The 144,179-nt window shown below is 41.3% G+C and overlaps 6 protein-coding genes across 7 annotated transcripts; 4 read left to right on the top strand and 2 right to left on the bottom strand.

Moving 5' to 3' along the window:
• Nucleotides 1-21,392: 21,392 nt before the first annotated feature.
• Nucleotides 21,393-23,081, bottom strand: LOC310959017 (tripartite motif-containing protein 16-like; the record flags this gene model as incomplete). Its single annotated transcript, XM_083930203.1, has 1 exon — nt 21,393-23,081. One exon carries the CDS (start codon nt 23,079-23,081, stop codon nt 21,396-21,398), a length of 1,686 nt encoding a protein of 561 aa, XP_083786329.1. The 3' UTR covers nt 21,393-21,395.
• Nucleotides 23,082-28,246: 5,165 nt separating this feature from the next.
• On the bottom strand, nt 28,247-68,063 carry atp8b1 (ATPase phospholipid transporting 8B1). Its single transcript, XM_083930454.1, has 30 exons — nt 67,924-68,063; nt 57,318-57,499; nt 57,020-57,117; nt 50,975-51,088; nt 50,784-50,882; nt 50,306-50,367; nt 49,938-50,010; nt 49,010-49,080; nt 48,386-48,468; nt 46,976-47,134; nt 46,338-46,426; nt 45,891-46,081; nt 44,847-44,931; nt 42,965-43,088; nt 41,853-41,896; nt 40,551-40,707; nt 40,160-40,348; nt 39,511-39,623; nt 39,240-39,404; nt 37,746-37,857; nt 35,804-35,879; nt 35,155-35,287; nt 34,877-35,005; nt 34,626-34,782; nt 34,298-34,521; nt 33,836-33,919; nt 33,341-33,586; nt 32,678-32,816; nt 30,300-30,430; nt 28,247-30,046 (listed from the first exon to the last, which is right to left on the bottom strand). The coding sequence occupies exons 2-30, from the start codon at nt 57,478-57,480 to the stop codon at nt 29,813-29,815; spliced, it is 3,744 nt and encodes a 1,247-aa protein (XP_083786580.1). The 5' UTR covers nt 57,481-57,499; nt 67,924-68,063; the 3' UTR covers nt 28,247-29,812.
• A 4,038-nt stretch (nt 68,064-72,101) lies between these two features.
• Nucleotides 72,102-78,415, top strand: txnl1 (thioredoxin-like 1). Its single transcript, XM_083929427.1, has 8 exons — nt 72,102-72,355; nt 73,570-73,666; nt 75,417-75,590; nt 75,924-76,046; nt 77,152-77,221; nt 77,360-77,532; nt 77,941-78,045; nt 78,152-78,415. The coding sequence occupies exons 1-8, from the start codon at nt 72,258-72,260 to the stop codon at nt 78,179-78,181; spliced, it is 870 nt and encodes a 289-aa protein (XP_083785553.1). The 5' UTR covers nt 72,102-72,257; the 3' UTR covers nt 78,182-78,415.
• Nucleotides 78,416-82,140: 3,725 nt separating this feature from the next.
• Nucleotides 82,141-83,781, top strand: LOC310958937 (E3 ubiquitin/ISG15 ligase TRIM25-like; the record flags this gene model as incomplete). The annotated part of the gene is made up of 1 exon (XM_083930100.1): nt 82,141-83,781. One exon carries the CDS (start codon nt 82,141-82,143, stop codon nt 83,779-83,781), a length of 1,641 nt encoding a protein of 546 aa, XP_083786226.1.
• Nucleotides 83,782-93,508: 9,727 nt separating this feature from the next.
• On the top strand, nt 93,509-112,628 carry nars1 (asparaginyl-tRNA synthetase 1). Of its 2 annotated transcripts, none has more exons than XM_083929653.1 (15): nt 93,509-93,663; nt 95,740-95,822; nt 96,003-96,068; nt 97,005-97,097; nt 97,206-97,295; nt 97,979-98,057; nt 98,215-98,285; nt 99,570-99,656; nt 100,513-100,734; nt 102,047-102,246; nt 105,323-105,458; nt 105,810-105,923; nt 107,419-107,550; nt 108,277-108,408; nt 111,696-112,628. In XM_083929653.1, exons 1-15 carry the CDS (start codon nt 93,642-93,644, stop codon nt 111,825-111,827), a joined length of 1,659 nt encoding a protein of 552 aa, XP_083785779.1. In that variant the 5' UTR covers nt 93,509-93,641; the 3' UTR covers nt 111,828-112,628. The 2 variants fall into 2 exon arrangements, with proteins under 2 accessions (XP_083785779.1, XP_083785778.1); XM_083929652.1 differs by having other exon boundaries at nt 93,509-93,684.
• A 5,240-nt stretch (nt 112,629-117,868) lies between these two features.
• Nucleotides 117,869-143,773, top strand: fech (ferrochelatase). The gene is made up of 11 exons (XM_083929406.1): nt 117,869-117,997; nt 120,780-120,867; nt 126,859-126,978; nt 127,983-128,131; nt 128,966-129,100; nt 130,301-130,407; nt 130,695-130,793; nt 132,036-132,143; nt 134,248-134,412; nt 136,606-136,665; nt 139,701-143,773. Exons 1-11 carry the CDS (start codon nt 117,958-117,960, stop codon nt 139,830-139,832), a joined length of 1,203 nt encoding a protein of 400 aa, XP_083785532.1. The 5' UTR covers nt 117,869-117,957; the 3' UTR covers nt 139,833-143,773.
• Nucleotides 143,774-144,179: the final 406 nt, after the last annotated feature.

Here is a 144,179-nt window from a genome sequence, read left to right as displayed (position 1 = left end):
ATGTGTCCTGTGATAGACTGGCGTCCTGTCCAGGTTGCACCCCGCGTCACGCCCGATGTCAGCTGGGATTGGCTCCAGCCCCCCAGCGACCCCGATAGGGACAAGAGGTTGAAGATGGATGGATCGATGTCTATTTCAAAGTTCCGTTTTAAAATGTATAACTAAAATAAACATTGTAATTTCCCACAACTTTATTTAATAATATGCAGCATGTGAGTAGAACATAATCAAAGATAATAACAACAGGATTAAGCGTGAAAACACTAAACTGAAACCAAGACATTATCACTATATTACTGTAAGTGACAAACAAAACCTGAACAGTAGCATAGACATAGGGGAAGAAAGAAAGAAAGAGGGATTTTCTGTGCTGGAGGGAAAAGAAAGACACAGACAAGAGTTTTATTTTTGTTTTTTTATTGTTTGGGTCTCAGCTGGCAGGGTACAATGTCTTCTGTGTGAGTGTGTGTGAGTGTGAGATACATGCAGACACACACACCTACATCAGTACTAAGTGAAACTGCCCTCTGGGGTTAAAATTTACATAACGATCCTGTATCAGTTTGATTTATCGGTTCAAATCCACACCTCCTCTGTTTTTGTGTTTTTTTTTTTAATCCCCTGGGTGACACAGTTTACTGATCCGCTGTCCCTAATCGGCAGAGCAAAGCACTAACACATTCCCTGTGGGGCCACACGTGATAAAAAAGAGCTAACTTTGTCTAACTCAATGGGACATAATATTATAAATGTTTAATAATATTAAAGTAGTTCAATATGAGAGGAAGCGATTCAGTGTCTAAAGAGAACCCTCAAGGGGGGGAGTGCATCCAGGGAGTTGAACTGTTATGAAGAATTAGGTTAAACGTAAAAGAGAAAGCATTTTAATGAAAAGAAGGCATCTTTAGAGAGCATACCCTGTGAGTTCAAGTTTTACAGGACTTGATCTTGTAACGCTTGTATGTTTTATCTATAGTGTTGTGTTAATGCATACTGTTGTACTCTTCAGTGTCATGTGATCCCATCAGAATCAGACATATTTTCTGTTGTTTTATATTTTTCTTATTGTGATCAGCTGACATGAATAGAGCAAAACCAAGACGCTCAAAACGTCGCTCAAAACATTCTGACTCATCTGTCTGTGCTCAAGTCAACTGATTCCTACCAAAGACGTACATCATTAGAACATCTCACATATAGAGCTTCTTTTTTTTCTTTTTTTAAAGGGCTCAGTAATTTTCTAAAATAGCTGGTCACTGTACTTTTAAGCTAACTTAGGAGGAAATAGTGCATTGGTTGGGGACTCTTTTCAGCAGAAGAGGAATACACAACAAGAGGACACTCACTCATCTTCAACCTCTTGTCCCTATCAGGGTTGCGGGGGGCTGGAGCCGATCCCAGCTGACATCGGGCGTGAGGCGGGGTACACCCTGGACAGGATGCCAGTCATTCCCAGGGCACATAGAGACGAACAGAGACAGACAACCATTCACACCTACGGGTGATTTAGAGTCGTCAATTAACCTAACACCTGCATGTATTTGGACTGTGTGAGGAAGCCGGAGAACCCGGAGAAAACCCACACAAACACGGGGAGAACATGCAAACTCCACACAGAAGGGCCCCAGCCGTTCTGGATTCGAACAAGGAACCCTCTTGCTGTGAGGCAAAGGCTAACCACCACACCACTGTGCTGCGCTAACAACAACAACAAGAGGACAGTGTGTGTGCAAATGAACTACTCATACATGTTTATCATACAGTACTGTATATCAGGAGGGTGGTGAATGTTCAGACGTGACAAATAATCATATTGGGGACTTGTTTGCTTTCTAACACCGTGTCCTAACAGCATGTGATGATGATGATGATCACTTTGATTACATTGTATTCTATTGGAATGTCCTAACTGGCCAGGAGTGATGCAGCGCCAATTTGTGTTGAACTTTTGTCAGACGCCCCGTTTCTTTTTATTCCTGTTGCACTTGTTAAAAGCGCTGTGTCGTGGTCTTACTCAAGGAAAAGGAGTATTTCTTAAAGTTTAAAAAGTGTATTATAAAAACAGCAAAGAGTCTTCTGCTTGGCAAAGAGGTCTCTCTGGGGTCAGAAATCACGGTCATCCTGGCTTTTAGCCAAGCTGTTGCTGCAATCACTGAGCCTGAAAGAGCCCAGAGAGCGCTGCTTTACAAAGCATTTATGCAGCAATAAAGTTCATTGGGATGTTGTGATTGGTCCAGAATGTTGCTGAGGCAGTCCCTGGTTCAGGCTTTAGAATGTCCATCACTCCCAGACTGGCTCTGATTTGTTCAGGAGTTGAATCATTCACCCCATGTCACACAGTTCCTCCAATTAACAGCCGGTCCCTTTAGAAAGAACACTCCCTACTCTTTAACTTCTACATCCTGGGGGGCTGGTCCCCTCTCATCTTACTGCACCTAGTTTTAACCTGGAGCTTATCTGCAACATACATTAATCATGCCCTCTGTGTTAAACGGATAGTAAAGTGAAAGCATGCTAAATCATTTTTATTTAACTTCTATACATACGCAGTGAGTAATAAGAAAAAACTATATTGTGACAAAAAAAAACACTTCATGTGTAAAAATCCCCACAGTTGCGATAATGGATGAAGAACAGCTGATCGTGAAGTTGAAATGATGACTTATCTAAATGAGACCTAAATGAGATCACTACAAAACCCAAATAAATGTGCTGTGTAATTAAACAGGCCAGAAGAGGCTCAGAGGAAATACGTTTTTTCATGTGTGTACGTGACTGTGTATGTGGCAGCTTTGGGGAGACTGCAACCCTGTGAAATTACAGGGCAGGCACATTGTTAAACATATTGATTGTCCGCTGGTGCATGGGACATTTACCTCTTTTTCAGGTGCATATTTTACAGCTTGTTCCATACATTCTCGTGTGCTGTTAGGACACATTGTACCAAGATACTTCATTTAGAGTTGTTGGAGTTGCCTCTCTAAACATGCTCAGTACCTATCCCTGTACTGGACTGTTCCTTTTAATCTGGAGGTACACCCATAGTTGGCTCAATGTTGTGAGAAATGTCTGAAGATTACTCCTTTAAAGGTGAATATTTATATAATTTCAGAGCATGTACTAAAGGACTGTGGATGGATGGACGGACGGATGGATGGATAGAGGTCGTCATCAGGTAGAGGGCAATCAAGCCCTGCAGGGGTTCTTCACAGCTGCACACACATTTTAAATGCTTTATTTGAATCCACCAACACACACACACATGCACACAGATTAGCATACAGAGCGTATGTAATGCAATTGCATCTTCACATCTCTTGTACCAGACCTCTGTGCTTTATAATATAAAACCCAAATGAAATTATCCAAATATAAATCCCAAAATATTGTAAATGTTATGAATGTATATTAAAATGCTCTTAATGTTAAAACACCTGGATAGAAAAGTCAGAAAACTTACTTTTGATTTTCCTTCACTGCTGCTCCGGAAATCTCTAAAAATCAAAACACTGTAATGATTCCTCAATCAAACCATCCAGGGTAGGATTCATCCATGCATTTGGAACATAAACTGTATAAAACATGGACGTAGTCTCCCATAGGTTTCTGAAGTTCCATGCTGGTGGCTCCAGCCGTCGCCATCATGGCAGTGCCTGCCAAAAATGGTGAGGTGGATCGTGGATGGAGGTGAGGTAGGCCAAATCAAGTCTACTCTTTATGCTAACCACATGGGATGACACCCACCAGTCACCTTAAGTTGTAGATTTTCCTCTTATTGTCTGTTAAGTTCCCATCTATCAGAGAGTGACTTAAAACAGTGGTGATTGATCATATAACCCAGTAGTGAAAGCACTTGTATTTGCTGCTTTGCCGAGAAATTGGAGCTGAGTGTCCGTGGAGACTTTCCCGTGCTAAAATCAAATGTGGTGCACAGTTAGTGACGCTTTTTACATAATTCCCCATCTCCCTTCAGACTTCCTATCAGCGTGGAGCATGTGAAGACATCACGCTGCATCGTGCAGGTGAAAGCTGCCAATCTACAGACAGTTGACACTGTTAGGTCACAAAAGGAACTCTGGGAGATGTCCCAGAAGCCCGCCTGCAGTTACATCTTCCCGCCAAAGAGGGCTGCTGAAAACAATGTATCGCAATTGTTATGGATACAACTTTGAATGGTCATCAGGAAGACAGGGAGATTTCCCAGTCAGCCGGCAGCCAAAAAGCTCAAGTCAAGCGGCCGGCAGGCTGCCCTGCGCAGATGTTCAGGACTGGCACATTGTGTTAAAATTCTTCAGAATGAAGCACGTTACTGTGAAAATCTCCAAGGTCTCTCTCTAAACATTCATTATTTTTATTCAGACGTTAAATAACTTTCACGACCACAAATCTGAAATTGCCAAAATTTTAGGACTGGGACTTTAACACGCTAATTACGATTAATTATTTACAGAAAAAATAATGCGACAAAAAAAATGCACTCATTGCTCAACGCACAGGACACAACAGAAGAGAAATGAAAACCCATAAGAAACAAGATGATGAGTTGTTGCTGGGTTCAGTGGGCGACATTTGATTTCTAAAGTTCAGTTCAGACCAAAGAAAATCGCAACGAGTTGAAACTTGCAACTACTTGCAACTACTTGCAACGTGCAGGTCAATGTGACGAGACGGTGTAATATCTCCATAGCAACACTTCTCTGTACTTCCGTTCTGACCTCCGACTTTTCAGCCTTTTTTCCGTAGCTGGATATAATTTGTAGCATTATAAAATATAAATGAGGACAGAGATAGTGAGGTACTCGCTACAGCTGCATTTTTATACAGATGAAACAGAGAAAATACTGTTTTATTTCCCTGATTCACTGCTTTGTTCATTATAACTGTGCTCGCTCTCCTTATTCGTTGTATTGCTCGCTCAACCCTCTCTCTCTCACACACACACACACACACACACACACACGCTCGTTGAGCCTCCATCCATAACGGCCTTTTCAACCAGCTGACAATTTGTCAGTGACTTGACCAGCGGACTTTATTAACACTTGATTGGCTGTTGAAACAGGTTCTAAAACCAGCCGCTGGCGATTTGAAGAGCTGAATCGTTGGCGACGACATCAGCCGGTTGGAATCCAGAAGAGACCGGTCAGTTCACACGGCTGCAACTTTCACCTGCGACGTACTAAAACAGTTGTGTTGCAAATCTTTGGTCTGAGCTGGGCTTAAGAAAAGTGGAAACATGGACAAGAGAACGGCTGTGTAAAAATACACCTTCCACCGGAGCTCTTCAGCCTCCGCTCCACCCCAATGCTGAACATGCTGCAGCTAACGTTAGCAAAGACAACGCTGAACATGCTGCAGCTAACGTTAGCACAGACAACACTGAACATGCTGCATTAGTCGATGGATCATTTTTGTTTTTGTGTTTTTTAATACATGGAGAAAAATCATTCTCTGTTAAACCGTTTACTTTGTGCCAAGGATATTTTTGAAAAGTATTTTTGCAATGTTAGGTTTCCCCTTTTCTTGAATATAACATACTTAGCACTGTTTTATTTTTTTATAATATATCAAGTCATATATCAAAATCCATGCTATGTTGCTAATGTTGCTACTTGTGTCAAATATTGATATGCGATTAATCGCGATTAATGAATTACAAAGCTCTAATTAATTAGATCAAAAAAACGTATCGTGTCCCACCACTAGTTTTGTTGTTCATAAATTAATGTAGAATGGTTGGAGCAAAGCCTCATTGGAAATGGGAACTGCGTATCGCTCCAATGATCGCTCCGCGTTTATCCAATGAACGAATGGGGATGAATGAGCGGCTGTCAGACAGAGAGAAAGAGGCAAGGTTGGAGTAGTGGATTTTCTTACAGTGGAAAAGGAATCGGATTTGCATGTTTGATTTGCTCAATTACACCTGATGGAGGGCAAGAAGAGAAAGGAAAAAGGAGGGGCTGAAAAGGCCAGAATAATTTACCTTGGGATGAATAAAGCTTCTTGAATCTTGAATCTTGAAGCGAGTGCTGGAGGAGAGTGCATCAAAACACGAGTGCCTTCTGCCATCTAGTGGTCATATTTCTGTTAAGTCCTGGTGGAGGGGATGGGTTGGGCCCGTTGTGGGCCGGTGGTGGGCCGGTGCAGTCAGAATTGTCCTGGTGGATTTTTGTGCCCAACCCCGCCCCTGGGCCACACCCTCAATTAGGCACTCGTATAAGCTTTGATATAATTCAAACAGGTAAGTTATATATTTTTTTAAAAATCCAACCCATTCTCAGCCCAACTTGTCACATACTGCCGTTTTGTCAGGACCTTCTGACGTCACTAGTCAATGCCCTGGGTAGCCCTGCTTGTTAAATGCATGATGCTCTCTGTCACTTTTTTAAACATGAGGAAGGAGCTATGTGCTTAGGGCTTGTGGCACTTCTACATTCACCTAGTTTACAGCCCCAGAGGTTGGCACTTGGATTTGGCACATGGCAGTGGGAGAGTTCCAGTGAGTCTTTACTGCTTTACTACTTTCACAGTTGATGCTTCAGTCTGTGTGAACAAGGGACTACACTTCTCAGGTGAAGCTAATGGCAGGTGAAAGGAAGCAGCTGGAGACATCAGTGTGTCCCAATTACATATTACATTTTAATTCTATACACTATGTAATACATATAATTATCATAGTATACATTTTTTAGCAGCTGGTATGCTAAAAAAGTCCACAAACTTTTACATTCAATTTCTTCTTCTTCTCCAGGTGTGAGCAGCTCCTCCATTTCATTTGTGTATTGCAATGTGGTAGAATTGTTTACCACACTCAAGAATCAACTCTTTTTACCATGCATACTGTCTGGTTTGAGCTCATTTTATTTTGTCACTTTTTCCGATATGAACACACATGTGGGACCGAGGTAGAACACATCTGTTTGCAGCCTCCAGTTAGAGAGACAATGACTCACACTTCAGCAGGACGATGTAATTTGCCAGTGCCTTCCATCATTTGATTTTCATTTCATAGAGAATTGTTGTTTCTTATCACACATCTTTAGTGGAAAAGTTTAGGGAAAGATGAGGGTTTGGGTTTCTTGGCAGTGAAACAGGAAGTGAACAGCAACCTTTTGTGTCAAAGTCCAATGTTTTGTTGGCAGAACAATGTCAATGTCAGACTGAAGATAAACTCTGCCTGATATCAGGCAAAATCCAGACTATAAAACAACCCAAATGTCCCACACAATGACCTTCGTCTTGAGTGTCTGAGGAACAGAATGTAGCGAATCAAGCTGCTTTTTATATTTACGTTTGTTAGGCAGCTGTAGTAATTATGGTGGGAGCAAAAGAGGAAGTCAGGTGACATAGCAGCATAGCAGCAATTGTGGATGGATGGGTCAAACAAATACAGCACTTTTCCCCAGGAGACCTCTGTCCGTGTCCTGTGCGAACAGATTAACCAACTTAACTACATTAGTCAATTATCATGTCACAGACTTAGAGTACATCAGTAACAATAACTTTTAACCCAAAATGTGTCGTGTGTCTAAACTTAACTTTTTCACAAGGTTGAATAGAAGGGTCATGTGTTTAAAACTCTCACCATAGCATGAACATGTGTCCTTTTACCAAATTCCTCATTTCATTAGTGTAGGCCATTCCTATTTCATTTCAACAAATTCTCTGACATTTGTAGAAGTTATTTATTTATTTTTTCACCTCTGGTGCTACAAATCTTTTTGGATAAGCCCAGAAAATAAATGTATTTCTTTTCATGACATTTAATGAGGTAAATTTACAAAACTACCTTAAACTTGTGAATATGTCATGAACTTTTCAACCACATTTAGATGACTCATGAGATCCTGCAAAATGTTTTATGATAATTTCTATTACATAGAAATTACATTTTTTTCACCTTGTTATTATTATTATTCCTGTTACACACAGCCAAAAATTCAAACACGCACAAACAGGACCTATATATACATGCAATGAACGGTTTGGTGCTTTGCTCAATCTCAGCAGCGCCCAGGAGATGAACTAGCACCTCTCCAGCCGTCTTGGTCCATTCGGGCATGCAAATAGGCAACCCTACGGTACCCAGCCAAGTCCCCTATGAACTGAGCTACTGCTGCCCCTATCTATAGGTAGCAGTACATCAGGATGATTCATTTGAATGGATCAAACAGCAGGAGGGTTCCAGGTCTCCCGGCCTGCTGGGGGCCTCCTGTGTGGAGTTTGGAAGTTCTCCCTGAGACTACATGGGTTTTCTAAGGGTTCTCCAGCTTCCTCACACTGTCTAAAGACATTGTTTTAGGTGAATCGGTTACTCAAAATTGCCCATAGGTGTGAATGTGAGCAGGTAGTTATCAGTCAATTTTCTAGCAATATTTCTACTTTGAGGCTGATCAAAAGAGAAAAATTCTAAACATTTTCTATCATCATACACTTTCTTCATTCACACACTCATTTATTTGACATCTCCATTCATTCTGTCTCATTTGTTCATCCGTTCAATCATTACCTCTCCCTCTCTCACTCGTGTGCATCTATTCATGTTAATGGTGTCTTTCTTTAATATGCATGTTGAGTGCATCCGGTGTGGTTGACTTCAATCAAACATACATTTTAATTTAATACGTTTGATCAGCAGTTTAATGAATTCATCTGTTCGTTCGTCGGTTCAATACTCTCCCAGTCAACATGATTTAAATCTTTCAGCTGTGATCTGTGCAGGTGTCTGCCATGACTGTCAAACTCACATCAAAGCGAATAACACTCCTCTGAGGTCGCACACACACACACACACACACACACTCACACACACACACACACAACCCCTGTGATTGGCTGGAATCACTTGATCACACATCACACTAATTTGATCAACTCTGTTGAGACACACAACAAGAAAATAACTAAATATATATGTATTTGTAGAATTGTATTTATGAGATTTTAAAGTGCGAATAGAGTGTGTGTGTGTGTGTGTGTGTGTGTGTGTGTGTGTGTGTGTGTGTGTGTGTGTGTGTGTGTGTGTGTGTGTGTGTGTGTGTGTGTGTGTGTGTGTGTGTGTGTGTGTGAATGTGTGTGTGTGTGTGTGTGTGTGTGTGTGTGTGTGTGTGTGTGTGTGTGTGTGTGTGTGTGTGTGTGTGTGTGCGTGTGTGTGTGTGAATGTGTGTGTGTGTGTGTGTGTGTGTGTGTGTGTACATGATGGTCTGTATATATATATATATATATATATATATATATATATATATATATATATATATGTTATAAGTGGTCGATCACTAACAAAACTAAACCTTATTTTGTTCACAAAATAAAATGTGTGTTTTTTACGGGACTTAATAAGTGTGTTCACCATTAGCATGAGCAGGCCTTTCCCATTTTCCTGCAGTTCTCCCTCTGTGTTTCTATAGTAACCTTGGCTAAAATCCAAACAGCCGGTAGGGCCCTCAGAAGGGCACTACACAGGCAAGATGAAAGATTTCTACCAGGCGACTGCAGCTTCCAGGCAATAGATAAATGTGATTTTTAAAGCAGGACATGCTTACACTGAGGAGCGACAGTGGATATCAGGGTGACAGTGGCCCATCCAACATTTTTGTATGAACTAATAATAGCCTGGTTTGCTATATTTACTGACTGACACACTTAACTGATTCCAATCTGATCGAATCTCAAAGACTGAAAATACAGTTATACGATCTGTTCGGCAGCAACACACAAAATGTTGCCAGCAGTGGAGCATTTAATGTCTTGTTGCAAAGCTCTGGTGCAGTGACATCTTTTGATTCAATGTCTCTTTGGAGTAACAGCAGAGGCTGATATTTTGGCACAAACTTGACCTGAACCACTCTAATTCATTCAGACTGCTAATTAACAATCCTTTCAACCTCATTTTCCCATTCACTTCAACACAGTCTAAGTTTTCTCACATAAACAACAACATAAATGTAGGGACGGAGCACAACTACATGTTACTATACGATGTGTTTAAACATGATATACTGTTCAATTATTTTTTTGTAGGCTTTTAGTGATATTGGGCTTACCTGACCTGTAAAAGGAAACATGCTCCAAATGAATTTCACGTAGCCATACTCAAAAAGTATGTCACATACTGCTGTTGAACATGGCAATAAGGCTAATTTGTGTGGTGCAACCTAATTTAAAACTGCATTCCATAAGATTTTCATATAGTTAATTGTTAAAGTTACTATCTATCAAAGAGTGAGTTAAAACAATGGTGATTGATTATATAACCCACTATTGATGAAAGCACTTGTTGCCTTTTTGCTGAATAATCCAATGTCCGTGTCTGTGGCGACATTCCCGGGCTAGATGTAAATAAGCCGTCATTTCAGTGAAGCTGCTGACAGCGTTTGGTCTGCCGGCCAAGCTCGTCACTAATGGTTATGCTGCATTCACTTGTAATCGGAAATCGGGAACCTCAACTTCTGAGTCAGGCTTGTAGTACGGAAAGAAGTGTAATGGGAACATTTGTGTGTGTGTATGGATTTAAGAGGGGAACATAAAGGGGACGGACTGGAAGTAGAGAGGTGAATGTGTTTCAATAAAGTTTACAAATGAGCAAAAACCAAAAGTCAACACGCATAGTGACCGTGAACGTGACAAGATGGAGGCTCTAAGAGAACGGGCTCACCTGCAGTTACCTCTTACTGCCAAAGAGGCCGCTAAAAACAGCAAATCTCTATTTATACAGCTACACAGTACAGCTTTAACTTAGTGATGTATAGATTTCTTCTTTGCATACAATTTACATTAAGACAGATAATAAAATAATAAAAATGGACTGTGCAACACTAATTAACTACAATAGTTTCCTCTATTTTAGATTGTCTGGCTTTCGGTTCAGGCATCAAAGGTCAGCGCTGCCAAGACGTAAATTTGCAGGTCAAAATTCATTAAGTTCACTTGACCCAGATTTATGTCATCCATGCAAGGAAATAGGATTTTAACTTGTAAGACCTGACAAAATTCTTATGCCCAAGAAAACAAGACCAGCTTACACGAATGACTGCTGCCCAGTGGCACTCACCTCTGATGATGAAATGCTTTGAACAGCTAGTCCAAACAAGTTGATTACTGAGTTCAATTCTATTGGACCTCAATAGAACTGAACTCCAGTGCATTCAGTAATCAACTTGTATGGATTGCCTCTCAATATAGATGCAGCTGGCTGCAAAGGCTTGTAGCATGTAAAACCATCTTTTTTTAATAAACTTCAGGTTCACTAACATCGTTGTTGGTGCTTTGTTTCATGTGTAGGGACTCTTATCATGCTACTGCAGAGGTTTGGTGCTATTTTTAGCAGTTTTGGATGGTTTCGCGCGCCGCCCTGAACTACTCAGTGTTAGCCATGTCTGGCTGTTAGCGACTGTCCAGGATTCCTCTGTTAATAAGTGATCACCCAAAAAACTTGGCTTATTTGATCAATGCTGAAAAAGACTGTGGGGTCCAATTTCGCCAGAGTAACACTTTAACACCGGGGCACCCCAAGGTTGGGCTTTGTGCCCCCTGTTGTACTCTGCTCTCTATACACACCAAAGTGTAGCCACATCGAACTGAAACACCATCGCCATGGGCCTGACCACAGGTAACAATGAAAAGGACTACCTGTAAGAAGAAGAGGACCTGACCGGTGACCGCTGGTGTAAGGTCAACAACGTACTCATGAACTCAGCGAGACTAAGGAGGTGATAGTGGACTTAAAGAAGAAGCACAGAATGAACTACACCCCTCGTAATATCAGCAGGTTCTTGGTGGAGAGGGCGGACAGCTGCAAGAACCTCGGAGTTCACATCACAGAGAGTCTGACCTGAGCACTGCATACTGACTCAGTGGTGAGAAAAGCCAGTCAGAGGCTGTTAACCCTTTGGTGCCTGAAGAAATTCTGTGTAACCCCTGAGAAGTTTTTACTCCAGCATCATGGATCTGCTTCCTGGTAGGGAACATCACTGCCTGATATGGAAACAGCATCAAACATGACCGCAAGGCCCTTTAATGAGTGGTTTGTTCAGATGAGCATTCAATAGGGGGTGCTCTACCTTGCCTAAAGGGTATTTACACCAGCCACTGAAAGGAGCTTCTACCCTCAGGACACAGGGATCGTAAATTTGGAGGATACTGCCTAAGACTGATTAAATTAACTGATTGGTTGAGTTCATGCAATTTTATTTTATATTCCCAAAGGAACAGAACCGCTTAGGCTACACATAGCACACAACATTTTTAGATATAGCCATTGGAAAAAGTCTGAGAAACCTAAAATGTACCAAAATTGTCCAGAAATCTATTTATGAGAAGAATATCCAAATTGATAATATATGTCAAGCTATACTAATATCCCTGTGACCCACAGAAGTGCTTAGAAAATAAATCAGAAAGATTAAAAAGTGAGGCAAAGCCAGGTAGGATTATTATTTATAATTCCCACACTCACTTCACTGTTTGTTTCGTTCCCAGACACCCAGTTCGGCTGTTGAAGCAGCGACCAGCGAGGCAGTTTAAAGCTCTGAGCATCAGTGTTTCTGTTTGTTCCCTGAAAGATTCATAAGTTCCACATCCACATGAATCATTCACTAAGGAAATGATTGTCGTAAACATGAAGTGCCATCTCTGCCACTGTGCGCTGAAAAATTGATGCTTTTTAAGGCATAAATTATGACACGGCGCTCTTTCCCTCTGCTGGGGGGGAGGCTGTGATTTCCTCCTCCTCTAAACCCCCCCCCCACACACACACACACACACACACACACACACACACACACACACACACACACACACACACACACACACGCACACACACACACACACTCACACACACACACCCGACCGAGGTTCATTGTCTCAGACACACGCACGGAGCAGAATTAAAGGAAGTAATGTGTAAGAAGCCATGGCAAACCAGATTCAGACATCCAAAAGAATAACACAATGGAAATATTCTCCATTGCAATAATGGAGGTAAGAGAGGGTTAGGAGAGAGCCTTGTCCATGATTTCTAGCCTTTCTAGAGGCATCCCATGTGGGCACGTTTTCTTACACATTGGACCACCACAGCAGGCACTTGATCATGTTTTATCTACCATGGGGGCATCTAAGGGAGCACTTTTTCTGCATTTTTTCAAACATGTAGGCACCAAGGGGTTTGATCTAAGAAACGATTACTAATACCTTCAATAGTATTCAGCCATCAGCCTCACAACTTTCCTGTGTAATGAGGGATTCTTACTAACATGTCAGGTGCGTTCATTTTCAGTTTGACCTCCAAAGTAGTTTACTAAATCATTGCAACCTGATTATCTGATTGCTCATGTTTTTTGACCCTCATAAATAGTGTAACTAATAAACTGTAACTTTTGAGTACACTACTTCAGTAAATGTACTTTCTGGTTGTTTCTCATCAGAATAATTGGGGGAACCTATTTAACTTTGTGTTTGCCCTTCCTCACTGACACCAAATTCACAACAAAATGTCCTTGATAGTGACAAATTATTTTGGGTCAATTAGACCCTAGAAAAGCCTAAAACCTCAAGTGCACCCAGGGCCGCAGCCAGGGTACATTTTATGAGAAGCTTCCATTTACTCTACTCTAGTCGGTATGGCTGTACCTCCTAGTTGCCTTAGTAGGCCATTATCATCTCTTGTAAGCTGGTTCACCCATCAGTGTCGCTCTCAACTGCTTCACTGCGGCACTGTATGATGATGTAATATGACAGTAGGAAGTATTAAAAGACCAAGAATACAGCAACACACAAAATGTTGCCAGCAGTGGTGCATTTAATGTCTTGTTGCAAAGCTCTGGTGCAGTGACATCTTTTGATTCAATGTCTCTTTGGAGTAACAGCAGAGGCTGATATTTTGGCACAAACTTGACCTGAACCACTCTAATTCATTCAGACTGCTAATTAACAATCCTTTCAACCCCATTTTCCCATTCACTTCAATACAGTCTAAGTTTTCTCACATAAACAACAACATAAATGTAGGGACGGAGCACAACTACATGTTACTATACGATGTGTTTAAACATGATATACTGTTCAGTTATTTTTGTGTAGGCTTTTAGTGATATTGGGCTTACCTGACCTGTAAAAGGAAAAATGCGACATTCCCGGGCTAGATGTAAATAAGCCGTCATTTTAGTGACGCTGCTGACAGTGGTTGGTCTGCCGGTCCAGATCGTCTATGTACTAGTCCTCTTTGTACTATGTTGCACTGTTCTGCATTGCTGTTTTGTAATTTTTCTAGTTACTTTTTTGCATTTTAGTAAGAATGATTTTTTCCACCATGTGTATGTATAGTGTATTATATTTGTATATGTAGCTGTTGCCCTGTGTTTTTTATGTAAGTAGCACCGAGGTCGTAGAGAAACGCTATCTCATTGCACTGTGTACTGTGCATATGCCTGTAATGACAATAAAACCTCTTGAATCTTATATTTTGAATCTTGAAACCTAACCAAGTAGTTATGGTGCTTAAATCTAACCAAGTAGCGTCTGTTTTGTTTGACATTGGGACCCAGACCATTAAAAAGTGACAGTCCTAATGGTGACTGTTACCATGTGAATAGATGATAACATCCTACTGAACCTACTAGTTAGCAGGCACCTTCTAACACATATCTATGACGCTGGTAACCAGCAGAGTGGGACTCCATTAAAGTGAAATTCTGGCGCGAAATCATCCGATGGTCTTTTTCGGCACTTACATACATCAAATAAGCACGGTGAAGGCATTCAAACGGCTTTTTTTAACCACTAATACTGCTCAAAATAATTACAAACATACAAATAAAACAAAGCACCAACAACACAGTTAGTGAACCCAGAGTTTATTAAAAGAGTGTTTTAAAGACTTACTTACTGGCCCCTGTACCAGCTCCTCTCATAGTAGAGTCCATTCAAGTGAATTACCAAAGTTAATCCAAAAGGAAGGAGCCCGTTGATGTTTCTCCACGATCATAGAGATTGAAATTAGGTTTTTACCAAGAACGAGATTGTGAAATTATGGTGCATAGAATCTGACAGAAACAGGTGTGATGCGGCATTTAAAGTAATTTCCAGTCAACTATTTTAAATTTAAAAGCAACCTGCTTTTGTTCATGATGAGTTCAATGAAAATGCAGCATTTACTGTACTGTTTGCTGTTTAATTGGAATGATTTGGAAAAGAAGTCGTTTTACTTTATCTTTGCATTAACAATATTTCAGGAAAAATTGATGATCAACATGATAAGGCTGTTTACTGTGATATTTTTGACTATATTAGTCTAAAAATAAAAAAATTGAGACCGGAATATTTTTCTATGGAGAGTGTGAGTGCTGCAAAAATGACATTTTGGAGCACAGTTTAATGGAGTGAACAGAAAGTTATCTTTGAGAACAGTATTCAGATCTCTTAATACGTCCATGGGTGGTCCATTTATGATCAGGTCTAATGAATCCTCAGCTGACCGTCCAATTTTTTCTTGCTTGTAAAATGAATTAATGCCTGATGGTGTTGGATATGTCTATGCTCCTGTGAAGCCTCTCTTCAAAATAGGACATAAGGGGTTAAATAACAATCATCCGTGTTCAGGAGAGTGAAAGAGATCGTTTTAATTTAACAGTTTCATTTTCTGTCCGTCTCTCTCTCTCTCTCTATCTCTCACACACACACACACACACACACACACACACACACACACACACACTCACACACACACAAACATACTAACACACACACATTTTTGTAGGTCCTTGGTTTCAGTTCTTGATTTTGAAGTGTGTGTTCCTCCCTCTAACACTTTACAGCTCACACTGCCAGGTCCTGATTTTCTCTGGGGAGTGTGTGGTCCTATCAGTGTGAGCACGTTCCCTTCTTTGTGTGTGTTTCTCTCTCTCTCTCTCTCTTTCTCTCTCTCTCTCTATTCGGCCCTCACCTCGAGGCGAGTCGATCCTCTTACTGTAATACCATTGCCTAATCTCAGAGGCGTATCAGAGGGAGCTCAGAGCGCTCAGCACTAATAGGTTCACACAAATGGGATCTAGTCAAAAACCTCCCAATCCTCCTGCCACTGTAAATATGGAGAGCATTATCTAAGTCCGCCTGGAGGCCTCTGATGTGGAACTGATGCAGATTTGACAGAGAGACTGAGAGATAGCGGCCAAAAAAAGGTGATTAAACATGCTGTTAGCAGTGTTACAGCAGTAATTTTATTGGTTGTAGAGATGAATCGAATACAATTTCAACTTTCAATCTCCCGTTGGAGTCTTGTGTTATTCATGCAGGACTGCTTTGAGGAACAGAAACCATTAAATGTTAATATGATAATGTGTAATGGGCTTTTAAGCTATAAAATGAAGTTATTTTAGAAACTCCAAATTCACTTAAAGGCAATGAAAACCTGAGCTTTCAAAAATGAGCTTTTACTTGCATCTGGTTGCTTAATGACCACAGCACTGTCAGAGTCCGCACAGTTTTGGTTATTTCACACAAGAGATTTCTGCATTAATGTTTCGTTTTTTGGTGCTCTTCCATGAACCACTCAGAGTTTGGCAACATTTTAAAATCAGAATTGCATGGACCTGCAGAGAATGATCAGTTCTATCTGCAGCTCCATCTCATTCTCATTCCCAGGGCGTCAAATAGCCAACAGCCATTTTGTCACGGCCCTATGCGTTTTGGTCGGTGCCAAATGTGTTCACAGTGATATTAGACAGTCAGAGCAAGAACTCCAGGATTAAGGACGGAAAACAACGGACTCTCCCACAGTAGACCGTGATACGTGTCCGGTTCATTATGTCCACTAGATGGAACTCTCTGTTCAACAAAGGGAACTTAAAACACACTGAATTACCTTTCAGAGCCTGTTTGGGCAAAGTGGGCTCAACAAACACAGCTAATAGTACATGACGCTTCATTTCAACATCACTACCATGTCCCATGCTTCACTGTAGTTACGTTACAGTTGCACTTATTATAACCACCGGCCACCAACTTTTTCTAACCCTAACCAAGTGCCTTTGTTGCCGACACCTATCCATGTAGTTTTATGTGAGTTCACAATGTTTTCAAAGAAATAGCACTCAAAAGTCACTGTACACTACCTGCTCAGCAGCAAACAGCGGACAGATACAACTAGAGACCAGCTGGTGAACACAGTGGAGCTTTTAGCAGCTAAAGACACAAATATTTACCTCAGGAGTTGACCTACCTTGAGGAGGTGGAGACCAAAAACAGATACGAAGTGAATATTGGACTCATCAGATGGACACAAACACAACTCCTAAAGAATGATAATGCTCCATATCAGAACATAACTCGAAAAGCAATGTTGTGGTAGAAAGTATAAAGCAATGTTGTGTTCACAAGTTGTTTCCCCAAAGAAGTCAAAAAATATAACTAAGAGGCGCATTTCCATTGGGGTTAAATGTGGCCGCTGGGAAAGTTGCAGGGCACGCCCTTTCAAATGTCACCGTGTTTCCATTACAAAAAAAGGGCCCAGAGGGATTTACCAAAGTCCGGAGGCAACGTATCACTCTGAATGGGTTTGGACCGTTGGGGGATCAGCTGAGCGGAGAGAGCAGTGTCTCTCTGTCTCCAAGTGGGAAATACAGAATAGTTGCAGTTGAAATAATCCAGTTGACATTCAGACATTTTTATGAGCAGTTCAAGATCCGACCATTAATAAAAACGCATGTACTAAGGACAAAGAGTTTGTCATCATTTTGACATATAAGGTGGCCCATATGATTCACAATGTCAGCTCAGGTACAAGTAACATAAAGAAAACACTCTATTTTAAAATTCCAGTCGCTGTGAAAGTGTGTGTTAGTGGCCCCGGTGAGCCGCAGGCTTCTCTCAGGAGAGAAAAAAGGCCCTGCTCTCTGACAGGATGAACAAACGGGCAATCAAACGTCCGCTCGAGCGACTCACATGCAAATAAGGGGCGTTTCGGCAAGATGGACCCGCCTGATTCCAGGTATTCCACCCTAATGCAAACGCACCTAATATGAGCTTCTACTTTAATTGTTCCTTATTTAGTTATGAATAATTCATGTTTAATACTGTGATTAGAAACTATGTTGTCAGGGGTTTTATGGGCTAATACTCCGTGTCCAGCCCTTGAACTTCATGCAGGGTTTGTTTGTTTTAACTCCTGCGTAGAACATGTTTTCAACACCAGGCCATCGGGCTTCTCTACTCCGTAATATAACACTCCACATCACATAGCTGCTTACCAAAAATGCACTCTTCTATATCTCATTCCTCTTTCTCACTACATTTGTGCAGTACTGTTGGCAATCGTCACATACTTTAACACATAACGCTCATTTTCATATATATATATATATATATATATTTATAGTGCTACATTTTACTTATGTTATCCCATTTTCTTTCCACTTAGTGTCACTTTATCTAATTTCCTTTCTATTCTATTAATAACATTTTGCCTTATCATAAATATATAGTATATTTGTTGAATTTTTACCTTATTAATGTCATTTTATCTCATGTTATCTTTTTAAAATATATTGCTGAGCTGACCTGTACAATTTACTTAATATTAACTTATATATGACCACTAAGTGTCAAATAAAATCTTGGGTGTTTTGATGGTGGTTCTGTGTTAATATAATGTTCTCAATATTCACATGGTGATTCACTTCAAGTGGAGAACAGAACGGTGCAAAAATAAATATCCAAGCTGCTACAGACTTTTCAGTAGACAATTGGCACCTTTCAAATTTCACAGATCGATCTTTATTTATTTTCCATGGCCTCATTTTTTTCTGTCTGGCTCATAATTTTCTAAACCTTTTTTTCATTTTGACTGTTTATGATCCATTTATTGTTTGTGTCATTTATTGTTGTCTTTTCATTGTTTCCTGTCTTTATTTGAGAGAAATTCAGAATCAAAAAGAAACCGCTGAACTTGTTGAAATATAGAAGCTTTCTATTCCCAGAGCAAAAATAATAATGATGTGTACTGAAAGATTCACTGTTTATTATTTCATTTTTTATATGTGTAATTAGATAAGGTGCATACTTAAAGAAGCCTAACGCTTGTACAGAATGAAGCAGCTCTCTCAATAAGGCGATATTGAGATTGATTGGTTTGGTAAAAAGTAAACATGTCCATTTAAAGCTATAAGAGATATTAAAAACAATGTATGATTTCCAGTATGGCTTCACCCAGCTGAATGTACTCCTCAGGCACAGAAACAAAAATGTCAAATGTGATGAAATAAAGAAATGAATCAAAACCAGATTCTTCGTTGAGGCAGTGAGGGCCATTTCTGCCTGGGGAGAATGTGTTGACCAGCCCTTAAACTGCAGTCAGGTGAACATGAGGAAATATGAGTGATGAAACATGTTCAGAGGTTTCGGTGTCATTTGAGACGCCCTCCTGTGGTCCTGCACCTGAACTACACACTGACTTTGCTGGAGTCACAAACCAGTCAGAGCAGAGCAGACAGAGAGACACAGTCCTGCAGTGACTCCCTGAGGCTCCAAACAGTACTGCTCTATTTAAATACACAATACACCGAGAGCACTATTACTGGAAACAGTGTGTCAGTGAGTGCTGTTTGCAATCAGATGAAACAACTTGAATAAAAACTTCATCTGAACAAATGCATTGTCTAAAGTAACAGATTGTCTTGAATAGATAAATATAAACATATAGAACTAAATATGTATTAAAATCTGATATAATGGAAATATATTCAGTTTGACTTCACATCGTACAGATCGAGAGAGTTAATCACTTGTGTGTTTTACTGTATGTTGCATTAATTGTAATTCAAAAGGAATTAATCATTTCATCATATATGATTATACTATCACAACAGAATGTTTCAAAGTATCGTTAAATATAATGCAAAATGAAGGCATAGTTTTTGGGGTAAAAAAAATTACAATCCCATTTGCTTTATAGTATTAAAAAAAAGGCCACCAAAGAAGCAGAAGTAACAAACAGACCTAGATAAGAAAATATTAATAGTGCACTGTTGAAAAATACATAGAGGCCTGCATATTATTAAGTCATTGCTTTATGATTTAGTAGCACTACTTAACTTGTTTAACAGCAGCCACTGTGGCTGTAGTGATCATTTTCCAGGACATTCTTAGTGATGATCTACTTAACAGACAGGGCTCATGTCATACCCTAACATGTTCCTCTCTGGGAAAACTGATTTGAAGAAGAGCAGTCTATGAATATAACTTATCTGTGAAATCATCTCTAACATGCAAGGATGCTTTAGGCAACTCTTCCCTCATCTTGTCTTTACTGATACTTTTATCCCGTCTTTCTTTAAGTAAAAATAAAAATAAGGCTATCAGTAAAAAAAAAAAAAAGAAGACCCACCAAAAGTATCTGGAGAGTGTGCAAGTCTACGCACCAATCCAATACCACAGGATTTATCCCTGAAAAAAATGGACTTTAAAGTGATTTCCCTGGAAAGCAATTCTTCTACGCCCCTCTAAAACTTTTCCACAACATAACAGCCTATTCAAAAGTACTCTGTGAGTGTGAATGGTTGTCTGTCTCTGTTTGTCTCTATGTGCCCTGTGATAGACTGGCGTCCTGTCCAGGGTGGACCCCGCCTCATGGCCGATGTCAGCTGGGATCGACTTGAGCCCCCCGCGACCCCGTCAGGGACAAGCGGTTGAAGATTGATGGATGATATCCATTTTGGGGAGCTTTGATAGCCTAAAGTTCTTTCTCAGCTACAGGAAAATCGGTGTGGTGAATTATAACATGTATTGTAACAGCAGAGGAGTGTCAAAAAGTCAGTAATCTTACACTAACATTGATCTAAAGGTAATAAACGATATCTAACATCTAACTGGTCATACCATTCTCTTTTTTCCAGTGGCTCTGATAGAGTCTCTTAGATGAACTCACAAGAAATATTCATGGAGATGAAAACAACTTTATTGATTGATTTGTTTTCACATACAAAGAGTAAATCCTGGTACAAGACTGATTCATTGTTTCTATCTACATAATCACACCATCAAAAATCAGTCTGTTAAATCAGTATGTCATCACTATGGGGAAAATCAACCAGTGTCATACAGTGGGTGCAGTGTGTCGATTGGAGTCATTTGATTAATCTAAATTAATCGATTAAATGTTTGGTCTATAAAATGTCAGAACATACTGAACAATGTCCATCAAAATGTCCTAAAGCCCAAGTTGATGATTTAAATTTCTTATTTTTTCAACTAATGCCCCAAAACAACCACACAAGACCAAAACAGCAGCAACTCTGCAAAAGTAAGAAGCTTAAAGAAAGAAATGTTCTGTCTTTTTGACAGAAAGGTAGAAAGGATCAAAGGCAGAAGACAGTCAGGATTATCAGATCAGCACCAATCACATCTGTCTACTTGAGCTCAACCGTGGATCCATAACCAACCAAAACTCCAGCATAGAGCGGCTGAGTGAATGTGGTCTGGACTCTGTGGAGGAGAGTCATGTTGCCAGAGACGCTGTAGAAGGACAGAACACCTGCACTGTGATCCAGGTACACTCCTACTCTGCAGGACTCTGGACCTGAGATGGGAGTTCTGATGCTGTTATGTCTGAACTCAGAACCATGACCCAAATAATAAACTGCCCAAGACCGGTCATTGTTCCCAAATCCACTTTCATACACTTCTCTTTTCATATTCTCATATGAGACTGCTACTGAAACTACACGTCCACTCCACTCCACCTCCCAGTAGCATCGTCCATTCAAACTCTCTCTGCTCAGGACCTGAAACCTGGCAATGTCACTGTGTGAACCTGTTTCATGAGATTCTAACTGTAAACACATCTTCAGTGCTGTGAATGGTGATTGTCTCATCATTGCTTTTCTGTTCCCTTCAAATAGTAACAGCTGTGAGTTTGCTGTGTTTGGATCCAGTGTGACTTGACGTGAGTATTGCAGGAATCCAGCTCTGGTCTTGGGCTCTGCCCGTGGCAATAAAACAGCCACTTCAGTCTTTGTCAGTGAGATCTTGGTCCACACTTCACTTAGAATGTCCTGTAGTTTATCTCTGGCCTCTGACACAGCTGCAGTCACATCCTCAAAGTGGCGTACAGGACGGATATCGATGCTGGATGATTCTTTAGAGTCAGTGAGATTTGACAGTGAGGGGTAGTTCTGCAGAAACTTGGTGTGATCATCTGAGTGGAAGAGTTCTTCCATCTCAGTGTCTTTCCTCTTCATATCAACGATCTCCTCCTTTAGCTTCCTCTGAAGCTCTTTGACTCGACTCACTTCAGTTTTCTGTTGAGATCTGACCCGCTGCTTCACTTCAGAGCTTCTTTTCTCAATGAGACGGGTCAACTGAGTGAAGATCTTCTCACTGTCCTTCACAGCTTTATCAGCAGAGAGATTGATAGCCTCCACCTGCTGCTGAAGCAGCTTCACATCTTTCTCTCTGTTCTGGATTCTCTGCTGGATCTTTTGTTGACTCACCCCGAGCTCTTTCTGCCTGTTCTTCCTTTCAGCTGCAGATGAGACTGTGTCATGACCTTTATGTTCATCCATGGAGCAGAGATAACAGATACATTTCTGATCAGTACGACAGAAAATCTTCATCACCTCGTTGTGGCGAGTACAGACGTTCTCCTGGAGCTTCTTGGAGGGGTCGACAAGCTTGTGTTTTTCAAAGGCAGGGGATTCATAGTGAGGCTGGAGGTGCTGCTCACAGTAAGAGACAAGACACTGCAGACAGGACTTGACTGCTTTCAGTTTTCTCCCAGTGCAGAAATCACATCCCACATCTTCAGGTCCAGCATAGCAGTGATCAGCTGGAGCAGGTTGGAGTCCTGTCTTCTTCAGTTCCTCCACTAAATCTGCCAACATGGTGTTTTTCACCAGGTCAGGCCTCAGTTCAAAGGTCTGTCTGCACTGAGGACAGCTGTGGGTTTCCTTCTGATCCTCTTCATCCCAGTGCCTTTTAATACAGCTCATACAGTAGCTGTGTCCACAGGGAATAGTCACCGGATCCTTCAGTGGATCCAAACAGATCGAACAGCAGAGTTTTTCCTGGTCCATCTGAATTCCTCGCTGCGCCATTTCAGCTCTCAGAGACGGTGCATGTCAAATAGTTTCACTTTCTCATCTAACAAAAAAAGCTGTGGGCTGATCCAAACCAGAACTGAGTTCCATTTCTTCATGCTCACTTACTGATCTGCACTGAATCAGGATCGTCAGCTCTTGCACTTCACAGCATGATGGTTACACCCATCCGTACACTTGCAGATCTGTGAGGGGGTTAGGAAGCAGGAAACAGGTGAACTGAATGGGACTGACTGTGCTTTAGATGAAGGGGGGGTTATCAGACTTTGATAAATTCCAGAAAGAGGAGTGGTTAAAGCCAATCAGTGTGTTCTTGTTTTTCCTCTTTAGAACATGAAGTGAAGAGATTGAGACAACAGACAACTAGTCCTCTCACATTTGAATACACTTTGGTTAGTTTGGAGTAGCTTTGTGACAGCAGTGTGTTGAGTTTAAATATTCACTGTGCTTTCCACATGTATGTTTAGCATTAAAATATGATGTATGACACATGAATACATCAATAATTGTGGTATGTGTGTAGGCTGTAGGCCTAGTCATTAATGTAGGCCCAGCAGTCTTATATGCAACTTAAATTCATACAATATAAGTCGTAGGGGTCCCTGCTCCATCTTTTTTAATATTACTTTTTACCACCAGGTGTCTCCCTTGACTTAATTTTCCATTTGTGACTATTACGTTTATCACAGCAGACATTTTAACTTGTCATGGCAGGAAAAGTACAGGTGTTATAATACAGGCTGTTCTCATTCATGGTTCATATGATATTGTACGAAAAGTAACGCACAAAATGTGTGTTCCACGTTTTTATTTTGTGTGTATTCCATGTATTAAAATGAGGTGCAATAGTAGAAGGCTGCTGATGTCTGCATAGAGAGGAAGGTCAGGTGGGCCCGGTAGTACTAAGCCTAACCACAACTTTTTTTTTCTAATCCTAACCTAAATCCTCATCTTTTGTCATGTAAGGGTAGTTTTGTCACAGTCACCAGTCATTTCCTAAACATGAGAAAAAACAACTGTGGTGATCGAGTTCCAGTCGTCACTTTCGGCATTAAATTCAAAGGTCTGTCTGCACTGAGGACAGCTGTGGGTTTCCTTCTGATCCTCTTCATCCCAGTGCCTTTTAATACAGCGCATACAGTAGCTGTGTCCACAGGGAATACTGGAAAACTGGAATTTTCAGTAGATCCAAACAGATCGAACAGCAGAGTTTTTCCTGGTCCATCTGAATTCCTTGTTGTGCCATTTCTGCTCTCAGAGACAATAAATGTCTTGATATTTTGAGTGTAAGGTACTCAAGAGCACAAGATATAAAGGCTTATCAGATCAGACTTTGATTCATTCCCGAAGGACAAATAGATTGGACTTGGTGCTCGCTTTTGTAGGAGATTAAGCCTACTTTTGTTATGGCTAAAATATATTAGTCGCTGAATTAATTATGAATTAACACGACTCGTAAAATTTAGGATTTAATTTAAAGTAAGGGCACCACACCAAATTAAGACAGGATGTTTATTAAACTTTGGTGAAGGTTTAATACCTGTAAGTTATTTAAAGTAATTGATTGTTAAATTTCATCAGTCTCGTCTTGAACGCGTTAATTTGTACCACAGCCTTATCAGTGACCAACACTTTCTGCACAGAACGGAAGACTCTCACAACGATGTAAGGTTATAAACATTTATTTGACTACATAACAAGGAGAATACAGGACAGTGCAACACTGAATAGATAAGTGAAAAAAAGGTTAAATGTGGATATAAGAAGCTTGAGACTCGAGGGGGGCTGGTTTCTAATATCACTGGCGGACTGAAGCTAGCTCTAATTAGCCGGCCAACAGAACTCGGATCAGAATTTATTTGTCACCAACGTTTAACCAAGAGTTGCATTAAAAGGCCAACCTTACTTTGCCGTTGATATTACAGTTGCCCTGGCGTCCTACAGTACCGATGCAGATTCCGTGAATCCGCGTCCCAGTGTTTGGTGGACATCGGCTCGGTTTGTAGACTGGGTCGGCTGCGCGGTTGGATCGGCGGGTCTTGTCTGCTCCCGACTTGGATTCGACTCTTCAGGTGGCTTGCCTCTGGAGGTGATTTGTGGGTTGACAAAAGTTCTGACCGGTTCTGTGGGGCTGGAATCGCGATTTCGATGCAATTTGCCGGCTGGACAAAAAGGCAAAGACAGCACGAGGGGTTTAACTATACTTAAAAAGATTTTTTTTAAAAACGTGTCATAGAAAACTTAAAAAGTCAAGCGATAAAAATAGATTAATAAACGAAAATACTTAAGTAAGAAAACAACGTTTCTTTCTAACTTTGGGTTAACAAAGTTAGACAAAAGAACAAAGGGAACGAAGAGGGGAGAAGAGATAAGTGCAGGAGATGAAGTAACAGAGGGGGGTCAGAGGTGCAGAGGTGCAGGAGAAAGTTGCAAAGAGAGGAGACAAGAGAGGAGACAAGAGAGGAGAGTTGGACACCTCTGTTTGTTCGTTTATCTCACAGTTAAACAAAGAGGTGGGGTCTGGTTTAACCCATCCCTTTGGCTCTGAGCGAATCAACTGCTTTTAAAGCCGGAATTCTAATTCTGAGATTAAACTATCTTTGGTTGATTTTCCATTATTAAGCTTTCTGATATCCAATTTAACCAAAATCTTTAGGCAGACCGTTTTAACAGATACTGATACTACACATCATCACACTCTCCTGGATATAGTGACAGGCCTATTATTAAAACACAAATTATTTCAGGAATTAGACAGAGACTTTGCACTTCTGAAACCACATAAACATAATCACAACAAGATACAAATAATGCATAAACTGTTACACACTTGCAAGAATGTCTTTGAACAGCCAGTTGCAATGAAACATCAAATCTTTTACTGTTTTTCCAAACATCTACATAAAGTTCTGTTGCTTAGATTTTATTAATGAAAGTCCATCTGCCTCCCAGAGACAGCTCCTCCAGTTCGATGTGCGGTCAGATTTGACGTTGATTTAGGTTAAAAGGGGGTCCTGAGACCTGGAGTTCTAGGTTTTATTACCCCAGGAGGGTCCAAGGTTGTAAACCCCACCTTATCTCTTATCGAACCAAGCATACAAATATCTTATCTACGGTTGTCTTCCTGCGACGCTAAGCAGACAACCAGACACAAAAACTCCTTAAACAGCACTTCCTCATGGAGGTCCTACAATTTTACAACCGAGCAAAGATCATATTGTACATAAAACTTGACGTGAAAGCAAAACATGTATTGCTCACAGTATACAGGTAAACCCTAGCAGCTTGTATTGCAGCTGCTAGTAGCATTTTGGCTCAATCCCATTTCACTCCTTAGCCCAACCCCTCAGTTTTCCACATTCACGTGTAGATGGAGGGGTGTCTCAATTCCCTCTATAGTGGTAAGGGGGAAGGCTATATAGTCCTCCAAATGGAGATTTTCCAGACCCACACTTCAAACATATATTGAATCCAAAGAAACTAATAACACACATGGTAAACTTCAAAACTTTGCAGTCTATAGTACACCATAAACTGGTCCACCAGCACTCCCAGGCATTGGAACATTTTTGTTTTCTGAAAAAAGCGCAAGGGACAGCATGTTGAATCTCTGGCAAAACAATGTCGCAAATGCCTACGTAAAGCTGTATGTAATGGCGTATCACATTTGAAGGGTGTCCCATTCCGTAGGGGTGGATCTTCAACCCCTACTCTTTGTAACTCTGTTTCAAGAGGCAAGGGGTAGGGGAAGGGGTAGGAGTACAAATAAGAAATGGGAGTGGGCCTTAGCCTGCTTTGGTTAGTAGAGTACGTTTAACAATAGTATAGAGATGTACATAAATTGCATCCAGGATGAAACATCCAAGCTCCGTGAATACATCAAGGATAAGGTCCCCACGGATGACGTACTCAGTGAATGTCTCAGACAATGGTGAGCAAATGAGGGGGTGCTGGAGGAGAAGGCCAACATGGAAGGACGAGCCCCTACATGGCATGTACCACTGGAACATCACTAAAGTGGCTGATCTCAAGAAGTCCTAGAAGAGAGGGCTGGCCCACAGGACAGCACTGAGGCACTCATCATGGCTGCACAGGAGCAGGCTCTGTGCACCAGAGCGATAGAGGCCATGACATGACCGCAGGATGCAAGATGCTGGCAGGGAAAGCATACATGGAACGGCATAACCAAGTGGCTGGCATAGTGGACAGAAACATCTGTGCAGAGTATGGACTGAAAACCTCATGATCCAAACGGGAAACTCCTCCAAAGGTGGTGGAGAATGAGCGAGCGAAGGTCCTGTGGGATATCGTGGTGGTGGATAAAGGACAGACGAAAGCTGTGGTGGTGAATTCTGCGATACCAAGCGATGGGAACATCCGTAAAATGGAACACGACAAACTTGAAAAATACCAAGGGCTCAGAAAGCTGGAGAGAGCCTGGAAGGTAAAGGGGACAGTAGTGCCCGTGGTGATCAGAGCACTAGGGGCAGTGACCCCCAAGCTGGAGGAGTGGTTACAGCAGATTCCCGGAACAACCTCGGTCCAGAAAAGTGCAGTGCTTGGAACAGCAAAGATACTCTGCAGAACCCTCAAGCTCCCTGGCCTCTGGTAGAGGACCTGATCTTAGAGAGAGGATCAACCACCTGCGCACCTGCGGAGGGTGAGGAGATTTCCGAATTTTTTAAGGCCTTCTCTGAAGACGTAGAAGGCCCTGAAGGTTCCCCTCTGGTGTGTGGCTTGAACTTGCTTATAGTTCTTCCACTTCCTGTCAGGGTCATGAGGAAGCTTTGGTAGGGAATCCGCTGTTGCACCCAGGCAAGATGGACCATGCTCAGGAAGAAACAGGAAAAGTAACAGGGTGGGAGGGGCGCATAATGCAAGAGCGAGCAAGGAAGAGAGGGGGTGAGTTGGGTATTTATAGGTATGCCGGAAGATGCGTGGTTGAGGTGTGGCGCTGCTCCTAAAACTCTCCTAGATAGCTTCAATTCACTAGCAAGATGTCTTTATAAAATACATCAGCTTGTGATGCACATGGACACATCAGTGATGTTACATGGGGTCATTGGGTGTTTCTTTCAATTTTATTATTTTGTTAAAAACAATGTTTTTTGCAGAATAACATTTGCATCAAATAAGTAATTGAAAAATATACCATTTAGCTGTTGAAACTGAAGTACTACAGTAAGTAATATATAAATATAACTCGAATCATGTTAAATTGAAATCACCACATTCATACATTGTTGCAGATTGCTAAAAGTGCCCTTGGCTTTTATTAACAACGGCATGATAAAATACCATCATATGACAGAGACCAAACTGAATCTGGTACAATCAGCAGTAGTCCTCATTTACTGCCTCCATTCATTCAGTAATAAAAAGACATCATCTGCATACAGTAGCATGAAGGGGATACAGTAACAGTCAGTACAGGAATGTGACAGCTTTGGCTTAGCACTGTTTATAGGACTGGAAAAGGACAAACAAATCCTTGGGTTTGTTGTAAACAACTAGTGACACACAAACACACACACTTAAACATTTGATTTCACTTCCGAGAAGTTAAAAAAATAGAAAAGAAAAAACTTCAAAGACAATCAATTGAAGATGAACCAAGACCTCCTTGCAGTGTTTCTTTCCCCATTAGAAGGAGCATTTGAATTCACATTCTGCAAACACTGTTGTTGAAGGAAGACAAACTGGAGCTCGTTACAGGTTTCCTAACAAGTGTTTACAGCACCTTAGGTAAATAAGGATAAAGTGAGGTATAGCACAAATAATAGTAGGTTTCAGGTTTTGAAGAGGCATTTAAAAGGTTTTAAGGCCGAAACAAAGTCCCTCGAATTAGTGACTACAACATCCAACTTTAAGGACACTTGTCATATTTGATACAGCACAGGAGAAAAGATAACTATTTACAACTTATTTTTAAATTAAGACACTTGATAACATCTGTCCACCTTGCATAGACTGGTACAGTAACTTCCCACTATTATTTATAATAAAACATTAAAAGAGGATACGTTGACATGTGGGCTCTGGACCATTGTTTTAATGTGAAAGAGAGTCTTTGGATTTGCATCTCGACGGATGGAAATATAACTAAATTAACAGATGTGGTTTGATTTCATGTAGCTAACGGACAAATTGACTGGAATATGCATTTTTTTTTTCATATTAATGAAACACCAGCAGACTAGGCTTAAACTGTGAATGTCATATACTGAATAAAGCTACCGCTCCACATCCAGCCACAGCAGTGGTGAGCAGGGACAGACTGAGTAAAAGTAAGGCTTTCATTTTAAAAATCCTGAGTTAAACAACATTATCAGTCACACAGTTGCTGCATGACCTCGAACCCCGGGAACAGTGTTTTTTTTGTTTTGTTTTTTTACCCCATTTGCATTTTAACAGAGTCTGTGCCTAGAGGAGGCAGAGTCACAGACTGGAGCAAAGACACATTCAGTAGCATTCTGTAGCCCCTCATCTCATTTCTCAGAAGTTGAGCGATCTAAGAAGTTATTTTCTATTATCTCCCTCTAAAGGAGTTGAATGCCCCAGAGGAAGGTCCCTTTAAACTCCAACCAGGCATTTCTGTCCAGAGTTCAGATGTTGACCATTTCGCCAACGAGTCTGCAGATAAAAATGAAGATAAACCAAGCGCTCCTCGAAGCTTTCCCAAATATTAACTCTGGCTACAGTTTTGCTCCATCTCCCGTCAGCCCCATTCAGATATTTTCAGCTTCTCTCTGGGGAACCTCCCTGATGCTGTCCTGAGGTCCTCCACGGGCCGCTGGCCGTCGTCGAATGCTCCGCCCAGACGCGATGAGGTCGGCGTAGCCACGGGAGTGAGAGAAGGCATATGCGGAGCGGCGAGAGCGCCGGCCGCGCTGGAAAGCTGAAGGCTTTTTCTTCTCCTCCTCTGCCATCTCCATCTCGTACTTCTTTCTGTTTCTCTGGATCTAGGGGGGGGGGGGATAAGTGTTAAAGGTACAGGGTTATTTCTATTTTAACTATTTTACATTTCATGACCATTTCAAAGCTTTTTTTCACAACTTCTGGAACTTTACTTCCATAAAACTTGGTTATCATCATCTTGTTCCATCCTATTTAAAAAAGTATATAAAAATATGGTATTTTCAATCTTAGGAAGCCTCATTCTGCTGATAATTGTCCCCAGCAGCAGGTTGGTAGCTTGACTCCCTGAGGTCTCACCTTATCTCCCACAGAGGGCCAGATGCTTTTATAGAGGAACTGGATGCAGATGACGGGCAGCAGGCTGATGCCCACAGTCAGGATGATGGTCAACCACAGGTAGGGCTGACGCAGAGCATTTGATGCTGCACCTACAAACACAAAATATACACGACGTGAGAGGAGTGAAGAGGAGGTTTGGTGTGGTATTAAATGATCCAGCATTTCAGTACTTGCATGGAACAAAAATTCTGCTTCAGAAAGTCAAGTCCCAGTACGATAAGAAAAAGAAGTCAGATCAGACAAAGAGGTTACATTCATGCTTTATCGTTTTGGTTAAAAAATTGTGTGTTTAAGTTTGAACGTTACAAGAGAAAAGGTTGTGGAGCAAATATCTTGAGTAATGTATTTGGCAGGAGTTGGTGTATACACTTTCCCAAATCTAATATAGAGCAGGAAAAGGCTGCCAAAGGTAAATAAAACAATAGCATCCAGGACTGACTCCCTCATAATTTAAGTGTCTGAATTTTATGAAACAGCTAACCCGTTACCCAATAAAGTTAATGCACTAAGATGTAGAGTATCTCTCTTACTACAGCTTCAGCATGAATGGCCTGCCATGTAAGTTGTCCAGGAAACTCTTGTTTCAGATGCACATTTAAAGTGAGAAATAGGGCTGTAGTGGTACACTAATCTCACGATACGATATATAATCACGATATTCAGCCAACAATACGATTCGATGCACTTGCATCATTTTCTGAAAGATTTTAAAGGGACAGTGTTATTTCGGTGAAATCTTGTGAGTGTTCCATTGACTGGGATTTAATTAATAAAAATTGAAAGAATCAATTACCGGTACACAATATATGGCTCTGACTGGACAGCAGAGATGGTCACAAGTCACTTTATGCAAGTCCAAGTGGAGTCTTAAGTCTCTGAGGGGAAGTCCAGGTCTAGTCTCAAGTCACTGAGGGGAAGTGCAGGTCTAGTCTCAAGTCACTGAGGGGAAGTGCAGGTCTAGTCTCAAGTCACTGAGGGGAAGTGCAGGTCTAGTCTCAAGTCACTGAGGGGAAGTGCAGGTCTAGTCTCAAGTCACTGAGGGGAAGTCCAGGTCTAGTCTCAAGTCTCTGAGGGATGCAGTTCTAATCCTAAAGTCCGAATCAAGTCTCTTATGGTTTAAATAAATAATAAAATAGAGTGGAAGTGCAACTGTATTGTACAAAGCTAATGACAGTTTATAATCTAGTGTAAAGAAAGAACTAATTACAGACACACCTGAAACACCAGGTCCTGCTCTCACTGGGGGATTTGAAAGATATTTTAAATAACTTGGAGGCAGACACAGCTGGATGTAGATATTCTACATGATATATTCACGATAATGCTCGATTTTGATGTATATTTGCTTTTTTAATTATTTGAGATATTTGTATTGTATTATAGTCCTGTATTTTATATTGGCTGCTCATTCTGTTTGTCAGGAACGTTGTCAGTCGTGCTGCTGTCTGTCTCAGGACACTCTGAGAAAAGAGATGTTTAATGTCAGCAGCTCTTCATGTTAAATAAAGAAAAATCATCCAGCCTCTCAAACGCAGTGTAATGGTTAAAGCTTATGATGTAGTAACACTAACGTTACATGGTCGACAACAATAAACCTGTAAGATAAACTTGCCTTTAGCTAACTTTAATAATGAACGTGTATTTCTCCCAGTTTAATGGCGTTAGCAGCAGATGGAGGAAGCACCAGCAAGAAAACACTTTTCAAAAATATCTAATTTAATGAACGCCAATCTAAAAATGAATCACTCACAAAGCTAACGTTGATGGTTTATGCAGCTGAGCTTAACACAGACGTTTCATTGTGCGATTATTTTGTTTTGTCTGTGCCTGAAGTTATTAAAGCCGAACAACGGTAATGAAACTGCAACAGCAGACCGGACAGCAGCAGCAGCAGCAGCAGCAGGTGAGCAGTGTGGCTGCTCACACATCTCTGTTGGAGAGAATGACTCTGCTCCTGATGTTAATGCTCCAAAAAGTACAGATAGATAAAAAGATTGTGCACAAGTCTCAAATCTCAAGTCCCCATCTCTACAGCAACACTAGCGGCTGGCTGACCCAATAGCTCTTCCTGCAAAGCGAATGGGGAGGAAATGGGCAGCGTGCACAGTGCCAATGATTGAATGGGACTTAATGTATGGATACTTGCGGACCAAAAAATCAATACTTTCTATGGAAACAAAATATTGATTTATATCACAGAATCGATAAAATCCTACAGCCCTAGTGAGAAAGGCGTACTGATCAGTAACTCTCTGTAGCTTCTAAAACAAGTGTTCTGGAGTAGAGACTAGAAAGCCAGACGAGCCAGTTATCTGTGTCACAGAGCGGTGACTGACCGGTGAAGGTGAACGCTGAGGGGAAGATGACGTGGATCCCGGCACTGTGGATGTCAAACATGATGCCAAAGTAGATGGCTATACTGCCCAAAACCGCAAAGCAGTTAACGAAGGTCCAGTAGGCTGTATCCAGAGAGATCTGGCGAATGAGAGGTGAAGATGGCACAGTGAGATAACACAGCAGGTCGTTCACATGAAACAATTTCATTACGTGCATGTTTTCTAAACCTCTTACATCCAATTCCCTCATCATATTTCTCATTGAGTAGCTTTAAAAGTTCACCTCAGAATCAAAAATTCATATTTGTCCTCTCATTATAGTGCTATCGATCAATCTAGTTTTGGCTACTTCTACTTTTCTCCTATATAATAGAACTAGACGGCACTGGGCTTGTGGTGATCAAAGCGCTGAATCCCATTCGTAAAACTCAACAGTAAAGTCACAGAAATCATGACCCGGTTACTCAACATAATCTACATACCTGGCTGTGAACATTTTCATGTAGGAATTATTCCTTTCTACCGAGCTACACCTGCCAGTTATTTGAAGGGAACACTCTTCCATTCATGAAGAAGGAAAACTCACTGAATCGGAGCTTAAATTGTTGTTAGCATACTTGCCATTCAACCCTGCCATTCCCCCTGAAATTCAACACGACTAACCTGCAGGTTGACAGTAAAAACGAGCGATGAGGCGGTGACGACAGCCAAGGACTGGTAGTCGGAGGGGGCTTCTCCGTCCTGGCCCATGGTCTGCAAGAAGGCTCCGTAGGGGATGAAGAAGATGATGAGCGAGACGAAGATGCCGTGGAACAAGCTGATGAAAAAGTTCCTGTAGTTGAACATTGACCCCTGCTGGCCTGGTAGGTAGAGTTTGGGGAATTTCAGGCTAAGCTTGTCATTAACGTCCTGCAACGGGAGAACGAGGTATGTAACAGAGATCTGGATGAGTTTTGATTTCCTGGAACTAATCCTAACACATCTACCTCGATCTTATCTAATATCTTATGCATAAAGAATTTCAACTGTAACGATTCTTTTGCCAGGAATTTACAGATCAAAAAAATGGAATGTTGATATTTGAGAGATTTATGAAAATAATGTAAAATTACGTATTTCTGTACTCTACTTTGTGTCTACATCAAAGTCTGTTTTTACCTGGTCAAGAAGTCCAACGAGTAGAACAGGTAAGCTGCTGTAACACAGATTGTAGAGCGTGATGAACCAGTCTTCATAGGTAACCTGCAGACAGGGAAGCAATTATTCAGTTCATCTGTTGGGCAAAGATTTAGTTAATTACACTTTTGTCTAGTTTAAGTTGAGGGAAAGTAATCAAAACAACAAGTAATGTGAAGGTCCCGTGTGTAATGTTTGAACCGTTTTTTATTGCCAATAGATGAGACCTTCACTGACTTTCTTGGTTGCCTATAAAGGCATGTGGACTATGGATTTGTTAGAAATTGATTTTAGGAAAAAGTGACAGCCCTCGTGTCCACCTTCAGTTGCAATCGTAAAATCAATCTGTGCACACTGGGGGCGGGCCTTAAATCACAATGCTAGATGTTGTGGATGGTCCAATCCTAGGCTCAGATACACCTGATTAGGACAAATGCTGCTGACCTGTGCAGAGTATCCACTGAAGAAGGAGTACCAGAAGTGGACAAGTGTGAAGGCGAAGTTCTTGAAGAAGAAGTAACGCAGGAACTTGCACATTCGGATGTAGGACCAGCGTCCGTGCACCAGCAGGAGGCGTTGCAGGTAACGGAACTGAGCGAAGGCGTAGTCACTGGACATGACGGCCTGCATCCCCTCCTGACCACTGATACCAACACCAATGTCTGCAGCTGGAGAGATGGAGGACGGGGAGAGAGATTAGAGGCACTGGAATGTGTGACATGCAGAAGACAGTTTGTCCTTTAACATGAGCACAGTTCGTTCACATCCTTACTCTTGATCATGTTGACGTCATTGGCTCCGTCTCCGATGGACAGGGTCACGGCTTTCTTGTACTTCTTCACCAAACTCACCACGTTACCCTTCTGCTTCGGTGTGACGCGACAGCAGATGACCGCCTCGCACTCACAGGCCATGTCCACAAAGTCAATCTGTACAGACATGTTATCATGTAAACCATCATGTGCACTGTCCATTGGAATCACTTTTGCACTCATCTTAAATGTTTGTATCATTTAGTTGTACCTGTCTCATCTCCTTCTCCAAGTCGTCCATTGGCTGTCCGTCCTGAGGGCTGGTGGGTGGCGGTCGCCTTCCCAGACGACGTAGACGCAGGCGACGGCGTTTCTTCTTCTTTTCGTACAGAATCTCATTCTAGGAAAATAGAAACACAATATAGCAGCAGAAATTTGAATATAGAATTTTTTTTTTTAATTCTGGAACTGCACTTCTAAATCCCATAAACACTAAAACTGATCATTTGCCATAATTTTAAAACTGTGTTAATCTTGAATGGAGCTCACCAGCCATCCACCGGTGATGATGAGAGCGTTTTTGCCCGGCTCGGGGAAGAAAGGCTCCGCGGGTTTCTTTTTGCCTGGACGGAACGTTGGACGCTCATTTCTCCTGTTGGATTGACGAATCCTCAGCTTCTCACTGGAAACGCAGCGAAGCACAGGGAGAAAGAGGCAGGGAGGTTTGACCAGTGATGAATATGAACATGCTATATCAATAAAAACACCTCAAGTTTAGTTTTACCAAGGGCAGAAAACTGTCTTTAGCGTTTACTGTACTTTTGCCCTTGAGATAAAATAATTTAAATGTTTATCCGTCACAGGCGAACATCTAACACAAGCAGAGAGCTTCCTAAAGTCAGAGATGCACAGCACCCACTTGTATGTCCAGCATGAGTTTAAGTAGCAGCACCAAGATCAACACTTGATTTGAGTAGCTCAGACTATCCAATACTCTTTCAAGATATGGCATGTGAGTATTGTCTTAAAATATGAGTATTGTCTTAAAATATGAACCTATCCTATAATACGGATTCATTTAACCTCTTTGTATGAGAAGTAGTTTTCCCCAAATTGTCGATTGAAAATTATTCCTCTGACGTCCAACGTGAACACTAGTTGATCTTAAGGGCTTTGACTCCATTTTAAATCAACTCACTTGACATCTTCTCCGTAGTGGATCTGCATGTCGTCTGTCAAAAGCGAACAAGAGTATCCGATGTTCTCTGCGGTTTCTGAGAAGAAAATGAGAAAACAAGTCACAAGACTTTAATTATCAATAAAGCTTACACGGCAGCAGGATGACGTTCTGATCGAAGATTCTGCTGATTTAAACTTTTTAAATAGTACGTGTACCAATTAAGAAAGAAGAAGCTTCTAAGCTGCACCTGCATTTTTTGTATCATCAATTAAAAGCAACATTATCATATTTATATGGTTGGTGTTTTTGTATCATTTTAAAAACAGAGGCAGGTTCATTCACACATGTAGCCCCCCCTCCAGGATCCTTGCAAGAGTAAAGAGCTAGTCAGTTGTTCCACGTCCAGGACGGAATCCACATTGTTCCTCTTCAATCTGAGGTTCGACTATAGGACGAACCCTCCCTTCCAGCACCATGGAGTAGACTTTACCAGGGAAGCTGAGTAGTGTGATACCCCTGTAATTGGCACACACCCTCTGGTCCCCCTTTTTAAACAGAGGAACCACCACCCCGGTCTGCCACTTCCTTGGCACTGTCCCAGACTTCCACGCAATGTTGAAGAGATGTGTCAACCAGAACAGCCCCTCCAAACCCAAAGCTTTCAGCATTTCTGGATGAATCTCATCAGTCCCTGGGGCTTTGCCACTGTGGAGTTGTTTGACTACCTCAGTGACTTCCGCCAGAGATATTGACAATGATTCCCCATCAGCCTCCAGCTCTGCCTCTACAAAAGAGGGGGTGTTAGTCGGATTAAGGAGTTCCTCGAAGTGCTCCTTCCACCGCCCGATTACATCATTAGCTGAGGTCACCAGCGCCCCGTCCTTACTGTAAACAGTTTGGACGGTTCCCCGTTTCCCGCTCCTGAGGTGCCGACTGGTTTTGGAGAAGCACCTTGGTGCCGCCCGAAAGTCCTTCGCCTTGACTTCTCTGAACTTCTCCCACACCCGCTGCTTTGCCGCCATCGTACACTCAAAGCGAGAGCTGTGTCCGGATCCTCGGCAGTAAGTTGGATTCGTTCCCATTTGGGGTTGGCCTCCGCCCGGGGTGCGCTTTGTCGCCAATCCTGTTTGCGCTTTGTCGCCAATCCTGCCATGGCTCTCAGCAGGAAACCGGTGGATTGCTTACTCCGGGTAGGGAATGAGTCATTACCCCAAGTGAAGGAGTTCAAGTACCTAGGGAACTTGTTCACGAGTGAGGGGACAATGGAGCGTGAGATTGGCCGGAGAATCGGAGCAGCAGGGGCGGTGCTGCAGTCACTCTACCACACCGTTGTGACGAAAAGAGAGCTGAGTCGGAAGACAAAGCTCTCGATCTACAGGTCAATCTTCGTTCCTACCCTCATCTATGGTCATGAAAGCTGGGTCATGACTGAAAGAACAAGGCCGCTGGTACAAGCGGCCGAAATGAGGAGGGTGGCTGGAGTCTCCCTTAGAGACAGGGTGAGAAGTTTAGCCATCCGTGAGGAACTTGGAGTAGAGCCGCTGCTGCTTTGCATTGAAAGGAGCCAGTTGAGGTGGTTCAGGATCATCTGGTAAGGATGAACCCTAGTGCCTCCCTAGGGAGGTGTTCCAGGCACATTCAGCTGGGAGGAGGCCTCTGGGAAGACCCAGGACTAGGTGGAGAGATTATATCTCCACACTGGCCTGGGAACACCTCGGGGTTCCCCCAGTTAGAGCTGGTTAATGTGGCCTGGGAAAAGGGAAGTTTGTGGTCCCCCGCTAGAGCTGTTGCCCCCGCGACCCGACCCCAGATAAGCGGTTGAAGAACAGATGATGAGTGAGAGGTTCATTCATAAATCCTAAAAATATGCTTTAACCACGATTTCTTTTTGTCATTAAGAAAGGTCTCATAAGTGCCAGTGAAGTAACAGTATGACTCCTCTCTGTAGAGGTGACGGTACCTTTCTTATCTCCAGTCAGGACCCAGATCTTGATGTCGGCCTTGGCCAGTTTGGCGATGGTCTCTGGCACGCCGTCCTGCAGTTTGTCCTCGATGGCTGTCGCCCCAATCAGCTGGACAGAAGGATACAACTGGTTACATTTGGGTGAGGCTCACGGATTTGTACTTTTTACAGATTTTTCTAAAAGACGGACAGGGAAGAGTTAAGGGCTTCACAACAGCACATTTTACTGGCTGTTGTTGAGGATGGAAGATTTAAAGGAAAAGAATAACTACTTTGCAGCTGTATGCTTTCACCAGTCAGTCAAGTTGCAGTTGATATCCAACGGTACAGACTTGCATAATATATGTAGTATGTACTTTGAAGGAATTTAATCAAATATATTAAGTGTATTTTTGGTGAAACATGGACACTTTACACACCACATCTCTACAGTCACCACAGTTTCAAGATTAATGTCACCAATTATGTATCTAAACAAATGTCTGAGTTATGAAACAATATGTCACAGGGGTAGTTGGCCTTTGACCTTTAGAACATAAAATGTTATCACTTCATCATTTTAGACTGTGTTAAATATTGTCAGAATTAGTGTAGGAATTCTTGAGTTTTGTCCTCCAAAATCTAATCATCATCCTTGGCCCAATCCCAATCCCCACCCTAAATTTTAACCCTCACAGACTAAACTGAAGTCACCTGGAAAGTGCTTGAGTGTAAGAAGCTGCAAGGGCTCGAAATAGTATAAACAGGAATGAGACAGCACTTTGCAGTAACATATCACGTTACCTTGACAATGTCAAAACATTCTGTGTACAATTGTGGGTTTAGGACTTTTTATTTTACCTTGACAATTTTGAACATCTGAGCCTCTTCATGGAGCAGAGAAGTCAAATAATCAATTTACTTTTTTTAACAAAACAGCATCATTAACATTTTTTTAAAGAAACGGTTGATGAAAAAAACAGATGTGCTTCATTCATCCTCATATTTTTTTATGAACCATCTTAAACCCTGAGTGTTAATGTTTCTGTGTAAATGTAATATGCTCGACTCAACAGCCATGTGCCTGTCCTCCACCAACATTTTTTAAAAAACTTTGTTAACCACGTGTTAATCGAAACGCTATGACTTGAGGGCAATACTAAAAAAAAAAGTCTGCAGAAATGCAGACTCACATAAAGTTTGATAAAAAGGACTTAAAATGACTGCTCAAGAGCCCTCGTGCACTTGGCGATTTGCCAGCGGGACAGGCCTAAGTGCCCCACTTAATGTGAACGCACCTAAACGGTTTAGACACTTTTGGTTGTTTCTACTGTAATTTCTACTGTTATGAATGGTCATTTCCAGATTCAAGTTGTGTGCCTGTACTCTTTCCTGTTTCCCTACTGAATCCTGTATGTGTCAGTCGCCCAATGACAACTCAAGTTTCGCCAAGCAGTAAAAGTTAATTTTTTATCTATTTGTCAGACTAAAGTGGAACCGTTTTCCACTCACCATCAGGTTGCTCTCGATCTGCTCGTACACGCGGTCCAGGGCAGCGTCTCTGTCTGACATGGCCACCTGGGCCTCCTTGTGCATCCTGGACCAGGCTTCGTACTCACCTGCGCTTATGTCTTTGTAACACAAGCACAGTGTCCGCAGGGTCGCGTTGGCAAAGACCTGAGGCACAAAACACAGTTCGTGTTTCCTTCCATGCAAAAACAAGAGAAACAGCTACCTGCGTGCTTGTGCTGCTTTGAGTGACAATTCAGCTGTGCCAACTCACGTCCAGAGCTGTCTGGGTATTTTCTTTGTGTCTGGAGTTGGGGGAAAGTCGTTCATAGATGACAGTGTCGGCTCCTTTACAGTAGAGACGAATACGGCCGTCAGGAAACTTCACTGTGAGAGAGAAGGGACAGCAGGACAGAGGATCAACGGTGGGACAGAGGCATGATTTTCAAAGCCCTTCGCCTTGGCTATGAATTCTTGACTCCAATCAAACCTAACAGCTCTCAAAAAAAGTTGTTATATGTGGGTTTGAGTCTAAAAAAGAAAACTAGTGTGTGTTTTTAAGTTAGTTTCTGGACAATGACGAAGCTCTTTGGCACAGAGGAGGAAGATATAGCAGGCTTTTATACTCACACATACACACACACAATGCTAGTCGGTAGGATCAATTCAATTGGGATTTTAAAGGTTTTGGAAGTATCACCAAGTACTTAGTTACTTTGATTCAAGTATGTTTTTATATTCACTTTTTATTAAATGCTTTGCAGACTGAGATCTTGTGTGCACTGACTTCAGCTCAGTTTTTGTCTGTATGGTTCCATTTGGTCAAGGTACTAAGCAGGTTTACTGTGTACTAACTACTTCTGTCATAAAACAGAAATAATATGTGTGTTTGTTATACTGTGTGTGTGTCCGTGCACTCGTACAGATGATAGACATGCGCTTGCGGTCCGAGTTGAAGTCGAGCAGCGCCAACATTTCGTAGGTTTTCTCCTGATCCAACTCCTTGATGGTGATGGTGTCCTGCGTGCGAGACAGAAACACGAAGCCAAAGTTCCTGGCTGCCGTCACCAGGGCGCCCTCGTCAGGAGACGCCGCCTGGTACACCAGCTCACCTGAGAGAGACATGAACCATACATGAAGAGGATGGTTCTGCAGCGGGGTGTGACGTTTTTCACCATCTCTAAGATACTGCTTAATGCAGCTTTAATGTCCTCTTTAGGGCGTCCTGGGGTTGACTGACAAGTACTATGGTAGCTGCAGTTTACTCACACCTTAGCTCCTCTCTTTTTAACCAAACTAGGATTTAAGGATTACCGTCTTTGTGCTCCACCATGACTGTGTGGCAGAGAGAGAGCAGTTTGAAGAACTCGGTAACATCTTTATCCTTCCCAGATCGGATGCAAGCCACCAGGGAATGATCCACGAACTGGAACTTTCTGTCAGCGTGGCGGTTCCAGCTCCAGTCCACGGGCTATCAGGAAAATGGAAAACAGTTTTGAAAACTACAGTACAAACAGAGAGGAATTATTCTGGTGAGTTAAGCAGTTACTTGGTAGTCAAAAATCTATGATGGTGTATTAGGGCCATTGTAAAAACGCTGACTTTCCAAAATTAAAGTTGTAGATTTATGAGAAAAAAAACATTCTGAGATTAAAGTAGTAAATTATAAGAATTTCTTTTTAGCCTATTCTCAGAGATTATACATTTATGAGAAAAAAATTATTCAGAAACATTTTCATCAAGGAATTGCTTCACATTGTAAGGTTGGAGCAACCTTATCACACCAGAGACGCTGCTGCTTGCTGTGTATGATGTAGTGGATGAACTAGTTAATTTATACTTTACAATTGTTTTTAGCAATAAGGATTTTAAACCAGAATCACTTTATTAGCATAAGAATCCTATTCAGAAGAAAAAAACATGTTCCATACAGTTGCTACTTCTCACTAATGTGTGTGTGCGGCACTCCTTGTTTACAGGAGGAGTCCGTGGTGCGGGTGTGTGTGGTGATGAGATCGACCCAACCTTGAAATGAATTTTGTCTCACACATTTATGACTTTATGATCTTGGACAATATTGAGTATTTTTCTCAGAACGTTAACCCTCTTCCCCGACTCATTTGCACAAGAGGTAATATATTTATGTGTATCATTTTACCATATAGTGAAAATTGCCACTTAATCCACTTTATTGTTCTTTGAACAGTATCAATCTACTATTGCACATGTTTTTCATGACTGCTTATGATACACTGGCTGCTATTATTTGATCTAATCATCAACTCTCCATATTTAATCCATTTCAGTCTAAGTAAGTAGAAATATGTTATGTAACCGGCACAGTGCATTATCAGCAAGTCACCTGTTTCAGTATTGTACAGTTATACATTATCAACATTTTAATTAATATAAAAAAAAAACCTACTTTGAAGAGAAATGTCAACTTTCCATGTGTTTAGGGTCATATTAAATGTGTCTATATCATATTTTCATTCCAATAAAAAAATTGATGAATCAATATGCCACATTTTACATGTGAATCATTTTATTTTTGGATCTAAACTCTTGTTCTAAAAGTAACTGTATTTCTGTATCCATATATTCTGTAGATTTTACCCTTCCTCGGTCCAGCACCACTCCCTCAGCAGTGGTCGGTTCACCTGTGGAAAGGAGAGCAAAAACTTGGAATGACTAAACTACTCAGCTACAATAAAGGAAACAGCAATCCATGGCTGTAAAAACAAAGAACACACAAGAGACACAGACTGTACCACGGTAAAGCCATTAGCACACTTTGAGTAACGGCTACAAAAGATGCACCTTCAATCTCTTTGCTCTGCTCTTATCTAAATTCAACTATTTCCTGCAGCAGTGAACTGGTTTCCCCGAAGAGATGATTAAAGGATGATTACCCAATGCTGTCAACAGGCAGAACAAAATACAAAAGCTTTAGTGCCTGCAGAAACCAGCTGTATGTGTGGAACATCGATTTTATGAAAAAAATGCTGCATGTCCAGATGAACTGATGTTGTCATTGCTATAAAAAGGCAGCAGGTGTCACTTTCTCCTTTCTTACTGGTATCTTTCCATCTTTACAAAGGTTATTTCTCTCACCTGAGAGTGTCAATTCTCTCCACAAGGCTATAGTAAGAGTTAAAATACAACTGAGGATGGAACTAATGCAGAATCTGTCTGGCTCTGATCATCTCACTTTGAAATAAAGACAATAACCTGGTACCATTTTCCACTGCTAATAGTACAAGCTCATTGTATGTGGGATTCTCAAGTAATTGCAAAGGACAATTTGAGGGCTGCTATTTTTAAAATATTGCACGAGAAAACGAAAAAAACTGGAAACGACAGGTTTGTACAGGGTGTCCCCCGCCCCGCTAGCAACAATTCTCTCTGACCAATCGGTGGTCCGCAGTGTTTTGACTCCACCATTTGGTTCTCAACTTGCTTGCAACCGCGATCGAGGCGGTACCAAAATAAGGCACCCCAAGCTATTCAACTTTTGGTAATGGAAAACCAAATAAAAGGAGTAGAGTAGAGGTGTGCCATGCAGTAGGAATGTGACATAATTCTACCAGGGTTAGAGTCTCATTCTCACTGACTCACATACCTCTGTTTTTTTTTAACAAAACCAATAAAACGTCAGATGTCACTTAAATACAAACAGTAATCATTCGATTTATTTTATATTTGAGTAAAATAGAGCACATCAGTACCGTAATCTCGTCCAGCTATGTTGCACTTCTTGAACTCCATGATGTTCTGTGTGAGAGTTCCCGTCTTGTCGGAGAAGATGTACTCAATCTGACCGAGCTGCTCGTTCAGGGTGGTGGTTCGAGCCTGCACAGGGGCAACAGGTGAGTTCATGGAAAAGTGCATGATGGTTCACAGGCAAAGACATTAGTGCAGTGCTGATCTGCAGCGGGGACAAATCATAGAGCTGCTGCAGTTCGGCTCCGACGGGGAAACAAAGTTGGGCGTGGTTTGACCAAATAATCTCAGCCCTATTGAACAGTTTTTAACCAACATTTTCTGTCTGATGCTCTTTTTCAGGAAATGCAGTTCAGCTGTCGGTACATCATCCCCTATTTAACTTGATAGGTCATTTGATAAGGGGTTGTATATATTGGAAAACCTCATTTTGCATATGAAGATAGTGAGATACAGTAAAAAGACCCAGAAAACTCTGGTAATTGGACCTTGAATCACAATTATTATGTGAGGAAAAAGGACAATGGCTTTCTTCTTTTAGCTGTAAAAAGTTACATCACAACAACAACTGTGTGGTGTCAGAGGATTATAAATAAATTGAACTGCTTTTAGGTTATGATAATCCTGTACTGTGATAGGCTGTATTTTCAGAATTAATGTCGGCTGTGCAGTAAAAAAACACTTGAATATGCAGTGATGTCTCACATTACTATCTTTTGCCTAAATGAGGTGTAATTACCATATTTTCCGCACTATAAGGCGCACCACATTATAAGGCGCACCTTCAATGAATGGCTAATTTTGAAACTTTTTTCATATATAAGGTGCACCGCATTATAAGGCGCATAGAACAGACGCTACAGTAGAGGCTGGGGTTACGTTATGCATCCATTAGATGGAGCTGCGCTAAAGGGAATGTCAACAAAACAGTCAGATGGTTGTTGCTTCCTCCACTTCCGCACCATTGATTGGTTCATGTTAAACTCTCTCGCTGCTGCTCTATTCCCGTGTTCTACTGCGTGACTAATGGCCTTGAGTGTAAACTCTGCGTGGTAAGCGTGTCTCTTAATAGGAGCCATTTTGGGCTCTTTACACAAACACACACATGGAAATGAAACGGCACGCTGGGGCAGTCATATCTCAACATTCACCGCGCGTTGCTTCTTCTACGGGGGAAAATAGAGTCGGCTGCTGCTCACCGTAGTTGCGAGACCTGTTGTGGCTCAATATTGGTCCATATAGAAGGCGCACCGGATTATAAGGCGCACTGTCGGCTTTTGAGAAATCTGAAGGTTTTTAGGTGCGCCTTATAGTGCGGAAAATACAGTACATACGGTGCTTCCCCATTTCTGTAGTATTTTAGAACTGATAAATGCCTTTTTATTGTACAAGTAACACAAACTGCATTTTTTAATAGAACATAAAATGTGACATTATTTGAGAGATCCTCTGTTATATCTGTAATAATACCTTATGTATCCATTATTTTCTTGGTGTCAATATATATTTAAAATCATTTAAATAAAATAAAAAAAATCTACAGGCTGTGGTAAGAGCCTGTAGATTGTACAGCTACAATATGTCTCTAGAAAGTTATTAACAGTTTTTTTAACATTTTTTACTACTATTACTTATTACTTATTACTACGCATATACCCTTATTATTACACAGCAATGAACCCATTTATGGTTCAGGAATATTATTTATTTGCCGTTCTAACACTTGTTGTCTGGTTGTTCTTTCTTGGGAAACAACAAAAACACATGATGAAGTCTTATTTACAGGTGTCGCAGATCAAAAACTCTTGACTGAGAAGAAAAATATCTCCGCATATGTACTTTTTGTCCTTAGGATGCTAAATGCTTATAAAAGCAGCAGTAACATACCTTAGCTGGCGTGTCTTTCTCAGCGAAATACATCTGCAGGTCCCAGTTGATGAACTTACTCTGGCCCAGACGGATCACTTCCACACTGAACAAAAAGCACACAATCAGGAGGGGACACTCAAACGTTTGATTTGGAAACATCGCAAATAATGCGGTTTCTGTTAGCTTAAGTTAGTTAGACTGTTTGAACATTCAAATCTGCTAATCCCACTTGCAGAAGAAAGAAGTGTCAAATGCTCTAAGCCCTGTTGATTTAGAGAATAGAACAGTTTTTTCCTAGTAACCTGTTTTTTGTCCCTGCTGCAGCTGGGAGGTCTGTACGTGCTCTACGTTTGCTACATTCCACAAGCTCTCTTAGCTTCTTTAGTGTAAATAACAACTGTGGTACATGCCAGAAACCTATAAACAAAAGCAAGACAGCAACCTGGTGCGAGGGTTTGGCTCAGTTTGGGTTTATGGGCTACTGTTAATTGTGAACCATGTGCACTCTGGACCAGATTCTTTTGCTGAGTCATAATGAACAAATCTTCTTCGGCTCACAGGGTGTGTGTGCTCATAAACAACTCTCGTACGGCTCATCTGTCCCTCAATATTCAGCAGCTCTCAAAGAACAGGAAGATAATTTTACATTTTAAACTAAAAAGGAACCCGAGATAGAAAACAAGAGCAGGAGGACTGGGGTGAGGTAATCTACTGGACACAAACAAATTACCAACATCAAACTATATTGGTTTCTATATCGGAAAACAGAGTACATGGACAGGTTTTTTTTATGCGTTATTGGAGCGATTTTTATACGATTGGTATCTTATTTTGCTAATTAAATGGTCTGCGTCGGAAAAAACAACAATGAGCATATTTTTACATCCAACTCGAACAGCGAAGAGACTAACAAAGGCGGACATACGGAGTTCTATTTGAGTTTGAATAAAGTGTGTTTTACGATGAGTTCGGGGAAAGAGAGAAAACGTTTGAGTTTATTTTGTTTATTCATAATAAATGTAGCGAACTCGGGGGGGCACCTGAGTGAATGGTTTTACTGACCTGACATAAAGCGAAATGGGCACCATGGTGTTGAGGACGATGATGTATCCCCAGAAGCTGAGGAAGCCTCTGTGGGAGGCGTCCTGGTTTTTGCCGTCGTACAGATACCAGGCCTTCGACCCGATCTCCTCGTACCAGAAGGTGTGACCGATGGCCAGACCTGCAGCCACCAGGATCAGCAGCACGAAGATCTGCAGGGAGGGAACCGAAACAGAGTTACACACTGGGTGCCTTAACAAAAAGGCTCAATTACTATCAATACAACAAACACAAACCATTCAAAACCATTTAAAAACTAATTAAAAGTCTAATAGAGAGGTCTACGTATAAAAAGGGGGGAAAAAAATTGATGTTTCATGAAAACATCACCTCGAATACAAATAAACCACACAAAGAACATGCAGCTGAGAGCATTGAAATGATGAAACGACGTAAGCTCTGAGTTACCGTGTAAACCATGTAGTTCATCAGCTCGTCAATTTTGGTCCTCTTGAACCTCGTCTTCCCGCCGTTCCTCATGATTTTGGTGTCGGCTCCTGAGACAACAGATATCAACATGCTGAATGCTAACCATTGCCATTGTCGTTATTGGTTATCAATCGCCAGTAATATTCTAAATTGCGGTCATTTTTTATTTGGGAAATGACAAATTTATGTGTTGATTAGTCCTGCTGCTAATGATCATTTCAATTTTCTCAATGGCGTTCAGCCGTTTAGTCTGTAAAACATCTGAAAATATTTTTTTTGTCCAGACAAAAGCTATTCTATTTACTTTCATTGCACAAAGAAAAGCAGCACACCCTCACACTGGAGGATTTGAAACACCACAACTTTTTGGTATTTTTACCTCGAGAAATGTTCAAATAATTAATTATCAAAATTGTTGCAGATGCATTTTCAGTTGGTCAGAAATTACCTAATTATGATTCAACTCTAATGTGGATTTTAGGGATCTATTATGGATGAAAAAAATGTGTTCACGCTAAAAGTGATTACTCTGCAATCAACTTTATGTCAATAATAAAATGTTATTTTTCCTTGTTTTGAGTTCTGCAGTAATGTCATCTCATGTTGAGGCTTCACACCTGCGAAGATGACCAGGCCGTGACACTCCTCGGTGTTTCGGATCTTGCAGCCTCGGAGCAGCATGTTGTCCAGGTCCAGAGGGTAGAGCTCCCTCTCCCACAGCATCGTCCCCACAAACTTGTCCAGGCGGTTGTTGGGCTCTTCACACTCGATCAGAGCTTCAGAAGAGAGAAAAGGAGATGAGGATGTCTTTCATTAGAGTCAAAACGTTACAACTAGAAATTCAGCGACTTATATATATTGATGCTGTGTTGCATCTCGCAATTTTGCACGTTCGCTAAATGGTTAAAAAGGCTTTTTTGTTCAATTAGATGGTCCTATTCATGTGAAAGAAGGTTATATCCAAGCTTGTTTGTGTGATTGAATTGTTGCTCATTGACAGAGAGTGAAATGACTTGAAGGCTGAATGACTTTAAAACAGTTCAGTTATTTTTTAATTAAGATTTCACAGGGGCAACCGGTGAAATCTGTTTCCCCTGTAAAAGGGAGAATTAATAATGCCAAAAACAAAATAAACAACAAAACACCGGTATTACATTGGCTATGAGTGAAATTCTTATTTTAAGTATCTGTGTATTCCTAGTTATGACTATTAAAATCAGAAATTCAATAGGAAGCATGAATTATCTCAGTAACTCTGATGACTCATGTCTCTCAGTAGCTGTCCGTATGTTGCTCTGAACAGCATCTGTGTTAAAGTGACCTTATTGCGAGACGCTACAGACAAATCATTTTTTCACGCACTGGTTAATTTTTAAGATTTGGGGCTTTTTTGCTTCCACAACACGTCTTCGCTCAGACCATTGAAAAGAAAACATCCAAAACACATATAACACTTTTTATATATTAGTGTCTGTAGAATTACCATAAATTTCCCAAAACTTAGCATTAGTTAATGCCTTATTGCCATATTTAAACAATAATTTCAGAAAACTTGTAATTCAAAAAAGATTTTTCTAGTTTTTTGCCAATATCTATTAATTAAACCTTTGCCCTATTCACCTGTAGGGTCTCCTTTTTAGGTACCCTTTTGCCACATTCAATTCCCTTCAACTACACTTTCTTGTACCTCAACACTATAGTCACATTTTCAGCTTTTAGCCATTTATGTAACTGCACGCTGAAAAAAACTGTGAAGCAGGGTTACACTTAAAAGTAACTGTTAAAATAAAAAATCCCCCCACAACAAATACTTCAAAATACATTTTTTTTACTCCTCTTGATACAGCAAGTATCATTATTTAACAATTGTTTACATTTTTATTTAAAAAAAAAAGATTTCTACAATAATTTAAGCTTTTATATTTATTTTTTTCATTTTTAAATAGACACTTGAGTTTCTGTTTGAGTGACTGAAAGATATTAAAGTTCATGCAAATAAACCAAACGTACTCGTGACCCAGGCTTACCATTGAAGCCAGCCAGCTGACGCTCCTCCTGCAGTCTCTCATCAGTCACTCGGAGTCCCAGCTTAAACTTTAGGTTGGTCTCTCTGCAGGGGGGGAAAAAACACACACACAAAAGACTGAAAACAAAGCCCTGAGGAAAGCCGAATCACAGTCAAACCGATTCAAGTTCATGAAAGGAATTCAAATCAATTCATAATTCATTCTCTGATGCAAGTCGAATGACACAAAGTTCTGAAAAACACAAAGAAACGTGATACGTCTGTTCCAGTTCAGATGCCATGTCCTGTAAATAGATCCATTAGAGGCCCTTCTGTTTGATTTAAAGGCGTTTCTCACTTATTGGCTGAATAGACGCTCACACTGATCACAAGGCCGAGCTTGGCAAAGCTCTGCACATTTACTCTCCTCTTATCGGGGAGTCACTTGTTGACTGAACTCTTGAGAAAACCACAGATTAAATAAAAACCTATTGCCGCAAAGAACGCTGCTCCAGCAGTCACTCCGATATACTCCAGCAATCGATATAGATATCACAGTTCAAGACTAAGTGGGTAGAACACTGAATTATTATATATATATATATTATTTTAATTTTGGTTAACCTCGAAAGGTGAAGAGTCTTACCCATCGAGCTCAGCTGTTTCTACATAGCACAGGCTGTTTGGGTTGGAGCTTGACAACAGCAGGATGTCCGCCTGAAGAGAATTTAAAGTACACACATTAGAAATGTGGAATTCATCGAGCATTCGGATAGGTTTAACACTCAAATCTGATCACTTGAACCCTCCGTGCTGGGATCTGAGACAAGCAGCTCTTTTTTTAAAATCATCTTTGTCTTAAGAGAGCATTGTTGTATATCAGCTGATTTCATAACTAAATAGAGTACTGCAGGAATGAATCTGAAAACCTGGGAAGCCATTCGGCATTTTCGCACTCCCGGTTCCCTTGTCTCCAAGTCAGTGCGTTTCTTTTAATTAGATGCATCATATAAGGTCTGCGGTTAACACAGGCTTGAGAGACTTTAACACTTTATTCTACATGATACGTCACTCGTGAAATTTGAAGTTTGTGTCTTTAAAAAGGCGGTTGCTAACAAGTGTCTAAATGAGATTGCAAACATCATTATACCGTACAGGTCAAATCAGTCGCAAGCTAGTGGGTAGTGTAGTTTGTTCATGTTAGCTTTTTACTTCTGGCGATTGCAATTACCCTTCAAAAATCCTAAAAGTGATTTTAATTTGTGAAGATCATCTTGCTGAACAAAATGTGTAAGTATTATAAACTTCCAAAATCCAATGGAAAAATCCCATTGGCATTTTGTCAAGGGAATGAGGGCGATGCCTCAGGGTCGGCCTACAAAAATGCCTGCAGCACTCTATACAAACAATCTGAATTGATTTATTTCATATCTGTGTTTTTAAATCTACAGAGTACAGAAACTGCTCATAAAAACCCATGAAACTATGAACAGATCTACCGCAGTTTGTCACATTATCGGTGGGGCTGTCATTGATTTGATACTATTTTGTTGCTGCAGGCTAAATCATCGTACCGGAATAAAGTCGTTCTTCTTCAGACGAACAACATCTCCAACCTCGATGTTCCTCCACTTTGCCTCTTGAAACCTGAAGCAGAGACCAGTCAAAGCTTTTATATTTGTACGTCATCACTCTTTCATGATATGCAAGGACAAGTCAGTCAGTGAACATCCCCTTACTGGAGCACATTACACAGAAACAAACCTCATATAACACAAAATGTGCTTTGATAGATGCTTTGAAGTGGATTTATTTCAAAACGCTTTATAGGACAATGCTAAAAAATACTTCTTGAGATACTGGTATTTCTAACATTCAAAAAGATGTGAATATATCTTATTTTACAAGTCAAAAGCTCAGAGAAAATGAACCGTTTTCCTACCTGCCCTCCAGAAGGACCTCAGTCTTCCTGTTGTTGATCTCCTTGTCCATTCTGTGTCGCGCCTGGAAGAAAAAAAAAATATTTTAAAAAGGTAAAATCTGATAATAATAATAATCACATGACAAGCAACTTGATTTATTATAAAACTTTGTTTGAAATATATACTCTATGTTTAATTCCTTCTCTGTATCAACCATTAATAAGCTTGCAAACTCTTTGGAAAAAAATGTATCTCTAAAAACTTGTAACTGCCATGATCGCCGGAAACACAGGTAGCTAAAGCTTGATCTTAAAGTTGTTTGACCAACAACAAAAAAGAAAATCCTAATTTAAAAGGTCCAAGGTTCAAGATGTGGTTGAAAGTGCAGAAAAAAAAGCTACTTTCAGTAGATAAAAACTGAAGTGGATTTAGGGGTGTGTGTGTGTGCGTGTGCGTGTGTGTGTGTGTGTGTGTCTTTTCAAAACGGGGAAGTCTTACCAGATCATCCACCAGGTCTTTGATGGCAGTGACTCCCAGCACCACGACCAGAGGAATCAGCGTGGTGTACCAGGGCAGGGTAGTAATGTCTGGAATGAGCTAAAAAACAAACATTTGATGGCACTTATTGTCGTGCTTTGTTTTTATAAACATAGTCATCAGAGAACAGGGGGTTGATCTCTTTTTAGTACCTGTAAGATGAGCAGAGCCAGGAAATAGAGGTTGGCAACTCTCTTAAACTGCTCGTAGAGGTTCAGAGGGATGAAGGTGAGGACGTTGTACTTGTACGTCTTGATGGCGTTTCCCTGCAGAGGAAAAAAACAGCAGACAGAGATGAAATGGAGACATTGTGCTTCTATACGTGTCTTTGGGTTTTGTTAAAAGCATTTGTTTAAAGATTTATTGTTTTCTGTTATTCTACAGAATTGGAAAAAAAGCAAACAAATGAATATCTGAATCCCAAAGTGGCAAAGCAAATAGTACCTATCCAACAAACAACAATCTGAATGGTTCAATATTAGGGTCCAGCTCTAGCCTAGAGTTTGAGACTTGGGAGCTCTCCAGAAGCCTACTTTGCATTATGGGAAGAGTAGGATCCAACGTTTTGAACCTTGACCCATGCTAATGAGCTCTGCTGTTCTTTTTTAAGTTAGTCTCTCATGAACACTCCAATTTTATGGAAATGCAATACTAAAATGCCTGAAGTGATCTTAAATTATTCAGTGTTTACAAACAAATCAATGAAAACGATTCACTATTGTCAAACTATTTATATAATATGGTACCTGAACATGTTTTAAGTTGTAGTAGTAGGGCTGTGTCATATGATGAGATGTATCATATAACGATAGACAAACATCTATCGTTTCATATTTTGCTCTGTCATTTATCCTGTGGTGTCATAAATCCTGCACTTTACAGGCTGTGGGGGGGGGAGGGGGGGTGAAGACGGAGTGAGCCAAAGAAGTCACATCATGCGTTAGTACGCACGACCTTAGACTGTTTCTGTCTTCATTAAATCCCTGGAAAACAAACACAGACACACACGCTCTGTGTGACTCCAGCACAGGCTGCGGTATTTCAGTGGAATGAATAAATTAGTGGCCAATTACGACAATGCCGTCAGTCTGCCAGTCTTACAGCGCAGCGAAACTGAAACTACAGTTCTAAATATACTGTCAGCTAGTGTCAAAGAAAGACACAAACAAAACACATCAATGCTATAACAACAAATACTTTTAAGAAGATTCCAGCCCCTATCAGAAATCACATCACTATCGCATCATTATTACCACAGTTACCACTGTTCACAGTGCCAAGCAAAATTTTGAAATAATCCTAAACTTCAGAAGACACACCATTTGTCCTGAATCAGCAGTGCTGTGTTTCAGCAGAGGATGACCATCTAAACTCGATTATCCATTACAGTCTGATTTCCACTCAGAGATGTGTCTTTCCCAGCTCCAGGCCTGATCTGAGAGCTGGATTTCAGAGAAATGTCTCAACTGTGCTATCTAGAGGCCAGTCTAGTGTTCCGCTTGATCTCAAAGGTGTTTGATGGCGTTGAGGTCAGGGCTCTGTGCAGGACAGTCAAGTTCTTCAACATCAAACAGGGGAAGGTATTTCTTTATGGACCTTTATGGCACAGTAACGCCGTCTTCGATTAACGCCAGCAGGATGACACTACAATGTTCTAAGGAATCCAGTGGTACCAACCAGAACATGCTGTCTTTTCGGGAAGGAGGGGGGAAGTATGCTCAAAAGTTATAGCTGAATTTTGGCAACGAAAAACTGGCATGGCCTTTTTCAGAGGGGTCCCATGACATCATATGTGAATGAAATGGGTTCTATGGGCACCTACGACTCTCGTCTTTACCGACATGCCCACTTTATGCTAATCCAGACAGTCTGGAGGGGAAAAAAATCATTTTTTCTAATGCAAGTGTAATGTTGTAAATTGTTTTTGAATTGTGCACCAAATCTATGAATCAAATGGTATCAACCCAAAAGCTGATGCAGCAACTTATGATTCATTAGTGAGCATGACAATGGACTTCATATATTTAAATCTTATACACGTTTAAAATGTATTCAATTAATGAATTATGTATCTATTATTTCTGATTTATGACTAGAAAACCTTGACACAGTGCTGAGCCGCACCTTAAATTAATCTTCAGTTTGCAGATTTAAGATGATGCACACCACTTCTACTGTACGTGGCGTCTACTGTTGACCTGATATCCCACCCTGAACACCCCCTGTCCTCAACACTCTTAAAAAAGGGTGGCCATGGAAGGGTTAAAGAAATTCTTAGTTGACTAAGGCCTAGTCCACACAAACACAGGTATTTTTTAAACCAAAGCCCCCGTCAGCTGGTCACGTCTAGAGTCACGTCTAGAGTGCTCCACAAGTCTCCATGGATACAACTGACTGTTTACTGTCGCACAGTGTGACGTCAAACAATGCCGACAAGAAATTGCTGTTTTCCCTTGTTTTTTTCCTGTCCACACATGAGGGCTGAAACCAGACTTTTCCAAAAAGTTCACCCTGGACTTCGGTTACAAAAAACTCCAGTTTCAGGACTCCGCGACTGTGGTTACGTGTGGATGAAAGGCCAAACCGCGCAGAGAAACACACGGCTTCAAAAATACCCGCGTTTGTGTGGACGGCCCCTAACACCCTTACGATTATGTCGAATAAAATAAAGTTGATTTAATCGACAGATCTGTAAAACACAGTTTAAGCACAAGTTAAACTTGTTTACCAAAGATGTGCTCATAAGTTTCTTGGAAATAATTCATCATAATGGAAAAAAAGCATAAAAAAATGACAACTAAAGAATTAGTCGACTAGGACTAAAATGACAGATTCGCTGATTTGTCGAATAAGAAGGGGCAACCCTAGTGCACAGAGAGGTACTGTGATGTTGAAACAGGAATGAGTCGGACACAAAGTGTTTCCACTTGCCACAGACGAATAACTAACATTTACCTTTAATGGAAAAAAAAACTAAGAGGCCAACCAAAGGAATAATGAGAAGAAGTCATTGCCAACTTAGCGGTCAGTGTCCTGGCTGCCCGAGAAGGCAGTGGCCCAGTTTGAGGTGACGTCAGTAATGAGACAGAGCTGCATTTCATCAGAGATATGAACTCTGACCAGATTCAGCTGCAGGATAAACGGGCACACTCACAAACATCCTTTTCACCTTCTCCCCACCAACTTCCTAAACTCTAAATGTACAGACGACAACTGTTGAAGTCGTTAGGAACATGTTCTGGCTTCAGTCCCACTGGCTCTCTGTGTGTCTAATGTGTCTATTAGTGCGATACAGGTCTGCTCAGCTGGACGATCAGGTTTCAGCCCCCACGAAGGCCGACGACACTTTAACACTCCTTTGTTCACCGACTGCTAAAGACAAAACAGCCCCAGCTGAGTCTCAACATTTGACCAATCAGCTAGAGCTTTACATTATAAAAATAAACATCAAATCATTTGGGGTTTTTTCCATGTGTAAGGTTGACTGACAAAAGGAGTTTAGTTTGCTAAACTAAAACATTACAGAAGCCTAGAAAATGATCTTTTGTTGGCATGAAAGCTCTCTCCTAGATCAAGTTCACCCAGTTGTTCTTCATTCACATGCTTCCACCTCACACCTCACCTTTCACCTGCATATTAGTTCAAAAGATGCCACGTTCAAACATAATAGTACCCTCCAAAGCACAAATAGCTCTCAACATATTTCAAACATGACTTTTCAGCAGCTCAGGGAGCCCTGATGGAGAAGAAATGACTCAGCAGAAACAGAGCGGTGACGTCAGGAGGAAGCAGACACAAGGAAAACTTTTGAGGGGAATTATATAAAATATTGTACTAAACATGGTTAAAATTCCTTATAGTCGTGTGCAGTATGAGGGGAGTTAATAATTGCCCATCTTACACCTGACTTTGTTTGTTCAGAAGATACATTCAGTATTTCTGTTAACCTCCAGATACTACCAACATCACTTCTGGTATTTCCTAATTTCTTTGCCAATCGCTTTGCCCCGCTAAATGACACAATGCTTACCAGATTTAAAGCTTGAATATGTAGAATCTTTATTAAAAGCTATAATTTTTTTATGAAATAATACACCCACGGGGAGTTTTGAGGGGTAGCCTACAGAATGATCCTACTGCTTTTCCATAAAAAATATATTTAGTCTGAATTCTTTTTTTCTTTTAATTGTGACACGTTTGAGAATGACTTGCTGTCCTGTTCTGTTTTCATGGTAGCAGCCAATAGCATTGGGCGTAGCTGGTTGCCAGGGTTGTCTGTTGTTGGGTGCAGCTACTGTAGGCTGGCACTGGGTGAAATGGAGTTTGCCAATCCTGTAGCTGCTTTGAAGCCTCAGTGAAGGGGACATTATTTGTCCCAGCAGCTGAGTGAGCGGAGACGGGCCAAAACCAGAGTCAATATAGGCCGAGCATTCACTCCATGGACTGAGAGGAAGGAGAGAAACGCCATTCAAACGCCCAAATGGCTACGGTTCTCCTTGATCGGTTAGCTAACTTTCATGTTTACTTAGCTGTAACAGCTTACGCTAACTGTCAGTCAAACTCCTCTAATACTTGTTTTTATGGTGCAACTTGCTGGAGGGGATGGGTTCAAACAGGCTCAAACAGACCTGGCCAAGTAGACCTGAGTCTGTCTCCAGACATGGCAACAAGACTGGTGGAATTTTGTTTTGTTGTTGCGACTATGAGCTTGACAATAGATGGCGGTATTCTGCTCATTCTCCATATTCAACCTTTAAAAATATAATCCGTAAGATTTTTATCTAGTTTATTGTTCCTATCTGTCAAAGAGTGAGTTAAAACAACGGTGACTGATAATATGACCCACTAATGACTTGTACTTGTACTTGCTGCTTTGCCCAGAAATACATTTGAGTGCCTGGGGTGGCATTCCCGCGTAAAATTCTATAAGTTCTATAAGTGACGGTTTGCACATGAGTCAGCAGCGGTTGGTCTACTTAGGTGGAGCTCATCCCTGAAGCGTATGCATTTCCATTTCAGTACTGCTGACTAACATATGGAAGATCAACAAAAAGAGAAAGAAAACCGTTCCAGTCCAAAAAAAACGAAAAAAAAAAACAAATCAAAGTGAAGAAGGGCAAATAATCAGGTAGCATAGTGACTGAATGTGACAAGATGGAGGCTCTGAAAGAACAAGCTCGGCTGTAGTTACATCTTACTGCCAAAGAGGTCGCTAGAAACAACGTATCTCATATCTTACGGATTATGACTTTAAAGTGGGATTATGTGATTTTTATAATAAGATAAATACAGTAAATTAGCCCATCCTTTCCTCTTATAAATGAAAAGTTCAATTCATAAGCAATAAAACACTATGCATGGTTCAATACACTCAGGGGTTTTGCCTTATCACCTAATGTGGGCCAACCATGAGCTGGTGGCTCATGTCAGCAAACTAGATACTCCCATGCAGCTCACATTAGCCCGTCCTTTTGCTGACTTTGACTTATCCATTTGTGCTACAGTTACACTACATGTAATGTAACTGTCTCTTATGGCCAAGGGTAGCAAATGGTAGGATACATCGATAACCATCATCTGTAATGCCTAAACTCAACTCAAGGTCCACTTACTAGATTTTTCCATAGATGTAGTGATTGTGTTTGTACATAACCACAGGTACACAAGTTTTGTTTTTTTGTTTCCAGACCTAAAAAGACAACACTGTAGAGTTCTGGTGCTTTATCAGCTCGGTCTCAGCTCAGGCCTGGGACTTGAAATCTTTAGTGTGATCGTAAAAGATGGAGGTAGGGGAAAGGTTTGGGCCCTGCTTGGGTCTCATGCAGAGCTGTGATACAGTATATTGCAGAGCTGTAAGAAAGTATATTGCAGAGCTGTAATACAGTATATTGCAGAAGGACTTGAAACACAGGGATTATTACTGCTAAATGCTTCTAAATCCAAAATGAAAGATATGGACGCAATTTTATTGATAGGTCCGTGTTTTTAAATGAACATGGTTATGTGACTTATTTTTTCTAATGCAAGTTCCATTGCTTGTTTCGTTTGCTTTCCATGGATTGTGTCCTTTTTTTGTTTTCAAGAAATCTTTTGTTTTCAAAAGATCTTGAGTAGCACAAATACTATTATTAGTTTCTGACAGGATCAACAAGGAGGGAGGATAGAGGTGCAGTTTTATGGAACCTGTCAGAACTTACAGAGTATCTGCTTTTCTTGATGCAAAGGAAGACTTTCTTCTGAAACTCCGGAAGGTGGTGATAAGGTCGATCGTTGGCTTTCACCTTCCATGCCATCTCTGGAAAAACAAAAAGTTATTAAAGATAGTTTCCTGAACAGAAATGTAATATGCAGACTACAGAATAAATAACATTTATCTAACTGCTGAGTTCTGTTGAATACATTGTTTAAGTCGGACAGCTTTCCACCTGCTTCCTTCCTTCATATGTCATTAGTAGTAGTAGTATTAGTAGTAGTATGTCTGACTGTATGACTCACCGCTGGGTCTAGCTTCCACCGGGGGATGCGGGGCTCCTGGCGGCACATCCGGTTCCTCTTCAGAGCTCACTTCCAATTCATCATCCGTCTCATCGTCACTGTATGGCATGACCTCATCGTCAGGCCCCACAGAACCCGCCGAGTCCACACGCGGCCGACTCATCTTAACACCTCAGGTATCTCTGAGAAATTAGAACGTTTCAACTGATCAATAAATGAAAATAAACAACAAATGGGGAGGAGGACAGATGCATACAACAAGATTTTCAACTTTCTACCTGACAATCGTAGTTGACTAACACAAAGATGAACGAAAAGTCAGCTTATCCAAGAGGGGCAGCCCAAATATCCATGACATTTGGAAAAGACATCCATGTTTCCCTCAAGATGAACCGTAATGACTTTCATCTAGCACCATTATCATCAGGTCAACATTTCAATTTGTCCATACTTGTCTTTTTGGACTAAACACTTGCAAAAGTAATGACATTGCCATTAGCCTCAGCTGTACTTTGTGTTTAATGCTAATGAACATAAGCATGCCAACACGCTTTATCCAGACTACAAAAACACACAATGTTCTTGTAGAAAGATCAGAGAGGAAGTGGGTTTTAACCAACAAGGGGCCATAACAAGTACTATAAACTATTTTACCTTTAGCCACTGTCAGACAACACATCCTCCAACATAGTTCATTTAAGCATTACCATTTAAGGAAAATTTCAATGATAATAAATAGTCTCTCCATGGTATCGTATCATGATGAAATTACATCGAGATAATAATGAGCACATATGGACTAAAGTTTCTCAGAAAATCTGGTGTGAAACATTAAGGGAATATCATTTGAAGTTTGCTTTGTTTTACATCTACTATTATGTGCATGCATGTAATCATAGTCAGTGTATAGTAGGAATTTCCCTTGAAACAGTTATGATCGTTTTGCACTTAAGTTCTTGATAAAAGTAGAACATGCTCAGTACTTTTCATTTGTGAAGTATTTAATTCACACAGGAGGATTCATAAATAAGCTTTACCATGTGGTTATAATCGTATTACCAGAGAACATGCTACATCATGATTAACACTATTAATCAGGAGATTTTAGATTTTAAGGCCTACGGGATAGAAGATTTTGGCCATATCACCCGGCCCTGATACTGAGGCCTTTAGAATTGTGTGGTCTCAGGAAGATGACATTTAGAATACAGTTGACCCAAAGTCAAGCACTGAAAATGCCCCTTTCAAAACCAACAGATAAAACATGTTTTTATGGGCAGAATAAATGTATCAAAAAAATGACATCAAAAAAAAAACTTGTGTATAGTTTCATTTACTGAATGCTTTCCTCAGTCAGTGTCAAATGGTTCAAAGGTTTCAGGTTTAAAACAGGAGAGGAACTTCCTCGCCATAAAAAACTGAGCATCCATCTACTGTGTGCAGACATCGATACTCAGTAAACAAATACAGAAATAACGAGCTGCAGTTTAGGTTTACGGTCCGATTTCACCCGTGGTTTCTGCCAAACCTCCTGATGTCATCATGTTTGTTTGATTCTAGGATGCGACTGGAAGAGCAGGATAAACCTCTAAGAGCAGATGCAAGATTTTTAATTATTATTATTAAGAAGAGATCATTGATCGCACAATCTGCCACTAAAGACCTTTTTAAAGTTTGTTTCAAAGGACAAGTCAGGTCCTGTGATAGACAAACAACAACAAATCCTATACCACAATCAACAATGAATGCATCTTTTTGTATGTGTGTTTTTGTATGACACACACGCACACGCACACACGCACACACTGTAGGAAAATGCTCACTACAGCACCAAATATGTATCAATCTGCTGCTGAACATAGTCCCCAACAAATGCAGTATTTCCTCCTGTTTGAGCTGAATTTGTGCCGTTAAATCTCCATGGGCCAAGTCGCCCTCCGACCTTTTTCTACTTAATAATGAAAACAAATATTCGCACTGGGAATTTTTGTTTGTAGTTTGAATGTAAATAAGGTGCCAGAATGCATTGAAAAGCATAAAAATAGAGTTGTTTATTTTTTTTTTAAGTGCCAGGGAAGGATCCCTGCTAACCTAACAGGCACCTGACCTGCTGTAATTTTGCAAAGAGAGAGCAAAGAGTCATTGACACATATACGTATGCATTGACAGAATGTTGCCCACCCTTTGTATTTAAAAACCAGGAGTAGGAGAAAGAGTAAAAGAAGGTGTTTAACATATGTTTGATTAGTATTATTGTATTTCTTGCAGACACAAAAGGACTGTCAGACTGTAGGATGGTCATTCTGAATCATGTCTCCATCCCAGTGTAACAAATCCACTTTCTCAATGGAAATCCCTGCAACATCCTCCTAACAGCTCCTAGTTAGCAGGTGCCAAGTTTGGGTTGACACTTCCCATCTGCTTAATGTTTAATGATGTGGAGGAGTCCATTAGCACAGCAGATGAGGTTCATTAATCCTGTTTCCAAGAACAAATACACCTAGAGAACACTCAACAGCATCACTGCTAGGTGTGAGGGCTGATGAATCCAGAACCAGTCAAGACAGACAGCCGTCCAACATAGAGCTGGGTCTGTTCGACATTCGTTAAAAAGGTTGGGTTTCATTGTGTCCACTTTGTGCACAAGACTGCTGGATCAATACTGTGTTGTGTATATTGTTGCTAATTGAATAGAACTCTCATGTAATTGTTCCTAATTCAAAGAAACAGTGGTTTGACTGAATGAGCTCTAGCTGGTCAAACAAGTGTGCACATGAAAACAGAGTGAGGAGGGGGAGGAAAACAAAGAGGTTTCAATGCTCTGAGGGGGAGGTAAACCTGAAGTGGTGAGCAAATAAGAGGACAGCTAAATGTTCAGCAGGTATTTTGAATAAGCAGTATTACAATGTCTTTAGCACTTTACTCTTTAGTTTCTGGTCTTGGTCTTTGGGCTGTTGAAAACTGTTGAGGAGGAATGAAATTGTTGACATGATGGATTGTCTATTGAACCAAATAAAGACTTGTTTCCTTCCCAGAGAAGGAATTTTTCCAAATTGGATGATCACTAGTTTTCTTGACAGGAGTTGAGAGTCAGTTTTCTGCAGTTTGAGTGAAGATGGGCTAAAGGACACCTCGACGACTTCATCTGAAGATAGATTTGTATTTTGTCATCATCCAGTCAAACAATGTGCCACGCCAAAGGGAAACACAACCTCAACTAAAGTCCTGTGTCACACCTACATTAATCCACAAACCCTTTTAGAAACACGTCATCACCGAAGGCATGCACAACTTTAAAAATAGGTTTCTTTGATTGTGATACACAGAAAATAAACCGGTCTTTCTAAATTACAGGGACCTGGCTTGCTGTGTAACGATCAGAGGCATGTCTCAATACTTGGTCTAAATAAGACAGCGCTCTGTCTCCTCAAGAGATAATGAAGACTTAGAATGATCCCATCCCCCTACCCTCCTCAGTGGCTCTACATCCCCCCAGGCAGGGGGGTTGTATTTGATTTCTGCTGGTGTGGCATCTCCCTTAACGGACAAAGGACAAGAATCTGGATGAGCGGCATCACCTGAGAGGAAAATGTGAAATCTGATTCATGTGGGAACAGCAAACAAACAAACAAGATTGTTAGTAGGCTATCGAGAGTCAGGTATGCAAAGGTTATTCAGACAGCACATCGAAATGTGAAAAACAAGATGGACTTTTAAAAAGGAAGAAAAACAAAATGAGATATTTATCAAGTAAACCTTTTAGTCAAATCCAAAACGTTTTCAATACCATCGCATGAGAAACGTGAAAAGAAAAGTTTATATTCAGAACCTTTTTAGTTTAGTTGAATGTGACAAGCTGCTGGGCTCAGAAGGGTTTTTCCCCCACATTCTGTATTTCAGTTCAAAGCCTTGCTTTAGAAATGTTATTCTTAATCAGCGCGTTTACATGTAGTTTAAAAAACAGATTAGAAATCGGCTTAAAGCCATACCCCAGGTAAAATCGAGTTCTCATACCCGGGTTAACAGACCTAGATAACTTCTTTAGTAACCGTTCACTTTACCCAGAATATTATTGGGTTTCTCGTCTTCACATGTGACAGGGTTAGAAGCACCAAGAAGACCTGTTTATGTCGGAAATCTGTCCATAAGTCGGCCATTTTCCCCCTTTCCCCTACAGGACAATGGCCTCAAAAACAAACCGCTTGAAAACCAGTTTAATTAATTCCCACAGCAATTATGTTCTAAACTCGGGAAGCTGAGGATTAAGCATGGCCCTTAAGTATTGTGTAATGTGTCTGTATGTATATCTATGTTATATGTTTAATGTAATGGTGGAACCTGTACCAAGGAGCTGTACTGAAAACAAATTCCACTGCCATGTAAGGTAAAGGCAGGCAGATGTAAATACTGCAATGCCCATGAGACTTGGATGCCGTTGCCATGGAGAAGAAGCCAGTCATAGACGTAAATCACAGCAGTAGCACATTTAAAACACTGCAAAACATTATACACCATAGTTGCTAAATTCATCCAAAATAAACCAAGAGCAGAATCTTAGTTGATTGGGTGTTTCTTACTAAAAAGAAACCTTTGGAGTCATAGCTAACTTCTACCCCAAAGACCGTATACCTTCAACTTTCTATCGCAGAGCCACTGCTATAAACAAACTACAAGCAGTTAAGAAAAATACCAGCTTCATTGAACTGAATAGATCCCGAAGAGGAAATTTCAAGAGGCAAAACTGTTTAAGAAGTTACTTGTTCAGAACAAGTATTGATGTAAACTGCAATACTGCCTGAGACATCTACGGAGCCTGAAAACAGACTCGTCAAAAAAAAGGGCATTCATCTGTTCTGGTCCTGAGGGCTGAATGCCCACGGCTCTGTCAACCTCTCAAAGAACAATCACCCAGAGGTTGAACAGCAGGACCGCCCGTCTCAGAAAACAAGTTGGATACCTTGGTATTGTGCCAGGACACTGCTATGGCAACAACAGTGGGGGGGGGGGGGGGGGGGGCATACCTGAGCAACGACAGTGAAACCGGAGAGGAGGAGGAGGGAGGAGGAGAGCAGCTCTCACTCAGACCGCTGAGGTGAGGAGCAGGCTTTGAAAAAGGGATTATTGTATACTTTTAATATTTACCTGTGTCAGTTAATTGATATGAGGAGAATGTGTGTATTTCAATAGAGAGGCGTTTTAATGGAAAATTTACATTTTGGTAATTTAGTATGGGGTATTTTTTGGCTAGGATCAGATGATATTGGCAAGAAAGTTATATATAAAAACAAAGAAGAAGATGAATCATCAATTGTTGAAAGACAAGACCATAGACTGCATGGACCAATATTGTATAAACCCACATAATATGGGCCTGTGTGTGTAACTTGATTAATAATAAGAGTGAAAAAATTCAATTTCCCCGTGCGGGATAAATAAAGTTATTCTTCTTCTTCTTCTAATCCACCAGATCCAATCACCCGTTTCTTAGTCTGTGGCTAAATTTTTAACTTAATTTCAATTAAACCTGTTTGTAACCGTTTTAATGGGCATTCCTTAAGTGACCATGTATGGCACCAAGATCCGGTAAGTTTAACAAGAGTGAAAGGTATTATACTAATTCATTACTTCACAGATGAGCTGCTGTTGTGACAAGTGGTCTAGGCCGCAGCAGAGGGGGATTTCAGGTATTTGTATTTGTGTGTGTGTGTGTGTGTGGGGGGGGGGGTGTTGGGGTGGCGAGAACAGATGCTATCAGTCAATTAATGCAGAGTCAGGTTTCGGCAGCAGTGACTCTGCAAATAGAGCGGCACAAAAACAATCTGCCACTCTCCTCTTTTGACCTAATCATCTTCTGCCGACTTTTTAAGTCATTTTAAGCAAGTGTAAACAAGTGTAAAAGTATCAATGTGAGGGCGAGTTAAAAAATAGCAGCTTCCTCATTAATTTCATTGACAACTTTGCGTTTGCACAGCAGAGGTCCACATGCACAGAAGGTAAGAAAGTTGGACCTGGTCCAGATCAACAGTATTGCATATGGACACAGCAGTGTGTATATAGATAGAATATTAAAGTTAGGAACACAAATTTAACACATCAGCATTTTACTTTAACATGGCAAACCTGTTAGCAAACACTATTCACACATCAAGCAAACATGGGGGCAACTTTATCATTTATTTGGAGTTGTGTTTGTGTCTAATATTCACTCTCCTGTTGGCTCTTTTTTAGTCTCTACCAACTCTTGAGCTGCTCTTTGGCTGCTAAATGTTCCACCATGTTCACCAGCTAGTCTCCAACTAAGTCAACTGCTCTGCGTTAACTGCAGCTTAATGAAGGTTAATGAGACGATTCTTCAGTGTTTTACTCACAGCTTGAGTCCAGACAATGAATCCCTGAGCAATGCACTATTACTGCCAGAGTTAATATGTTCAACTCCTCTGTGGATGATGACGATGAGCTCTAGAGCTATGGCTTTTTCTTATGTCAGTCTGAAGCCGCACTCGCTATGCTTCTCCTCAGCAGAAATCAGGACACATGATATTTACAGAGAGAAATCCTCCAACAAACACACGAGCACCAACGTCCTCCCCTTAGTCAAACGGTATTTGACTCCTAATTTGCATACAGCATATTGTACTTCGTACATATAAATGATGACTGAGAGCAGAGCTCAAGCGTCAGTGGAAAAATGTTTGATGGAAGAGCTTGTGGCTGGATTGGTACCTGTGGTGGTGTTTTTTAATACTGATGGCACTATGGCTCAATGTTTTGATAAATGGATCTCATACTCTACTCATAAAAGATCTCCTATGATAACATGATTAAAATGTATGTCCTAGACAGAGGTTCCTTTGTTTGTCAATTCATTTGAAAAAGGTCAAAACCAAACCCCTTAAAAACATTAATTGGACATCCCCTGGTCTAGTGTAGCACAGCAGTGTAGCCATGTAGCACAGGCTGTTGCAGGAACCCTAGATATAATACATGATAATACAGTATTCTGGCTGGGGACCTCTACTGCATGGTATCCCCTGTCAGTTCGTACAGAAGAAAGGGGAAAAGAAAGCATAAGCCCTTGACGAACAATTGATGAATTTAAGAATTTAAAGGGGGTCCCAGATTATAACTTGATTTACACATTCATTTGAAATATTCGATAAAACCACAGGGTAACTGGATTAATTGAAACTGTTTTCAGCTGGCACTTGGTATGGGTGTTTACACAGATTTGCTCTGAGTCGATTTAAGAACAGATCATGAAAATGAGATCATTTAACAACATCTAAAATAACAAATGAAGTAGAAAGAATACAGGTGTAACTAACTACATATCAAGATTTGATTTTATTGAAAGTAATGAAGCTATAAAAAAAAAGAAGATTGACAATCCGATATTCAACCCAAGGCTGCAGAGATTAAACTATAGGGAAGAATATTGAACGTGTGTGTTCAGGGAATTTTCTATTACCAGCACTGTGTCCAGCACCAGCACTCTATAACCAGGATTTTTTTCTTTTTGTTGCATTATTGAAAGAGGTACAGAGTAAAGTCCTTTTATACTAGTATTGTATAAAAGTTTAAAACTCTGGTATCATGACAACTAAGAAAATATAGAAGACGGTCAGACATATTGACCTCAGCTAACCCTTCAATCCATTTGACTCTCAAGACATAATTCAAATTCTCCATCACAGGTTTCGGGGTCGAACATTTCCATAAGGAGACGAACATTTCCCTAATCAAAAGGACTCGTGCTTACTCTGGCTGCAGAAGAAGAGCTTCACTGTTTGTTTATGGAAAAACATTCAGGCTGGTCGGACACATGCGCCCGGGAGCTGCCACTGTGTTCAGACACAACACCAGCTACAACTGACTATGTGGGTGTATGTCACTACCTACATGCAGGTCCTACAGTAGGGCTGAACAACATGGTCAAAATCCTCTATCCTGATATAGGACATCCCATGTCTCCATAACGATATGTCACGATATAGCATGTTCTCTGGTAATTCAATAAATAAAAAGTCCAAATAACCACATGGTAAAGTCTACTTTTGTAAACCCCTGTGTGACTTAAATACTTGATGAATGAAAAATACTGAGTCTTTTCTCATTTTATTAAGAACTTTAGTGAAAAATAAACAGAAAATATCACAAAATCTAAGTGAGTATGTGCTGGTTTTATGAATTAAGATGAAATAATTGTGAATATGTTTTCATCCCCATACAAATCCATTGAAAAACACAAATTATGTTGAATTATCCCCTAGCCCCATCTTGAAGGCTTGTTTTTTCGGGCATTTTAGATAATAATTCCATTTCCCTATACAGTTTGTGTATTGATCAATCCCTCAGTAATTATAGTGGACAGCTATAATTACAGGACTTTCTGTTAGATTGCTGCTGTGATGAGTTATCTGCCCTACTTTCTCTCGGACGAACACGCCAAGGCCATGATTTCTCTTGGCGTCTTGTATCTCACTCTGTGGCAGGTTGCAGACACAGCTGTAGAGTTAGATGATAACGCTCACCGTCACTGGGTAACACTTTGCATTTCCAAGCTGGTGTAAATCCTTAATCTTCATGTTGATGCATTATAGCCAATTGGATGTTTACACATCTCCCCTTTGCTATCTCGGTCCACCTTTCATAGTACGAGATCTGAGCTTTGCTGTTTGAGCCTTAGAATTGAGGCAGCCCCACAGACTACTTTGTGTGAACGACTCTTTTGTTCCACTTGATCAAGTATAAATAAACTCCTTCAGCATGAGAAATACAGGACTCTGGTACTTTGTCTTCTTCATTGGCATCACAAATGTTATGAAAGATATGTCTGCCTTAGAACATGAGGTTGCTGTAAAAAGTTTATAGTTTAAACAGAACACAGCAGATGTGGTCAATGCTGAGTTGTGTCAGCAGTAAAAAGGTCTATGGCTATGCTAGACAATGCAAACTTTTTGTGAGAGAACGCAATAGAAGGATGTTTTTTTTCTTCCCGTCTAAAATATTTTCCTCCATCCCATGCCACGGATGTGAAAGGAAAAACTAAAATCCGTAAGCCATCCACAACTAGGACCATGCTATCCTCCCTTTCAAATCAATGCAAAAAACAGAGATGCATGATTTGTTTTTTAACAAACATCTTTTCCTTAGTCATTGTGGTAAGGCTCCCTGTTATGCAATGGAACAACTGATCCAGGAACAGCAGGCCTGGAACTGTAGTTCGCCTAGGGTACCCTCTGAACATATTCAATAGGAGTGCTTAGAAGATACCAACATTTTAATACCAATCCCTTAACAACAGTTTTGATACCTTACCTTGAAAAGTAAGTACATTTAATAAAATATGTTAAATGAAATTAAAAAAACAAAAAGCACTCATAATGTACTAAGATTTCAGAGAGAGAGAGAAAGAGAGAGAGAGAGAGAGAGACAGAGAAAGAGAGAGAGAAATGCACTTTAAAAAGTAACACTCATCTTTTTTATGGTGCATTTTGTGTTCGTTTAAATGTTCAAATTGTTCAATAAAGTCATGTTGGAAATAATAGTTTTTTAATTGAACATGTTGTTGCATTTTGCAGTATACTGAAGGCAGCAAAAGGGCAGAACCAAACAGCCTACACTTTAATATGTGTTTATTATCAGGGGTGGAAATCACATCTTTATCGTTTTATCTTGATGCATCAATGAAACGATACCACAAAGTCTGACACGATACAAGTGCCACCGATGCTACATTTACTGTATATCAACGCACAAAAAAACAAAAACACATTTAACAGCTTTAATATAATTGAAGTGGTCATTTCAAAAACAAAAGCTGCATCTTAAAGATACCCGGATTGTTTATCGTTGAATCTTTACATCGATCCACCTCTATTTATTTATGGCAATATTGTTATGGGGAAATTCAACAACGATATTGCAAAGGCCTATCACAAATTTTCCTCATAGGCCTATCCTGCAGCCCTACTATAAAAAAAAGATACAAGTGAACAGATTATGAATCTAACTTCAAATAAACGTTTGGCCCTTGATAACTTGCCTTTCTCCCTTATTATGAGAAAAACACCCCTATAGTTGTTACCTTTAGTAGCCTACGAACACAGTTTGTTTATTTATCCTACACCTGGCAAAAGCTAATGCAGTTTATTACATTACAACAGTCCTAATAACTCCAAAGTTGAGACCATAATGTTCATTTTCTGCTTTTAAAAAAAAGAGAGTTGTGTCAGTGTATTGGCGGATATGAAAGCCTGGGAAGTCCACCCTTATTGGACTACAGGGATGGGGAAATGTGCTACAAGAAACTATTACGAAATAGCCTTCTTTACAAAAAAAACACGTTTTCCAAGCCAGAGCCCGGGAACTGAGGAGGGTTAAACACTACTAACTTGCGTTTACCCACAAAACGAGCCCTAAAGTGAGCGTTTTGACCTGCTGTTTTCGCCCCAGAGACACAGCGAAGGCTCCGTGGAGGGGGGAGGAAAGGTGAGCAGCAGCAGCCGCCCAGGTGAAACGCTCCCCCGCTTCTCTAAACGATATTAAGTCTAAAACGTCAAAGCAAAAACACTCAGGCACATTGGTACGTTTTCACTGGACTTACTTCGTGTCCTTGTCAGGTTTATATCGAAAGGTGAATCCTGTTCTCAGTCGGTGTCCGGGCGTCTTGTCACCGCACCATGTTTCCCTCTTCTTCCTGATTGTAGAGAGCTCCGGCGGCGGCTCCCCGCCCTTCTTCCCCCCACTGCCTCACCTGCTCTGCCCCGCACAAACCTGCCGGACCGGTCCGACGCGCCGAACGCATAAAACGACAATAAATAGCTGGTTAAAAACAACGCGCGGCATTCAGGGAGGCTGCGACTGTGCAAGAGGGCGCGTGGGAGTCGCGGTGACGTCACGCCCAGGTAAAGGTGTGCGGGTGGGAACCAGGTGGTCATTTATAGACGGGAAGATGCATGGCGCCTGCTGCTGCTGTCGGCAGGGGCGGGTAAAGGTGGCCGTGGGCCCCTAGGCTACTGTTTGTTTGGGCCCCCCACATTATTAATCATGCTTTATCTGGAAACAACCAAACAGAGCAGAAGAATTCAGTTCAACTCAATTTTATTTACACTTTCAAATCATGGCAAAAGTTATCTCAGGACACTTTACAGAGTAGGTAAAGACCACACTCTATGACTTATTTATAATTTACAGACCCAACAATTCCTCCATAGAGTACAGTGGCAACAAAAACCTTCCATATAACAGACAGGGACGTCAGACAGACCCAGCTCTGTGGAGGACGGACATCTGTCTGCACCGGTTGGGGAGGAAGAAAAGGAGAGAGAAAGAGAGAAAAGACGGACAGATGGACAGAGAGGGACAAAGACAGAGAGAAAGACACACTTCCAGTAACTATAATAATATCTATAGTAATGTGAACATGACTTATATGTTATGGCAGTTAATACAGCAGAATAGTAGAAACAAGCACAGCTAAGAAGAGTCCGCAACCTTGAAAAATCCTGTCAATTAAGTCATTTTCTTTAGTAGATCTCTGTCCTGTTGTTCTTTCAGTCTTTGTGCTTTTCTTTTTCATGCTCAGTTATCACATTTCCTTTCTGACATTTTGTACTGTGTAGTAACAGTGAGTGACGTATCATTTCACAACAAAACTGACCTTATGAATGCGGCCACATGATGGCAGCTGATTAGGGAAATGTGTCCCATATCTATCCGATCTTTTTTTTTTTTAATGTCCCTAAGGGCCCCAGCCGGTGGCAAGTTTTTCCCCCCCCAGTGTAGTAAATAAAATAAAGAAATATATATATATAATAGACTGGCCAGTCTGGGGCCCCTGCACACCTGGGCCCCAAGGCTGCAGCCTCAACCAGCTTGTACATTAATCCGCCTCTGGCTGTCAGAACTGCACACTGGTGCATATCTGGGACGTTTGAATCATTTGAGAAGAGCTTTTGGGTCTGACATGGAAATGAAGTGACAAGTGCAAACTTGTTAGTCCCTCCATAAACGTTATTTATATATAATTATTCTTTTTAATGTAAGAAAGTCAGAATTCTTCTTATATTTCACATATGTGGTTTAAATTTCTGCCATTTCAGTACTAAAACATCTCAGAAATGGTGAGAAATATTTTTCTATCAAATATATATTGGATAATCATTCAATATGTCATATTAACCAGGTAGGTCTGTGTGGCCAGTTATGTATTTAGGGAAGCATTGGAAGTGAAGATAGAGATGAAATCCTGATGAAACTGATGATACTTTGATTTTGATGGAATTCTGAAATTGTTCCATTTTGTGTTGTTGTTGTTGTTGTTGTTGTTGTTGTTTTGATGTACTTCCTGGTACGTAAGTATGACACCCACAGAAATTTAGAAATATAGTTATATTTTAAAAATATAATATTAACCATGCAAATATTTTTATTTGATTAAAAATGTACATTTAATATCTATCACTAGATATCAATGAATGACAATTCAGCTGTGGTTGTGGATGCTTTACACAGTAAGGGATTATAATAAATTCAAACTTGTGAAATTATTTCAGAATATAATAACATTGTATGCATCATATCATCAACAATTAATTATTAGAAGGTTTTATTATTTCGTGACAAATCCATTTAAAATACATTAGCCTAGCCTCACTGCTTTACCATAAACGGGACACACAAACTGCTTGGTAGAGCATGTTTATATCTATATATATATATACATATATATATATATATTTTTTTTGTGTGTGTGCCTTTTATTCCTTTTATTACTGCTTGACATGCCTTACTTTGAAAATTACATCATACAGAGCCCTGATTTGTGAGTGACTTTGTAAGCCTCCGCGCCTGCCACAGCCCTGTGAATGTGACATCTCAGAAACATCCGTGGGAATTACTTCAAATCTGCCACAAAAGTCCACTTGCACTCAATGATGAACTGATTATATTTTGGAGGTCAAAGTTAAATAGGATAAATCGATGAAGTAATATAATGACAATTTATATCCAAAAGGTCTAAGGTCAACTTCATTTTGACATCATAATCCTCTGCAAAAAAAACAGTTTTCCGTCCCTTCTTCAACGCCATAACTCAGGAACAGGAGACATTTGTTTGGACACTGGATTGGTGGCACTATAATCTTGAAACGGATTGTTCAGTTCCTCTGTGCTGTGGGTTAAAGATGTGTGTCAAGCATCCACGTTTGAACGAAAATACACTTAATACCTTTCCTTAAATACCTTCAAAGTCTTTACTTCATATATTATGATAGTCTGGACAGACATGGATGTAAACTGGACCTTCCTGGACTGTTTGGCAGAGGTATACAACTGCAAGCCAGTAGCACAATTCTAGTTTGTTTCTAGGCGAACTGAAAAGGCAGACTATATTAAGACACCATGGCATCTGGTGGATTTCATTAGCATTAACAAATTATATAAATGGCTCAATCAGGTTGAGTTAAGTTCAAGACCTTTTTCAACAAGATGTGCTCTACCAGTAAATGTGCTCAACAGTTGAGCTGAACATTAAAAGGATGCATGTCACATAAAGAGTTTTAGATAAATAACCTTTGTCTCTTTTTAACAACAAGGTATCATGTACAATGCACACAAGAATTATAAAAAATGTATGAATATGATTTATAAAGAATAATGCAATACACTCTTTTCACTCATCTTCACCCTCTTATCTGGGGTCGGTCGTGGGGGCAGCAGCTTTAGCAGGGGACCCCAAACTTCCCTTTCCCGGGCCACATTAACCAGCTCTAACTGGGGGATCCTGAGGCGTTCCCAGGCCAGTGTGGAGATATAATCTCTCCACCTGGTCCTGGGTCTTCCCTGAGGCCTCCTCCCAGCTGGACGTGCCTGGAACACCTCCCTAGGGAGGCGCCCAGGGTTCATCCTTACCAGATGCCCGAACCACCTCAACTGGTAATGCAATACAGAGGATACAAATAATTGAACATTGAATAAAATATCAAGCAAAACAAATTAAGTACACATTGCAGCTCAGTGGTCTAGCAATAAGGTTTTTTTCAATGGCCAATGCCAATATTTATGGAGTAGGATGGCCGATGTATAATGAATGTGTCATGTTGTGGTTTAGTTGTTTTTGGTTGTTTTGTTTGTTGTTTTGCATCTGATTTGATAAAATGCAGATATTTAATAATAATAATAATAAATGAGACACACCAGTGCTGAACATATATGAACATTAACATAACATAAAAAAGTACTTATTAACTGTAAGAAATATAACAATTATATTAGTTGGCTTCAGGCTTTTTTAGGAAATAGTTGTTTTTTTGGGGGGGGGCTGCAGTAGCTCAGTCCATAGGTGACTCAGCTGTAGGGCCGTCGGTTCGACTCCCTGTGTGGACCATGAATAGAGCGTGGACTGGTGGCTCGATAGGTGCCAGTTAATTTCCTGGGCACTGCCGAGGTGCTGTTGAGCAAGACACCAAAGCCCCAACTGCTCGGGGCACTGATTCATTGGCAGCCCCTCGCTCTGACATCTCTCCATTAGTTGCATGTATATAGTTCCTGTTTGTGCATGTGTGTGTATTTCAGGCCTGTGTGTGTAACATGAATAATAACAGAGTGAAAAAAATGAATTTCCCTCCGGGATAGATAAAAGTCAATTCTTCTTCTTCTTCTTATCATATGGAGGGCAGTAACACGAATAGAAGCGTATAAACGACCAAAAACCACCGAAGAAGGGAAAACCCCTCCTTTCCTGTTGTGTCCGGACCAATCAGGAGCCCACATCCGGAACCAGCTCACTGTACCTGTAGTGTGGCTCAGAAGCAGCTAGTTAGCTAATATACTGACAGAAAGCTAAAAACACAACACTTTTTATTTAGAAGGCGGCCCAGTTTCTTGTCCTGGACATCACCCGGGTAATCAACTCACAGCACAGCCGCAAACGGTACCATGGTCGGTGTTAAAGTGATCGGGAGCGACCCGGACTTCCAGCCGGAGCTAGCGGCCGCCGGCTCCAGGCTCGCCGTAGTGAAGTTCACAATGGCTGGGTAAGCTTACTAAGAGTCCGACGTTTCAACATAAGACTGTTAAACTGTTTTGTGTAGCTGACACGAGCAGGGAAGCAAAGTGAAGATATGTGGTAGTGTTGTCGTTATACATCCACGGGTGTGACGTTAGCTTCCGTTACCAGCAAAACAAGGTTAGCATGCTATCGTTAGCAGCTGTTAGCTAACTAGCTCTATTGCTTACAATGACATAGCAGTATTACAGTAACTTGGCTGCTGAGGGGTTGTGAGATTTAATGATAAGAACAACAGCAGCGTTACCACTCATATAAATATTTAAACTATATATTTTGTATGTATATATTAATATATACTATTTTACTCCCCATTGTAGCCAGTCTTTCTTCAACGTTAGCCACACTTCAATTGTATTTAGTAGGAGGCTTTAAATTGAGTTCCGTTTAATGAATTGACCCAAAATCAAAAACAGTTTTGACAATTGACTTTTGTAAATAAAACGAGAGATCGATTCTGTTTGCAGCTTTAAAAATCGGAAGATTTGCTGGTTTTCTCTGACTCTGATAGTTTGTTACAATGTTAATAAGTGAAATACCTCGTGAGGTTTATGAGAAATAAGCAATAACAGTATGTAATTGAGCTCTGGTAAGCTGTAATGGATGGTTATGCCTTAAGAAAACCAAATGTAGCCGCTGATGAATATTTATTAATGATAAGGACGTATTTCACAATACCACAGCAGACCTTTGGAAGTTTTTAAGCAGGTAACATCAGAGTTATTCATGATGTTGTTACTGTCATATAAGCTGCCGATATACTGGCAAACCTCAATAGATTGGCCAGATGTCTTTAATTTAGAAATAGTGTATCCTACATAGTCCATTAGAAATATATTAAGTCTTCCTTATCTAAAAATGTTTGTTAATGTTGTATTTGGATGTATAAAAGTCACTATCAGATTATATATGATCAGATTTCTTTAAACTATACGCTATAACCTGTACATTTTGTATAAAGACTAGTATAAGAGACTGTCAGGTACTACTGTCTTTTTGCTGTGGTATTAAAAGAAGTATCAGGTATCATTTTTTTGCATTTTACTTGACAAATAACTGAACCAGTTAATTGATTATTAGTTTCTTTGATGTGAATTGACTTGTAGATTAACAGAGTAATTGTTTCAACACTACTTGGGAGACCGGAGCAGATCACTAACACACTCTCCTCTGCCTCCTCAGGTGTCAGCCCTGTGTCAGAATAGCTCCAGCTTTCAACATGCTGAGTAACAAGTACCCACAGGTCGTCTTCCTTGAAGTAGATGTTCATGTCTGTCAGGTAAGTCTGATCTGCAGCAGTCAAAACATGGTTTGCATTATGGATGATAATGAACTGCTTTCAGGACAACAGTTTCCAAGTTTGGCAACCATTTTTAGAAAAGCGATATTTGTAATATTAAATGAAAAAAAAGTAGAAGTCTGTTGCTTTCTTTGAAAATAGTTTTTTTTTCATATTTGCTGAAATTGTCAATGAAAAAGTTTAAAAAAGTAACATATCTCTACTTCCTTCTGCGTTTGCTCCCTGAGCCCTCTCTGTGTTCTCCTAATGGCATCTGCTAGTTTCCATTGCGCCCAAAGAAAGTATTTGTTTTCAGAATTATATTTTACTGTACCGTTTAGTTGTAAAATGAGAAAGTTTGTAAAGTTTACCAATACAGCTATAGAATATTGATATATATTGATCCACTATGTATGATGAACACCTTCTCAAAATAATATTTCGGGGTCTACACACTTCGTCGAATAAAAACAAACGATAATGACTGAATCTATGAACATTTTACAATCCATAGAAAATCGGTAAAATGAAAATTCAGTCGTTTTAAAAAAAACCTCAGATCTGTTCAAACAATGGGGAACAAAGCACTGCGGCATTGTAGAAATACATGGTCCAGAAACAGACCATTGAATGTGCATTACGACGATTTAAAGACCGAATAGTGACAGTTTTAGCTAATGTGAAAAGAAAACATCCGTTTTTTTTACAGAAAGTTAACAACTTCAGATTTAGCCAACAGCAAAAAAATGGACCTGACAGACACTAAAAGTATCAAAAAGGGAAAGCTGTCTTTGAAAGTAGACATATATAATCATCTTATTACATTTGGCAGAGGGAATTAGTGGACCAAACTCTAGAGGAAGTAGAGGTTCTAAAGGATAAGGCCTATTGGTTGCTTCTGAAGACAGAAATCTTTAGTTTCATTATTGATAAGGCTCGGTAATCACCTAAAACAGCTGGTCTCTGTACTTTTTTAGCAAACTATACTCAAACATAAGGAAATAGCGCATTCGATAGTACTCTTCTCAGTGCAACAGTGTGGCTTATTGATGTGTTTTAAATAGTTAGTAACAATTGGAGCTCTATGGCAGGGGGAAGAAGTTCTGTCAGGCTTTAACTACACAGACAAAACTTGATTTTATTGTTGGTTTTGGTCTTTTCATGATATTTGTAGATGAAAAGAAAAAAATACAGAACTATATCAGAGGTATCCTTCGATTTGAAATCACACAGGAAGTCTCTACTTTACAAAGACATTACCAGCCATTATTTGGTATTCAAACGTAAGCTCTCGGTTGGCTGCTAAAAGCGTGAAACTGGCTGGAAAGTTGGAAAATGTGGACAAAAAAACATTAATATCCTTCATCAGTTCATGTACGCATCTGACCAGGCTGGGACTGGTCAGATGCGTACATGAACTGATGAAGCCTCTTGGATGAGAGGTGAAACGTCTTCCTAGACAAACAACCAGTCCAGTTGTTTTTGACTGAAATTGCTTTGAGGATAACGATGACCTGGACAAATGAGAACATTCACAGGATTAATATCCTGTGTTTCTAGCTGTTATAGACAGAAAGTGATCTTCATTCTCTAACAGGATTGTAAACGACACACGTCACCAGAAAGATGCTGTTAAATAATGAGAACGCTGCAATCCAGGAGATGCAGCACAGTGACAATCGAACAGTTAGTTTAGACAAGGTTTTATGATGCAAGGCTAACTTCACAAAATCCTTTCTCTCTCCCTCAGGCAACAGCGGCAGCCAACAACATCTCAGCCACGCCAACGTTCTTGTTCTTCAGGAACCGGGTTCGGGTGGATCAGTATCAGGGGGCAGACTCTGCGGGTCTGGAGGAGAAGATCAAACAGCACACAGAGAACGACCCGGGAAACAGCGAGGACTCCGACATTCCAAAGGGATACGTGAGTTGAGAGTGTTACTGATCTGCTCAAGGATTTTGGTTGTATGTGTGCAGAGTTTAGTGCAAAGTGTCATAAAAAGTTGGCCAATAACATTTCTTAAAGTTATTTTGCATTACTCTTGAAGAAGCCATTTTCTACCCTGTGAAGACTAAGCAATGATATCTGACAGGAAGAAAACACAGTATGTGACGTGAAGTTTAAAACAGAAGAAAGTAAGATAAGAAGTAAATACATAAGTACAGTATTTGCCTGAACCAAAGAGAATGAATGAATCGGCCATTTGCTCCAAAAAGTCATGTATAAATGTAAATGTCTCGTTTGGTTTGTTTTCAGATGGACCTTATGCCTTTCGTCAACAAAGCCGGTTGCGAGTGCCTCAACGAGAGCGACGACTGTGGCTTCGATAACTGCTTAATCAAAGACTCCACCTACATGGAGTCCGACTGTGATGAACAGGTACGAGCGTCTAACTCTGGCTCCTCACCGCCCAAATGTGTGATCCTGCAATCACAAGAATGGAAATTCAGTCAGTTTATGCATTAAGTTTGTGATTTTTACCAGTCCCAGTTTTTGTGCGAAAACAGGCAGATTGGAAGAATCTAAGCAATTTCTTTCCATCAGCCCATTTTCAACATAAAAAAATCCAGCTCAGAATGAACAACTGGGTTTTCAATACCTTGCAGATCCTGTATGTAAACGCATATGTATGGGATAATGTAGAGCAAGCCGGTCATTATTGCGAATGGAATCTTGACTGAGTGATGCACGGCCTTTAATCGCCTGCTCATTACATGGCTATTTATTAAACAAATAAATAATTTGAATAAAAATATATACTTTTTTTGCCACAACTGACGTTAAATGTTCCTGACTTCTTTCTGTGGATCGATGGACGTGGTCATCCAGATCAGAACTGGGTCCATAGCAATGGTCAGTGAAAACGCGTTTAGCCCTATCTGTACCACGTAGGGCTTTGTGCCCCTCTCTGTGGTTCATAGTTTTTTTATGGACCAGAAAGACATGTTAGCCCCCATAGAGCTTATCCGTCCTATATAAATACAGATAAGAAATAGTTTGCTCAGTCAGATTGTTGGAAGAGGTAATTGTACACCAATGACGACTTGTTTATGAATGAAGATGTTGATTTGATGTACTAAAGGATTTAAAACACTACACAGTGTCCCTTTTTAAGTGTGATGAGGAAAAATGTGGGGTCATAATGTTAATTAGTTCAACATAACCCTGTTTGGCTACTTATCTTACATGCTATGTATTTATTATTATTTAGTATTAACGTTACTAGGGGGCTTCCTGAATGATGACTGACAGATGTGTTAAATATGACGCCAACCAATCAAGACAGAGCTGCTAGCGTTAGCCTAAATTCTGAACGATTATAGCGGATAAACATGTATACACACACACACACACACACACACACACACACACACACACACACACACACCGCCCTTTGTCCCCTTGACCTTTTTCTCAGTTTACTGTCTGATTAGTTGAATCTGATGGTACTTGTCTAATGTTCCTCTCCTTTAATCTTGTCTAGTTGCTGATAACTATCGCCTTCAACCAGCCTGTGAAGCTCTTCTCTATGAAGCTACTATCCTCAGACTTTCGTGAGTTTTTATATGCGTCTCTACCCCTTCAACTCAATTCATCTGAACATATCAGCTGGATGTACTGCAATGAAAATATATATCCCCCTTCTTCCTCCCCTCTCTTATTGTTCCTTCCCTCATCCTTCCTTCTGTCAGCTCAAGCCCCAAAGGAATTGAAGGTGTTCATCAATCTCCCCCGGTCTATGGGTTTCGACGACGCCGAGCGGAGTGAAGCGACTCAGGCTCTGGAGCTGTCAGAGGAGGACTACAAAGAAGACGGTCTGATTCCTCTGCGCTACGTCAAGTTTCAGAATGTACAGAGTGTTACGGTAAGGACCAACATTAGAGCAACACGACATAACTGTATCATATCTAGACGGAATCGTACCATGATATACAGTGCCTATAGAAAGTCATGATGCCCTTTTGACTTTCTATAGGTACTGTAGTGTCATCTAAATTGATAATAATCCTTTAGTAACTTTATATAGTAATATTATTAATAATGTATAATATTATTGTTATATATTTGTGTTATTAAGTATGAGTACTTCTTTTACCACTGACGGCACCGTCGCACTGTCTCCTGAAAGTCAATGTCCTACTCTGGGCTGGGAGTGTTTTCAGTCCCTTGATACCTTTCATCAGCCAAAAACATGGTGCCAGCTGAGCCATCCCACAGGTTGAACTGGTTTAGTATGTTTAATGATGGTATTTGTCTTGCTTTGCCTCACCAGTTGTTTGTCAAGTCAAACCAAGGAGACGAGGAGACGACGAAAATCAACTACCTGACATTCATAGGCACTCCGGTACAAGCCACCAACATGAGCGATTTTAAGAGGGTACGGACCAGTTACAGCACCGTCCTGGATTCATTCACGTTCAGGTTTGTTTGTTTGTTTGTGAGTGTGTTTTCATGGAGGATCTTTTTATTCTGTTCATATGTAGGTTGTGGGAAAGAAAGGAGAGAGTCATTGAACAGGAAAACCGAGGGGAGGACGAGAAGAAGAAGAGGAAGAGGAGGCTGCAGATACATCCGAGGACTTTCTCTCTGCCAAAGCTGCCACACACACACACACACACACACACACACACACACACACACACACACACACACAGCCTCCACCTGACCTCCTCTGAATGAATTCTCCGTCTGTGGAGACTCAGTCTATAAATCATTTGTATTGTAATTCTGATGAAAATCACTGTAAATAAAACACAATCCTTTTTCAAAGGCATGTGCGTCGTCTCTGCATTCTGTGGGAACTACTGTAGGTGCTGAATAGTGGTTGTAACAGCAGCAGTGAATGTGGCACTATACAGTAGCATTTATAGCATTATCGACAGTAGCATGTGTGTGAATGTTTGTTTGTGAGCACGTTACATACAGTATTTGCATTTTTTCTTGGCATCCTGGACAGCACTTATAACCACCAACACCTTGGGTGCTGTCGATGGATACACCGATACTGATATTGAGTATTGGGCGGAGACTCACTCAGATAGCTGGAATGGGTATTGGTGACATTGGGTTTTTTCCATTCCACTCCATTCAGGTCCTGTTTAAGTTTTGACCGCTTTATTGCTGCTAAAGGTTTACACTTCTACTTAGCTCAGATTAATACGACTTGTAATGTTAACTGTGGCTGTTGATTTGTAAATATCTGTGGGCAAATTAATGTAAATAAATGATGTACATGACTTTCATGCTACAATATATGCTGTGACATGATACAATATTCGCCAACAAGTCTATATCTTAACTTATTATCTGTTATCCCTTTATTTTAGCTAGCTGCCTAATTCCTTTCCTGATAGATACCTGAATATAGTCACCAAATGAGACTGGCACACTGCGCGGGCATCCACATGATTCAACACAGTTATTTGCACTCTACTATAGCTCATATGTGTTGAGAATAAATGTAAGGCCAAATGCAATTTTCAACTTTATAATTCAATATAAACAAAGACAAGACTTACCTTATAAGTGTTAATGAGATGGAATGAGCAAGATTGGTAGATTTTATTTTAGTCAGAGGCTACAATATGTATCTAAGGTAGCAATCTGTTATTAGGCCAAACGCTGCAATAATATACTGTATAATTCATACATGGAGTCGGGAGTTTTTGGTTAGCTGTCAAGATCCAAGGGGGGAGGGGGAGGGGGGGCTGCAGAAGACAGGCCCAGGGGCCTCATGGGACCATGACTTGGTAATGGGAGACATTTCTAGTCCACTCAACTCCTAGAACACTAATTTTATGCTAACAATATTCAAATTTAATAACATTGTCCCCAAATCAATAACAAGATTCTTACAAACAAATGATTCGCCATGTGTACTGTCGGCTGCAGTCTGAAATAACGGGTTGAACAGTGAATGAGAAATGATCTCTTATGTGAAAGTTCAATTCAATTTTATTTACAGTGCCAAATCATAACAAAAGTTATCTCAGGACACTTTACAGACTAGGTATAGACCACACTCTATAGTGTCACTAAGTCCAGAGTGGCAGTGGAACTTCTTGCAGCTTTTATGTTATAGCCGCCACCCTGTGGTGTTCAGAGACTGAGGCACTGAAGGACCACACTCTATAGTGTAAATAACATGTTTGCGCGTTGTGTTGCCAATAAACTGTAAATAAAGTTGCATCCATTTAGAAAAACAGTTTCATAGAACTAGGCTACTTAAGTCTCCTTTTTTCGTTGTAATGGACACCCTGCAGCCAATCAGAATGTAGTATTCACCTAGATCAGGGTATAATTCTTGATAATGGACACCTCAGGAATTATCTCTTACTTACCTCAGTTATAGCTATTATTGAACATAAGAAGGGAAACATCAATATAATAGGTGAATCCAAACCTTTAAACAGTAGTGTATTTAAATAAGTGGCAGAGAGGCAGAAGATGTATTTGCGCATATTTCCTTTAAAAAAAACCTTTAACTACTAACTTTAGAAACACTCATTAACAATACACACCAGTGAACATGGGATGTCTGATACAAAACTGATGGAGATGATATTAAACGTTGCCTTCTTAGTTTGAACAGTAGTTATACAACAGTTAAATACTGCGCATTAATGACTTCATGATTCAAGTTTGAACTCAGCATAGAACACTGTACAGACTGTAATATTCTTCTACAGATCTGACCTCTGCTCAGGTCTGTGTGCCTGCGTACAACAGTGAGTCCTCTGCAGTGCTGTCACGCCTGTCATACACCTTCCTTCTTTATTAAAAGGATTTTGTCATGAACAATGAAGGGGAAAACACAGAGGATTGGACCCAAATGCAGACACGAACATGGGAGTCAGTTTTAACAGATTTAATGAAACAATGGTGGACAAAAAGTGTCCAGGGAGCGGGGGGAAAAGGAGTTCGGTCCAGGTGCAGGTAAAGAAACAACGACGAGGTGAAACACAGGAACAGGTGGAAGGCAATCATGCGGACAAGGGGACAGGATCACGGGAAACTAAAACAAAAAGAAACAAAGAAACGATCAACACCGAAAACATGGAACAAACTATCTTAACTTATACTTAAATACAACGTGGAGCCAACGAACGAGACACGATACCGAGTAGTTGATGAAACGATCTGGCGCCGGATGTGTCCAACATCCGGCTTCTTATAATGTTGGGGAGGTGATTAGTGGGATTGAGTGCAGCTGGTCCAGAACCGACAAACACAGAGAGGGGAGACACATACAGGGAAACACAGACAGAGGGAGACCAACCCAAGCACAAAAGGAAAGGGATAGGCTGCCAGAACTGGGATCCTGACAGATTTGACGCACTTTGACTGAAAAGAGTGGCACCATAGACTAACTCGCTGCATGTTTTGGACAACACAGAACCTGCTGAATAATTCTACATGTACACGTGGGTCTTATAGGGAAACCCCCAAATGTCCAGTTTTTAACAAACAAGCACTCTCCTGTTCCTCATCAGAACTGTCATCAGCTTCCTCTGACTGCCATCAAGACCAATATGGTTGTCCTGCCTATCTCACTGTAAAGCAAGAAATCTCTGCCTGTCTGTTTGGGAACTGTTCACCCGACTGCTCCGTGCCACCAGCCGCCCCGGCAGGCCTCATTTTTACTACTAAATTTTATATCTCTTGAATGCTTTGGGCTTATGCAACCATATTTGGTGGACATGTGCAGATATGATAGGCTGTCAGAGCCTCATCTAACTATAAAAGAGTCTGTGAATGCATGTATGGCTGTCCTTTACATATCTCAAGAACTAGTCATCGGACCGACTTCACACTTGGCAGGTCTATTGCTGATGTCCCAAGAGAGTGCAATGTCAAGTGTGGAGTTGATTGGACGAATGGTTCTCGAGAATGTTGCATGCAGAACTTCTGGGGGTCAAAAAATCGTCCCGCACTGAACAGGAACTGCAATAGAACATTAAAATATGATCTGCTAGAGGAATACTATCTGTTATCAAGTCAAAATACATTTTTGTAAGATGAAAGCTTTCAGTTTAGTGAAGTTAAGGTTAAAGATACCTGAAAGATCTCAAAATCTCTCAACTAACAGCACAAACATTATATTTTCAGTTGATCAAGTATGGGTGACTGGAGACCATTGAACTGTGACTAATAATAACATGAACAGACTGGGGTGACGGGTTGATCATGAAGAACACTGACCCTGTTCAGTCTGGGCTCATACTCTTCACTGCGTGTTGTAAACAGGAGCTAGAAGCAAACACTGCCCACTGTATAGTTGAAAACCGTCCTTTTCCTGGAATCAACCACAGCCTCTCCTCTTTCTCTCTGTTCTCAAGCACAGCCAATCCTCTCAGTAGGTGTCTCCTGCTTCCTGCCCCCTCCACTTATCTGACAGTGCATCTGATGGTTAAGAGGGCAGTGCTTACAAAGAAGTGAAACTATTTGACATGCACCGTCTCTGAGAGCTGAAATGGCGCAGGGAGGAATTCAGATGGACCAGGAAAAACTCTGCTGTTCGATCTGTTTGGATCCACTGAAGGATCCGGTGACTATTCCCTGTGGACACAGCTACTGTATGAGCTGTATTAAAAGGCACTGGGATAAAGAGGATCAGAAGGAAACCTACAGCTGTCCTCAGTGCAGACAGACCTTTGAACTGAGGCCTGACCTGGAAAAAAACACCATGTTGGCAGATTTAGTGGAGGAACTGAAGAAGACAGGACTCCAACCTGCTCCAGCTGATCACTGCTATGCTGGACCTGAAGATGTGGGATGTGATTTCTGCACTGGGAGAAAACTGAAAGCTGTCAAGTCCTGTCTGCAGTGTCTGGTCTCTTACTGTGAGCAGCACCTCCAGCCTCACTATGAATGCCCTGCCTTTGAAAAACACAAGCTGGTTGACCCCTCCAAGAAGCTCCAGGAGAACGTCTGTACTCGTCACAACGAGGTGATGAAGATTTTCTGTCGTACTGATCAGAAGTGTATCTGTTATCTCTGCTCCATGGATGAACATAAAGGTCATGACACAGTCTCAGCTGCAGCCGAAATGACTGAGAGGCAGAAAGAGCTCGGGGTGAGTCGACAAAAGATCCAGCAGAGAATCCAGAATAGAGAGAAAGATGTGAAGCTGCTTCAGCAGCAGGATGAGGCTATCAATCTCTCTGCTGATAAAGCTGTGAAGGAGAGTGAGAAGATTCTCAAGGATGTGAAGCAGCAGATCAGATCTCGTCAGAAATCTGAAGTGACTCACATCAACGAGCTTCAGAAGAAGCTGCAGCAGGAGATCGCTGAGCTGAGCAGGAAAGACGCTGAGCTGGACAAACTCTCACGAACTGGGGACCACACACAGTTCCTGCACAGCTACACTTTGCTGCCACATCTTAGCGAAGCTACAGACTCATCCAGCATCAAGATGCATCCTCTGAGGTACACTGAGGATGTGACTGCAGCTGTGTCAGGGGGCAAAGATAGACTACAGGACATTCTCAGTGAGGAATGGACCAAGATCTCGCTGACAGAGCCTGAAGATGTTCTACTGCCACAGGAGGAGCCCAAGACCAGAGCTGACTTCCTCAAATATTTATGTCAAATTACACTGGATTCAAACACAGCATATGGGAAATATATGATGGTCAATGACATGAACGCAAGCTCGAATTATAATAAATGTGACTATTTTATTCACCCAGACTGTTTCACTGACTGGTCTCAGGTTCTGTGTAGAGAGAATCTGACTGGGCGTTGTTACTGGGAGGTGGAGTGGAGTGGGCAAAACGTTTTTGTGGCAGCAGCATTCAAGAATATTAGCAGAGCAGGAAGACAAAGTGCGTTTGGAGCCAATGACAAGTCTTGGGCATTACAATGTTTCTATGACGGTTATGAGTTCCGGCATAACAACATCAGAACTCCCATCTCAGGTCCTCAGTCCTCCAGAGTAGGAGTGTACCTGGATCACAGTGCAGGTGTTCTGTCCTTCTACAGCGTCTCTGAGACCATGACTCTCCTCCACAGAGTCCAGACCACATTCACTCAGCCGCTCTGTCCTGGACTTGCTGTGTATTTTTACGGATCCTCTGCTAAAATCTGTGATGCTTCAAACACAGAAGACTGATATTTACGCATAACTGATAGGGAGAATTACATTTTTCCCCGGACATTTTGGGTTAATGTCCAATTCTCTTTAGTATAGTGGTCTTCTGTTCTGATTATTTCTGTGTCAGTTAGGTTAGATTATTTCTGTGTCAGTCAGGCTGCCCTGGAAACTGCCTGGATTATTAAAGCCATGTTTATGCATTATAGCCATTGAGATGATAGCACGTCTCCTCTTGCTGTAAGAATCTGATCTTTGCTTTTCGAGCCAAAGAACTGAGGTGGCTTTACACATTACTTTGTGTTGACGACTCTTCTGTTATCCTTGGTCAAGTAATTAAACTCCTTCAGTATCAGACATACAGGACTCTGGCATTTTATTTTATTTTCTGGCTCTTCCATAACAATAATGACTAATTTAGACAGTCTGTATGTTGTGTTCTGTCTCTTTTCAGCTGTTGGGTTTTTTTTCTTTAATCTTTTCAAATATATTTGTTATTGTTCTTTAAAAACGCCCTCCAATGAACAGTGTAATAATGACTTAATTCCAGATACACACAGCCGGTGCTTCATACATCACGTACTTAAAGTTCTGGTGTAAAATCACCCCAGCATATTTTTTGGGCAAATTTGGTCATCAAATAAGCCATCGAGACAATTTTTTCCATGTATGAAGGATTAATGGGAGAGTCTCTAACAGTCGGACGTGGCTAACACTGATTAGCTCGGGGCAGCACGGTGAAGGCATTAAAATGTCTTTTTTAACCACTAATACTGCTGAAAATAACAGCAAACCTCAAAAAACAAAGCACCAATGGGCTCCTTCCTTTTGAATTGACTTTGGTAATCCACTTGAATGGGCTTTACTATGAGAGGAGCTGGTACAGGGGCCAGTAGGTAAGTGTTTCAAAAGACTATTTTAACCCTGGTACTCTGGGTTCTCTATCTACGTGCTTTGGTTTATGTGTCAACTTGTTTTAAACTTTTGACAACATATACAGTGGGTATGGAACGTATTCATATCCCCTTAAATTTTCACTCTTTGTTAATTTGTAGCCATTTGCTAAAATCATTTAGGTTGTTTTTTTCTTAATAATGTACACACAGCACCCCATATTGAAATATAGAATCGTAGACATTTCTGAAATATCACATGGCCATAAATATTCTGACCCTTTGCTGTGACACTTGTATATCTAACTCAGGTGCTGTCCTTTTTCTTCTGATCATCCTTGAGATGGTTCTACAGTCCAGCTGTGTTTAATCCAATTGATTAGGAAAGGCAAACACCTGTCTTTATAAGACCTTACAGCTCACAGTGCATGTCACAGCTAATAAGAATCATGACGTCGAAGGAACTGCCTGAAGAGCTCAGAGACAGAATTGTGGCAAGGCACTTATCAGGCCAAGGTTACAAAAGAATTTCTGCTGCACTATAGGTTCCTAAGAGCACAGTGGCCTGCAAAATCCTTAAATGGAAGAAGTTTAGGATGACTAGAACTCTTCCTAGAGCTGGCCGTCCAACCAAACTTAGCAATCAGGGGAGAAGAGCCTTGGTGAGAGAGGTAAAGAAGAACCCAAAGAACACTGTGGATGAGCTCCAGAGATGCAGTGGGATTGGGGATGTGTGAGAAATAACCAAAGATTGACCTACCTTATTTATCTTTGATTGTAAATCCTTGATTAGCATAACAGTCACGCTGAGAATGACTGCTGAGGGGATTGTACATAGGAGTCACCGGGGTTTGCAAATGGTGACAAAAGAGGGGTCGTAAATACTGATAACTTCCACGGGGGTCATAAACATGGGCTAGTGTGTTTTGTTTATTCTAATGTCATTGTGTTTGTAAGATGCTTTGATCTGACTTGTATATCTGCTGAAGAAATTTGGAGACAGGCAGAGATTATTGAGACCCGGCTGTTGGTCTGACCTCTCCTGTCTGCAGCAGTATTTAGTAAAGATATGATTTGAGAAACACTGAGGACTCCAGAGACTTTCTTTCACATTTGGCGACGAGGATGGGATTGGACGTTCTGCTGATCAGGCCTGAGTCCTGACTCAAGGTTAAACCGGTAAGGAAAAATTCTGCTCCACCAAAGGAGGACAGGATTCCGCCTGATGTCAGGAACGGGTGCTGGACAGCAGACGCTCCATCCATTTCATATCTCGTGTGTAATTTTGAAGACAAGCTTCATTTACTTGTGGGGTTTTTGAAGCTCAAATGAAGGGGTGTGTAAACCTAGGCGACAGTTCGAGAACCTGTGTGTGGTCTGCTGTCAAGATATTCTGTAATTCCTGTGAGTTTGAATATAAGGTCCGACGAGTCTATTTGTAGAGGTCGGACAGTCTTCATATGTCCTTTGTGGTTTTGAAGACTAGTTTCATTTTCTGTGTGATTTTGAGGCTCTGAGAAGGCGAGGTATCCTAGGTGACAGTTCGAGACAATGTGGTCTGCTGTCTGATATTCTATAAATCCTATAGGGTTGAATATCAAGGTCCAATGAGTCCCGTTTGGAGATTGGACCGTCTTCATATTTTCTGTGTAATTTTATTTTGTAGACTAGTTTAATAAAAATATATATTTGCACTTAAAGCTATATAAGTGATGTCTTGAAATAGACATAAATGAATATAATGTGTTGTGAGAGGTTGGTGCAACCTAACAAATGAGAGAAGTGTTTTGGAAAAAACACAAAAGCATTTAGGGAGAAAAATGAATGATTTCTGAATCAATTATTTAAAGGAGTAGAAATTTTTGAAATGCAAATATAATTTGCATGAGTGTAGTGATTCCCAACTACAATAAAATGGGCGTATGAATGTGGTAAGAAAAAATAAACTTTGGGGTAATTCACTTCAGTGTCTAAATATCCAGTTTGGATATTAAAGGGTGCGTTGCTCTGAACGAATGTGTCGTACAAACCACCTGGCTGAAAGATTATCCAAAGTTAGTGTATGTGTGATAAGATCTAACCATGTTCGTATGGAAAGATCAGCATGTGTGAAATCTGTCTGAGTGAACGATAAGCCTGTTGAAAGTAAAAGCACATCACAAGGAGTCAATAGAAAAATAGGAAACAAAATGGGAAAGTTAAAATCTTTACAGATCCTGCTAAATTTATAGCAGATAAATGGGTTAATGTGGTTGAGAGCTTCCATTTTGGCATTACTAGACTAAGAGGTTTTTTTTTGTTTTTTCGTCTTTTATTGGGCACATATTTAGGTACATATACAGTGAAGAGGGTAAAGTGATGAGAGAGAAAGGGACAGCGAGTAGGAAAAGATAGGAGGAAAGCAAACTCAGTTATAGAAAGACAAGAAAGAGATTAGGGATAAAAGACAGGTCCTCCTCATGCTGTCCCCAGGCCATGCAGCCCCTCCATCAAGCCCATATGCATATTCCCAGAAGGACTCTGACAATGAGTGGGAGGGGAGACTGAACCTGCATCTGATGTGGCAGTTTTCATAAAACCAGTGACTGAAGAAAACAGATTGAAACAAAGAAAAAGATAACTTTGCTTCTCCAGAAAGTTCTCTCTCCAAACAGCAACTTCTTTTTGACTACTGGCCTGAGGAAAAGGAAACGGATGTCCACGGCACCAGATGTTCAGTTGAATTGAACACTGAAGAGCTTGTTTTCAGGGCATGTCAGCCAGAGGAACTAAAAGATTGCAAGGAGGGGGAGCGGGAGAGGTGTGAACGCAACATTCGACTGGCCATTTGGTTCACTATACCAGCAGAATGGGGCACAGAATCCTGGACAAAGATGGCCTCATCAAGACAACAGCAGAAGGAGAGAAACAGAGACACCGGAGTTACACTTCAATGTCAGTAGTCAACTTGCAAAGTTTCATAATGATATCTATAAGTTTAAAAAAATCCCCAATTGACCTACAAGGCCTCACTTAAGCGGCACGGTGGGTTAGTGGTGAGCACCATCGCCTGACAGCAAGAAAGTTCCTGTTTCGAATCCATTCTGTGTGGAGTTTGCATGTTCTTCCTGTGTCTGCGTGGGTTTTCTCCGGGTTCTCCAGCTTCCTCCCACAGTCCAAAGACGTGCAGGTGTTAGGTTCATTGATGACTCTAAATTGTCCGTAGGTGTGAATGGGAGTGTGAATGTTTGTCTGTCTCTGTTTGTCTCTATGTGCCCTGTGATAGATTGGTGTCCTGTCCAGGGTGTACTCGATGTGATGGAGAGGGATAAATGTGCTTCCAGACCCTTTCACAGTCTTTTTAAGTTTATTAAGGTATATTTTATTTTTATAAGATACCTAAATGTGAAAAAATCTGACCTTTTTAAAAGTTAAAAGCATAAAAAATAATATATATATATATATATATATATATATATATATATATATATATATATATATATATATTGAAAACCTGAATACTGTGTGAAGGACAATGGTAACACAAATTAAAACATTTTTTTATTATTTGGGGATGTTTCTTGACTAATCATCTATGTAGTGCGATGATTTTCTGTAAAATAGGATTGTTGGGGACCTGATATTTGAGGGGAAAGGCAGCGATTTTAAAATCATAATTCAGACAACAACTAAATGAAGTGAATAATTACAGGTTTTTTTGTACAGTTTCCCCAATTGATATTGTCACTTCTCTGAATAAACATTTTCCTTGTAACAAATTTGATGGGATCATTGGGCCTCTGTCCTGTTGTGTCGTCTCTAGTTCTTCTGTCTGAGCCTATGTTTGTATTGTAGTTTCAGCTCTCAGCTGTTTTAGTACGGTGAAGGCATTAAAACGTCTTTTTTAACCACTAATACTGCTGAAAATAAGTGTAGTATAGTGGGCTTCTGTTCTGATTATTTCTGTGTCAGTTAGGTTAGATTATTTCTGTGTCAGTCAGGCTGCCCTGGAAACTGCCTGGATTATTAAAGCCATGTTTATGCATTATAGCCATTGAGATGATAGCACGTCTCCTCTTGCTGTAAGAATCTGATCTTTGCTTTTCGAGCCAAAGAACTGAGGTGGCTTCACACATTACTTTGTGTTGACGACTCTTCTGTTATCCTTGGTCAAGTAATTAAACTCCTTCAGTATCAGACATACAGGACTCTGGCATTTTATTTTATTTTCTGGCTCTTCCATAACAATAATGACTAATTTAGACAGTCCGTATGTTGTGTTCTGTCTCTTTTCAGCTGTTGGGTTTTTTTTCTTTAATCTTTTCAAATATATTTGTTATTGTTCTTTAAAAACGCCCTCCAATGAACAGTGTAATAATGACTTAATTCCAGATACACACAGCCGGTGCTTCATACATCACGTACTTAAAGTTCTGGTGTAAAATCACCCCAGCATATTTTTTGGGCAAATTTGGTCATCAAATAAGCCATCGAGACAATTTTTTCCATGTATGAAGGATTAATGGGAGAGTCTCTAACAGTCGGACGTGGCTAACACTGATTAGCTCGGGGCAGCACGGTGAAGGCATTAAAATGTCTTTTTTAACCACTAATACTGCTGAAAATAACAGCAAACCTCAAAAAACAAAGCACCAATGGGCTCCTTCCTTTTGAATTGACTTTGGTAATCCACTTGAATGGACTTTACTATGAGAGGAGCTGGTACAGGGGCCAGTAGGTAAGTGTTTCAAAAGACTATTTTAACCCTGGTACTCTGGGTTCTCTATCTACGTGCTTTGGTTTATGTGTCAACTTGTTTTAAACTTTTGACAACATATACAGCGGGTATGGAAAGTATTCATATCCCCTTAAATTTTCACTCTTTTTTAATAAAAAAAATCATTTAGGTTGTTTTTTTCTTAATAATGTACACACAGCACCCCATATTGAAATATAGAATCGTAGACATTTCTGAAATATCACATGGCCATAAATATTCTGACCCTTTGCTGTGACACTTGTATATCTAACTCAGGTGCTGTCCTTTTTCTTCTGATCATCCTTGAGATGGTTCTACAGTCCAGCTGTGTTTAATCCAATTGATTAGGAAAGGCAAACACCTGTCTTTATAAGACCTTACAGCTCACAGTGCATGTCACAGCTAATAAGAATCATGACGTCGAAGGAACTGCCTGAAGAGCTCAGAGACAGAATTGTGGCAAGGCACTTATCAGGCCAAGGTTACAAAAGAATTTCTGCTGCACTATAGGTTCCTAAGAGCACAGTGGCCTGCAAAATCCTTAAATGGAAGAAGTTTAGGATGACTAGAACTCTTCCTAGAGCTGGCCGTCCAACCAAACTTAGCAATCAGGGGAGAAGAGCCTTGGTGAGAGAGGTAAAGAAGAACCCAAAGAACACTGTGGATGAGCTCCAGAGATGCAAATATATATATATATATATATATATATATATATATATTATTTTTTATGCTTTTAACTTTTAAAAAGGTCAGATTTTTTCACATTTAGGTATCTTATAAAAATAAAATATACCTTAATAAACTTAAAAAGACTGTGAAAGGGTCTGGAAGCACATTTATCCCTCTCCATCACATCGAGTACACCCTGGACAGGACACCAATCTATCACAGGGCACATAGAGACAAACAGAGACAGACAAACATTCACACTCCCATTCACACCTACGGACAATTTAGACACCTGCACGTCTTTGGACTGTGGGAGGAAGCTGGAGAACCCGGAGAAAACCCACGCAGACACAGGAAGAACATGCATACTCTACACAGAATGGATTCGAAACAGGAACTTTCTTGCTGTCAGGCGATGGTGCTCACCACTAACCCACCGTGCCGCTTAAGTGAGGCCTTGTAGGTCAATTGGGGATTTTTTTAAACTTATAGATATCATTATGAAACTTTGCAAGTTGACTACTGACATTGAAGTGTAACTCCGGTGTCTCTGTTTCTCTCCTTCTGCTGTTGTCTTGATGAGGCCATCTTTGTCCAGGATTCTGTGCCCCATTCTGCTGGTATAGTGAACCAAATGGCCAGTCGAATGTTGCGTTCACACCTCTCCCGCTCCCCCTCCTTGCAATCTTTTAGTTCCTCTGGCTGACATGCCCTGAAAACAAGCTCTTCAGTGTTCAATTCAACTGAACATCTGGTGCCGTGGACATCCGTTTCCTTTTCCTCAGGCCAGTAGTCAAAAAGAAGTTGCTGTTTGGAGAGAGAACTTTCTGGAGAAGCAAAGTTATCTTTTTCTTTGTTTCAATCTGTTTTCTTCAGTCACTGGTTTTATGAAAACTGCCACATCAGATGCAGGTTCAGTCTCCCCTCCCACTCATTGTCAGAGTCCTTCTGGGAATATGCATATGGGCTTGATGGAGGGGCTGCATGGCCTGGGGACAGCATGAGGAGGACCTGTCTTTTATCCCTAATCTCTTTCTTGTCTTTCTATAACTGAGTTTGCTTTCCTCCTATCTTTTCCTACTCGCTGTCCCTTTCTCTCTCATCACTTTACCCTCTTCACTGTATATGTACCTAAATATGTGCCCAATAAAAGACGAAAAAAAAAAAAAAAACCTCTTAGTCTAGTAATGCCAAAATGGAAGCTCTCAACCACATTAACCCATTTATCTGCTATAAATTTAGCAGGATCTGTAAAGATTTTAACTTTCCCATTTTGTTTCCTATTTTTCTATTGACTCCTTGTGATGTGCTTTTACTTTCAACAGGCTTATCGTTCACTCAGACAGATTTCACACGTGCTGATCTTTCCATACGAACATGGTTAGATCTTATCACACATACACTAACTTTGGATAATCTTTCAGCCAGGTGGTTTGTACGACACATTCGTTCAGAGCAACGCACCCTTTAATATCCAAACTGGATATTTAGACACTGAAGTGAATTACCCCAAAGTTTATTTTTTCTTACCACATTCATACGCCCATTTTATTGTAGTTGGGAATCACTACACTCATGCAAATTATATTTGCATTTCAAAAATTTCTACTCCTTTAAATAATTGATTCAGAAATCATTCATTTTTCTCCCTAAATGCTTGTGTATTTTCCAAAACACTTCTCTCATTTGTTAGGTTGCACCAACCTCTCACAACACATTATATTCATTTATGTCTATTTCAAGACATCACTTATATAGCTTTAAGTGCAAATATATATTTTTATTAAACTAGTCTACAAAATAAAATTACACAGAAAATATGAAGACGGTCCAATCTCCAAACGGGACTCATTGGACCTTGATATTCAACCCTATAGGATTTATAGAATATCAGACAGCAGACCACATTGTCTCGAACTGTCACCTAGGATACCTCGCCTTCTCAGAGCCTCAAAATCACACAGAAAATGAAACTAGTCTTCAAAACCACAAAGGACATATGAAGACTGTCCGACCTCTACAAATAGACTCGTCGGACCTTATATTCAAACTCACAGGAATTACAGAATATCTTGACAGCAGACCACACACAGGTTCTCGAACTGTCGCCTAGGTTTACACACCCCTTCATTTGAGCTTCAAAAACCCCACAAGTAAATGAAGCTTGTCTTCAAAATTACACACGAGATATGAAATGGATGGAGCGTCTGCTGTCCAGCACCCGTTCCTGACATCAGGCGGAATCCTGTCCTCCTTTGGTGGAGCAGAATTTTTCCTTACCGGTTTAACCTAAAAAACATAAAAAATAAGAATTATATATATATATATATATATATATAGAAAACCTGAATAATGTGTGAAGGACAATGGTAACAATGGGGATGTTTCTTGATTTAATCATCTATGTAGTGCGATGATTTTCTGTAAAATAGGATTGTTGGGGACCTGATATTTGAGGGGAAAGGCAGCGATTTTAAAATCATAATTCAGACAACAACTAAATGAAGTGAATAATTACAGGTTTTTTTGTACAGTTTCCCCAATTGATATTGTCCCTTCTCTGAATAAACATTTTCCTTGTAACAAATTTGATGGGATCATTGGGCCTCTGTCCTGTTGTGTCGTCTCTAGTTCTTTTGTCTGAGCCTATGTTTGTATTGTAGTTTCAGCTCTCAGCTGTTTATGCATGCAAGTCCTCTCTTTGTCACAGAATTTCAATAAACCAATCATCAAATAATTATTTTGAAAAATGTCCATCTGGATTTTAACATTAAACCACTTACCTGCCAAAACTATTTTAGAATTATAAATAAATAAATAAAAAATACATATTTTTCCATATATATATATATCAACATAATTATATTTCACCATCATTTAGGTTGTATTTCTGTACAGTATTGCGTCATAGTTGGTGTTATTTTTTTATTTTGCAAAAAGATTTGACATGTAGCCTACTGTTTTTTTAATAATTGACCATCCAGTTAACTGACAAGGAAGACCACCAATCAGATTGGCTGTTATAGAAGTGACGTTTCAACGCTCGCCAATCAGCACTGGTGAAGCAAACAAGCGAGCCCTCGAACATGAACCACCTCTTCCTTTGTATGGTCTATAGCCCATGGTTACAGCCTATATGGTTACAGCAGGACTAGTGGAAAGAGGCCGAGTCACCAAAAAAATATCTGAACTTTGGGGTTTGACACATGCGCAGTAAAATCTGGCCTGCAATTGATAAATAGATGGCGCACTATCATAGAAAGAAAGAAAGAGAGAAACGGCCTCAGCGCACCCAAAGAGCACCTGGGTGGAGACCATCACTTCTGCCGTATCCCTCCAGCTGAGCTGCTCCAGTTCCACTGCGCATGTGTCATATCCCAAACGCTGCCATTTTTTTGGTGTCCTAGCCTCCTTCCATAGCGTTGGGTTACAGCGAGCTGTGGCTGGGCTGATGTAAAGTTGCATTTCCGCAGCTGAATAGACACCACCGGCGGTAGCTTCTGGGGCTTCACTTCCACTGTTCTGAATAAAGGATACTTAGCTCCCCCTCCTCAGCGGACTGTCGTAGCACCGGGACTGACATGGCGACGGAGATAACGACAGGTGTGGAACAGGTCTCAGTGGGTAAGAAAGAATAGCTAACCGGTGCTGGTTAGCTAGCTCCCGAAGACATGTGTGGCTTACATGTTGCATCAGATGCAGTGATGCTAGCAGTTAGCATGCTAGCTAACGTTTCTGATAACGGCTTCTGCTTTCGTGTATTCCCCATTCGATATCGGTTTATACCATAGCCTGTATAAAAAGATTCACATGGAGCAGGTCCACAGTCACCCTCGCGGCTGCCGCATGGAGGTGACTGCGGACTGATATTTAGACATGACAGCTGTCAGGTAGCTGTGCAGCAGCTAAGGGGCTGTGTCAGTCAGTTAACCCGATGTCATTAGATGTGCATTTGTACTCATTTAGTCAGAAGACGATGACAAATGGTCAACAAGCACGCGCTCTGTAACACATAACGTTGTTTCAGGTATTTATCGTCCGTTCGTGACGCTTTCAGTTTCGTCTCTTAGCGTGTCACCATCATGCAGCGTCAACTCAGACACCTACGGTCTATATGCTATTCTTAACACATTTCATCTGTTCTTATGTCTCTCTACCAAGCGCGGCATTAAAGTGTGACACGCTTTGGTTCTTCTGGCGAGGCTTTTTGTAAGGCTAGGTTGGTTTCATTTTAAGTCAAGTCGTGGAATTGGATCAGTGCAGAGATTCGTGTACTGCTGATACACATACCAGCATTTTAGGCTCAATCAGAGGCATTTCCGGTGTTGGTGTCGAAGCAGCTGACTAATGGAGATGTTGCTACATTATATGTCTGCTTCTAATACTTTCTTTATGCTGTCTTCACTCTCAATAAATAAAATGATGATTACCAGCCGCGACCTTGGTGTGTGTGTGTGTGTGTGTGTGTGTGTGTGTGTGTGTGTGTGTGTGTGTGTGTGTGTGTGTGTGTGTGTGTGTGTGTGTGTGTGTGTGTGTGTGTGTGTGTGTGTGTGTGTGTGTGTGTGTGTGTGTGTGTGTGTGTGTGTGTGTGTGTGTGTGTGTGTGTGTGTGTGTGTGTGTGTGTGTACTGAGTCGATGAGTCGATCGCTTTTTGTTTCACTTCTCTCCTCGTGCCTCTTGTCTTTTCTCTTCTTACTGAGAGGAGGAATAACTCTCAGCATACACGAAACCTTACAGGTGTATAGTTGAAGTCAAATGAAGGCTGACTTTGAAAATGGGTGTGGTCCGAGCAAGGGGACCAGAATTAGGGGAGTAGAAAGCTTGTAAGGGGCCACTGACCTCTGATTATAGTCTTAAAAATCTTTCAGTTTCAGTATTGCTCAGGAGGCAGAGGTTCCAAACATGACTCATTCTTCAGCAAGGCCGTGGCAGGTTTACTGTAAATCGCAGACCTCAATAGTTATGTAAAAATTAACCTTTCTGGTGTCTGGGAGAGCATCAGCTCTCTTTCACTCATCTTGCCACTTTCAAATAATTTCCCGGCAGGGATTATTAAAATATTTCTGATTCTGATTCTGAGGACTTTTCCGCAAACACTCTTCTTGACTTGATGCTGAACCATTCAGTAAGCATAACGATCTGAGCCATTAGGTTCACATCAGCCAGAGTCTCATAGTGTGTGACGGCCAACTCATGGAGTCTGCTGTCCTGAGCTCCATCTGGTTACATTCACAGATACATTTCAAAACTAATCAGCTAGAGCTGTTAACACGTCAAATGTGTGTAAAGGACACTGTCAATAATGTCAGCTGTAATTGAATGGTAAATGGACTTAGCGCCTCTTGTCTTCTGACTACTCAAGGCATTTTTACACTACTTGTCACATTCACACACCCATGCACAGAAAAGGGAGGAATTTGGGATTTTGCCCAAGGACCATTCAACATGCGGAACTGCCGATCGTTTGAATGGAGGACAATCCGCTCCACTTCAGAGCCACAGCCACCTTTTGAATTGAAGGATATTCTTGTGTCATAGACATGCCATGAAAAGCCAAGACTAGCAATTTGTCGGTCTCTATTTTCTAACCTAGAACAGTAGTTTTTAGTAAATGTTACTCAAAGATATTTTATATGACTGGGCGGGAGGGCTGCATCTCACTCTGCCTCTATTCCACAGGCGAGCTGTATGTGTCGGACAAATGTGGCAGCGACCAGGATGGGGACGGCACAGAGCCGAAACCCTTCAAAACTCCTCTCAAGGTAAATGGTCATGTAACCTTAAGCACCTCTGTTATTTAATTTCATTGTATCCAGGCGTGTGATGTTTAAAATGCTTCATGCTACAGGATTTATTATTGGTAGTAGGGATATTATTGATATTTGCTTTGGCACTTATATGTCTGTCAGCATCTCATTGTGTTTCTGGACAAATCCTCACAGGCCCTGATGTTCGCTGGGAAGGAGCCATTCCCCACCATCTACGTAGAGTCACAGAAAGAGGGAGAGGTTGGTTTAAAGAATTTCTGAATTTTCATTTTAAAGTCCTCCTTCACTCAAAAATGTGTTTTTCTTTTCTGTTTCTGTCCTCTAAAATGTCTGACACTGACTATAGTTACTTTTATCTGAGCAAAGTTTGTCACTAGAAAGGTGTTTTCACATTCCTCTGCTGAAGCAGGAGGTGTTTGTGAACTTCTCTCAAATTTGAAATTCAAACATATTCCGGGCAGCTTTAGTTGGTAAGTCTGAAATCCAACCGGCCCAAAGGGGCTCCGCTGCCCTTCCGCCTCCTTTCTGAAACCGGCTCAGACATGTAGGCCTATGGCTGATTCTCTCCAACGTGTTTGGTCATTTAGATGAGCCGTTTGCACGCTTCTTTCTCTACGGGCCTGCTTGTCAACCTCCGGCACAAGTTAGAATGTAGCTTTCAAAGAGTCTCAACCAAGGCGTGGCGAGGCACCTCCAGCCCCTTCTCTGAAAACCATGTTAAACAAAAATATGAATCATAACAGAGTAGTTTTAACATCATTTAAAAAGTGTCCGGAGTGTGACTTTAACCTTTTAAGATATCTATGTTTGTGTGTGTTGATTCGTCATTACAAGGACTTTTTTTCCGGCAACCCAAAATCAAAGAATAAAGTCATTCCCTTCACAATTTAGTGGGATTTCTATATTTAGTATTCACCGGTAACATGCTTTATACTTCCTGTCAGTATTATTAATCTTATTTCCATGTCTGTATTCTATATTCCGGGTGAACACCTTTTTATGAAAAGCAGACAGTCACGTGTCATTTTGAAAGTAAAGAAAGAAAGGGGACTGAAATGTGGACATATAATCCTCCTTTGACTGGATGCCTAAGAATAAAGTGACGCACTTTATAGTTTGCTTTGATTAATTTTTCCCAGTCTCTCCATACATGTATTTCTCCTTTGTCTCCCTCAGCGTTGGGTGGTGATCTCCAAGACTCAGATGAAGAACGCAAAGAAGGCCTTTAACCGCGAGCAGATAAAGTGTGATGCCAAAGAGAAGAAGGAGGTGCGTTTGCTTCACATTATCTCCTGAAGTAGCAATTCTCCATATGTCTGTCGGATCACAGAGCAGATGCAGTGTCTTTAAATGTCTGCTCCATGTGTGTCGTGGCAGGCAGAGGACACGGAGAGGAGAGAGAAGAACCTGGAAGAAGCCAAGAAGATCACCATTGAGAATGACCCCAGCCTGCCTGAGCCCGAGACGGTCCGCCACATTGTTTCTGTTACATCTGTCTAATGCACTCACTGGATGTTGGTGCACGAAATCGCTAAAACTATTCATTAAACGTTATTTTATTCTACATTTTAAGTGTTTATTAACATGTTTGGTTTTTACCAAATTTATTTTTACAAAGGGTAAATGACATGTTGGTCATGTTATCAGCTCTGTATGGTTTTGCACAGGATTGGAGACCGTTCAAACTGCACTTTTACAAAACCATTCAATTGTGTTGAGCAATAAGACGCCAAGTGTGTCATCCTTAGTGTTAAATGTTGTGTAAACACAAGTAACACTTAGTTTTTAATCAGGAACTCTCTGAACTAGGGCCACACTTGTCTGATGGAAAAGGGAGCTCTCTGCTGCAGCTGTGGACAGCAGCTCTGCTCTCTGCTATTGTCACATTTTAAAAGTTGTTATTAATATTTTCCTTGTATCGTTTCGCCCAACCCCCAACCCATCCGCTGTTCATCAAAATGTCATTTTTATGAACTCACCCACGATAGACAGATTTACCATGGTGTCCGCGGACATAACTGCAATCCACGTATCACTAGTTTGAACAAAGAATAAATAAGAAAGATTACCAAAAAAAGATACCTGACCCAAAGACACCTGTGTTTTATTGTGCTATTGACCTAAAGATGAGCCTTTGCTGTGTTTTGCAGGTTAAAATCGGTCATCTGGAGGCCAAGAGAGGTCAGAGAGTCAAAGTGTTTGGATGGGTTCATCGCCTCAGGAGACAAGGTGAAAGCCTGACGCATGGAAACAAATATATTTCAATTTGTAAATATATGGTATATTTGTCTCTGGCATCAGAGCAGAAAAGGCAGCACATAAATCCAGAATGTCTGGCTTTTGAACATGACTGAAAGAAAGTTTGTATATTTTGCGTCTCCCATAGGGAAGAACCTGATGTTCATCGTGCTGAGAGACGGAAGTGGTTTCCTCCAGTGTGTCCTGTCTGATAAACTGGTACAGCTTCTTACCTTACCTATTTCACACTCTTTATACTGTGATGTAGTTAGGCTGTAATGTTTGATCTAGGGGTGGGCGATATGGCAAAAATATTATATCACGATTTTTTTTTTTACAGTAAAATCACAATTTTATCAGTGTTTAGTTAGTGTTACTGAACAGTGCAACTAAAGTATTTCCCTATGTAAAAACATAGCCCTAAAAGAGAAAATATAAAATAGAGACTTTAGGCCAAAGAACCTTTCTCAACAGATTTGAATCAGTTTGGGCAATTTTGCCAAGCTGTGCCAAATACAATGGACATTTAACAAAGAGCTTCCCTAAGCTGCCTGTTGCCTCTTCTGGCTGCGGTGTTGCTGGTCTCCTCACCGTTTTACTCTTAGCACACTACATGGTTTCTGTTTTATTCCTGTTGAGCGTGTTAAAAGTAGCATGATGAACAGAGAACAGCTGATCATGAAATGAAATGATGAATTATCTAAACGAGACCTCCTCATTTCACTACAAAGCTTGTTACATACATTATATAAAAAAGTGTGGATTGAAGTTTTGATGCGACACGATAGTCTGACGCCCGCGTGCTGTTAGAGCATGATGTAACTCCTCCATTCTGTTTACACTTTCAGCCATGATTTGGCATTTAGCCAATAGTGTGATTTGGCTCACCAAAAAACCCTGATGCGTCTGTGAGGAGCATAGAATAGCAGTGGGTAGAATGTGCCCTACAGACGATTCTACGACCGTCAACACGCTCTAATCCTTCACAATCTAATACTGTCATGTCGCCCACCCCTAGTTGGATCTTTGATCATGTTAAATCTGGATTGAAGCTGAGATAAATGAACATGAAAATATCTTCTAAAAGTGTTTGTGTTGAGAGGCAAAAACACGTTTTAATGTTCAGGGGGTATTTTTATTCACTAAAATACAACCGAAAACCAAGCTACTGAGTTTAATTTTGTCAAGAGAGGGAAGGAATGTAAAACAGAGGATGAAATTCAACCAACAAACCGACAGACGAAGACATCCAAAGGGACCTAGAGATATATTTTGTAAAGACATGAAGTACATTTAAAATGTTTATGAAGTCACTAGCACGCACCACACTTTAGGTTGTGTTATATAAATATATTATAAGCTTCAAAACATTTACAAAGTTCTGGTTACATTTTCAAGCTAAAATGTTGATTGTGATTATGATGTGTACATGTTAACAGTCATACTGTATTCTTCCCTCTGACACTAACCCCCACTCATTTGTTTTCCCATCCTTGTCTCCAGTGCCAGTGCTACAACGGCTTGGTGTTGTCCACAGAGAGCACCGTGGCTCTGTACGGCACGGTCACTCCGGTTCCTGAGGGCAAACAGGTACACACCTGCTGCGTAACAGACACAACCTGCAGTACACGTACGTTCACACAGAAAAAACGCGCTAACTCAGAGAAATCAGGTCATGCAGGAAATCAGACAAGAATAGAAAGACAATTGATTACGGGGCTGTACGTTAACTTTTTTTTGCACACATCACTGGAGAGCGGAAGTATCAACTATGTCCACTATAGTCTGAGACTCCACAATCTGTTAAGGGAGTTGAAAAAAACAAACCTCTCCATGATCTTTTAAGGGAATATAGTGAAAAAGTCAGACATAGTTTCAAATATTTATTTATTTAGTTTTATTAGTTACGACGGTGGCTCAGAGGTAGAGCGGGTCTTCTGGGCAAGACACTGAACCCTCGAATAGCTCCCTGTGTTGCGCGTGGATGTGTAAAGCGCCTTGAGTAGTCAGAAGACTAGAAAGTACAGTATAAGTATTTACCATCCATTTACCAAATGTTCTAACCGTCAGCCGAGCCCCGCTCCCCGTCAGTTGGGAGATGTGTTTGAGCGGCAAATTTGCTGCTAAACTAATAAATAAACAAAAGTTGCATGATACACTAGAACTACCAAGCGTTTAAACCATCACCTCACACAAACAAGCGGCTCTGCTTCTCACTCTCACACACACACGCACACACGATAACAGAAATAATCATTATTCTGTGCTCTAAATTGGACCGCAGCTGAATAAACTAGTAAAGGAAGCGTCTTCTTCCGGTGTCACACTGCAAAATAATGACATTCTGCAACAATCCCGAGGGCATGTGATCGAGCTGCAGGAGGGATGCAGTATCAAACAAAACATGAAAAAGGTGTTTCAGTGAGCTCTTTTCTTCCTCTCCCAGGCGCCCGGAGGCCACGAGCTGCACTGTGACTTCTGGGAGCTGATTGGCTTAGCTCCAGCAGGCGGGGCAGACAACCTGCTGAACGAAGAGTCGGATGTGGACGTCCAGCTGAACAACCGACACATGCTGATCAGAGGAGAGAACGTGTCCAAGGTCCTCCGCGTCCGCTCCACTGTCACACAGTGCTTCAGGGACCACTTCTTCAGCCTCGGATACCACGAGGTAAAGCACGGCAACAACACATCTGATGTGTGAACATTTGCACTGAACTGAACAATCCTTTTTATCCTGTCAGACGGCTGCTTTCACAGGCTGAAATGACTAAATCATCCCAGATGGCAGATTATATCAGCACTTGAATTGGAATAAATAAGGACTGTTGACGTCCACTGAACTAAACGAACCGCGACCTTTTTCTTCTGATCCTCAGTCGCCTGCCCTTGGTTATGTGCAGCTTTCATTCAGCCTAATACTGAACTTAAATCTAAAATCTTATTATTGCAACAATGCTGCTTTACTAAAGTGATCCCCTTTGAGGCTGCAGGCTAAAAAGATTTTTTCTTTTCTTGTTCAGCTTCTTAATTTGAGTTGGCGACTTTTCCTCTGCCAATATTGTCTGCACGTTGCCTGTGTTTGGAGTCTTATCTAGTATCTTTGAATGAGTTCGTAAAAGGATTTGACTTCACCAACACTATCAAATCCAAAGCCATTCAAATCCCCTATTGACTGGATTGACTGAAGTCCTTAAAGATCCTTAAGATTTTAGTCGTGGTTGTTTGCAGATACTTGCGGTTACCGTGGTAACAGCAAACCGTCTTCGAGCAGCTCTCATAAATAGGACAGAAGAGCAGCTGGTTTGTCCGTTTGCAGTGCAGCCAAACTAACTCACCACTGTTTTAATTAAGAAGCCTGTCAATAATAATTATTCAGTTCAGTCATTGCAACTTCGATCTGATCTCGGTCAACACACAACAGCAGGGCTCTGTAAAAGGACTCTGTGAACATGGTGCGGAGTCACCTGCAGCTCTCTAACCTGCTCCTGACTTCCACTGCTGACAAAAAATGTGTCAAACCCGTCAAATTTTTTTTAAAAATATTAGTAATACTTTCATTCTGTACCCCTCAAAACGCCACATGGGTCTATTATTATTATTTATTTAAAAATAGCTTTTAATAATTATTCTACATAATCATCCTTTAACCAAACAACCACAAAAAAATCTGTTTTTATCCTTTGGCCTTACATTAATTATCTACAGTTGATGACGTGTGCTGACGGGGTTTTCTTGTCAGAAGCTAGCAACAGACAGAAGCCTACGTGAATGTTTTATGTGTTGCTCTGTGCAAATCAAGCGGAGTTGATAAAAGATTTAATGGGAGATTAGTCCCCAGTCATTGGACTCAACTCGAGCACCAGACCTTAGTGAACAGATGAGTTGTGAGTGGGACTGCAGATGCATGCTGGTCGTTCTGTTGCAGATCTGAAACCTGTGAGCTCCCTCTAACCGCCTCATCTGTTTCTTTGTCGTTGTAGATCACTCCTCCAACCCTGGTGCAGACTCAGGTGGAGGGCGGCTCCACGCTGTTTAACCTTAACTATTTTGGCGAGCAGGCCTACCTGACGCAGTCCTCTCAGCTCTACCTGGAGACCTGCATACCTGCCCTGGGCGACACCTTCTGCATCGCCCAGTCGTACCGGGCCGAGCAGTCTCGCACCCGCAGACACCTGTCCGAGTAAGTTCAACACATGAACTAAGTACTCTCAAGTAGCCTCATAGAGGAACTTCAAAACAAGAAGGGGAAACAGTTAGAAAAATACTTATTGAGACCGTGAATCATTTCAGTTTTCCAGTTTCAAATGTTTGCCCTGTAACCACACAAGAGTCATAAACAACTTTCCCTTCACATTTGGCTTTTAGCTAAACCAAGCACAGAAACAACGCATCTTCATTTTATACCCTGTAGATTTAGCTCCAGGCTGTAATAGTACAAACCAACAAACAACACAACACAAGCCTACAGTGTGCCCAGGATATTTGAGGCAGTAATGGCTGAGGGCACAAAACTCAACCAAAGCAAGTCTTTTTGTTTTTTTGAGTAGTTGCTCTGTATGTGCGCCTGATTGACCGTTGATGGAAGTTGATGGAAGTTGATGGAGTATTTTGGGTGTTAAAGTCTAGATGGGTAAGGGACTGAGGGGCCGTCCACACGAACTTGGGTTTTTTGAAACCATGTGTTTTTCTGCACGGTTTGGCCTTTCATCCACACGTAACCGCAGGTGTAGGCTTCTGAAACCTGAGTTTTTCGAAAAGGGACTTTTTCAAAAAGTCTGGTTTCAGCAGTCATGTGTGGACAGGAAAACCGAGGAAAACTGCAACTTCGTGCCGACATTGTTTGTCGTCGCACTACTCAAAGGTACAGTAAGTTGTATCCATGGAGACTTGTGGAGCACTCTAGACGTGACCAGCTGACGGAGTTGGATTTTGCGATTTAATGTGGATGGAGATCTTTTATCACACAGGTGGTGTGGAAAAAAGTGCAGCCCGGGTCAGAATGACGTCAAAGTCGCATTAAATGCGACTTGGCTGTTCAAATTGAGGTCGCATTCAAAAAAATCCTATACGTATATGATTCAGTAGCACATTCAAAAGTGGCCTGATTCTGATCAGAAAATGTCAGATTCAGTGGGACCTGTGCTGTTCACACTGTCAAAAGCAAATCAAATATGGGTCACACATGAGCAGAAAAATCTGATTCAGGGATTTTACGAATCATTGTGATGACAGGTGTCAGGGAACACTGCTACACATGAAAAATATAATATAAAAGCTTGAGGTTAGTGGCTTGAGGCTACATTAGCTGCTACCAGCATAACAGACCCAAATCACCAACTGATTTTGGAAGCTCGAGTTGCATTGTGGGTAATGTAGGTGCTAGGATTTGACAAGGAAGAAGAACGCAAAAGGCAGTATCCCCGGTTCTGCTGCAAACTGACTTTAGACTGGCTAAAAAACTGTCCATCATAAGTCGCCACACTTTGAAATGCTCTGCTAAATATACACAAGTTAAACAGTAAGTATTTTTCCTGGCAGGAGCGTGTAGATAGGAGCTTGCATGTATTACAGTATGTTTTTCATAAATTTGTGATGCAAAAGCATATCACCACGCTAAGCCATGATCACAGTGTGGCGTCTGTGCCTCACAGTATGTGTAAGGGTGTCGCTGTGCAGCATCCTTCAGCGCATCAAGGTTAAGTTTTGCATTTCTGGACTGTGACCGAAACATGATGGAGAATTGGAAATAATGTATTGCTGAAGAGACAAAAAGAGACATTCATAATAATAATAATAATAATAATAATAATAATAATAATAATAATAATAACAATAATAATAATAGTAGTAGTAGCTATCTAAGCCTGGACAGGTCATCGTTCTCCCCAAAGCAATTTCAGTCAAAAGCAACTGGACTTGGCTATTTGTCTAGGAAGACGTTTCATTTCTCATCCACTGGATCACTGGTCCACTGGACCAGTCCCAGCCTGGTCAGATGCGTACATAAACTGATGAAGCCTCTTGGATGAGAGGTGAAACGTCTTCCTAGACAAATAACCAAGTCCAGTTGCTTTGGACTGAAATTGCTTTGGGGCTAGTAGCTATCTATGGCCGTTTGAAAGCAGCTTGTGAATGAATACAGTGACTGTGTTTTCCCACTGTTACCTGCTCTTTTGAGTGCTCAGTGTGTGTTTATGCGTCTGATGAAAAATCTGAAGGGAACCGTACAGTTCTCATGGTGGATTCATCTCGGAGCAACCTAGATGTTGCATGACAAGACATCCAATCCCAATTCCTCTAGGCTTCAACCAGGGGCTATGCAGTATAGAGAGAATCAAATATCACAATATTTTTGTCCGATTACATCAATATTGATATTGCGACAATAGTGTAGAGTTGAAAGGAAAATGACAGAGCAAAGATAAGAGTCTCGTAAGTTCAGAATATTACATTACCTTTAAAAACAGGAAAATACTTCAGTTATGTCATTACGATATCCAAAACCTAAGACCATATCTAGTCTCATAATTACAATATTAATATTTTGGCCAGTCCTACTTCAATCACAGTGCAGTCTTGGGGTGACCTGAGCATAGCTTTGTATAAGGTGAGCGCCCTCCACTGGTAACAATAGAAACATGAGAAATCACTGTACAGAAAGAAATTAAGAAATTAACGCGAAGGACGTTACATTTGCAGTAAAATAAGTACAGTAAATATCTTTAAAAAATTGTGAGTAATATATAGACCTGTCACGATAACAAATTTTGCTGGCCGAATTATCCAAGAAATTATTGCTATACGCGATAATTTTGCCGTTTTGAGACCATATTCAACTGATACAATGATAATTATTATTATGTTAATTAAGTACACCCTTTCAGTGATCAATAAACGTTCATTTCTAAAGAATATTTAACACTAGAACTGGAAGACATATTAAGTATCCAAAATAAATAAACAAAACAACCAAAAACAATAAATCAGATGGACTCTCAGTCAGGAAACCGATGCACCGGCGTAAAAACTCTTGTCCTCCAGTCTCTTTGATAGAGAGACAGAAGGAAAACGGAAATATGGAAGTTGCCGCTGGCAAAGTTATCGAGCTCATTAAAAGTTATCATGGGATTAATTGATTTATTGCTTATTGCTTTATATGGTAAGTAATAAGCAAACTAGATCACGTCACCTCCTCTCTTGAAAGTGCGCCCATGAGCCTCCTGCATTCTGATCATTGATTTCTTCTCTGTGTTCAGGTACACTCACATCGAGGCCGAGTGTCCCTTCATGTCGTTTGAGGATCTGCTGAACAGACTGGAGGATCTGGTGTGTGACGTGGTGGACCGAGTGCTCAAATCCCCCGCCGCTCAGCTGCTCTACGACATCAACCCTGTACGTTGCGTTCTCTGAATATGCGGGAGCCTGGAGCTAGAACGGGTGTCTCCTTGTATCGCTGTGTTACATGTTGCATCCTGTTTAACAGCTGACTGGTGCTGAAACTACTGATCGATGGAACAATAATCAATTATGCATGTTTATACAACAGTATGCTAAACAGTAACAGTGGTAATGTTGAGCTTCAAAGAGCTGAACATTGGAAACAGCCGTGGACATAATCTCCCCTCAAGCCCCATTTAGTAGCTCTGCTGGAGATTTTGATCACCCGCTCTTTAGCACATGGAGTTGATATTTCCTATTTGTAGTCATTTGATAGTAATGTTAATATTTTCACGTTTTATCCAGAACTTCAAACCCCCCAAGAGGCCGTTCAAGAGGATGAACTACACTGAAGCCATCGACTGGCTCAAAGAGCACGACATCAAGAAGGACGACGGCTCCTACTACGAGTTCGGAGAGGTGACGACTGAACCACACACACACAAACAAACACACACACACACACACACACACACACACACACACACACACACACACACACACACACACACACACACACACACACAGAAAAAAACATGGTACACTTTCAATAACCTCTGTCTACTTCAAAAACGTTCAAGGACCCGCGGGAAGTATTCTACTTCCCTATCATTGGGGAACTTGTGAGAGACAGATTAAACAAAGAAAGGTCATAATAAGTAGCAGGGCCTGATGAATCCTGACCTTTAGTTCCTAGCATGGACCCTGCATTTCCCAGAATGCAATCATAGCATTTTTCATTAGACCCTGCCTACATGTGTCAAACTCCACGCCTCCAGTTTGTAACACAAGCTGCGTTTCATGAGTTGTTCAACACGGCCTCCTTCACTTCCCCTCAGCCCTTGGTATTGCGCAGCAGCACACGTCACACGGAGGCCACTTGGAGAGCTGAGGGAAATTAAGTGAGGGAGAAAATGGAAAGCATCTGCCCTTGTTCACTTCAGCCTGAACTATCATGGATCGACGGGCAGTTGTAGGTTTAGAGCTCTACTGCTTCTTACTAATAAATAGAAACACCTTCAGACTCATTTGAATGATGATGGTGTTTTCTACGGACGACCGTCAACACTTTGTAAACAGCTGCATCATCTTTGATTCAGAAAGTTCTGTTGGTGATCTGCATCATGATTATCATCATTATTATTTCTATGATATATTGCAAAATAACATTTATTCCATGCGTTTACAGAAAATGTTGAAGAAACCACACAAGTCAAGTATATAAACTAAAATAAGTTGACTAAATATTTACTGCAACTAGTCATTTTTGAGTCAAATATGAAGCTAGCAATGAAATCTTCTTCAGAAACTATCTGCTAAACAGGCGAACAGCCCACACATATAAGAATACAGACTTATAATAAGACATTATTTATGGAAAACTGAAAAACCTGTCAGATAGTGAAGTTTTTTAATGATGATAATTAAAAGTTGCTTTATTTATGCATATTGTTCTTCTTTAGTGGTGAGCAATTGCAAAATTAAGTCCATTACTGCCACCTACCCATGGATGTATTCTCTTCCACCAAATGCATAACTGAAATGCATTGTGGGTGATATACACCTCACCCAACTTCACTTCACTTCACTTCTTCAGACTATTGGAATGACCCCTAAGATGGCGGCGGGGATGAGGGCGTGTTGAACCACTGTAAACGCAGCAACAGGCTTTTTATTTTGTAAATGTGTTGTCTCCAGGGCTTACTCTGATGACATCACTGTGACATCACTAAGGTCACTTCCCCTGACTTGATAAGCTCACAGCTGAGTTTGTGCTGTTGTCAGACTGAAGTTCATTGTAGCATTGTAGACAAAGATTTATCCTCAATGTAGAGTTATTTTTAATTATTGACGTATCCTCGGTGTGATGTTGACTTCTGTGATTTGACCCGTCTGTTGTCCGTCTCACTCTCAGGACATCCCCGAGGCTCCGGAGAGGTTGATGACAGACAGCATCAACGAGACCATCCTGCTCTGTCGTTTCCCAGCTGAGATCAAATCCTTCTACATGCAGCGCTGTGCCGACGACAAACGCCTCACTGAGTCGGTACGAATATCACGCCCGGTTAGGGTTCAAGCTCACATTAAAATACAACGCATCTGACGGTGCCTGCCCTCTGTACACCACCAATTTGTACAAACTAAACTATAACAATTATGTAGGTATAGGTAAGGTGTCCACTTTTCTTTATTCTTAATGCCTTTGGTGAAAGCAATAGGCCTCCACAGAAGTTTACCATCATGGAATTTATTTCACAACAAAGGACAACGGAATACATATATTAAGATTTTAATATTTTTCCTAAATCATGTTATCTTGTTGTTTTTTCATTGGTTATTTGATGCTATAAAATCAGGGTAAAACATCATGATTGACAGCTGTGATCGACTCGCTGTTGGTGGGGCGGGTGCTCGAACGGGACTTTGATACTGCCCAATCAATACTGCGCAGAATTACAACATTGCAAAATTACAACATGGTGTCGCCTGTACCTGGGACATTTTGGCTTCACTTTAGTACAGTGGGAGGAAGTTGAGTGGAATCTATACGTATATACAGTCCGTGGTTGAGAAAAGCATAACAGCAGCATAGCAAAATAGCTTGACCTGACGAGGAAAAGCTTCTCTAGAAATACAAAGTAAAAGAAACCACTCCAACACACTGGAGAAAACATTGTCTCTGCAATCGACAGACCAAAGGTATATTAGGGTGGTTTGTGGCTCTTTCCTAAAATGACCTAAAACACTGTTTGTGTGTGTGTGTGTGTTGCAGGTCGATGTGTTGATGCCAAATGTTGGCGAGATCGTCGGAGGCTCGATGCGTATCTGGGACGCTGAGGAGCTGCTGGAGGGGTACAAGAGGGAGGGAATCGACCCAACCCCGTACTACTGGTACAACGACCAGGTAACGGACAACGTTTTTCTTTGTTGCACCTTGGCTCAGAAAAATACCATTTCTGTTTGATCAGTGACTCACCAAATATTGCCTGGTTCATTGGTGATGTTTTAAGGATGACAGGCGTGACAGTGTAGGTGACTTAAGGTGGATTCATTCCTCTGGATCCAGATGAAATTCGTCCGTCCGTTCCAAACGTCTTCTCCGGTGCCACCCTCCATACCCCCATCCGGTTTCAGCGTTATGGATGTTATGCAATATGTCCTCTAGAGCAGTGGTCCCCAACCTTTTTATCACCACGGACCGGTGAATGCTTGACAATTTTACTGCGGACCGGGGGGTAGTAGATTGTTTATATTGCGAATATAATAAACGTGATAATAAATAATAAAGAAATATATATAATAATAAAATAAATAATAACATAATAAACGTTAAAAAAATACGAAGAACCAGCAATTTCACATTTCACATTTTTCACTCCATGAATGATATTTTTCAACAGCTGAAATAAAGTTTGAACCGTCTCCTCTCCCCTCTCCCTCCACCCCCTCTGTTGGCGACCCCAGCCCTAACGCTGTCGGACTCTGGTCGCTATGGTTACGTGTAAACATGCCTTCAAAATAAGATACAGATACGCCACAAAAATGAAAATCAAGTGCATGAAAAATGTAACTCACCACAATGCTATATGAATGAGAGCCCTGAGCTTGTTTCTCTGCAACGAGATGGTCCCATCTTGGGGTAATGGGAGAGAGTGACACCTGAAGTGTGTTGCTTATGTCCAGTCTACTCCGTTGTTTTGTTTTAGTTGCGGTCACAGCAGAAAACCCCGCTTAACACAGATAGGATGTCGGAAATGGCAACAGAGTTTTAAGTGTTGTGGTGGCGATCTCTGGGTATTCTGCCATGACTTTAATCCAGAACATCGGCAGAGTTGATGTCTCGAAAATACTTTTAAAGCCGCCGTTGTTTGCGATCTCCAGCAGCTGATCTTCTTCTTGCACAGACATGCTGGATTCACCTGGTTGGTTGATAAATGGGTCGCGGATCCATCCCTTGCCAGTTCTTGGGTCCTTTTTGGTCGGGAAGTAGCGCTCGAACTCTTTTAAAAGCAAAGGCAGGTGATCGTGCACCAGCTGGGAGAATGAAGGCTCAGACTCAGTCTCGCTCAAAATCCCCGCTAATGTTTGAAACATGTCCAATATGCCTCTGTTGACGCGCCGTCACCACAAATCCAGTTTGTCTTTAAATGCAGCTACTTTATCCGCCAACTTGAATACCGTGGTCATTTTCCCCTGAAGTGACAGATTTAATTCATTCAGCAGGCTGAATATGTCGCACAGGTATGCCAGTTTTGCGACCCATTCCTCGTCACTGAAATGTGCTGCCAACGGTGACTTCTTTTCTGAGAGAAATCTTTGCAGCGGCTCTCGTAATTCAAACACTCTGGCCAGTGATTTCCCTCTGGATAACCATCTGATTTCTGTGTATAAGAGAAGTCGCGTGTGCTCCGCGTCCATCTCCTCACAAAGCTGCTCAAAAAGGTGTGAGTTAAGGGCATGTGCTTTAATGTGGTTAATCACTTTAACTACATCATTCAAAGCGCTGTTTAATTCCGGTGGCATTTTTCGGCTTGCAAGCATTTCCCTGTGAATGATGCAATGCGTAGATTCACACTCAGATGCAACCTTCTTAATCGGAGCCGTTAAACCAGACAGCCGTCCGGTCATGGCAGCAGCCCCGTCTGTGCATATGCCGACACAAAAGGACCATTTCAGTTTTCCTGATATATAACCATCAAGCGACTTGAACAGTTCTGCGGCTGGGGTGTTGGTTAGCAACGATAGTGCACACAACATGTCCTCATGGACATCCTCCTGATAAGATATCGCACATAAACAAGTAGTATGGCCTTACTGTCAACATCTGTAGATTCGTCTACCTGGAGCGCTTACCACGGTGACGTATTAATCCTCTCCAACAATTGTTTCTCAATGTCTTCGGCTATTTCCTCAATGCGCCGAGCCACAGTGCTAGCCGACAAAGGTACCCGTGCTATCTTGTTAACAGCAGCCTCTCCTAGAAGTTCACGGCAAATGTCTTTAGTGGAGGGCAAGATCAACTCTTCACCAATAGTGAACGGCTTTTTAGCCTTAGCAATACGGTTAGCCACCAAGTATGATGCTCTCAGCGCATTCGCATTTATTGATGTGGTGGCCGCCAGTAATTTCTTCTGTCCTTCGTGTTCCTGTTTTTTTCTTTCAAAATACTCCAGGGGCTTGTTTTTTAATCCAGGGTGCTTGGTCTCCAGGTGGCGAAGCAACTTTGAAGGCTTCATTGCCTCGTTAGAGAGCCGTTCGCGGCATATCACGCAGAGCGGGCTTGGTCTGTGGGAATCCCCTGTTGCGATAAATCCATACTTCAAGTAGAACTCCTGGTACTGTCTGTTAAAAACTTTCTTTTTCTTGGAAATTGGCTCTTCTGTCTCTTCACTGGCCCTTTTCCCCTTCGAAAAGAAACTTTCCAAAGACGTCTGTTTTCTGCTCATTTTGCTTGTAGGTTAAATTTTTGGCGCTCAAATGACCGGGATGTAACCAAGAGAATCCGGTCATTTTTCAAAATAAAAGATTGTTCAGACTCAGATAATAAATACAACAGAAATAATTAATTATTTCTTGGGTGGCCCGGTACCAATTGGTACAAAACCCGGGGGTTGGGGACCACTGCTCTAGAGGGCAGCGCTGTCTCACAAATTACCTGTATCTACAATCGTCAAACATGGCGTCTGTAGAGGAGGTGATTTTGCTTTGAGTCATTCGAAATCGGCAAAAAAAGGCGCGAAAAGTGTACGTGGCGGTGGCATGTAAGACCACTGAATAATAATTGACACCATAATAGCGAGTTTTTTTTCTTCCAATGAGAGAGCTGGATGACCGAAGGCACTTCCAATACTTTAGGATGTCCACTGCTACTTTCAATGATTTGCATTGGCGACGGACCCACAGACAGACGAGACAACCTCTTGGACAGGATGAAAGTGTCCGTATCCGTATTTACCATAGGGTGGCAATGGGCCTTTACAGAGTAGCCGCCCTGATGATTACAATCAGTGGGTGAGGTGGTGAGGGTAAACATGAAGCCTGTTGTTAAAAGATGTAGACAATGTTGAACTGTGAGGAACAGCAGGACCTGAGGCGCTGCTTTCTCCAAATGTGCCCAGACCTTTGCCTTACTGTGTAAGTGTCTTTGTAACGGAGTGTATTAACAGGCTGCTGTTTGCATGCGTGTTTCAGAGGAAGTACGGCACGTGTCCCCACGGAGGTTACGGTCTGGGCCTGGAGCGTTTCCTGACCTGGCTGCTGAACAGACATCACATCAGAGACGTCTGCCTGTACCCACGATTCATCCAGCGCTGCCGACCCTGAACACACACACACACACACCCATTCTGTTAGTATAGCTAGACTTGGCATGTGGCAGCACCTTGCGAGCCATAAAATGTGTCGCTACAATAACAAATCACAAAGAATTCAATGTTTTGTCCCTTTGGCTGCTTTATTTTCTGTGTCAAACCTCAGTAGTTAAAAACTGCAGAGAGCTCCACGATGTGTCCCCACAGACGGTTAGAGAAGCCACCTGCTGTGCTCTGCATCAAACTTCACAGCTTCCTTCTTGTTTGTTGAAACCTGAATCTGATCATTTCTGTCTCTGCTCATTGGCTGATTTAAGATAATTAACTGTACTTTCCTGTGATTTTCTGCAGCTCCTGGAAAAATGTAAACATGTCTCATATGTGGTCTTGAATGCTGCTAAATCATAGCTTTTCCCACCTTAATTCGCTTTTTTCCCAGCTTAATATCCATTTTAAAGCCACATTACCAAAACGTTTATAAGTTAATATTTGCAATGTTCTTTGGACGTATTTAAAAAAAACAGGATAAAAGTTAGTGTTCAATACTGCTTGGTACTGTCCACCAGCCATACGAACTGTGCTGATGAGTCAGCAGCTGTATTTCTTTCATTGTCTGTAGAATTAAGAAGATCTTGAACATAAAGCGATGGAACTGCTTTTCTGCACTTTTCATGTGTTTGGGAACATTTGAAGAGACAGCTGGTTCTGGAAATCAAAGGTAGAAAAAGGATGTGGGCAGCAGCCTCGGGTCTCATCGTGTTTGTGTTTCTGCCTCTCCATCTGAAAACACTCAACTCAGTGAACTTAAATAAATGGGATTCAAACTGATGTTCGTATGAGGGGCGTGTTTTTTTTCTTTCCAAGTTGGGCAGGTTACATCCTTGTTGAGATCATGTGGTTTTCTTTTCAGGCCAACCATGTCCACTGGTCCCTGCTACCCATTCATTATCTATGTAAGACGCTGGGCAGTTTTACCTATTCTCGTAGCGGGCGGTGAGTTTCGATGGGGTGTCAAGTTGGCTGCTCTTCATTTGCATTAAGTTGAGGTCCTGGCCACTTTATGCCTCGCGAAACCCCCTAAAATCGTTTTCAACTAACCATTGTTGATAGATTTAGCAACTTCATGGCTTATGTCGGGCAGAAACTATTTTGTTATATCAGAGGAAGTTTACAAACCAGCCGCCATCGTGGTCCGTTTTTAAAATCTAGGAGTGTTTGTCAGGTGCAGCCATCGCGGTTATAGACTTGTCATTAGTGCAATGCTAGTAAGGATAGCGACCCCTCAAGGGCAAAAACACCCCTACGGTCACGCACCATGAAACGCTCCGTTTTAGCGCCTGTCTCTTTTAAGTGAGATTCCGGCGTAAAAATCATCCCATTGTCCTTTTCAAATACACTCATCAAATGTGCCATCTAGACAATTTTTTGTGTAAAAACTATTAACGGAGAAATCCAGCAACAGTAGCTAAACACTGATTAGCTCGGGGCAGTACGGTGAACGTATTAACGTCTTTTTTATCCACTAATTCTGCTCAAAATAACAGCAAACCTATGCAGTAGCATGAGAAGAGTCCCTACACAGAAAACAAAGCACCAACAGCATAGTTAGTGAACCCAGAGTTTATTAAGAGCGTTTCAAAGACTTACCTACTGGCCCCTGTACCAGCTCCTCTCATAGTAAAGTCCATTCAAGTGGATTACCAAAGTCAATCCCAAAGGAAGGAGCCCATTGGTGCTTTGTTTTCTGTGTAGGGACTCTTCTCATGCTACTGCAGAGGTTTGCTGTTATTTTGAGCAGGATTAGTGGTTAAAAAAGACGTCTTCACCGTACTGCCCTGAGCTAATCAGTGTTAGCAACGTCCGGCTGTTAGCGACTTTTAGATGCTGTCAGCGACTCTATGGGATTCCTCAGTTAGTAGTTCATACAAGAAAAAAAATTGTTTCGTTGTCTTATTTGATGAGTTTATTTGACGAAAAAGACCCTGGGATGATTTTACTCCGGAATGTCACTTTAAGGCCCCTCCCACAAATACATGCAAAAGTATTTTTTTTACTAATCAATTAGCATACCTAAATGGAGCAGTGCCTGTTTAAGTAAATGAGCATAAACGTAAAGCACAATCAACATTGCAAACTCTTTTTAACGTTAGTTACAATGCACTTTAAAATAGCACTAAAAACGTATTGCCAATATAGAGGAGTATACTTATTGGACCAATGAACACACTCACGAATGAGTGCTTCTATAGAAATATACCCTCATCCAAAAGTGTTTCAATTGGGCAACAGAAGACGAAGTAATAAAAGGTTTATTCAGTTAAGAATAAAACAGTTGTTCTTTAGAAGCTGGTGTTTTCCTGCTTTGTATGTTTCTTTAAAAAGACTTCCTGGTTCCTCTTTGGCGTTCTGCTTCGTTCTCACAAAGGGATTTTGAAAGGAAGGAGGAAACGCAGCTTCAGACCTCAGTTCTGGAGAAACTGGTCTGGTTTCAAAGAGGCGGTTTCAAAACAACAGTGTACAAACTGTCTGAAAGCTTTGTTCACCAGGAAGACCAATCATTTCCAACCCCAAGCGGACTCACACAGATGCACTCAAGTCCTGAAAGGCCTGCTTTTATTTTCTTCAAAATGTACAAGAATGAATGCGTAAATGTGCACTTTTCAGTTTGAGGTGAAAAATATAACTTTCAACAGTTACCAGAATATCGTAGGCCTATCGTACTCTCCCCCTCTCCTCCATCCTTCCCTCCTTTCTGTAACTGATAAACTATCTCTGAACACACACACACACACACACACACACAAACTGTGTAAAAACTGTCTGAAAGCTCTGTTCACCAGGAGCTGACTCACACAGATGCACTCAAGTCCTGAAAGGTCTGCTTTTATTCATACATTCATCTTCAACCACTTGTCCCTATCTAGGTCGCGGGGGGCTGGAGCCGATCCCAGCTGACATTGGGCGTGAGGCGGGGTCCACCCTGGACAGGACGCCAGTCTATCGCAGGGCACAAGAAGACAAACAGAGACAGACAACCATTCACACCCACGGGCAATTTTAGAGTCATCAATGAACCTAACACCTGCACGTCTTTGGACTGTGGGAGGAAGCTGGAGAACCCGGAGAAAACCCACGCAGACACAGGGAGAACACGCGAACTCCACACAGAAAGGGCCCCAGGATTCGAACCAGGAACCCTTTCGCTGTGAGGCGACAGTGCTAACCACCACTAACCCACCGTGTCGCCAAGGCCTGCTTTTATTTTCTTAAAAATAAATTTATTTTTATTTTTTTTCTTTCTTTTTTTTTTTTTAAAGTCTGAATTCAAAGTTGCATGTTGTGCAGTTCATTTAAACCCGTCTTCCTTTGGAGCCTTAGTTACTTTAGGTGTAAGCAGATATGAGGGAAAAGGGGCTATGCTTGGCCAAAAGTATATGGACACAAATGGCCCCAGACAACAGTAGTGTAAAGGGGCGTCCGTATATTTTTGGCCACATAATGTACAAGAAAAAAAATACATAAATGTGCACCTTTCAGTTTGAGGTGGAAAATATAACTAAATATAAAAGGTATTACCAGAATACTGTAGGCCTATCGTCCTCCCCCCTGTCCTCCATCCTTCCCTCCTTTCTCTAACTGATAAACTACATCTGTGCACACGCACGCACGCACGCACGCACACACACACACACACACACACACACACACACACACACACACACACACACACACACACACACACACACACACACACACACACACACACACACACACTGAAGTGGGTGTGACCGAGCGGGGGGCGGGGTTGTCTCGTTTTTGACCGACGTAGCTGTGACGATGTAAGCTAACCGCTCTGCGTCAAGGCAGCCGGAGTAAGTTAGCTTCAGACCGGAAACGTGACAAAATCCTCTCCACAACAAAAGCATGGAGTCTTTATGTGCACTTAAAAAAAACTACTTTATAAAACATTTAAAAACAACCATCCCATACTGTAACTGTAAATACCTTTTAACAGACCCACACTTTCAGTCCTTCAACATTAAGACGAGACATTTATAGAGATATAGTTCATTTTAGTACTAATTGGTGTTTATGAAATGTTTTTGTGCACACATTTGACTGAACTTTTCACTCATACTGATAACAACAATGAGAATAGTTAAAACATATTAATGACAACTGAAAGTAGGAATCACACTTAACATTACCATTGACAAAATCCCACATTAAGACACCCAGACCTTTTTTGACACGTTTCGGCGACTGGATGGCGGGCACTTGTGTTGTGTGCAAACTGCTCAAAAATCCCTGTGTTTTCAGTAAACCTAGGGCATGCATCCATCCATCTTCATACCCTAGCTCTCTAGTTTGTGACTGCAAAGTTTCATGAAGCTGGGATCATCCTAGAGGTCACAACAGCTAATTTTATACAAAAAATGCTCTCACTACAGTTGGTAGCGCGGGTTGGCCAATGTCTGAAGGGTCGCTGTCCAACCCCCGCCCTGCCCTACTTGTGTCATGGTCGTTGTGTCCTTGGGCAAGACACATCATGTGAATGTGTATGACTGCTGTATGTTGGAGAAGGTGGTCGGAGGGGCTGTAGGCGCTAAATGGCAGCGACTCTTCCGTCAGTCTTCCCCAGTGCAGCTATGTATACCACCACCATGTTTGTCTTTGGGAATAAATGGAACCTGGACTTTATTATATTTAAAATAATGTGTAAACTATGAAGACTAACATCATCACACATGAATACAATTGGGATCACTGAACCCGCAAGAGTCTCAGCTTTCCAGTCAGAACCAATTTATGTAATTCAAGACTATTTATGGAAACCTGCATGCAGAAATACTCAAATACTCCATTTTAGAATAGGCCAAAATAACACATTTGTACTGCAATAGAAAAAGGTTTTGCCCTAAACTGTCTGGGATTATCATAAGGGACGGCACACTCTCAGGCCGGCTGAGAGAGGTGGACCTCGGCATGCCACAATTGCACATGTACGAGCACGAAAATAGAAGGTGGCCCCGACGCCAATTTATATGTGACTGTTCCCCACCACGGACATTTAAAGAAATGCAGCCGAATGGTTTGCATGGGTCTGATGTGGAGATGGAATATTTACTGCAGATTTGGTCAGATGAAAATATTCAAAAGCAGTTGGACAAAACGCAAAAACACTCTGAGGTCTACGGAACCCCTTTTAAAAAACAAAGCACCACATTGCAATGACATCTCATGTGTGTGTGTCGTATTACAGCCATAGACTGTATAAAAATGGACGTAGCGTCTCTTTCGGGTCCGTTCTCTAAACTTGATCCAGTCGTCGTCGCCTACGGTAGTCTTCATCTTGTCAGACTTTGACTCTGCCTCATATCCTCTTACCAAAAAAGGGCATGTATGTGACGTTGGGGGGAGGGAGATACGTCCATTTGGCTGACGTTTACCTCCGAGGAGAAATGAGGTCCAGCGGCTAGCTGTCACTCAAGAGGCCACGCCCCTAATTATTCATACACTTTAACCTCCAATAAAATAAAACTAAATAACTAGCCTGGTACAAAAAAATGTACCCCCCTCAGTGTTGTCATGGAGATATGACCTAAACAAACAGACTAGAATGACCTCTAACCCCCGCTGCGTCACATAACAACAACAGTGCTGCTGCGTGAGAGGAGAGAGACAGACCATTAGACTGTTTACTGAACTGGACTCTGAGCCACATGCATGGGAATGAATTAGGCCGACCACAGATTTCTGGACTTGGTTATTTGTCTTGGTTATCTTCCTAGACCAATAACCAAGACCACTTGCTTTTTACTGAATGTGCTTTGAGTAAAACAATGACCTGGACAAATGAGAACATTCACAGGCAACATATCCAAATATTCTGAGTTCGTCATTAGTGGTTTTATTGTGAAATTCCAAACCGGAAGTGCTAAAGCCATCTTTGAAAGACTTGACAGAACCCGTTGAGCCAGCCGGCGTTAGCTGAAGGAATCCGGCGATCACGTCGGTCTAAGCACGAGTCACTCAGTGAGGGGGAAGCGCTCGTGTATCCATCCGCTGACAGCACAAGTGTCCGAGCACCACCACTGCGAGAACAGAGACTCTCCTCGGCAGGGGACAACAGGAGCAAGACCATGATGGCAGTCATGGGCAGCGCCGGTCGCTTTATCCACTGTAAGTATGACTGTTGGTTTATTTTTCCCTGTCAAAGCTGACCACAGAAACCTTCAACTTTCATTGTTTACCTCAGAGTTAAACGCCACACAGTACACGGTGTCGCTCTGGGTCTACGGTGAAGTTTAAATGCGGTTTGGAGTGATGGAGGTCTACCGTAGTGTGCAAACTCAACAACACGCTGACATTGGGACCGTTTCGTAAACGTCCGTTAAGCTCGGAAGAGTGTGACCGTACAACTTCCTGTCAGGACTTTCGGAGTTAAATACTCGCCGTAACTTTACCGCGCAATTATCTGTGTTATCGGCTTTTAAAGCGTCGTCGTGTCGTTATGCTCACTCTAACGGCTCGGGTGTTGTATTCTCCGTCCATATTTGCTATTTGGTCGATTGAGGATTCTGATATATGCTGAAAGGTGACCGTTGGTGTGCTTTTATTTTGAAGACAAATTGCGACGTTTCCGCAGTTAGTCAGACGCTCACTGCCGTCGTTTTAACGGAGCCCAGCATTACTATAGGTTACAGTTCAATGTTAATGTTACATAATGGACTTATCCAGTACTTGTGCTGCATTTAGTATCAGTCCAATGGGCCGTAACTACAGCGCGTAGCCGCTCCCGGCGCTTGTTTTCACCGCGCGTCAGAAGTGAACACACGTAGTTACACAATTCCAGCGTTGTGAACTTGCATAATCGCAGTGGGCCTCCTGGCGGCGCTGCGGGGTACTGCAGCTCCGGTTATGAAAGTAAAGCTGACTGTGGTGTGTTCGCCTACATCTGTTAGACCGGCCCTTTACATATCCGATCTATGTCAATGCTCTAACGTGAAGCACATATTGGTTTCTGTGTCCTTTTTGGTTTAAAAAAGTGGTTTTAATCGCAGTTGTGCTGTTGTTAAAGTGTGTTCACGGTCACTTGTGTGCCATGTAAGAAGAAGAAGAAGAATTCCTTCATTTATCCCGCTTGGGGAAATTCAACTTTTTCACTCATTATACTATTCATGTTACACACACACAGGCCCGAAATACACACACATGCACAAACAGGACCTATATGCTTGCAATTAATGGAGAGATGTCAGAGCGAGGGGGCTGCCAATGGATCAGCGCCCCTTAGCAGTTGGGGGTTCGGTGCCTTGCTCAACAGCATCTTTGCAGTGCCCAGGAGATGAACTGGCACCTCTCCAGCCACCAGTCCACATTCCATTCATGGTCCACACAGGGACCCTGCAGTTCCCAGCCGAGTCACCTATAGACTGAGCTATTGCCGCCCCAATGTAATCTGTATATAATCAAGAACACATTATTTTACTTAAGTTATGGCATGCTTTTTTTTATATGGCCAATTATTGTTCAAACATTTTGTATCATGTATTGGTGGAAAGCCAAAAGTTTCACAGGACACTTAGGATATTTCCCCCTGGTGAAAAAAGGTGTGGGGCGCAGCCGCTGTCATGACAAACGTTGTGTCCCAAATCCAGTCTACACACACGTTTTAAGAAGGTTTTGAGTGTGCATAGTAAGTGTTCTGTCGATGTACTCCCTTGCCCCACAATGCAATGCACACAGGAAATGAAGAAGCTGCTGACAGCTGGAAAAAGGCAAACAAACTAATGTTTCAAGTGTAATTCCAGCGCAAAACCCTCCCATTGTATTTTTTGGCAATTACATACATCAAATATGGCATTGAGATGTTTTTTTGTGTATAAACGATTCACGGAGAAATCTGCCGACATTGCTAACACTAATTAGCTCGGGACAGTACAGTGCAGGCAAAAATAACATGACATGCTACTGCAGAGGTTTGGTGTCATCAGTCTCTACACAGAAAACAAAGCACCAATGGGCTCCTTCCTTTGGTATTGACTTCGGTAATCGACTTGAATGGACTTTACTATGAGAGGAGCTGGTACAGGGGCCAGTAGGCAAGTCTTTAAAGCACTCTTTTAATAAACTCTGGGTTCACTAACTGAGTTGTTGCTGCTTTGTTTTCTGTGTAGGGACTCTTCTCATGCTGCTGCAGAGGTTTGCTGTTATTTTGAGCAGGATTAGTGGTTAAAAAAGACGTTTTAATGCCTTCACCGTACTGCCCCGAGCTAATCAGTGTTAGCCACGTCCGGCTTTTAGCGACTCCAGGATTTCTCCGTTAATAGTTGTTACATGAAAAAAACGGTCTCGATCGATTATTTGATGTGAGTAAGTGCTGAAAACGACCATGGGATGATTTTGTGTAGGAATTACACTTAAAGTTGAATATAAGGAGACGGTTTTACTTAAGCAAATTAATGGGACCCCTCTGTGTGGAGTTTGCATGTTCTTCCTGTGTCTGCGTGGGTTTTCTCCAGGTTCTCCAGCTTCCTCCCACAGTCCAAAGACGTGCAGGTGTTAGGTTCATTGATGACTCTAAATTGTCCGTAGGTGTGAATGTGAGTGTGAATGGTTGTCTGTCTCTGTTTGTCTCTATGTGCCCTTTGATAGACTGGCGTCCTGTACAGGGTGGACCCTGCCTCACGCCCGATGTCAGCTGGGATCGGCTCCAGCGACCCCGATAGGGACAAGTGGTTGAAGATGGATGGATGGATAGATGGATAATGCTTATTTGTATTGATTAATCACTATTATTTTTGTCACCAGTAACATAACCCAACAACTCGTTTGTTTTTTTTCAGAGGGGGAAGTTTTGGAGGCAGGAAATTGTAACGTGCATGACCAGTCCTATTTACTTATCAGGATAAAAGAGTGTGTGAGTGACCAATGGGTAACGCGTTTTCTTCTTCTGTTTTAGTTGCCAGGAGCAGCGTCAGTCTGAGTTTGAGGAGAAACTCCGCAGCTGCTTTAGCCCAGACGGTGACTCCAGAAACACAGGAGAACAGGTGACACTCACAAACACACAAGTGTGTCTTTTTAGGGGATGTAGTACACAACTACACTCCGTAACATTACTATCACAGCCAATGTAGCTGCAGAGATCCCTGACACAACAAGACAAGTCCGCTGTCAGCCATCTGTGCACTGTTGTGCGTTCATCGGGCCATCGTTGAGCGTCTGTGGGTGACAGTCTCCTGGTCTTTGTCTGGTGCTGTGGGCACATATCTTTTGCTACTTTTTACGCCTTGCCGCACTACTCTGGTGTTTCTGAGCCCCTAAAACAGAGACTACTACTACTACTACTACTACTACTAGAAAACTAAAACTGTGGGTTGTGTTTTAGTCTGGACGGGCAGAAACACAGACTTTGGGAAACGCTGACACAGACACCCACGTCAGTCAGTCTTATCAGTGAAGTAGGCTGACATACTTTTTGTGACGTCATCCCTCTCCTTTCTCTTTGAGATGGCTTCCTCCGGCGATAGATAATGCTCCTGGTGTTGTGCCAGAAAGCGATGCTCCGCCATAAACTAATTGCCGTCCGTGGGAGCACTCTGTGTGCTCCTCTATAACCAATCCAGTCCTTTTTTCCACTTGCCAGAAAGTGATTGCAGCTCCTTACCTTGTGACTGAAAGGTTGCTTCTGCCTCAAATTGACTCAGCTTCATAAATGAGGGTTATATTTGACAGATAATAGTCCAACCAGTACTTTTTGCTTGTTGAAATACCTCTAATTGGCCAATAAAACCAGTGTTGTCACTTTTCCACTTGCCCAAAAGTGAGCTGTGGACGTATTATAAACTGTGCGATAAGATTTTAAGATTTTAACAGACTTTGAGCACAGGCATGCCCAGTGTATGCATGTGATGTGAATTTCGTGATTTCCGAGATTATTTCTGATACGAAGCCAAAACACTTGTGTGGACGGACATTGATTTTGTTTTAAAATGCTGTTCTAAAATGTGGATGTAGCCTGAGAGATGACAGCACTTGGACTGTTGGTTTTAGAGAAAGAGATGAAAGCAGTCGATGTGAAAACACTACAGATGGGCTTGACTGATTGATTCCTCAAGTGGTCCTCGTTTCAAATTACCCCGACTGGTAAAAAACAGCACTCAAGTTCTTTTTCCTTTCTGTTCGTACTCGCAGCACCTCTTGCTTACAGTGACGTGCAGTGAGGGTTGGGGTTGGGGAGGCACTAGGAGGATGCCAATAGGATAGGAGGAGAGAATAGGATGCTGAAAACCATTTTAAAACACCAGTGCATCTGTATATTGCAGTATATCTTTCCTTTACTGACTGAAAGTCCAGCTTTGAAAAATGTCTTAGTTTAGAAATCAAATCCTCCATTTTCAGGGCGAGAAATGGCAGCTTGTCGCTAAGCTCTACAGCGTCGCACAGCCCACTTCTTGTGTTTACTTTTTGCACACAGGTCAGAGTTCACCGTGATCTGGCTGCAGGCTATCAGGCTGCTCCCTATCGCCGCCTGCCTTGAGGCAGAGGTACTGCCTGCCTCAAGGCAGGCATTTCCCCTGTGGATTTATGTCACATCAATAAGATGTAAATATTACACACATAAGTAAAATACATCACTGAACACCATGGAAAAGAAGACGTATGCTTTTATTACATAAAAGTGTCCTCAACCATCATATTGGAAACATAAACAGAAATGGGAACAAGCACGCGCAGAGGGCACGCGCTCAATACAGTTTGTGAGTGATTGCGCAATCTGGAGGGAGGCTCGGCTGTCCGTGCCTCACCTCTCGTCTCCGAAGAGACTCCGTTTATTTAAGCAGGAAATACAGAATTTTCTGCCATTTTTACTATAAAAACGGTCAAAATACATTAAGAACCACACCAAAATCATAGTCCAGAGGACACATATTAATACTTGTGTTATTTTATTATTTCGTTTCTTTTTCCTCTCATGATGACAGGGGAGGCACAGCCTCACCTGCCTCCCCTGACCGCACGTCACTGCTTGCTTATGCGCTTGACCCGAGACACAAACACCTTCGATTTTATGAAACCAGCGCTTCTCTTCGCCTCACTATCTGAGAGAAGTTGTTTGACCTACATGACGAGGTTACTGTGTAAGGCCCAGGCGATATCAAGGGGGAAAGCAGTGACATTTGGGGCCGACACACAAGCACAGAGGCACTGGACCCCCTCTTCAGGAAGGACTGAAGAGGGGGTCAACGAGCTAGAAGCTTGTTTCAGTGAGCCATGCATTCGTCCTCAGAGAAACCCACTGGAGTGGTGGAAGTCCAACAGGCACCGGGACAAAAAAACTGAACGTTGTGTCAAAGCAGAACCTGCTGATACCTGCAACCTCTGTGCCAGAGGAGCGCATGTTCTCCACAGTGGGACTGATCATTAACAGAACAGAACGGGAATTTAATTCTGTTTTTGTAAGGAAACTATGTTTTGAAGTTGTGGTTGTGAAATATCAATCCTGAAAGGGGCACTGTGACAGTTTGGATTGAGAACAAGCATTAGGTGTTGGGTAGGCTGTATTGCTGTGCGTCATTATTCCTGCAGGACGATGCATTGCATTCTAAAAATAGATTCGGAAACAACACTACTTGATTCGCCCTCAAGGAATTGATGGGATCCCTCGATCTTGGGCTTAACTAACCGTGCCCATCACTGGTAAACAATTAAAAGGTGGAGAGGAATTAGCAGTTGAACCTTAGTTAAGGATAATTGAACCTTACTTAGGGGCGCAGGTTTGTACAGTCGGGAGTCTGAATCCAGAATGACACAATGATATTAACACAATAGCATGTAACAATGAAACTGGTTAATGGAGTGTGAGCAGAAAGCTGATGGGCCATATATGATCATGTTACAATTTGTGAATTCGAGGAAATCTGATAACATGGATAGAAGGAAGGGACAGAGATGTTGTGAATGTGTAGAAAGGCAGAAATGAACCGATGTAGATAAAATAACGGGTCTCTTTATTTACAGCGGAGAGTCTTCGCTACAGGTGCGGCAGGGTGTTAGATAGCTCTGGTGCTGTAATTGTTGGCTTTTTCTAATTGGATAATTTACATAAAGGTCTTTGGATAGAAACAGGATGGAGCGACGGGTAGTGCGAGCATAGTGAGTGCGTGGCCGAACCATAGAGAGCGAGTAGCGGTGGATGCACTCAGCAGGTGATAGGAGCGGAGAAGACCGGAAAGTTACCTATTAACACAGTGTTTCACTTTCCCTTTGAATAAATGCTGCATTAACACTGTCTTTGCGTTTTACCTGTTGTATAATAACCTTTGGAGATAAAATCAAGCATCCTTCTACATGAATTCACTGTCTTGAACCACGTTCTTGTTCCTTATATATCAGCCTACAAAACCGTTTTAGAACAGGCTATTTTAAGTGAATATATCCTCAGAAGAGTGAGAAGTTTAAAAGGATTACTTAACACTTCTTTGCCAATGATTGCATCAGTTTGTTGAACAGCCATTGAAATGAACAGCGTGGACTTAGGCCTTGATGCAAGGGCAGATACAACAGCAATGCTGCGTGGCATAAAATCAACAAACAGAAACAGAAATTTAGCAATTATTTGCATGACAATCGTCAACTAAAAACTCCTCATTGTGACAGCCCCTATTGTAACGGTTTGGCGGGTCATTGCCAGTCGTCTGTCGGCAACTTCTGCTTTCTGTTGATGTCTTTCGCCACGCGATCCTTCTCAGCTCTGTCCTCGTGGCCTTTTGTTTGGCTCTTACCTGCTCTTTGAAGATGACAGCCAAACAGTAATTATGGATGAGACGACAGAATCTTCAGGGGCATTCAAGGCTCAAAAGGTGTATAAAGGAGCTGGAGCGGAGCATCTGTGAATCTTCCAACGATAAGGGTACAGAGGTGATATAGCAGCTGAAAGCATTGCATCAGAACCTGACAAGTTTGCTTCACAAGCTGACAGAGCAAGCTAACGTTAGCTGCTTGAGCTTATTTCACCAATGAGCAAACGGCTACTTTACAAGGTGACAGAAACAAACAATAGCTACTTGAGCTAATGCTAGTTTACTCGACTGACATGACAAGCTAACATTAGGTGCTTGAGCATATTTCACCGTACACAATGAGCAAACGGTTACTTTACAAGGTGACAGAAGCAAACAATAGCTACTTGAGCTAATGCTAGTTTAATCGACTGACATGACAAGCCAACATTAGGTGCTTGAGCTAACATTAGCTTTATTTCCTTCAAGAGGAAAAGGATACACATACAAGCTGCACTACAATCTAAAATTAGCCTCCAATTAGCTGCTGGAGCTAGCATTGATTTCAGTTTAAAAAAAAATAAGTTTGTTGTTTAAGTCCTTTTATACACTCATCGGCCACTTTATGGACCTGGTTGCACCTGTCCAACTGCTCGATAACACACATTTCTAAACAGCCAATCACATGGCAGCAACCACATGCATTTAGGCATGTAGACATGTTGAAGAGGATGTGCTGCAGTTCAAAGCAGCATCAGAATGGGGATGAAAGGTGATTGAAGTGACTTTGAACGTGGCGTGGTTGTTGGTGCCAGACGGGTTGCTCTGAGTATTTCACAAACTGCTACTGGGATTTTCACACACAACCATCTCTAGGGTTTACAGAGAATGGTCCCAAAAAGAGAAAAGATCCAGTGAGCAGCAGTTCTGTGGGCGCAAACGCCTCGTTTTAGCCAGAGGTCAGAGGAGAACGGCCAGACTGGTTGGAGCTGATAGAAAGGCAACAGGAACTCAAATATCCACTGGTTCCAACAGAGGAATGCAGGAGAGCATCTTTGAACACACAACACCATCTGCTTTCTAGCAGATAGAAGACCACACTGACACTTTATTAAGCACCAGGTGTACTTAATAAAGTGGCTGGTGAGTGTATATCAAGATGCTTTTATCTAACATGTTACTTATATTGTTCTCTGCTGGTTTTGCCTTTGTTATTTTATTGCTCTTTGTCCTCACTGTGAAATAGAATTTTTTTTAAAAGCGGGCATTAGCTAATGGTAGCGCTGTGCGATATGACGATATGTATCATAAATAAGTCATAGAGTGTGGTCTTTACCTACTCTGTAAAGTGTTGTGAGATAACTTTTGTTATGATTTGGCACTATAAATAAAATTTAATTGAATCGTATGATGACAGAAGAATGTCTTATCGATTCATATTTTACTCGTATCATATCATTTATCTCTTGGTGTCATAAATCATGCACTTTACAGACTGAGGGGTGTGTGAAGATGAAGTGAGCCGAAGTCTCTCTGAGAGTTATTTCAGGCAGCCATAGACACCATAAAAAACAACTGTGCACATGCGCACACGCACACACACACGCACACGCACAAGCACACGCTTTGTATGGGACTCTAACACAGGCTGCAGTGTTTCCGTGGGATCAACGGATTATGGGCTAATAACGGCTGTGCCGACAGTCTGACAGCACCGTGAAACTGAAACTACAGTTGTAAATATACCATCAGCTATTGTCCAAGAGACACAAACAAAACACATTCATGTTATCACAACAAATAAATGCATTTTGCAGTTCGCCCTTATCGATAGCCTACATTACACAATGTTTTTTTTCTAACAGAAAATGTGCTATATGGTGATGTATCTCGTTATCGGGATATGGATTGACCTATATAGGGATATGAGATTTTGGTCATATCGCCCAGCCCTAGCTAATTGTATTAAAGTTAATTTCACAACCGCACAATCTCATCACAGCCTGACACAACAACCTAGCATAAATAACATTAATGTCACAGGCTGACAGCTCTACCTCTGGGCACTTCCAATATTTCCACATTCAGAGCTTTTAAGTTAAGTTTAACACATTCATTCGATGGCATTGAAACTGCTTTAAAACCGTTTGCAGACACCTGTATTTCTTATTAATAAACTTTATATTTGCAAAGTTGTAAATGTAGATTCGAGCCAATGTTAGATATGAATTATTGATTATGAATCTCTTGTGCCTGCAGAAAACCTAAGACGGGCATATTGATGCTGAACATGGGAGGACCTGAGAAACTGGAAGACGTTCACGACTTCCTTCTGCGGCTCTTCAGTGACACAGACCTGATGAAACTCCCTGTACAGAAGTATGCACTGTGGACACACACACACACACACACACACACACACACACACACACACACACACACACACACACACAATAGAGAGAGCTAATAGGTAAGGTTATAAGGCGCGCTGCTTCGTCTCTGTTTCATAATAACTGACAGTGAACCAACCAAGTGTTTGTTGTTGCTACTGAGAAGAAAAAACTCTGGTGCTTCAGTTTCACATTTACTGAGAACAACACTGATCCTTTTCTAAAGCAGCTGTTCCCAACCCTTTTCGCTTGTGACTCCTTAAAATGAAGCAGTATTTCCCTATGAACCAACTCGCAGGTTATAGTTTGTTTGTTGTATCCAGTGTTTCATAAGCAAAAAGGTTTTGTGATGTGAATTTATATGTTTTCTTTGACTTTTTTTAATGATGTGAGCCGGTGTGACTCCTCAGATTAATCTGGGAACCTGAACGGTCTTTGGTCCAAGCCCCCACCACAGAGACTTCCTGGTTGATCCAATAAGGAAGTGCCAAAAACTGCAGTTCTCAGAGGGGCAGGTTTCATAATAGAGCAGTTTCTCATTGACCCCCATGTTAAACAGGCTGTTTTCACAGCATCATTAAACCTATTTAAAGCATCGTACAGAAAACCATTCTAGTCTGTATGTTTAGGTCATATCTCCATGACAACACTGAGGGGGGTGAATTTCTTTTGTACCAGGCTAGTTTTTATTTGATTGGAGGTTAAAGTTTAGAAATACTTAGGGCGGGGCCTCTTGAGTGACAGCTAGCCGCTGGACCTCACTTCTCCTCGGAGGCTAGTTTTCAGGATTAGCCTATGCTTTGCTCACAGGTTCCCCTTCCGTTGACTGAACAATGAAATAATGCTGGGGCATAAATTTGGGGACTGAGGGTCGAGTTGAACCAATTTTTATTTTGGTTTTGGTGTTTTAGATGTATATTAATCTGCTGTCATAAAATGTATGATTAATAGCGTGTATAGTCATAACTCTTCAATCTGTCCTTTGCGTTGCAGTCGGCTCGGCCCATTCATCGCAAAGCGCCGTACGCCAAAGATCCAGGAGCAGTACAGTAAGATCGGAGGAGGCTCGCCCATCAAACACTGGACCTCCATGCAGGGAGAAGGCATGGTGAAGCTGCTGGACGAGATGAGTCCTGAGACAGGTACAACAGTACCTCTACAACATCATCATCACCATCCTGCCTGTCAGATCTCTCACTGCTCCTAAAATTATTCACTTTAAAGAGTCCTTCTTCTGGGAAGGGGCGAAAATACTGGTTGCTGATTAAATCAACCATCATACGGGCCAAATCAACCAATCAGTTTAACAAAGCGTATGACGTACTAACAACGTTGAGGCGAACTCAGAAAGGAAACAACATGTCGGTAAAACATATTTGCCGTTTGTGTAATGTGAATTTGCTAGTAAAAGGCAGAATTTCAGGTCCATATTCAACAGAAGGATCCAAGACAAAAAAGTCTTAGTGAGCGGCTTGATCGATAGCTGCGCTCATCTCATCTGTGGAAGCCTCCATGTTGTTTTCCCTGAACAGTCACTTCTCGTTGCATCGCACTTAAATCCGCCTCAAAACCAACGCATATCAGAATGTAAACAACGCTTTTCAAATTTGACAACAAAACAGAGCTGATGCGTTTCCTGCTGGTGGACTCACTTGCAAAGTGTGTGTGAAGTGTAGATAGTGACCCAGTGGAGGAGTGTCTCTACACACGCCTGCACACACCTCACAGATAACACCAACGGCAGCCTGAAAACTGACCACATCCAGTGGAATCCTGACCTCATTCAGAGCAGGAGAACCAGTTTAACACTTTCATAACATCTCTCCAGAATAATGAAAATTACCGTATTCATTTGATATTTCAGTTAATATGCAAATGCAAGATTAGGGTTTTTCATCACCAGTTTTACTCCCAACAGGAATGAGTGTATTTCATAAAGGCTAGCAGTTATTGACTGACTGCCTCTCTCTTTCTAGCTCCTCACAAGTTCTACATCGGCTTCCGGTACGTTCAGCCCCTGACAGAGGAAGCCATCGAGGAGATGGAGAGAGATGGAGTGGAGAGAGCTGTGGCCTTCACACAGTATCCTCAGTACAGCTGCTCCACCACAGGTGACATTCTCACACACACACACACAACACAGATACAGGAAATATATAAGATTCCCCATGTAAAGAGGCTGAAGGTCCTAGAGGCAGCAGCTGCGGGTTCAACCTGCGGCCCTTTGCTGCATGTCTCCCCCCCCCCCTCTCTCACACCTCTCTGTCCTATTTAATAAAGGCTTGAAAACTGCCAAATAATAATAAAAAAAAATGATTCCTGATCCTCAGAATAGTAGATAAAAAAGTAAGTAAATGAAAAGATAAAGTGAAAAATTATAACGTGAATTTACGGATCAAAGGCCCAAATTCAGGAGCATGGTCCATATTCAACAGAAGGATCCAAAAGAAAAAAGAGTTTGTGAGCGGCTTGATCCACAGCTGTGCTCATCTCAATCATGGAAGCCATCATGTTGTTTACACTGAACAGTCTGTTCTCGTTGCATCACACTTAAATCCGCCTCAAAACCAACAGTCGCTTGGTAAACTTCTCCAAATTTTCTCCATTGCACGTACCCAGACTGATCTTTAAGCCTTTTCTAACCATACGGATTTATCTCTTCTCCCCATCCAAGTAACCACTGGCTGCCATCCAGTTTTTGGATAAGGAAGGAGCGTCATAACTTTGGAAACGTGTTAAAAATCTATTTTTTTTTTCGTGAAGCTGACTTTTTTAAACTCTGGGTAGAAGAGTGTTTGAGGTTTCAGATACAGTCTGGAAGGTTAAAAAGATCAGTCACTCTAATGTAAGGCTGTAAAACATCAGAGGCACAAATTATTGCTATCCAGAAGTAGACACTTTTGGATTCAGCCATAGATTTATATGAAAAGTCCAAAAAACTACACAACCGTATCAAATTCACATAACACTGTTGTCTGCTGGCCTTGAGGACGGAAATGAAGTTGTGGATACAAATACACATGGGGGTAAAAATGTGTATTGTGTATTATATTGTAACCATACAGATGGATTTCTATCTGCTTCTCTTCTCCTTCTGATCTATTTTTTGATCAGTGGAAAGGAAACAGAGAGGACCTCCCTCCATTTCAGCAGCTTTTCTTGTCCTCAAGGATTCTTCAAAAGTTGTGCCTTCCAGCAAGGCACTTCTTCTCAAATCCTCCAGTGGAGTTGCACTGTGGTTGACAGAATGGTGCTTGTTGTGTAATGGCACATGTTTATCATATTAAAGTGTTTGTCTGTCGTGTGAACAGGCAGCAGTCTGAACGCCATCTACCGTTACTACAGAAACAGAGGCGACAGGCCAAAAATGCGCTGGAGTGTCATCGACCGTTGGCCCACACACCCGCTGCTGGTGGAGGTTAGTCACACGCACATGCACACACACATACACATACACACACACACACACACACACACACACACACACACACACACAAAAACCCAAGTGCCCCTCAGGCTAATGAGCTCAAAGTGGCGATGTTTGGTAATCATAGCAACTTACAAGCCTGATTGTATTGTTTGATCAGCATATGGTTCCCATTGTGGGAGATTTATCAGATTGGCATTTCAATAAAAGAGAAAATCAGAATATAAAACGCACACAAAAGAAAATGTTCACCCTGTGTGTGTATTTTGTATGTGCAGTGTTTTGCAGAGCACGTCAGAAACAAGCTGATGAAGTTTCCAGAAGAAAAGAGAGACGACGTTGTTATTCTCTTCTCAGCACACTCACTCCCTATGGCTGTAAGTACTAGTGCTGATGGCTAATAATCCTACTGCCTGCTGCTCCTCTGCTGATACTGAAGGATGCTGTTAGGCCTATTGATACACCTTCTACCAATACAACTAGTTAGTTACACCAGCATCAGCATCACTGCAAATGTTCCCATCCACCTTTATTAGAAGCCTGTGGCGCTGATGAAGCAAGACTAGTAGAAAGAGGATGAGTCATCAAACAAAACTGGCGGCGCTTTGGGGATATGACACATTCACAGTAAAATCTGGTCTGCACATCAGCACTATCATAGAAAGTAAGAGAAACAGCCTAAAGATTCCTTAACAGCACCTCGGCACGCAAGTTGTGATTTTATACAGAACGCCAAACTTCCAGAAGCAAAGGAGGCCACGGTGTCACATGTGTGAGCTGATCTTCCAGTGCCACTGAATAAAGCCAAACACTTTTCATCTGGTGATGTAAACGTTCACCGTTCATCTCCGAAGGGAAGCTTTACGGAGAGTATGCAAAACATCTATAGAATTTTTTTCCTTAATCGTATTATTTAACAAACCCGCAACCCAACCACTCTTAATCAAAATGTAAGTTTTTATGAACCCATCCTCTCGATAGACAAAATCAACTGCGGTGCCCGCGGACATGAACCCAATCTACACATCACTGATGTGCGTATTGTCAAAAAAATAGACTTGAAGCGTAAATAAAAGCTGTGAGATACAAGCTTGCCTGGAGCTGGTGCAGACAGTAGCATAGATTATAATGAGAGCGTACCTCCTATTTGCTTGAGACATGCAGGTATAAAACACGTCCGACACGCTTGCGGTCTGGACACGTGGTGAGCAGCGCGACCTCCTCTCCACCATGGAACCTGGAATGAGGACAAGCGCACAAGATGCAAAACTGAAGCACATCATTCACACGGATGGGAAAATTAAGCAAACCCACAGAGAGATACGAGGAGAGGCAGAATCTCTAGGAGCACTTTTATCTTTATTTTATTCTCCGATCTTTATTTATACTTCTGCTGATGACAGTAATGGTTATACTACTACAAATACGGCTACTACTGCTACTAATGTGTAATACCTCCACTACCACTGCTATTGCTCTCACTACTACTAATACCACTACTACTGCTGCTGCTTCTACTATTCCTTTCTGTTACTTCTACTTCTACAGATACAGATACAGATACTACTACTTCTTCTAGTAGTACTAATGATGGTGCTACTCCTGTGTACTGTGTGCAGGTTGTAAACAGAGGCGACCCATATCCTCAGGAAGTGGGAGCCACGGTTCAGAGAGTCATGGAGAGACTGGGACACTGTAACCCTTACAGGCTAGTGTGGCAGTCCAGAGTGAGTGGACACACACACACACACACACACACACACACACACACACACACACACACACACACACACACACACACACACACACACACACACACACACACACACACACACACACACACACAGATCAGGTCGTCCACTAACAGAAGACTAGCAGTTAGATCACTGGCTCCTCCACTCCACATGTTGATTCAAATATCTATCAAAAGTAAGTCAAAATTAATAATAAGTATTATATTAAACAGTGATAATTAAATTGCATTAAATCACCTCATGAGGGAGCCCCCTGATAAAATCAAGAAAAGATACATTTGGAATTCTGTTTAGTAATTAATAATTACATTAATTAACTAACACAAATTTTACCATTATCGATAAGTCAAAGGATATCAACTTCAACTTCTTTTAAACAATTTTACAAAGTGCTTCACAAAAGAACCAAACCAAAGTACATTTCCAGGTATCAGACAGCAGGCGATATTTATTTTAATCATCACAAACTCATGGTGTACATCAGTGGAGCTCCCTCTAGTGGTACGCAGAGGAATCCCCAAAATATGTAAAACAAATTGAATAAATTAATTGAAATATACATAATGCTATCAAGATATTGCAATATTTCAAATGAAAATACTTAAACTATGAGAGTCCTGAAATGTAATTAAAATAAACTTTAGCCCTTTCCTGTTATATTTTTGTTTTGATGTCTCGCTCATGAACCAAGCGTGAACATACATCCATGATTACTTACCAGCTTCAGATAATGAGTGCAGGTAAAATAAATGGTTTAAAAACACTACAGTCGTGGCTCCAAATGGGAACTATAGGGAAGAGAAGTGCAGATCAGGAGGAGAATATTTTGAGCAGCCCTGTTGAAACCGCAGTGGACGAGAATCAAACGAGAGCAGGTGCTTGTGACTACTTAAACAGTGCTAATGAAGTCTCCACAGCACTTGAGCTGGCCGCTGGCTGGTGGCCCTTGCGGTGCATGAGAAGTTCATGTGCCAGTTCTAGTGCTACCCCTTTGTACAGCATGGCAATGGCTGACAACAGGCACCAATGAATTATCTATATATGAGGAATAAACCTGCCTCCCGCCTGAAAGGCCCTTAGCTGAATAGGGTAGGCCTACCCTGCTGTATTTAAACGTCAGCCATAGTGGTAGTACACGGAGAGCCTGAAACAGTAAGCCTACAGTAAGTATAACTACGTAACTGTACAGTTTTCTATGTGCCAGGATGAACCGATTGTAGTTCAGTGCTGCAATTACAGTTTCTTTTCTATAAAACGCCACAAGATGGAGCCACTCGTCCCTCTAACACTGGAGCTGCGTTAGAGCAGGAACCTCAGTTCGCTGTGCCTTAAAATTCACACACAATGAATTCTGCTGTTCACAATAGAAGAGGACTGGGATGTGTGGCCTCCTGTTCAGAAAATAAACCATATGTGATTTTGAGTACTCTACATGAGACAGAATTCCTGCATGATCAATTTTGATGTTATAGAATCTTCAACCAATGAGAGCGCAAGATAGGGATTGAGAGGAAACCAGGGGGAGGGGTCACCTGTAACAATAGGAACTTTACTGTAATAGTTGCATTTGCAACACGGACCAAAGTTGTTACTGCACATGGAGAAGACGGGCTAAAAATAGTAAAGATAAAACTTACCTCCTGTACAGTGTCACTTCTAGTGTGAGCGTAGTTCGGAGAACAGACACATCAGGGGATTCCTCCTGTCTTGTAGTGTGTTGCCAGTCCTGTAGTGTGAAAACTCAAAGACTTCCAGAGTACCGATTACAAGACAGAAAGTTGTGTAGTGTGAACTTGGCTTAAGAGTCTTAGGTCCTTGTAGGGCGAGGTGCAATGTTCATTACAGACACAGCATTAAAGTGTTGCACAGAACAAACTTACTGATGATTCAGCTATTCTTACAGCCTTACCAGTAGTGGAGTTACATTCTAAAGTTTGTCCTAAGGTAGCGGTAGAGGGAAAGTCATGAGGTCATTGAAATCTACAGGGACCATCATCTGGAGACCATGAAAATGTGGTCTTGGCACCGGTAAATCTCCGCCTCAAACTGTTTCCATGTCTTGTGTTTGGTCACTCAGGTGGGTCCCATGCAGTGGCTCGGCCCCCAGACAGACGACGTGATCAAAGGCCTGTGTGAGCGGGGGAAGAAGAACATCCTGCTGGTGCCCATCGCCTTCACCTCCGACCACATAGAGACTTTACACGAGCTAGACATCGAGTATGGACAGGTGCTGGGGGAGGAGGTAAGGAAGAGATAAACCCTTATGTCAGCTTCTGTCTGTACAGTTTTTCGTGCGAAGCCTTTTATGCTTCACATTACGTTCTTGAGGTAAGGAGAGGCTGAATATAATGTTCCAGAGGGAAGATTTTGTTGGGTAAAGGACCATAAAGGGAGTTATGAGTTGTGATTATTTGATCATTTTCCATCAGTGTCCATCAGCTTTTAGGTTCAGTTCTTGGTTCATATTACAGGAAGTTTTGACCGTATATTGGAAATGTGGGAAGTCTGAACAACAAGATTTAGTTTTTTCTTGAGTCTAAAAGGTTTGCTAATCAGCAGTGGACACATTAGAGTGACCTTGAATGCACCAACAGGGAGCATTTTGAAAAAACTCCATGTTTTTGTTGTTTGTCTTTTTTTCCCGTGTGTGTACATTTGTGTTCATATGTATCGGAAACAAGTCATTATGGTTTAACTGGAGACTTAATGTAGAGTTTAAGTTGGCAAAAGTGTGTGTCGGATGTGTGTACTGTGTGTCTGTCTTCATGACTCACAACACAAACTGGCCCTCACAAAGATAGAGGTACCAGGTGACACACACACACACACACACACACACTCACACTGTCTAGACCACTTCATCGCGTCCACAGTCAAGAGGAGTTTCACACCAAAATGAAACCTGCTGTTGAAAAGAATTGGTCCTCGCCTGACAAAATGATTTTTTTCTTTTCCACATCAGGATTTTGAATTTAGATTGCATCATAAGACATCGAGAACATTAATACACCAGCGTACAAATATTTTTTACGTGGAGTAATGAGTCCTGAGCAGAGAATGAAGTCACTCTACCTCTGTGTGTGTTGTATTTTGAGCTTCTCTGTTGTGGTAGCCGGTCCAGCCACACGTGCATGTGAGAGCATGCGAGTCCCTCCCTTCTAAACTGTTGGCCTCCTGTTGGTTTCTTGATTTTATGTCCCACTGGCTAACAAAGTGCCGCAGATTACTTCATTAGATAAAAACATGTTGTGAATTTTGGAATTGACCGCATCTGTCTTTTGTCAATAATACAAACACTCTGTTATTGGAACTGTTTGGATCACATGAATCAGAAAAACTCTCTTAAATGTGAAAATAGCAGAGAGCTTCATTTTTCATCAGGCAAGTGTGTCAATGTCTCCATTAGGAGAGACTGTGTCTGTGTGTATTTACACCCCAGGAACAGCTTCATTGATTATTTCAGAAGCTAATGCAGAAATTCTGTTTCCTCTGTCAGGTTTATAACTACAGTTGTTAGCATTGCTGCTTAAAGGGACACTATCCTGATTTAAATCCAGTATGATGGCAGCGTGCGTGAATGGTGTTTGTCTTCCCTCTGTGGCACAAGCACCTCCCCCCCACCCCCACCCCCACCCCCTTCATGTCTATTGCTGCCTTCACGTGCTATGTAAAAGTGTTAACACATGATATTGAAATTGTCTATGTCACAGCATTGTATAGGCTACAAAAACAATATCCGCCAACAACAACAGAAAACTCTTGCGTTGCGCTCCGCTATGTTGAAAAGGTCAAAGGTTATCTCATTTCGGCAACTGGTGTATCAAAATATTCTACGGGCTCCCCAGTGGGAATTATCACGTACGGGAGGTATTCATGTGCAACTTTCACGTCGGCTTTTGGTATTTACCATATTTTCCATAGGGCGTGAAGGCTCCATATGTCCCACTTCCCACAACGTAATGGTGCTCGTTCTGGCTAGCTAATCCCTGCCGGCAACGCGGGCACTATTGACCCTGTTATCACAATAGCACTGCTAGGCGCTGTCATTTCGGCTGAGCCACCTCCATGTCAGAAGCGAGGCCTCGGCCCAGACCTTGAATGTCAGTGAAACTCTGGTGAGAGCCGTGTGGAGAGCCTGCACTGACTTTTGTTTTGAATTTAATAAACAGCACCTTTTCTTTGTCCTTTTGATGCCCTTATTAGAGAGTGATGGAGAGAGCCGCAGCCTACATGGGGCGGACGCTCCACCAGTGGAGCTAGAGGCCGCCCCATGAACAGCACCTTTAAATGATATTTATCCAGTATGGAGATAGGGGGCTTTTTATGCCTAACTTGTGTGATTTGGTCCGTATGGAATTTGGTGCGTTTTTGGTGATTGCTTTGGTAATATAAATGTATGACAACTTGTTCTGTCTGTCTTAATTTCTATCTTCAGTGCGGGGTGGAAAACATCAAGAGAGCAGAGTCGTTGAATGGGAACCCTCTTTTTATGAAGGTATGTTTCACCCACTGAGCTGTCTTCAAACATTAAAGTGTAACTCCAGCTTAGAATGAACCCATGGCCTCTTTCGGCATGAATATATATCCAATAAGCCATGGAGACAATAATAGTTGCTAACAGCCAGACGTGGCTAACACTCATTAGCTTGGGGCAGTACAGTGAAGGCATTCAAACGTCTTTTTTAACCACTAATACTACTCAAAATAACAGCAAACCTCTGCAGTAGCAGTAGCAGAGTCCTTACACATAAAACAAAGCACCAACAACGTAGTTAGTGAACCCGGAGTTTATTAAAAAAAGACGGTTTTACAATGCTACAAGCCTTAGCAGCTGCCTTACATAAAATTATACATCCATGTTGAGAGGCATTTCAAACAAGTCAATTACTGAATGCACTGGAGTTCAGTTCTACTGAACTTCAATAGAACTGAACTCGGTAATCGACTTGTTTGGGCTGCCTGTGAATATGAACAGAGCGGGCTGCTAAGGCTTGTAGCATTGCTAAACCATCTTTTTAATAAACTCTGGGTTCACCAACTACGCTGTTTCTGCTTTGTTTTCTGTGTAAGGACTCTTCTCATGCTGCTGCAGAGGTTTGGTGTTATTTTGACCAGTATTAGTGGTTAAAAAAGACGTTTTAATGCCTTCACCGTACTGCCCCGAGCTAATCAGTGTTAGCCACGTCCGGCTGTTAGCGACTGTCCGGGATTTCTCTGTTAATAGGTGATCACCCAAAACCTATCACGATGGCTTATTTGATGTATATTCATGCCGAAAAAGACCATGGGTTAGATTTTTTTTTTTTTCCACAATTTTTTTTTATTGATTTTTGCAGACCTCAACAGAGAAACAGGTAAAACACATGTACAGTACATCTGCTTTAAGGTGAAAAAAAGGAAAACTACAGACAAAAACAGAAAAACCACAACATGAATCCCGCTATCCCTCCCAACAACCCACTTACTTACTTACCCAAGTAAGTTACCGGATAACATGTAACAAAGGTAGATAACGTAAGATAAAGTAAAATAATAATAATTATAGTTTTTTTTAATTTAAATAAAAATAAAAAGGTAAATAAAGAGAAAAACACACAAACTAATAGCAAAAAGAATTAATGTAATTCAAGAAAGAGAAAGACAACAAAAAATAAATTGAAAGGGGGGGGGGGGTCCTCTCTCCTTCCAGCACAAGGAAGTTTCCTCAGCATGTGTTTGTTTTTAAGCTGTAATTACACTTTAAGACCGACATATAAAGTATTTGACCACTAAATCATTAAAATGGATGAACCACATTTTAACCCCCTGTCTGTATTTAAAAAAAACAAGAAAATACTTAAAGGGAGAGGAAGCTATAGGGAGCAACTTGTGAAAAAAGGGAAGATCACCAAAAACCAAAAATGAACAGCAAATAATTCTAAATAGATATAGCAGTGAAAAAATGAACGGAATACAAATGGAGCAAAGGCTGTTGGAAGGCAGGCAGGGCTCTAATAAGAGAAGAGGAGACTGCAGCAGAAGGTTCTGTGAAGTGAGTGAACTTCAGGAAGGAGAGGGTCAATAAAGGGATCCTTTCTTCTTTCCTTTCCTCTTCCTCTCCCTAGTCTCCTAACTTACTTCCTCTTTCCTTCCTTTCCTGTCTCACCGTGCGTGCCTGTGAGTGTGAGTGTGAGTGTGTGTGTGTTTTTATTAAAGGAAGGGGCCAGATCAATGGGACCCTTTAAAGCTGACTACAGTAGAACTGAACCGCCCGGCTGACTGGCTGGCTGGTCAAACCCGCCATGCTCAGAGACCCCTCGCGTGTGTGTGCGTGTGTGTGTGCGTGTGTGCGTGTGTGTGTGCGTGTGTGTGTGTGTGTGTGTGTGTGTGTGTGTGTGTGTGTGTGTGTGTGTGTGTGTGTGTGTGTGTGTGTGTGTGTGTGTGTGTGTGTGTGTGTGTGTGTGTGTGTGTGTGTGTGTGTGTGTGTGTGTGTGTGTGTGTGTGTGTGTGTGTGTGTGTGTGTGTGTGTGTGTGTGTGTGTGTGTGTGTGTGTGTGTGTGTGTGTGTGTGTGTGTGTGTGTGTGTGTGTGTGTGTGTGTGTGTGTGTGTGTGTGTGTGTGTGTGTGTGTGTGTGTGAATCAATATCTAGAGGATGATTAGTTGGTAGTTACTGAAGGATGGTTTCCTCGGTGTGGTTTTAGTTTCTCAGTGAGCTGCATCAGTCTGCTGCTGCAAGCAGCAACCGCTGACAAATAAAGAAAAATACATTCATCACAATTTTAACTGCAGAGTCTGGCTGGTGTCAGGGATTTCTTTTTTTTCTTTTTTTGACAAATCCTCGCTCTGATTGCCATTTTGTACAGTCTGCTACTTGAATTGAGATGAGATTATGCATTTGCCTCTTATCCTCTCCATTTTTGAGAGCAAAGATAACACAGCATGTGTTTAAGAATTACATGCACACATACAATAAATCCTCAAATCAAAGTTTGAATCCAATAATAGCCAGCTACCAGTAAAAAAACAAACAATGAGGGGTTGTAGAATTCCCTGCACTCTAACACTCATAACACACTTTTAGTTTGTCTTTAGTCCCAAAACTTTGGGAAACATTCATTTTCTTGCCAAAAGCTAAATGGGAAGATTGCTATCACTGTCATGTGTGCGTGTGTAAATATGAAGCTACAGCCAGCAGCTTGTTAGCTTAGCTTAGCATAAAGATTGGAAACGGGTTTTAATGATTTAAAAAATCTTCCTTACAGCGGCCCCTCCCCCCTGTTTTTTAGGTCTTGGAAGAAGTTTCCTTGTTATACAAAGTAAAGTTATATTCAGTGTTACCATAGTTACCATGTGGCTCGACGGCCTGCCCCCTCCTCCTACTCATATAGATTTTTCCCAAAGATGTTTTCTGCCATTTTTGGTAGTGTTAATTTTCTGATAAGTTTCATTTTACTATTATTGGTATTTGCATTAGTGACAAACATAACCAGGTGTTGAGCTGAAGACCAGGCTGTCTCTTTATCTCTGTCTTAATATTGAATGTTTGTCCAGGCTCTGGCAGACCTGGTCCAGTCCCACCTGAAATCCAACGAGCCCTGTTCCCGCCAGCTGACCCTCCGCTGCCCGCTGTGCACCAACCCCACCTGTGGAGAAACCAAGGCCTTCTTCGCCAGCCAGACATAGATACACACACACACACACACACACACACACACACACACACACACACACACACACACACACACAGGCGCCCTTCCCGATGCAATGCTATCTGTAAAGAAACCTTAGGCCTTCTTTGATAAACAGAAGACTCACACACACATAAACGCACACCGTCTCTCCAGAAAGAGCGTCAGTTTACGGAAAAGCATAACAAGAACCAGACAAATGGTTTCTGCGAATACATGTAGACGTTTGATTTATCGAGCCTACCTGTCTGTTTCATCACAGCAAGCACCGGACTATAAAGGAAAAATAAAGTTGGGGCAGAAAATGTGACAAGTTAGCATTTTGTATATCGTATTTAATTAATCAGAGGACTTTGCTATATTAGGCGTTGAATACACAGACAATTTCTTGATAGGGTAAATCCCTCCCTACCGTCACACCATAGTTATTAAAACAAACGCCCTTATAAGGATTTGCAGATACTGTTTGGAGAAAGCCTGTGCTGATTAAAAAAAACTGACACTCATCACGTCCAAGCTAGAGGAAAAAGCTTTGCACTTTTTTTTTATTTTTTATTTTGAATTGCAGCTCCCTTGGTTACATTCCATTTGCCCCTGTAAACCCCCATCAGAGACCCTGTTTCTCTTCTCGTTGGTGCTAAATGAGTTTCGTCAGCCATGGCGATGACACCACACACAAGGGATCCGGTCGGTTGGCTTTTTTCTCTGACCCGCCTTCTCACCCATCACTTCACAGCCTCTAGCCCCGCTCATCCCGCTGCCATCCTTGCAATTTGATTGGAGGATTGGATTTGGTGCTGCTCAAAATGCTGCTGCTTGATAGGTGGATACCACTGCGTTTAAACAAGAAAAAGCCATTTACAAGGAATTGTGCGGTTACTTCAGCGATTCAAGAGAGTTCATGACAGCAGGATTTAAGATCAAAATGAGTTATTATTATTGCATTAATCCTGAGCTTAGAAAGAACGCTGCATGATTTGTTGGTGTCTTAAAATAAGGTTTGACGCATTGTGAGATGGTTTACAGGCTAGCAGAAATATGTCATTACTATACCAATTCATTAACACGTTTATTTTTATACTTGCTTTTTGTCTGCTGATATATTGACTGTTTCCAGCCTCTCCGCCTCCGCTGATAAGGAATTTAAAAAAAAGGAAAATCGAACTGTTCACCTCTCTACACGTGCAGCACACAAAACCAGACGCACACAATTCTTTATTTTGATGAAAATTGGCTGAGTAAGTTTATATAAAGGAGGCAGATTAAAGTGAAGCAGGCAAATCAGCAGCTGAGGTAAAGCCAGCTTTGTCAAGTTTTTGCAGTAAAAGAAGATGAACATGTAATAGGGAGTGCAGGTTCCTGTTAAGGTTCAAACACTTCAGAAATGCACTGCAGCTTCAGGAGAGGGAAGTCAACTTGATACAAGTGATATCCATCAGGCTATTAAAGCGTTCTTAATCAGGAAGAACAGATGAGAACAAGTGCTACTGGTTGTGACATGCATATAAACTGTACAGTAGTCTTTTCCCAAAGGAATGAAAGTGGTCCCGAACTTTGCTATGCTTATTAAAACAAAGCCTTCTATCAATGTTCGTGGGCCATGCAGCATAACACTCTCCAGTCAGGAGCAAGTCAACGGATGCCGTTTCTACAAATATGTCTGAAAATGATGTAAATGAAGGCTGCATATGTGGATTTTTTTAAAGATTCAAATGAATGCAAGTGAATGCTCCCCCTTCATCAATCATCATTGACATAGCTTATTTATTTTTACGTTGCAGACTCTCAAGATGCATGTACGGATTACAGCACAAGATTCAAATCGTATCCTTATACTCTCTTCGAATCCTCTCACCTATTACTTATTGATAAGTTACTGAAGGTCATTTGAAGCCTGTGAGCTAATTATGTGCAGACACTACTGTTCATTACCAAAACTCATCTAATACTTTTGAGTCATCACAATTGTGATAGATGTCTGTTTTGGTGACATATTTAGCACTTAGCAGAAGCTTTTTGTTCCATTACTGAGCCAACTGTATAGGCTGTACAGTTTCAGTCAGAGGTGTTGCGATGATGCGAGAACTGTCCTTCAGAGATACAGAAATCTACCTTGACTTTGGGCTGCCTGAACATCAGTGAAGTTAGTTTTTCCATCCCTCACACTTCCCTGATCACAGTATTGTAACGTGTGAAAAACCTAATCTAAGTAGTCAATAGGCTGGATAAGATTGATTCATTTAGTTTTGCCGACAGGTGCTACAACTCCAGAAAATGTCTTGAAGTTCACAGGTCTGATCCCATCTGCTGTCCCATTTGGGACAAGGCTAACTGAGATAATTATGGGTTAATGTGAAAATAAAACCTTACTTTAATGGGTAGTACTCTGAACTATCCCTGAAAGTATATCTGACCCTGTTCCCCCTCTGCTGTTTTTGTCCTGTGAGACCATGACAATGTGCCTTTTACACTGGCTAACTAGGAGTACTGCACTTGTACTTTTATGTTTTGTTTTTTTACATGTGCTTCTCCAGAAATGCAGGAAAAATCCACCCTGAAATCTGAATACACATGTTCTTGCTGTGATCTTGAACATCGACATCTGCGTTGAAAACCAGAATAAAAGATTCTGACAAGTGATTTATATTCCAAACCAACGTAAATGAAGTAGCAAACCAGCTAAGCTAACAAGCAAGCTAACTAGATAGAGATGAAGCCAGCGAAAGTGCCAGAAAACCTTTAGCTAAGAGTTCCAACTTTCTATTTAACTTATTCTTTGAACATGGCAACACCACCTACCGATTTTTGAAGAGAACCGGACACAGTGTTTGAGGCGGAGCCCTGTTCATTCCTATGAAAGTTGCTCAGTGGTGCATGGAGCCAAAATGTTCAACTGCTGCATCCAAAAATACCCGGATGATTCGCAATCTGCTAACCTTAATGTGGACTGAATGATTTAATTGAGAGGTTTTCTGGACTTTTAAAATATTATCGGACCGAATTAATAAAATTCCGATAACGAGTCATTTCCCGGGGCTCTGACACTTGATATTTTTGTCTCTTTGGTCGTGTAAGTTGATGGGAAAATGTATGTGTTGTGCCAGAGGATGTGAGCATGTGAAGGATCCAGTAGTTAAAATTCCAGCGTTTTCAAATTGGCACTTCCTGGGGCCCTGTGGTAACACCAACTTTTGTTGCGTTTATTGTCCAGTTGTTTTATGTGGTACATTTTCTGCTTCCACTGTGTAATGAATACAGCAATGCCCTTTGCAACACATATCTTCATTCGATACAAACTGCATTACTTTTTGCATTCAGTGGTCTTCCACAGGTTTGAAAGGGATTGACATTAGCATAGCTAAAATCACTTCCTGGATGTCAGTGGGTTCATGTGGCAGCCCAGTTTAAAGGAATGTCGAAAGGGTTTTTTGGTTTCTTTTCGCTACCTGATCCTACAAATATTGAGCTAAACTAAGCCAATCTCGCTGTTCCATGATACCATCGAACTGCACATCTGTAAGACTAAATTAAAATTCCTCCTAAAACCAAACTGTCCCTTCAATACAACTAAAAGTCCAAGTTGTGCAGAAATAGTCAAAATGTTCAGGTCACAGCAATAAGGCATGCCAATTTCTGCGATAGTTGGGTTTTTCCTCCAAAATGTTTTCTCATTTATTTTTAATTGTGTGGGTTTTGACAACTCTGTGTTTGAGAGTTTAACTCTGTGTGTTTAGCTGAAAATGTGTTGTGCAGAGTTGGCATTGTACATATAACAAAGATGCTAGCTTTGTTGCAGCTCAGGCATACTTTTTTGATTGGAATTATTTATTTTTGGTATTTTAATTTTGTTCTAGATAACAATCCTATCTCCACTGTTTGAACATGTTTTTTGTTTGTTCTTTTTATATTTGACAGACATGGTTTTAGTAGTGCGATTACACAACGACGAGTCTTCCTTAAAAATAACATACAATAAACAAAAAACAGCAACTGGTGTAACGTGAAGTGTTTGTGTACTTTCTTCATTTAAAGGAAATGGTCATGATCGCACTGTGACATACATCCACATGACCAAACTTTGGAGACCAAAGGCATTGACTCTTGCTAGGACCAATGTCTTAATAACAACCAGGGCTGTAGTTGAGATTAATTCAGTCCAAGTGAAGTCCAAGAGCAGGTCCAGTCGAGTCAGAGTCAAGACCAAGTCCAGAGCAAATCAATTCCTGTTCAAGACATTAATAGGTAATAGCGTCTTTCCAATGCTAATATAGTGATTAAGAAGTTAGGATGGCTCTTGAAGTGAAATTCTGGCGTAAAATCATCCCATGGTCTTTTTCTCTTC

The sequence above is a fragment of the Echiichthys vipera genome, assembly GCF_963691815.1.
Source record: "Echiichthys vipera genome assembly, chromosome: 16".
NCBI lineage: Eukaryota > Metazoa > Chordata > Actinopteri > Perciformes > Trachinidae > Echiichthys > Echiichthys vipera.
This window is presented reverse-complemented; position numbering and strand designations above follow the sequence as displayed.

Coding starts and splice junctions, on each gene's coding strand:
- nars1 (XM_083929652.1), top strand. CDS start 93,642: ATGGCGACGGAGATAACGACAGGTGTGGAACAGGTCTCAGTGG. Junction 93,685..95,739: donor TGTGGAACAGGTCTCAGTGG/GTAAGAAAGAAT, acceptor TCTATTCCACAG/GCGAGCTGTATGTGTCGGAC. Junction 95,823..96,002: donor CCTTCAAAACTCCTCTCAAG/GTAAATGGTCAT, acceptor AAATCCTCACAG/GCCCTGATGTTCGCTGGGAA.
- txnl1 (XM_083929427.1), top strand. CDS start 72,258: ATGGTCGGTGTTAAAGTGATCGGGAGCGACCCGGACTTCCAGCCGGAG. Junction 76,047..77,151: donor AGTCCGACTGTGATGAACAG/GTACGAGCGTCT, acceptor AATCTTGTCTAG/TTGCTGATAACTATCGCCTT. Junction 78,046..78,151: donor ACATGAGCGATTTTAAGAGG/GTACGGACCAGT, acceptor GTTCATATGTAG/GTTGTGGGAAAGAAAGGAGA.
- atp8b1 (XM_083930454.1), bottom strand. CDS start 57,480: ATGAGTCGGCCGCGTGTGGACTCGGCGGGTTCTGTGGGGCCTGACGAT. Junction 49,081..49,937: donor AGAAGAACGACTTTATTCCG/GTACGATGATTT, acceptor AATTCTCTTCAG/GCGGACATCCTGCTGTTGTC. Junction 46,082..46,337: donor TGAACTACATGGTTTACACG/GTAACTCAGAGC, acceptor CCCTCCCTGCAG/ATCTTCGTGCTGCTGATCCT.
- fech (XM_083929406.1), top strand. CDS start 117,958: ATGATGGCAGTCATGGGCAGCGCCGGTCGCTTTATCCACT. Junction 132,144..134,247: donor GGCTAGTGTGGCAGTCCAGA/GTGAGTGGACAC, acceptor TTGGTCACTCAG/GTGGGTCCCATGCAGTGGCT. Junction 134,413..136,605: donor GACAGGTGCTGGGGGAGGAG/GTAAGGAAGAGA, acceptor TTCTATCTTCAG/TGCGGGGTGGAAAACATCAA.